Source organism: Epinephelus lanceolatus, chromosome 23 (assembly GCF_041903045.1).
Source record: "Epinephelus lanceolatus isolate andai-2023 chromosome 23, ASM4190304v1, whole genome shotgun sequence".
Lineage (NCBI taxonomy): Eukaryota > Metazoa > Chordata > Actinopteri > Perciformes > Serranidae > Epinephelus > Epinephelus lanceolatus.
In genome coordinates this window covers 30,800,199-30,944,377 of record NC_135756.1, presented here as the reverse complement: position 1 = coordinate 30,944,377, position 144,179 = coordinate 30,800,199, and the positions used below count along the sequence as shown (strand labels likewise).

The window sequence follows — 144,179 nt, the reverse complement described above, 5'->3', positions numbered from 1 at the left end:
AATGATAAAAGGCTTAAAAAGCTGAACTCCCTCTGCTGATAAAGACAGTGTGATACAGTCAAAAGCTCCAGAACAAGCAAATCAGCGGAGATTGTTGTCTTGCTCTGCAGGATTGAAAAGTGTCTACACAGTATGAACTTCTAAAGATGGACCCAAGGGTGTACCTGGCAGAGTTGAGAAAGTTAATGTCTCAATCTACTGTATGTGGCAGTGTTGCATTTGCCCAAAGTACAATTGAGAAAACAAGAAATGAAATAAAGAAGAACTGATGATAAAATGCAGATGAATCTTGTTTTCAACCATGGAAAACTCAAACAAGTACACAAATTGTCTTTGGGTTTTTCACTGTGTGGGTCCCTGCGTCAGCTGAGATTTTTGAGGTGAGCACATCGGCTTCACCAAACCACACTTACCCTGAAACCCCTCAGCATATGTAGACAGTACACGTGTTTCATTAAAGAATCATGCTAGCCTTGAGCAGCTGTATTGACTTTTATCCCCACATGCCATTCCCCTCACCCTCTCTGCTGTAAACTACAAAACCCAAAATGTCAAAAACAGTACATGTCAAACTAATATAGGGTTTGGTGAGTTTGATTCATATAAAAGAGTTTTTGTGGAGGTTGGCAACTCTGAAGAACCCCAGAAACATTTTTTTAGACTGTCTGAAAAGCCTTTCCTCTGTGAAAAGAAAAGCTTCCTCTGGCTATTTGGAAGCAACTGTAGTCAGTACGTTGCACTTCTCGGACTGAGCTTTGATCCAAACCTCGTCAGTCTGTTCTTCTTCTTCTCTGTTCCCTTTAAACACACGTGGCTCCACGGAATGAATGTCTAGGAATTCTCCCAAACCCCATTCAGTTGGCTCAAACAACCATTCTACTCTGCATCCTCTCTCAGGGAGCACAATTTAATGCACCCCCCTACCCCACTCCTCGTCCTCCCCACCGTCCTCCCTCAGGTCCTCAGTTAGTGCGGCTTGGAGCTCTGACAGACGGAGCTCATGCAGCACTGAACAATGGCTGGCGTCCGACACGCTCTGGCAGACTATGGAGCTGTAATCACAGGATGGAGTAATCCCGGCAGACATTTTTTGTGTATGTGTGTGTGAGCAGTTGTTTTCAAAGCTACTGTATCTGCTCGTGTGCTAGCATGTGTGTGTTGGTGTTTAACTCTGTCCCAGATGAGTTCTCTAAGTGCTGTTAGAGGTCGGCGCGGCTTGCCGATCCAACGCGCCCGCAGCGATGACCGCTTCTGACTGGAATTTTTTTTTCTCCTGTCTGACAGTAGCCAGTTGTAGCGGCAGCCTGAGACCTCCAGCTGACAGTTAGTTAAAGTGATCCCTGGTGGCTGGGGTGGAGGGAAGACAGCCAGCGTTCAGCCTGCACAGGAGCGAAACAACATGCCGGACTCCCTCAAACACATCACAAGGGATTGTTAGATTTATTCTTCTCTAGCTGTCATCCAGACAGGTTTATCGTCTGCATCTTACTGTTGTTACTCATTCACAGCTCACATATTTACATCCACTGTCAGTTATCCTCTCTGCAAACTTTGCCAGATCTATGATGCATACATTAGGGTTTGGGAGGTTGTCTTGACTTTAGGATTAACAGATCTGTTGCATGATGGGAACTTAAACTTCAGAGGCATCCATGTGTCCCAGCAATATATCCTTAATGTCTATCTGTTATGATGATCAGACAAGTTTTTCTACACAAATTCCTGTGAATATGTGGGAGAACACCAGCTAAAAATAGGCAATAGACTTTCACACTGCCAGTAGACAAGTATGGCTTTCTACTTTTGTTTTTTTTTTCTTTCTGGTGTGTCACCTTTGACGTCACAACCATGCTGGAAAACAGAGTTAACAGCAAAAAGGCACAGTGAGGCCAGTGAAAATGTTATGATGGGTATGTCTTTTTATATCTCTGACTAATTCAGCCTGTCTTTTGAACTTAGTGCCAACTATTTTGGAGTGATGTGTGAGTGCTGCTTGGATGGAGATGGACGGAATTTGTGGTTGAGATGACAAGAGTGGCAGAGGTTAATGACAGTCGCACCAGAAAAGGTCCACCCAAGTATCATGTTTCCATTACTGCTGATTGGAGACGTTCGGAGCAGAATCCTGTTACTACTGCAGAGTCATTTGTCCTTGGAGTGAATGTGTATTGCAACCTTTCCCCTTAAAAACAAAAGCCAGACATTAGTGGGTGTTAGTGTGTTCTTTGTTCAGTGGGAAATGGGGCTTCAATCAAGTGAGAGCACTTGAATTGTTGATAGTAAAACTGCACAGGTAAACCTTAACTCTCTTTTTCTCTCCCAAGTTAGTCATGAGGTTTGTTGTCTGTCTTCTCATGTTTCTTGACCCATCTGACTTATTTTTACAGTGCAGACCTCAGCGATAACTTAGTGAGACCGATGGTATTATTAGCGATGATAGGCGCCGATTCTGTTGGTGCTCAAGACCTCAGGCATGCACAGGCTATTGTTAGCATCCACAGAGAAATTATACAAAATTATCATTACAGACTACCACCTCTTCATGAGGTTAAGCAATAGCCCCAGGTCTATCTAGACACTTGACTCTGTTTGCTATCATCCCTGGTTGACGCATGCCATGTTCACCATGACACACCAGAGAGGGACTGCTTCCCACACCACACCCAACGAAGCACATGTCACACACTCACAGGTTACCCACAAGGCCACCACCCTTAAAAGGGAAAAGGGTGAGCTGGTAACACTATGATGTTTTTCAAGACCTACCCACATGCTTTTGTTGCTGTTATATGAACATAAAAACAGATGATTAATCTACACTGTAAGAAAAAGACTATGTATCTAACAAGCAGAAACTGAACATTTCCTGTGAAAACTAAGCTGTATTTTGACACGATGCATGGGACAACGAAAATTGACATGGCCTCCTGGAGTGTCAGCAACAGACGCAGGAGGATACCTACTACATCATATAGACCTTAAAGGGATAGTTCAACATTTTGGCAAATTCGCCTATTGCCGTAATCCCTATAGTCATATGAGTAGGTACATTGCCTTTAATTGTCAGTGCGTGCTGTTCTGAGATCGGTGGGACATACAGTAGCTGCCAGCTGAAATGGAGGTGAATGGTAACGCCCCCTCTCTCCCTCAAAACTAATCAAATGCACCATCAAATGACTCCAAAACGCTCTAGTGGAAAACACATGGCTTGCGCATTCCCCACACTATGAAATAATAATGTATAATTAAGTAACATTACAACACATGAAGCAAATACTCAGAACAACTTTCTTGATTAAACCACTGGGCGGAGTGACACAGTGCGCAGCTGAGACAGTGCCTTTGTATTGCTTATAGCCATTTGCAGTATCGTCAGCTGGACACACCAGAAGGTTTGAGAAAAGTTTACAAGTGTTTTTGTAAATCATGGTTTACACACGTATTGTAAAAGGTTGCGGTAACAAGCCGAAGACATAGAGCAAAGTGAAGTTTCACGTAGTTCCAACCAGTAATACGGACAATGGCTATTTGTGCTGAACATTGACCCCAACACGCCTGTGGAAATGGTCCGGAAAATGTTTGTTTACGCCTGCCATTTTTTTTACCGGAGGACTACAGTGAAAGGATGGAGCGCAGAAGCTCAGGAATGGTTCAAACTCCTTTGTTGAAAGATACTGTCGTACCAACTGTCGGCATCACAAAACGAGCAGACGTGGTAAGTGATGGCTGTGTATTTTGCTCAGCAATCTCTCTGCTGTAATGTTACCTCCATGTTGAGTAATATCAGCCTACAACCCAAGCATGGTAAATAAGGCTAAAATGCACATGTTGTTGTGGTTATGTTATGGATAAGTGCTTGCCCAGAGCATATAGTGAAGTGACTGGCATTACTTCTCATTGTTGGGAATAAACAGACTGCTAGGGAACATTTTATGTTGTTGTTCAAGAGTTGTGGTGATTTATGAGTGTGGAGTTAGCATGTTCTCCCCGTGTTCCGGTGATTATTTTGAGGCGTACTCTATATTTATATTGCACAGGTGTACCTAATAAAGTGGCCAGTAAGCCCCACATTTACACCACCAGCTCTGGGTCTCCCCTCAGCCCCTGGTTGCTCGGCAGCCTCAGCCTCTCTTCTTGCTCTCTCTTCTTCCAAACCCCGTAACTCTTCCTCTGTATATTCTGGCTTCTTCTCAACAAACTTGTTGTTTTGATGACGGGAGTAACTGCACTAAACATACGCTGTTTGAAATCACTCCGCCCAGCAAGTACTGTATGTCTGGAATGTAGTTCCGGCTCTGTATTTGGCTTCAAAACAACTCTGTCTCGTAATATTACATTATTATTTCATAAGGTGGTGAATGTGTAAGCTACAAATTGTCCACAAGAGCGTTTTGGAGTCATTTGATGGTGTATTTGATTAGTTTTGAGGGAGAGAGGGGGCTGTACCGTTCACCGCCATTTTGTGCGCCGAGCAGCAGGCAGCTCTGCCCCACCAATCTCAGAACAGCACACACTGACAATTAAAGGTAATGTACCTACTCATATGACTATAGGGATTACGGCAGTAGACAAATTTGCTAAAATGTCGAACTATCCCTTTAAAGTCCACTGACAAAATGATAATATTTGATGAGTTAGGATGAGAATGCATTGGCTAAACCTGTGTCCATTCCTATATGTGTCTGTCTTGGTGGGGATGACATGCAGCAAAGGGCCATGGGTTGGAATCAAACCTGCGGCCGCTGCAGCAACGACACAGCCTTTGTACATGAGGCACTCACTCTACCAGGTGAGCTAGTGGGCGCCCAAGTCCTGTTTTTTTTTTTTTTTTACTTTAAAGGTCCAGTGCGTAGGATTTTGGATGGTGAATGAGCAGTTTATATCCCAACATGGAGAAGGTCCTCTTCTACAGAGTCCACCATGTTGTTTCTACAGTAGCCCAGAACGGACAAATGAAACACTGGGTCCGCCATACATGTTTTCGCGTCAGCCTCCGTAGTTCTCCCTCCCGCTTGGTGAACAGGAGAAGTTTCATTTGGCAGCAATGCCATTTAATCCTACAAACTGGATCTTTAATAGACTGTATAAAACTACTGGGGAGAGGAGGGGGGCGCAAACTTTTGTTTGACTTTTTTTTTTTTTTTTTTAAAGTAAGACCCCCCCCCCTGGAGTTATGAGAATGGGTTACCCTCTCTTTAGCAGAAAGAAAAAAATACAGCTCTCCCCCTTTTCTGAATCAACATTCTCTCTAATAATTTTTGTCCAGTCCCTATTCATACAGTCATACAAAGCACATAATTTGGCATCATCTCATTAACCGCAGATGTGAACGCACATTAAACAAGCACACAGCAACTTCCAAACTGAGGCTTTTACTAAATGAGTTAACCAGTAACACATCCTGCAGTAACAGTCAGACCTTTTGAAAAATTCATTTCTTCTCACAGATGCAGTGTCTTGTCTCAGTGAACATCAGTGTGTCAGTTACAGTAATGTACTTGCATGTGCATGCATGTTTGTGTGTGTGTGTGTGTGTGTGTGTGTGTGCATATGTTGCTGTGTCGAAATACGTCCCGGCTGCTGATCTAAGCTCCTTTTCACACTCCCTCTCTGTTTTTCTTTCCCTTCAACACTCCCTGTATAAACACAGTTTGCACTAATAAGCCTGACGCAGCCCACTTTAATTGGGCTTTCATTTCCTAGGCTGGGGAACCACGGACACACACACACACATACAGAGAGTGAGAGAGAGAGAGAGAGAGAGAGAGAGAGAGAGAGAGAGACTGGTCCAGGGGTTATTTATATGACCTTGTTTCTAATGCATGCAGCAGACAGGTTTAAAGGCCCTGGCAGCTCCACATGGTTAAGTGACTTACAGCAGCCATGAAAAGATTGGGTTTCCTGCTCCTCTGAGAGCAGCTAATAGACCCACAGATCTGGCACATCAAACACTCACACTCTCTCTCACACACATACACACACGCAGTCCTGTCGTCTTGTACGGCGGTTACATCCCACACCGCAACCGCCACTGAGAACTTTCTCCTCTATTTTACCAACCATGTCTTTTTCCAGCTTCCAGTGCGATCCAGCAGCACATGCCCTCCTTCCCCCCCTTCACAGAAAGCCCTTGTCAGCCCCTCAGATGTTCCAGCACCCCTGGGTGTCACGTGCCCCAGTCCCGAGCGAATCCACTCCAAATAAAATCTGGAGGACGGACTCTTTATTTTCTGCCAGTGGCCGGTAATGAAAACACTGTCAAACAACTGTAACTGTAACAGAGTGGATATTATGGACTTTATTTAAGATGTTGTTGATAAATTCAGCCAGATCGGTTGAGGGATTGTACACAGAGTTGTTGCCACTGTAGGTCTTAGACTCCATGAATTTATCCAGTGTTGTCCAAGACTAAGTATAGTAGGTACAACCAACAAGAGTGGATCCTTCTCTGGTGCAGTGTTTGCTGCAGCCTCGGGGCCCCAAGTGTGCAGGAGTCTCAGGTTGGTTTTAAAAAAAGGAAAAAGATAGAAAAAATGACTGAAATCAACTGGATGGATTTGTGCAAATTGGGGATGTCCTGAATCTTACAATGATATGGGGAAGTGTGAGTTATACACAAACCCATTTATATGGGTTTGTGTATAAAATTCACTTTTCTACAAATGTAGAGACAAACATCTTCTCCAGCTACACTCATTACAAGCAGGCTGGACTGTGATTTGAATAATTTGGGAAAATAACATTATTCATACATGTCAGACTAAAGGATTTTTACTGTTTCTAACACACAATGAAATACATTTAAACAGACTTGTGAATAGAGAAAAAGAGCAGAGTACCATGAATGGAGTATTCTTGCACCTTTTTACTCCAAATTAGCTCTGGGTCTTGAACTGGTTATGTTCAGGATTCTCCAGGCCAAAACACGCCAGCAGAGGATGAGGAGAAATCATTGTTGACGTCGAGAAATATCCTGATCCCGTCATAAAGACAGTGGTGAAAAGATATTGCCTGGCGAGTCATAGCTCTGGAGATCGGCTCTTCAAGTGAGAAATCAAATGTAATTATGATTTTGATGATTTTAAACCAATGCAGAAGTGAAGGAAGTACAGATCTTTCAGTAAAAGTAGAAATAACTTTGTGTAGTTGTCTGGTGACGAGCTGCAGCACAATGCGTCCAATGTGTGACACGACAAGCCTCACATGGCATGCCGCACCTCAGCAGCTGGCATCGGTTTCAGCTTCTGAGCCTTGGTACTATCTAGTAAACCAGATCATATTTTCACCAGTTTTGAGCAGAACCATCGTAATCAAGGATGTGTCACTGATGGACAGCGTTGCACAACACACAACAGAAGTAAACAGTACTAGCAAGATGACTGATAGCACTGATTCCCTGCAAGCTTCCTTTCTGTTGTCACAGACATTTGTTTATATCCAAGAAACAAGTGTGGCCCAATCCTAAGTGCTATATTGTAAGCAGCTGGATTTGCCTAGTTGAACTTGAACCTGAACTCAAGCAAGTCCAGTTGCTTATGATATAGCACTTAGGATTTCCATGACCTGGATGGCTGAGAATCTTCACCAACATAATGGGGGCCAACTATTAATGACAAGAAGATGAATTTCCTCCTTTGCTGCCTTCTCTTTCCTTCTTTTTTCAATCTGTAGAATATGACATGCTCACTGATGTTGTCACAGTTTGTACTTCACGTCATAGAAAACCTGTTACCTTTTGGTGCCACCTTTGAGCCAGCTCAGGTTACTAACAAATTAATGTGGTCAAAATCCTCTGAACAGTTCAAAACTAGGTGCATGAACCAGAACAGGACCCGTTTCATGTTGGTGTACAAGCAGTTTTGGAGTGATCGAGAATGTGAAAATAGTATAAAAGACATCTCTCTGATACTGGCTGCACAGTCCACTGCTGCTCTTTACCTGTATTCACCTTGTGTCTACCTCTGTCCAACAGTGCAAGTCAGTCTCTCCTGACCCACTTCTCTGCATCTACACATGAAACCAGTGTTCTCATGTTTCTGTTTACTCACATCCTGAGTCAGTGTTGTCTTTCTCAACTGTGTCAGCAGGAGTCAGTTTGTGTTTCAAGCCGCTCTGGAAGTTTCGGGGTGACTGCAGCACAGAGGGAGCATGGACAGAGCTGCTGAGAGCTCTATGTGGAGGTTGGGGAATGTTTTTGTCATTTCAGTTAAGGCTCCTACAGACTGTGAGATTTTAGCAGTCTTTAGTGCTAGCTACACTGTGCAACACGGACTTAATACACTTGGGTACAACATCAAATTTGATGTATGCAGACTGTACAGTGCCAGCGCCTAGTGTATCACAGGCTACAATGTACGATGAAATAGTTTTGCAATGTATTCAAAAATTTGTTAGGATGTTGTTAAAAGAGGAACACAAAAACACATTTGTTGGCATAGAGGTAAAAATAATAAATTCTCAACATTTTAATTATAACTTATTTAGTTGCATAAGACATATATGACATGAATAAACTCTGCCACTGAGGTGAGAGGATGGCTGTGGACTTTGAAGCCCATCATCAACCCCATGATGGGCCAGAAATTCTGATGGAAACTGAGCTGCAGATGAAGGTCATTTAATGTGATCAAAAGCCCAAGAACAGCTACTGTACAAAATGGCTTGTGTGGTGTACTTGTTCTCTCAACTAAATATGACATCGATATGTGTTTATGGCTTCCTTTAGCACTAAATCTGAAAATGTGTCAGTACCACCTCTTTTTAAAATGAGGCTCACTTAACCTCTCAGGCCTGTATTACACATTTTGTTTTTGGCCAATGACACTGACATATTGCTTTAAAAAATTGCGTTGATAAATGTGTTAGCAAACAGTTGAATATTTACACATTCAGCAGACGCAGAGCAGCATAAGAATTCACTGTGTTTATGTCAATCTGATGAATATGAATCCAAAATGTACTCTCCTTTTTGCTCTGTTTTGGTCTCCATCAACTTCAGCTGGTGTCTGTTGTTTGATGCTGGGCAGGTAGTGCACTGTGAGTTTATCAGAGCTTTTAACTGAAAACAGCTGATGACCATAGACGTAGATTTGGCAGGGGATGCAAAGGACATATCCCCCTCAATATTTAGTAGGGCTGCCCCCTAATAGTCAAACAGAAAGGTCATTTAATTGGTTGCTTAGTCGCAGAAAAAAACAAGAAAAACAAACACAGGTTAGGGTCGGGCAGGAAATCCAAAGTGTGGGATCATTTTGAGAAGGTGAAGGACAAATCCATGGCGATATGTAAACTCTGCAGGCAAACATCTGCCCATCATTTGTCGACTACAAACATGACATATCATCTGAAACATGTAAGTAGCTACATGCCCATTAGCCACTTAGCACAATCATTACTGCTTTGGCGACAGCGTCAATAACAGGTGGCTCGCTCAGTGTGGGACGTGCACTTGTAGATAAAATAAAGGCCTATATTAATGAAGGTTCATTAGTACGGTTTTGTATTTCTCTGTAATGTAGCACAGTGTTAACAATGTTACTGATACTATTCTTTCTCAGATCTTGAACTCAAACCAATTTAATAATTAAATTAATATTTTGTACTTTGAAAGCCTCCCTTTATATCTTTTGAGAAGCAGGAACAATACAGAAGCATGACTAAAAGGTCCCAAATTCGCTAAAGATATAAACTCCCTCTGTCCAAAACTTCTTAGCCCTGAAAACTAAAATCCTGACAGAGAACATTCCAAATTCTGCTTTTGTCCAGTAAATATTCATCATCCTGTCCGGCAGCAGTTAAACCTCTCTGTGTATTTTCTGCACAGTGTTGTTCTAACACTGATGTTTAACTCCAGTCGGAGGTAATGCTGAGATGTGAACGGGCCTGATGCTGCAGTGAAAAGCCTCCTTTGTCTCGCAGCCTCAGACCTTGTCCAGTGTCATGTTTCTAATGGCTTCTCCTGGAAGTCGGAGTGTGTGGCTGACGTAACAAGTGAAATTAAATGTCTCGCCAAAGCAGATGTTGGACAGAGGCTGAAAGACGTGTGTGTGTGTGTGTGTGTGTGTGTTTGTGTCTGCATGTGCCTGGAAGTAAAAGTTTAAACAGGAAAGGAGAGAAAATTAGGTGTGAGGTGTGTTTGTGCATGCAAAGTTTTCGTCTCGCTGTTCATGTACTTTTGAACTCTGCCTTGAAGAAGAGTGTGTGTGTGTGTGGGTGTGTGTGGAGGGGGGGCTGTAGCCTAAATCTAGCCCCGATTAATCTTGACCAAGCCCACTTCATCATATGATGCAACAGTTCATGGAGACAAAAAGGTGGTAACAATGAATTTTAAGAGGAACAACAGTCAGATTTGCCTTCATGATGATGTCATAGGACATAAATAAGATAAACGACAGTGATGGTTCAGTTTAAACCAACCAACTTATCAGGTCAAATGGTGATGTTGGTAAATCATCTGAGGTGGAAGGGGCCAGTCCCCATGAATCATTGGACATAATTCTCCAGAAAAGTGCTCCCTGTGACTAATGAGAATTGAAAGGCAGGCCTCTGTGTGTGTGTGTGTGTGTGTGTGTGTGTGTGTGTGTGTGCATGTGTGTCAGGCATTAGGTGCTAAACCCTGGATCAAAGGCTGTGGCCAGCAGCGGATCTGTCTGCATTCTGTCATTGTTTCCGACCAGACGGCGAAGTGTGTAAAGCTGCAGGTGAGGCCTGACAGACCAGGGAGTCTTCCAAAAGCAAGGGGATGCTGGGAAATCCAGTAGGCGGGCAGCTGTTTTCCATCTTTAAGGTATGGACATGGTAGAGTGGAGAGATTGAACTGTGGAAACACCAGAGCAGACAGAGTGAGAGGTGTGAGGCCAGGAATGAAAAAGGAGAAGTATCCCAGTAGGCATTTGATGGAAAGTCATGGGCAGAAGAAGTTCAATGTCAACAAACACAAAGGGCAGTAAAGAATTCATAATCTTTACTGATCTCCATCTTGCTTACCATGACAGAGATGAATTAGCTTGATACTAATCAGAAAAAGAGGTGGAAATTACAAATCACTTTGCTATTTTGAATCACAAATTTGTCAGTTGGGTTATTGATTATAAAAGCCTTTTCATAAGTGTGATGCAAAAATGTGTTGTGGAAGTTCAGAAATCTGCATGTGAATTTCCACAGGACAACTATGCACACTTGGTCTGGTGCAAATTATCTGCATTGCCGTCAGAGGTGCAGAGTCGAGTAACAAATTTGATGACTTTAGATCTGAGAAAATCAAAAAGGGCTTGCAATTCGACTCGTACTTTAACAGCAATGATTAGTGACTTCATTTGGACTTGAACCTATTTACTTGACAATACTTGATACCTTTTCCCAAGCCTTAAGATTAAAAAGTATGTTATTAAAAACATGTGCCACGAGTCAATTCATCTCCCTTCATTTCCTGAATCAACTAACATTAACATTTTAATTCCCAGCAAGTCCCCGATTTTGGCAGCAAGCTAGCTATAGCCTGGAGGTATGACATCGGCTGTAACAAAGAATTTTGTTGGTCAAACATATTTTTCTGCAGGTGGTAATCTGCTGAAAAGGTCTGTATGAATATTTTTATCTCCTGCATGAATGTTCTGCAGAGGTATACAAGCATTCAAGATCAGTTTTTATAATTCCATGTGAATTTGTGGTTGTGAAACAGCTTTAATGTGGTGATGTCATGACAGTCTGACTGATATCAGTTCAGTGGTTAATTCAGTCTTGCTCGTTCCAATATTCTTATTAGATTCAGTATAAACTAGGCCTGTTGTATTATGTCAACAATGGATGAAATGAGTATGTGTATTGTGAAAACTGTCCTTCGTAGTGCCAAACTCACTGTGACGCTGCAGGTCTATGGAGCATTTTAGCTTCTTTCAGCTCATTGTTTTGGTTTTAAAGGCCGAAACTTCACTGCTTTTGTGAGGTCTCACCACTCTTATTGATGCCATTTCTTGACCAACAGTTTTCCGTAAATAGCTCTGATGCACCCAAACAGCAGACAGACACAGTTAGCTGGTGAACATAGTAGATCCTTTTGCAGCTAAAGAGACAGATAGTTTTGTCAGGATTTGGTGGTGACCAAAGCAGAGATAGAAAAGGAGTCAATACTACAGTTACATTTATCAGGTGCCCTGAAACAATCAATAGCTTCTTCTTTGGTCATGCGAAAAATAATTTACTATTCTATTAAGTTGACCTTGAGGATTTAGAGCTTTTTAGAGTCATTTGTTCATTTATCTGCTGAACAGCCCTATCAGAGAAAAGATTTAGCAGAAATGCAAAGTGACCAATGGGAAGAAGTTCAGGAGTGTCTCAAAATCACTGCAATGAGTGAACAGTGTGGGCCACAAGAAGAAATTTGAAAACCAGTGTTGTTTTTCAGCACTGCCAGAAAAATATTTTACAAATGGAAACCATGGTACCTAATGTCCCATTTGGCCAAATGTGCAAACATTTGGTACAATTTGTGCGTTCAGTGTGTTCTCTTCATATCATTCTCTAATGAAAACTGACAGGGAAGGTTTTAGTACATTTAGTGCTGCAAAATTCACTTTTTGAAAGCTTCATTTAGTTCACAGCAGCGGTACAGAAAGTACAGGGGAAATGTGTGCAGGGTCTTTAATCAATTTGCACTCAAAATCTGCATGTAATTACTGGTTGATTTATGAAGTAGCAGCTCATTACACAGTCAGCGCTTGGGTTTGCCCTCCAGGCATAGCGACTGCTACCACAGCTATACTGTTGCAATCACAAGTTCTCATTAAAATCCTGGTTAGGGGTTTACATGGCCAAGACATTTGGTTTCTATTGCAAAACCCACGTACCTGTGTTAATCAGATTGCAACCTGATAAAAGAAACCGATGCGTAAGTATTAACACCTCTAATAATGAACATGTGATGTGTGATGATGTGCATCAGTATGTTCAATCTATGCCGTCACCCTGTTTTTTATACAGAAGCCTGTTTTTGCACCACAGACCATTTTAAAGTTGACAAAGCTGATGAGGAATGGTGGTTGGTTGGCCCGAGAATCACAACTGAAATAAAGGTTAGGTTAGGTCAGAGGTTTGGATGTCATAATTCACACAAATTTTTGTGATTTAGGAACACAGCTCATGCAGCTGGAGTTGATATTGTAAGTCTACTGTTGTGGGGGAGGTGACCAAGTGAAAAGGAAAGACAGGACAGACAGAGTGGGCCACATTCAAGGCAACTGACCTGTATAACTGTTACTCTGCTTGTTAATTCTCTCAGTGATAATGGTGGCAGGTTTAGCAATCAATTCTTTGTTATGTTTGTCTAGTTTAGTGCTGATTTTCCTGGCTGAAATGATGTGTCACTACCTGTAGCCATTGCTAGCCAGCTAATTATCATTAGCTTGAGTTGTCTGAAAATGCTTTCTACAGCTGCCTTGTTTCAAAATGAGAACCATGTGAAAGTATCTTAAATATCTGTGCTTCATGATACATGATATCATGCTAAAAGACTGAGGCTAGAACTATACTGTTAACATTACTCTAAACTCGGATACAGTAGCATTAAGCTACCTAGCAGTGAGGGAAGTTGTACCCATGAAGTCAGATTTGGAAGGGACCTGCCAGGGGTCTGGGCCCCCAATTGTAAATTTCCCATTATTTTACATTAATTATTATAAGTAAGCACAGCAATACATTACACTCTACAAAATTGCAACAAATGAGAGCTACTACACGATTGACAGTTAAACATTCTTATTACTTTGTGGTTTTCCACTTTTAATACATTTGAAAGTAATGAAATAGAGAGATTAGTAGAGTGTTTGACAATGATTGTACCTACCATAGATGTATAATAATTACTAGATACCTGACCCAAGACAGCGCCCATTCATTCCACTGGAGTTTTTTCGCCTGGTGCACAAAAAGTTTCTAGTTTCCAGGTTTACCTCTGCGATATGCGGCCAGCTGACCATGCAGAGTAGTGTTTCTCCTGCTGGCCCTGTGATGATGTCATGGTTTTTTAAATCGTTTTTCTTGACTGGAGGAAAGTTTAACAAATATAAAAGCTCAGTGGGTCAAAAATTCAAAATAGAATGACTTGTAATTGACCTGGTATGCAGTCCAAGGTGTTGTGTCAAAAGATTTACAGGTTTCTCTTTTACAATGGTGGTATATGGGGACAATGCTTTTTGGGCTGCAGGAGACTTTTTCCGCTGCAATACCGGGAATGGACACTAGGAAAAACTGGATGCAAGGCTGAGCTGTGTTTCTGGGGGCTTGGTTGCCTACCCGCTGCAGTAGAGCAACAGCTTCAAGGACGTACAAAGAGACCTGGATACAGTTGGAGGCAGGCCCTTGCATATTCCTATTAAAGATGCTCAATGGCACATGAAACTAAAAAGCTCTATTTGGCAGTATGAAATGGATCCTCCACTTTATGGTGCCCTTAGCGGCCAAGTGACCAAGCAGCTAACTTTCGGTTTTGCGCTCTGCTAACTTAATTGGGATAAAATCATTTGATCATGTTGGTCATCTAGACTTTTGAAATGTTATCCGACCAAATGGATCAAATCCTGATAGTGATATGAGCCATTTCGTGGGGGGCTGTGACACTCAAAAAAGTTTCCACTGATTTACCCACGTCCCTTTCTCAAAGCAAGTCCAAAAAAGGCTTTCGGGGCCCAATGGCATCAAGTGACAGACCCTGATGGTGTAATTCCACTTTTGGCCACTATGCAAAATGGGTTTCAAAGCCTGGCACTGTTCGTGGGGGCTTAAACAGCGTCCTCTGGGGTACAGCGACACCAAAATAGAATAGAATCTGCACCTGTTGTGGCATCGCATTTTTTTTCCTTTATATTTCTCATCAACATATTGGGGTTGGGATATATATTATAATTACTGCCTTGAAACACATAACTGATGTGCTACTTCTTGTCTCACATAACCGCTAGCCAATAAACAGATGTAGTAAGCTGATGTTAAAAAGAAACACTATGTCAGCATTTTTGTTTCTGGGTTTTGGAAATCCACCACCATCACTGTTTGTATACCGAGTAGCCCCCTGCACACTGCCACAGAATGTAGAGAGTCTTAGTTTGATTATACTTAATCTCTTAAGGTTATCAGAAATTATGTTTACATGGGAGTTTCTTATTCAGAGTCTTAACTTAGTGAATGTCAAAATAAAGCAGTCCACGTAAACATTCGTTGATTCAACACAAAGCCGGTAATCTGTAAAGATTAATATACATACACACTGTCAAACCGTTTGGAGACACACACAGCCGTCTTAGCCAAGCTACCAGACATTTGCTCTGTCAGAGTGTCTCCAGAGGGATTATATCACCAAAGTAACAAAAGATGGATGTGGCTGGCAGACAAAAATAAAGTGTCACTCCAGGGATGGTGTAATTCAATCTCATCTCCTTTAATAATCATTATGAGCACAAAACAGACAGCAGGACCTCAGCAGGCACGACATATCTGATCTGTGGTGGCTTTGTTATGTAAGGTCAACTGCATATGGAAAAGCAGCTTTCTGTAGAATGGGAACAGGTTTAAACATGTCACTAACATGCATGTCACTTAATTAAAGGAAAACCCCAACTGTGGATCCTCTTAAAGTGTTACATATTCTCTGTCTCTTGCATTCAATGCGTTCCATTGGTTTCCCTCAGCCTGATTCAATAACTGCTGTCCTACATATCTTGACATATCTGTACATCACGTCCCAGTGTTTGCATTGCATTGTTATCTCCAAGGCTAAGAAGACTTCTCAGCAACAAAAAAAAGCAACAGATGTTTGCAAAGTTTGCAACTTTGCAAAGCTTTGAAACCCCCTGCCACAGGCTGCTTTTTAAAAATCTGACCTTTGACCTTATGTTGCTTGGCCTGAAAGCACAGCACACCTGCCTGTCAGCTCCAGATACACACCTCCATTCAGGAGACACACAGACACTGACTCAAAAATATCTCTGTCAACAGTTTCTTAGCGTGCGAATGGATTTCCCTGAAACTGATGTGCTTGAAGGACCCTGAAGAATTTTAATTGTCTTGTAAAATATTCATAGAGGATTTTCCCTCAGAAAGCTGATACTCGCTAATAAACTCGTAGCAATGTTTAATGCTGCCAGCTGGCAAAGCTTCCTCTGTGCTTCTCTTTCTATATTCACCACTCATTCTGCTGCATCTTCTATACGGCCACACACACTACATTGTGTGAGTATAAACATTTACAAAGTGACTACAAGTGTGTTTGTACTCAAATTTCCCGAAAGCAAAGTATATAGATTTGGATATCTGGATCTGATTTCTGAACTAAAGCACATGCACACAGCACTGTTTTTAGCTACAGTAGAAGCAGTGCTGGTTGGTCAGTGCACCACTTGTCTTGTCCATGACCCTGACTATGCTATGACATTTTGTACAGGCATTCATGGTCCACAGAGTCTGAATTCTGTCCCCTTTGATGATCCCTTCATTTTTCATCTAGCACCACCAGCAGGTTCATTACTTTGTTCAAACTGAGATTTCCCTACAAAAGCCAAGAAGCAACTTCCAGGGCTGAAAATTTAACCCAATGTCAAAGTGGCAAAAACCGCAGTTCCTCGAATGGCCACTTGAGGCTGGCTCCAAGAACAAGTCAATCCCCATGTCAAAATAAACATATTTACAGCCTGGTACAAAAACAGTTTTGGTCTTTCTTTCTACTTTACTCCTTCGTGACAACTGTAGGGGAGGTGATTTTTTTTAATTTAACTGTCTACATTTTATTAATGTGCTGATTAGTGACAGGCTATCAGCGAGGTATCTCCATAGTGTATAGATAGTGAGTGTCAAGTCATAGTAAGGGGGCCTGCTGAGGGCGTCCTTTCTCTTAGCCTATAACTGCTGGGAAAGCACAATTTTTTAATTCACATAAGAGATATTATTACATTTACTTTAGATGTGATATATTGAAATTACCATAACATCAGTACCCTATAGCCATTAACACTATGATGTAATAGATTAGTGTGTTTTGGTGAATTCCATGCACTTTTCAAGACAGAGTAGCAGCGCTAATTTTTCTCAACGTCATCAGCTACGTCACACAGGAATTTGGCAGCCAAACCCAACAAAGTCCTCCACATAAACAAAAACAGTGGAAAGCCAAACCAAGGTGGTTTCTGTGAGTTTCTGTTGACTTTGAATGAAGTGTATAATGATAAAATTATTCTTCATTCAAATTGAGTCTGGGGGGGTTTGATGATAGCAATTTCAGGGTTGTTACAGGTTAAACAAAAAACATCTTACTCTTTAATAAAAAGTTCCATCTCTGTGGGGATCCTTTAAATAATCTTGTCACACACTTAGAATAACAATCTGAGCCTGTCAATTGCAAAAACAAACACAAGAATGGATGGTGTGAACATACCCTTAGTGTTTATATTGCAGCCTGATTGTTGCTCTCCCTCAATATTGGGCCAATTTAAAAAAAAAACAAAAAAAACATTGTTGTCATTAATCACTTAGACACAAAAACATGGAAAAACACCAATACCTGCTAACTTTGCATTATCAAGTTCATCTGATGTGCAGAAAGCCACACAGCAACTCTTCAGCATGGTAGCGAATGCTTTGTTTTCCCCCTTTGCCTTAGAAAGACGTGATGTTTTGCCAGTGTTCCCATAAATATCTACTGTATCTATGAATCAGATTCACCTCCTCCACAGCTCCAACCTCTCCCTCCAAATATGGTCACTTCTGGCTCCAAAAATAACAAGATGGCGACTGCCAAATGCCAATCTTGAGGCTTCACAATGGGTGCATGATGTGGTCACAGTGGCAACTTTTAATTATTTTTACACATTCTATGGCAAATACCAAATAACATTCCCATTAGCCTCAGCAAAGTACGAAAAATTTTAGCATGCTAACATGTGAGCTGGTACACATAATGTCTGCTAAACATCAGCATGGTAACATCGTCATTGTATGCATGCTAGCATGCTGCTGATAACATTTCAAAGCACCACCATGCCTGGGTTTAGCCTCATAAGCCAAATTCCGTTGAAACTTTGTGTATATTTTAAATGAATTTCCAGAAAATTTGCAAAAAATAAAAACTACAGATCAGTGTGTTTCCATCTGCAAGTGTTATGGATGCATCAACTCAGTTGGTGATGCTAATCCTCTAGTCAGGTGCCTTTAAACCAATGCAGAGGAAAAGGGCACAATGAGATGATGTAATTGAGGCTTTTCATGCTGTGCAAAAGTGGAAGGATGCAAAGGCAGCAGAGACTTACTTCCATCTAAACAGAGACAGTAAAGAGAAAAAATAATTTTAATAAAGCTGTTCAACAACCTGTTGAAGACTACAGTGGCTGATGTTAACAGAATCACCAACATGTTTTTTTTACTTCAAGTTCAAAACTTGAGAAAATTAGTTAGCCCGGCAAAACACCAAGGCACTGCAATATTTGGGCATGCTAGTGTTACATGTTAGCCTGGTACAAATATTTTGAAACAACTACCGTTACATGGCTGTCAGGCTAAGTTAGCACACACAGTCAAGTTTTCATTATTATCTATTATGGCAAGTTTCCATATAGATAGATTAAAGTGTCACTCTCATTGGGAAGCATTTAAACATACCAGGTGGAGGCAGTAAAGCATAGGTATGGTCAGGGTGAGAGCCTGCACCTGCCAAGGTAACATCCTCCTGACACCTGGCCCTGACATCAACACCAAGTTGCTCATTGGCCCTCGGTATGCTGACTGCCATTTTTGGCTTCTTCCTGAGTCGTTCCAGCCCCCTTCTTTAAGACATCTTAAGCATTTCAGGGTTGAATAGATATTCCCCTCATTAATTTGAAGAGGCTCCCACAAAGAATTTTGAAAGTGGTGCCCTCGTCTGTTCTGATCACTGTAACCCAGCAAGCTTGCGATCCATCATCCAATGGAAAGTTGTGGAAACTTAAAGAGGGCTTTTTGTTGGAGCAATACCTGACACTAAAGTGACTTTTGCAGCTGGATTGCACCATGGTTTATTCCTCAATTGGAGCGGTAGAGAACCCTAAGTAAGTCTCCACTGCCTTTGCCTACTTCTGCTCCCTGAGGGCACAGCATGAAAAGCCCCTATTAAAAGAGTGGCAGTTGAACCTCAAGCTAATAAAGACAATGTGGAAAATATGATGGAAATGTGACAACGTGTTGTGTATTAACTCAAGGACTGTCACAATCTCCTTAACTGTCCTCGCAGATCTGCTACAATTTTTCATCTCTCCAGTGTGAGCTTGAGTGATGTTTAAGTCTCCCACCAGCAGAGTTACACACACTTGGCTGTACTGAGCCATGATCTTAAACATATACACATGCTGCTGTGGGCCTGGACACGTTTCGTGCTTGTTCACATACTCACACAAACACACACATAAATTCACTCACTCACACGCACATTGGCTTGACTTCTCCCCCTTTCATACAATAACACCAGAGTTGTTCACACCCTCTCTTCATTTGCCAATTCAGACACACACACTCCAGCTCTTATTACATGTGTCTGCCCTGAGTGCTCAGCCCCTCTTTGCAGACATTCAGCACGTCGCCTCTGATGGAAAACTGCAGTCAGTTCACATCGTTATTTCATATTTTGGCTGCAGCAATGTCAATATCTTTCACCGCCGCGACAATTGCCTTAGCAGACGGCCTGCACCGCGCTGCATGGCCACAACGTAAGGAATCCAGACATTACCCAATATCCTGAGAGGGTCCAGGGGGATACGTGCTGCTCATTTACAGACATGCCAATACACCATATGACTGGTCAACAGGTCTGCGGTTTAAAGGCACATGGGAGATTTGTCAGGCTGGACATGAATGACACATTGAAAGACATTTAAATATTTGCTCTGTGGAGAAAAATCCACAAGCAGGCACTGAGACTATTGGATATCATTAATCTGGGCTAGTCATGCATGTCTGGACCTTCTTACCTCCACCAAGGACATTATGTTTTCTGTCTGTTTGTAAGCAGGATTACGGGAAAAACTACTGGCCCAGTTTTCAAGAAACTTGGTGGAAGGGTGAAGCAAGGGGCCAAGGAAGAACCCATTCAATTCTGGAGTGGATTCAAAGTGAGAGCAGATATAAAATATTAAAAATCCAGAGGATGGTAATTAAGTTCAGTGGTGACAAAACATAGCCAGTTGTAGAGACCAGCATTGCATTCTGGTCTTTTTTCTGCTGCTGTGGATGTAAAAGGAAGGTGTCTTCACTGCCTCTCCAAAAAAGATTGATTCCTTGATCATTTTTACACAATGGTACTGCAAGAATTTCATTCTGGTTTATTCTAACTTGACTTATTATTGATTATTATAATTATTATTGATTACTGATAATGGCGCTGTACTCACTAAGTTAATGTCTGAGCACAGGGAGCACAGCAACATGTTTTCAGATGTCAGCAGTTATTTGGTTTACTTAGTTTCTAGTGATAAAACCCACAGAGAATCTTCTACCGACTATACAGTTCTCGCCCAGCTCTACAGAATATTTTAGTGTCTTTCAGCTCATTGTTTTGGTTTTGTGACCACCCAGTGAAAAAGCTCTTTTAAACCCACTGTACACTACTGTACTGTCCAGCAACACACAGCAGACTGACAAAGTTGGCAACTGACTGGTGAACATAGTGAGGCCTTTAGCAGCTAAAGAGATAGACATGTTTCAGTGTATCAATAGACAGTGTGTAGGGGTGTGTAAATAGGCCAGATTGGTCTCATAGAATGCATGAAGTGGACACGATCTCTTAACAAGCATTATGTGGTAATGGGCACGAAATATGTTCTTTTTTCTGTGTAAGTGCTTGTGGGTGCATTTTCTTTTCTTTTTAATATTCTAAAACAAAAGGCCTCCTGTTCGAAATTATCCTGTCACGATAAACACTAACACATGGGCCATCTGGTTCTTGTGCAAAAATGTACATTTCTAATGCTACCTTGATGTCATATCAAATAAGCTATAAACTAGTAATGTACTGGCAACACAAAAACATGTCAATTAGGATCTTTTGTTGTTGTGGACATACAAATTAAGTAAAAAAGACCAAGAAAGTACACGTAGGGCAGGAGGGGTGGTGGATGGGTCAAACAAACATGGACTTTAAACCAGGAGACTGCTGTTCGTGTTCTGTGTCAAAGCAAACCTGGGGGTTTGTGGGTTAGCGGTAGAGTGGATTGCCCACTAATCAGGATATCCGTGATTTGATCCCTGGCTCCTCCAGCTCATGTGTCTTACAATCCTTGGACAGATACTGAACCCCATTTGGTTCCGATGGCTGTTCCATTGGTGTGTGTGTGATTTACCAAATAGCAGGTGGCACCAATATGGTAGTCTCGGCCACCAGTGAGTGAATGTGTGTGTAAAAGTGTGTGTAGTATAAAGGCGCATTGAGTGGTCACAAGACTAGAAAGGCAGTTTTCAAGTGCAGTCCATTCACCATTTTCCAAAAGTCAACATAGTTATGTGTCTTTGGGGATTTAACACTACGCAAAGTACTTTCCATAGGTACTTTACATAACTATCCAAAGTACATAAACTGATGTAAATTACATACCGTAGAGTACCTTAGTTGTAAGGTAGTCTTAGACACCACTGTATGAATGTGACATGTTGGGAAAGTGCTTTGAGTGGTTGGAAGACTAGGAAGAAAAACAAAACTATTTTTTATTAAGTATGTTATGATGGAAAATGACAGTCAGTGAATTTGATAGTAGGGAATGGAAGAGTCACAGTAAAAAGTGTGTGTGTGTGTGTGTGTGTGTGTGTGTGTGTGTGTGGTTGTGTAGGAATGTAAAACAAAGAGCAGATACCCCCCACCAGCTCTCCTAATGTCTGAGCCAGCTGGCTGACCCTCTCACTCCCTCCACCTCACACTGCTAACCTGGTGCCCTTTCACCCTTACCCCCCTCACACTCCTCACACACACACACACACACACACACACACACACACACACACACGCACACCCCAGGGGAGCCATACTAGAAGTAGGTTAGCATCAAATAGTGGCGTGGACAGTTTCCAGGAATCACACATATCCCCTTCCCTGCCCTCTTATCCTTCACTGATTTTCCAGTTTTCACAGCAAGCCTGGAAAGTGTGAGTAAGCGTTTCCTGTGGAAAACAGTATTTTCAACATAGTAATTTGGCTTGTGCAGCCATACTACTGTTAACAGACGGATGAAACAGTAGGACAGTTGAGATTTGGGGCAGGGGGGGAGAAAAACGCTGTGTCAACTGTGAACAGATCTGAATTTATCTATCCTGTGAGTTTTAATAGAGAGGGGCAGGGGGCAGGTCAGGCTCGCTGCAGCTCAGGGTCAAAGGTCAACATTGTGAGGATGCTGCACAGGGTCTGCACTGTAAAAGAGATATTTATGGAGCCATTAGCCTGAGTCAGGCATTAGCTCACAACTCAAAGACACAATTAGGACACACTGGTATGCACCATCGGATCTTGTGAGGACAAGATAAGAGTGGGAGCACACATGAGCACATAAGTAGTGTTAAAAGTATAACTAAATGTGATTTAAAGCTACTATGTGTAGAATTTACATGTGATTTGTAGCAAAATGAGACAACCCATGTAAAAACTGGTCTAGTCTGTGATGCATTTAGCTCTTCATTGTACTTCTATTGGGGGGCAGCAAAGTCTTTTTAAATTGTATGTAGTGGCTTTAATTAATTATGGAGAACAAAAACTCAGCTGAACAGCAAACCAGTCAGAGGGGGTATACAGAGCTGAAAATGCTTAGTTCCCCTGACCAGTATTTTTGCACATCCTGCACAAAACTGTACAACTCTCCTATTCTGAAAGTTATATTGTATATATTTTTTAAAAATACTTTATGTAGTGTCTTTCTATATTTTTACTATAATTTTTCTATTCTGTATTTATGCGTATTTAATTTAATTAATCTGGATTAAACTAGTCCATACCCATTGGCAGCTTTGTCACCTTCTACCTATGCCAATCCTCAATGCCTATGTGCAGTTTCATATAGATTGACCACATCAGTGAGTAAAAAAACGTGGGACAGACAGAATGACACACTTGACAGTTTCCGTGATTATGTACAGCATACCATGACTTAGTCATACCAAAAATTAGAAGAAAAAAACAAACATTCGGCCACAGGAGGAGCCACAGGGATCGGTCACATTTTAGCCATTTTTAAGGATTTTTCTGATGTTATAGCGCCACCCAGTTGCCAGTTAGAGTTACATTTCTCCAGTCACCTTGAGGCGTCCTGTTCTACATATCTACCAAGTTTAGTAAAAATCGATATGGAGGTTAGGCCGAGATAAGAAATTATCTCTCTAGCGCCCCCATTTTGTTTGATGGGGTCAGTAATGGAGGGGTCCCCTCAGATTATGTGTGGCCATATGCCTACACAGTTGCGTGGTGATCGCTGAAACCCTTGAGATGTTATACATCTTTATGTGATGAGCCACGCCCTCCACGATATTCATTGCCTTATAGAAGCTCAGTTTTACTAAGTTTTCCAACTTCCTAGGAAGAGGTCGAGTGTAAGTGTTTTTCAAAAATTCAAAATGGCGGAAAACCTATATAACCGGAAGTTATAGGTTCTTGAGGCAAATTTGTTCCCCATGAGAAGAGGCATCTCTGTGCAAAGTTTCATGTCTCTGTGACATACAAGGCATGAGATATGCCTATTCAAAGTTTGCAATTTCAATCAGTTGCTATAGCGCCCTCCTTTGGCCAACTGATGTAATATTGCTTCAATCGCATCCTCACATGACCCTCTACCACTGTGCCAAATTTCACATGGATTGACCAAGTCAGTGAGGAGAAAAACATGGAACAGACATACAGACACACCCACACAGCCACAGACAGAGTTTTTGTCAGTATATAGTAAGATATGAATATGTCCATAAAATGGATTTGGGCTGGCAGTCTGAACAAAGGCTAACACTACCCATGCAGAAAGTTAACATGACTTTTACTTCTAGAAGCCTTGAAACCCAAAATTCAGTAACTCCTCCAACTAAGGAACTCTATGAATCTGGAAGAAAATGGCACAAACCTGACATTGTTTTGGACTTTAATATAATCAGTCATATGAGAACAAAATGTACGGTGTAACTGTCAACAGTTTGTGTGACTGCTGTTGGCTGCACTCCGACCACTGAGACGAAGATGAGCTGTGAGCGTTTCGTGTCTCAGTACCTCCAGGAATGTTCATCCCTCAAGTTTCAGTGTGTTCCACCTCGACACCACCAAATAAACACGAGACAGTAAATTAAGCAGTCTCACCTGCCAACCCAAAATAAAGAGGTCGAGGCACGTGAGGGATGAAAGTAGGGCAGGACTGCCACGAGGTGTAAACTGTTCTCCTCAGCACCTCACAGGCGCCATGCTGATATGTTCAGGCTAATCTCATCTTGCTGCAAACTATTATTACAGTTTAAAGAGCAGGAGTGATTTAATGCTGCAGAGAAATGCTTTGTTGAATCAACCGTGAATCTTTGTTTTATTGCTGTCACAGTGTACTGATGTTCTGAATGCATGTTCATTCTCATTCCTGACCTCAACTCACCTGCCGCTGCACTGAATTCTCTGGTTTTTGGAGCAGGTTACAAAACAGCAGACACAATTACACATCAGTGTGGTCAATAACAGACAGGTAAGGCTGATTTTCTTGTTTTTGTTAGGTGTTTTGATGTGGGTATGTAATTCTTGGTTAAGTTTGTACTGATTTAATTTTGTTTTTAAGATTTTAAGTTGGCTAATATCATCTTATATGTTTTACGTCTGTCTTGTTTTGGCTGGATGCTTAAGGGGTGTAAACCTCACCCTCAGGTACTCAGTCTTCACAGGTTTGACAGCAGAAACACATTGACAGACAGCTAATGTTTTTATGTAAGGTTTGACAACAAATCTGCTCAGAGGATTGTAAGTCAGCTCATTCTTGACTTGTTTTTCACCTTTGAAAAACAACAGAGTTCAAGGAGTTTAGAGTCTTGTATAATGACAATTTCTACATTTACACAAGGGACCTGACCAGGCCCCCAGGAAGGGCACCAGGCTTCAATGGCAATTTTTGTAGTGGCCAAACAGAGGAATTACACCGTCACATGATGACCTGCGGCCCAAAAGGACTTTTTCCAATAGACTTACATGGTGAAAGAGACATCTGTAAGTCAGTGGATACATTTTTTCTGAGCATCACATCCCCTGCAAAATGACCCATTTTACTTTCGGGATTTAATCTGTTAGCTCCAATAACATTTGGAAAGTCTAGAAGAGCTGCACAATTTAATTATTTTAGCCCCATTCAAGTTAACGGAGCGCCAAACTGGAAGTACCCACTCAGCTGGCAGTAGTCTCTAGTGTGCCTACTCTGTGGGTCGCACAGTGCAGAAACAGCACCAATTATCCCCAGATCATTGAGTTAATTTTATACGTTTTAGTTGAACCATTTTGGCTTCGTGTGCCACTGAGCAGTTCTCATAGGAATCAGCAGGTCCTGCCTCAACACTGTACCCATGTCTCTTTATACCTTTATGGCCCTGACACACCAAGCTACCGGACAGTGTCAGGCCATTGGTGGCATCTATCCCGCAGGTTTTTGATGTCGTTTGTCGTGCAATTTTGGCACCAGTGGCCCTTGTCGGCTGTTTATTCGGCCTCAGCCTCAGAGCTGGTGGAGCCTGTCGCTGGATGACATCATTCTGATTGGCAGTTCAACTCAGTGCACAGGAAGAGAAACGGATGTGAGGAAAATAAACAAATGACTAAAGTCAAGAGGGCATGAGATCAAAACAAATGTGTGATATAAGGCAAGATTTTTATTTTCATCACTTGAGCTCTTCAGTAGAAACAGTTTGTAATGATTTATGTTGTTGTTAGCTAGCACATGGTAAAAAATAATTGGTTCTTTCAACACCGTTGTATTGTTAATGTGCTGACTGGCTAACTAGCGTCTTGAATCCATCCTGTTGGTCGTGAGGTTTGCCTTTCTGAATAATGAATACAGACAACTGTCGTCTCCTCTCACACAGGCACAGAACAAGTTCAAGCATAACTTTTTGGCCCAGACACAGGAAACCTGAGGTGACCCAACAGCCAACCTTCATCGCTTGATGTTTTTTTGGTGTGTCTGAGCCTTAAGAGAAGTAAACTTCACCTTCAGGTACTCAGTCTTCATAGGTTTGACAGCAGAAACAGATTGACAGACAGCTCATGTTTTTATGTAAGGTTTAAAAACAAATCTTCTCAGAGGATTATTAGTCAACTCACTCTTGACTTGTTTTTCACCTTTGAAAAACAACACAGTTCAAGGAGTTTACAGTGTTGTATAATGACAATTTCTATGTTTACATAAAGGCCCTGACCAGGCCCCCAGGAAGGGCACCAGGCAAATTTTTGTAGTGAGGAATTACACCATCACATGACACCCTGCAGCCAAAAAAGACTTTTTCCCGTTGACTTCCATGACCAAAGAGACGTCTGTAATTCAGTGGATACATCCCCTGTGAAATGACTTGTTTTACTATCAGGATTTAATCCATTCACTCCAGTAACATTAAGAAAGTCCAGAAGAGCCGCACAATTTAATTATTTTATCCTCATTGACGTAAACAGGGCACTAAATCGGAAGTACCAGCTTGGCCAGTAGAATTCTCTAGTGTGCCTACTCTGTGGGCCTCACAGTGCAGAAGCAGCGTCGATCATACCCAGATGATTGACAGTTGATTTTATACGCAGCAGTTGAAGCATTTTGGCTTCATGCACCACTGAGCTACTCGCGTAGGAAAAAACGGGGTCCTGCCTCCAACACTGTACCCAGGTCTCTTTATGCATTTATGGCCCTGACACACCAAGTTGCTGGTCGGCTGTCGGTCAATGTCAGGCCATTCGTGACATCTATTTCTCTAGGTTTTTGAGGTTTGTCATGCAATTTAGGCACCAGTGGGCCCTTCAGCCCCTCAGCTGTTTATTCGGCTGATTCAGCATGTTGACTCAGCCCCAGAGCTGGTGAAGCTCGTTGTTGGATGAAATCACTCTGATTGGCAGTTCAGCTCAGTGCATGGGAAGAGAAACGGATGTGAGGAGGGCACAAGATCATAACAAATGTCTGATATTTGGTCAGATTCTTATTTTAGCTGTTGAGCTCTTCAGTAGAAACAGTTTTTTGAATAATGAATACAGACAGCTGTTGTGTGCTGGTATGGAGAGTAATTTCCCCTCAGGCAGGTGCAGAATGTAAATGCTATCTGGCTGTTGGCTGCAGTCCTTGCGGTATGTTCAAGCATAACTTTTTGTCCCAGACACAGGAGACCTGAGGTGACCCAACAGTCAGCCTTCATCGCTTGATGTTGGTTTGGTGTGTCTGAGCCTTTAGAGAAGTAAACTTCACCTTCAGGTACTCAGTCTTCACAGGTTTGACAGCAGAAACAGACTGACTGACAGCTAATGTTTTTCTATGTAAGGTTTGAAAACACATTTGCCCAGAGGATTTAAGTCAGCTCATTCTTGGCCTGTTTTTCCATCTTTGACTGAGTTCATGGAGTTTAGAGTCTTGTATAATGACCACTGCTATGTAAAAAACGTTTTCATAAGGAATAAATCCCTGTGCTAGCATGATCAGTGGACTTGGAGAAAAATCAATTAGACAGCCCTGCCCCTGACTAATCTAATCTCTCGAATTCTATGGATTCAGCGAGAGCAGTTTTACTTTCCATGTATTGCAGCATAACTTCAATAAGTGTATCAATCATGACCTGTTTTACATATAGGTGACATGCACCAAAGACTGACTTCACTGTTCCACCTGACCCAGCAACAGATGTTTACGAATGTAAATGGGCGGCACTAGCTCAGTCCACCAAATATGGAGCGTGGACTGGTGGCTGGAGAGGTGCCAGTCCACCTCCTGGGCACTGCCGAGGTGCCCTTGAGCAAGGCACTGAACCCCCCCAACCACTCGGGGCGCCTGTCCATGGCAGCCCCCTCACTCCAACATCTCTTCACTTTGTGCATGTATAGGTTGTACATGTTATGCATGTGTGTGTCTTTTGGACCTGTGTCCAAATTTAATTTACTTATACTTAATAAAGTACATATATAAATATATACATATATATATACATACATACATACATATATATATATATATTTACATATATATATATATATTTTTTTTTTTTTTTCTTTGTAAAGTAATCAGGGTTTAATGAAAGAAAGGAACAATTCATGTTCAGTGGGGGTGAAGTTGGAGCTCCTGTCCCAAAGATGATCATCAAATGGTTACAGATTCATTGAAATAAAATTCAGAATCATTCCTTTCTTGGTTCTCCATGTTCACAAGTGAGCAGCTATTGGTTTGCATCATAGAACATTGTGAAATTTGTCCAAACAGATGAAAGAAGGCAAAAACATTCAGACATGCTACACTTTACCAGGCATGCTGGATTCTCAAAATGTATGTGATGTTGTGCAGGCTGAATTTAACTGTAGCCACACTATGATAAACATACCATAACAGCACCTTCACTCTACTTTATACAGGCGGCTGTAGTTCACCATTAACTGAAGGAGAAAATATTTCAGCAGAAAAGCAACAGGAGACATGCATTTATTTTTATCTGCATATTAATCATAAGAGAAAGTAGGTGACTTATGATTGGAGCCAACACTCAGAATGTACTTGCCAGAATTTCTTGGTTGACTCTGTTATTATAAGACCAATGTCATGATTATGTTTGTTTAGCACTGTTACATAACGTGCAACAACACTGAGTGTTAAATTAAACCATCAACTAAATAATTTACTGAAACCATGTTTCAGCTGTCCTAACATACCACTAGACAATCAAAAACAAGGAAACATGCAATAAAAAAGGCCTTATGTAAGTTTATGATTATGTGTACCTGGGCCAAGACTTTTATTACATGAACACTCCTCCTTACCACTAGCTTTCTGGTATGGAGAGCAGTCTGACAACATACTAGGTCTCTGTTACAGCCCCACTGGGCCAGAGATGATAAAGGTCTAATTGTCAGATCAGTCTTAAAACATAGCACTACCTGCAACATATTCTGTACCTAACACTTGTTCTCAGGCAAAGGAATAACCTTCCATCATCCAGCCCAGACAGACAGTACAACGCTGCCTTCAAGTGCTGTTAGAGGTTATGAATTGTGTAAACATTTATGACTGTACAAAACAGTAAATAATGATCAATAAATTAATTTCAGTAGCTGTAATGCCATGATTGTTGATAATAGGCCCGTTTCCGCTGAAGAAGTTCCTGGTACTATTTGGGGAGCAGGAACTACTACAGGAACGTCCTCTTGTTCGGCCCTCTCAACCGCCGTGTCTCCACTGAGTGGAAGGAGAGGAAGGTTCCTGTTCCTGATTAACTCATACCGCAGCGGTGCCTGGACAGCGTGACGTGTGTGGTTGTGCTGCTGCTGTGGTCCTGCCAGATGCCTCCTGCTGCTGCTGCCATCATTAGTCATTAGTCATACTTCTACTGTTATTATACACATATGACTATTGTCACACAAGTATACTGTCAGATATTAATACATACTTTCAACATATTGTACCACAGTAGCCAGAACTATAACTATAATATTATTACTTTCATTAATGTTGTTGTAAGCTACTGTCATTACCTGCATCTCTCTCTCTCTCTCTCTCTCTCTCTGTCTCATTGTGTCATGCGGATTACTGTTAATTTATTATGCTGATCTGTTCTGCACGACATCTATTGCACGTCTGTCCGTCCTGGAAGAGGGATCCCTCCTCAGTTGCTCTTCCTGAGGTTTCTACCGGTTTTTTTCCCCGTTAAAGGGGTTTTTTTTGGGGAGTTTTTCCTTATCCGCTGCGAGGGTCATAAGGACAGAGGGATGTTGTATGCTGTAAAGCCCTGTGAGGCAAATTGTGATTTGTGATATTGGGCTTTATAAATAAAATTGAATTGAATTGAATTGAATTAAATTTACGGGCTGCCTCTGGATGTGACGTAATCGTTGTGCGACCATTTTGACCGGGGCGACGTAGGGACCCCGTTAGCCGATAGTGGTGTCTGTAATAACTCACTAAATGGCCCGTGAAAAAAATATTTTTTCCAGCGGATGTCTTAGTTACAACATGATTGAGCTAACTGTAGTAGTTTCATGTCGTATCCGACAACGGGAGGCTTTTAACAGATGACATCCTGATGTTAGCTTTGCTGCTACTGTTAGCTGATGCTTTCTAGACATCGTGATTTCGTGATTGAGCTAGCAAAGCAGTTTTGTGTTGAATAAATACCACATATATCAACACAAAACTGCTTTGCTAGCTCAATCATGTTGTAACTAAGATATCCGCTGGAAAGAATATTTTTTTCACGGGCCATTTAGTGAGTTTTTTTTACATGGCGGTGAAAGCTATATGAACGAGCTAACCCTCGTCTGCTGAGTTTTAAAAATGCCAGCTATTTTGTTGCTTTCTGTTGACGTCACATCCCTCCTTGAGTATATCCAATCAGCACCAAGTAACCCCCAAGCCCCAGCCAGGAGTCTTTTGGGGCCGTTCTGAGTACCTACCCCGAGGCAGGGACTTGTTTAGCCCCTGTAAAAGTTCCGGAACTCTGTCCTTCGGGGGTGGTTCCTGCGGTGGAGACACGCACCAACGGCCCCGGCCCCGTAAAATTACCCCGAAGTTCCTGCGGTGGAAACAGGCCTTATTTGGGGGGCAGGAACTTTACAGGAACATCCCCTCGCTCAGCCCTCTCAACTGCCGTGTCTCCACTGAGAGGAGTAGGAGGAAGGTTCCTGTAAAGTTACCGGGGTCTGGATGTGATGTAATCGTTGCGCGACCATTTTGACTGGGGCGACGTTTGCTGAGTTTTAAAAATGCCGGCTATTTTGTCACTTTCTCTTGACATCACATCCCGCCTTGAGTATATCCAATCAGCACCAAGTAAACCCCAAGCCCCACCCAGGAGTTTTTCGGAGCCGTTCTGAGTACCTACTCCGAGGCAGGGACTTGTTTAGCCCCTGTAAGAACTTTTACAGAGACTAAACAAGTCCCTGCCTCGGAGTAGGAACTCTGTCCTTCGGGGGTGGTTCCTGCGGTGGAGACACGCATTGTGATTTATTTGGATATGTTCACCAAGCACCACTCTCCAGGGCTGGAAAATGAAGCCAACACAGAGGTGCCAAAAACTGCAGTTACTTGAACGCCCACTTGAAGCTTGTAGCATGCCGACATCACAGAACCAAAAGAGGCGTGACGTTAAACAAAATAGCCTCTTGTGTAATATATAACATACGCATCGGCAGTGTTTCAATAACTATAACAATATCATTAACATGGCAACAACTATCATTTACCTTCTCTGTCATATGGTGGCTGATCTCCTTCCCTGCTCGGAGTGTAAGGAGCTCCTGAATCTCATTGTTTTCCCAATTTGCAGACATTTGTGGCCGCTATTATTCTTCTTTGAGTTAGCTGCTAACTGCTATTACTATGTGAAAAGTAGTTAGGAAGCTAACAAGGGGTATAAACAGTCAGCTAAAAGTAATGAATAAATTACAGTTCAAATATTTATCCATAGGTAATGCATACACGATTGAAAAGTTAGCTAAAAGTATGAATGGTCAACATAGTTAGCTAGAAATAATGAAAAAAGGCTTAGATTTTAACAAACACTTATAGTTAGCTAAAAGTGCTGGATAAATGCCTGAATAGTTAAGAGCTTGTATACATGGTTGACAAAGTTATCTAAAAGTAACAGAAAATGGGATAAAAAAAAAAAAGTGAACGTTAGCTAAAGTTATGAACAAATGCTTGATATGGTTAGCTAGAAATAATGGAAATGACTGAAATAGAAATTATAAACAAATGCTTAGCTAAAACTGATGGATAAAGAGCATGGATACATGGTTGACTTACATAGTTAGCCAGAAGCAGCCTAATAAATACATTTGACACAACTTAATGGATAAATGTTAACATAGTAAAAAGTAGTGGGAAAACAGTTGAAATAGCTCATTTTAGCTAAAAGTAAAGGATAAATTGTGAAATTGTTAATTTAGCGAAAGTAGTGGATGAAACATCCAGGGGTAATAGCACAAATGCAAACTGAACCTAAACATTGACATTTCAAGTGTATGAAAACTTTGCGACAATTATGCACTATAAAAATAGTGATAAATAGCACCCACTTAAATATCAGTTCAAAAGAACGTATTTGGGATATGACAGGTGGTGTTGATAAAGGCAGAAGGCTACTTTAGCTGTGTGTAGCCTCAAAGTAGACACGTAAAAGCTAATTAGGTGCACCCAAAAGTGGCATTGGGTCAGAGTGCAGAGTTAGCTCTTATTTTTGGCATTTCTCTATTCTTCTCAACCCCTAACTGTAAGATAAAAAGCCAAACAACAGCAGTGGAACTTTGCAGCACATTTCCAGGTATATTCTTGGAGTTTTGACGGTCAATGATTTGTCTTTTTAATTCCTTTGGTTGTATAACTGTCTCTCGGGTTAGTTACACAACTGACTCACCTTAAGCTGCCACGAATATTTGGTTTTGATGGACTACAAAAAAGAGCTGCATAGTAGCACATAAAGTGCAAGCAGACAGCTGAAATGCAGTCTGTTCAGATGCTTCTGATTTCTCAGGGTGTGTGGAATGCCAAAGGGGCGTAAATTTTACCTTCAAGTATTCAGTCTTCATAGATTTGACAAAACAAACAGAGTGACAGCCAGCTAAAGTTTAAGAAGACTATGTTGTGTTGCTGCCTCCTCAAGGTTTTGCACTACATTTGTTCAGAGGATTGTAAGTCAACTCAACTGTCCTGTTTGTCCTTTGATCAGTCCAGCACAATGAATAAGTCAGAGGGATAATGTTAAAGCCTCAATAACTGATGTCACTTGTTCAAATGTGTGTCCTGGTACATGTATTTTGAGGATTATGACTCCATTATAGCTCTGGTAGCACAGCAAAGTTTATCCCATCTGTCCTGACAAGTGGTTGTAGAAGTTTGGTGATCAGGGTATATGCACACTTTTTGCAGTAAACCATCAGTGAGAAAGGATGCTCTCAATAAAGAACTTCAAAAACAGAGAAGGAATTGTGTTGTTCACATTAAAAAGGCAAAGTTTTCTCAGAGACTATATTTGTTCCTGACCTTCCTTATAAATGGCATTAGCATATTGCTCCCAGAGAGATTGTGATCTCTGATAAGGCCCAAGGATTTAATCTCAGTCACCACCTCAATCTCTTCTTCTCCAGTCCTAGGAGAGATGTATGGTGGGAGATTACGTCTAAAGCTGAAAATCAATTCCTTGGTCTTGGAAGTGTTAAGATTTTGAGATAATGTTTTACACCAGTCTGTGAACATCTGCATTACAGTGTCATGTTCAAATTCATTCTTTTCCAAGAGGCTGATGAATGCCGAATTTCCACTGCATAGTGCGGCTCTACCTGACTTGACTCAAAACACTTTTGGTACCATGGTTCTTTTCTCTTTTTTGTTTTCTCTACTGATGGTATCTCCTCAGTGTAAACAGGATTCTCAGCTGATCGTTGAAGTGTGAAACTCCCATGACATCATCTTCAATGCGACACTCCTTGAATTCCTTCACCGGCAGCCAAACAGAGGAATGTCTACGCTTCATTAATTGTACGGCCTAGTCTACATGCGCAACATAGTTTTGCAGGCTGGCATTTTTTTATTGGATTGACTGTATAAAGAAAATTGCTTTCACTAGTGATGATAGCTTGGCTATTTAAAAATGGCAGGTTTATGTAGGATATCCTGTGTTGTGCAGGTGACAACTTTTTCTGACCAAGCAGTGGTCTGCAGTGTTGTAACTCCACCCTCTACAGCCTGGTTTCACTCTCAATGGGTCAAAAACAACTGCTTGATCAGTGGCCCTTGGCGTCTACATTCACCCTTGTATTTCATCGGTATGAGATGCACTGGGCTTTTAACAAGTTCCAATATCAACCCATTGATGTCATTATTATTGTCAGGGTAATGGACATGGTATAAAGAACTCAAAAGGCCGCTTAGGGCAGGTGGGAGTAGAGGTAGATGGGTCCAACAAACACAGGACTCATGCCCAGAAGACCAGTGTTTGTTTATATTTATGTTCCATGTGAAACTACATGTCAACGTTGAGTTATTTTGTCATGTAGGTCGTTAGTTACGTCGATCGTTAGTCAGTAATCAGTCATGTGGGCTGACTCACATGACTAACATCAACCACGATCTTTTTCTAAGCCCTAACCAAGTAGTTCTGGTACCTAACCCTAACAGCTGATCCCTTCTAAGTCAAGATATAACACAAAAAGCTGCCCCTCACATCAATATAGTTAGTACTAGGTGTTATGCACAGCTTTCGCTAATTGAAAACCAAAAAAGAGCAGGATGAGTTAAGTTGAGTAGAGCCATGCCGTACCATGCAGTGGAAACGCAGCATGGGGCTGTGCCATCTGCAAATTTAATTAGGTGGCATCCAGGATGTTGGGTGTTGTAGTGTCAGTGTGTAGTGCATGTAGAGCAGTGGTGACAACATGCTGCCCTGTGGGGTGTCAACGGAGGTAACATGTATCACAGACAGAGTTCTGCCCATCTTCACCTTTTGAGATTTCCCAGTGAGAATGTTTAAAATCCATTTGCTCAAACTGCAGTTCAGTCCAAAGTGCTCTTTCAGTCTTCCAGCCCAGATCAGTGGATGGATTGTATTAAATGCAGATAAGAAATTAGCAGAGGACTCAGGCATGTGCTCTGCTGAGTGCAAAAGCATACCAGTGGCATCATCCGTTCCTCTCTCAGCACAATAAGCAAGCTGTTAGGGCCCAAAAGAGAGGCTTAGTTGGGTTGATGATGTTGGTTTTAATATTTTTTAGCAACACAACCACAAGTGAGGTGAGGGAGATGGGCCTGTGGTCATAAGAAGAGGATGGATGAAGGATTTTTTTTTAGAACAGTGGGACCAGTAGGACACTGGTTGATGTTTTCCACAGTGATGGGACCACCTGAGTATCCAGGGACAGCTGAAATTATGAGCGATGAACTTCATTCAGTTGGGCTGAGCCAACAATTGTGTCAGGTCCTGGACCCTTTGGTGCATTAGTGCTCTCAAGCACCCCTCGCAGCTTCACGTTATTGATCAAGTCTATGTTCCCCCTGCCAGTGAAGATGGGCTCCGGCCAGTCAGGGATGTTACTGCTGCAGACCCCAGCCTCAAAGACACTCACACACATCCGCCCAGCTTAAAGGGAGCGCTGGCCATACCCGTCCATGCAGCCCTGGCATTTCCCTCAGTCAGAGTCAGCTGTACCATGTCACTATAGATCTCCCTACTTACCTTCATCTGAACCTCCTTCCTGTCTTGCAGATTTCCCATGGCAAATAGTCTCTTCTTTTCTTTTCACCTCCTTTAACTCTTGACTGACCCATGGCTTATTATTTGGAAACACTCTTCTGGTCGTTGTTGGTATCACTGTACCCACGCAGAAGTCTGTATAACCAAACAAAACTTCTGTCAATTCCTCCATGTTACTAGAAAGAGTAAGAGTGGATTTTCTGTTGGTTTCTCCCTCCTGAGTAACTGTCAGTAAATAGGTCTAAAGACAGTGTTGTGATCTGAGCTGCGCAGGGGTGCTCTGGTCAGGGATGAATAGGCCTTTGGTACAGTGCTATGTTCAGTTTAGTGGCTTCTGCAGGATGAAAACAAGTTTTTTCAAAACCTCCAACTACACTGACAATTGGTACTTAAAAACCACCAGCGCTTCACTCAGTGCCACAGAACTGGTTAAAGCAGGAAAGGTTTAGTCATTTGCTTTCCATATAAAATGACTGTAAGACAAAATATGAATTAGTGTTCTATAGAAACAGCTGAAAGATGGCCTGGCATTGTGGCAGTCCAGGCTGTCTTGAGCTTCCCTGGAAAAACATGCAAGCTGTCCAGCAGGCTACTGCTGCGCAGGCGTGCGTCACAGCTGCTGAAACACAAAGACGAAGAGGGAAAGCGTCTGGGAAGGAAACTCTGCTAACTTAATTCACACTGGAGTGTCTATATTTGAGACTGGGCAACTTCAGGACAGGGGACTCCCCTCAGAAAATACAACCAGATGGCTCGGTCATCTTGCTGCTTTTGAAGTGTCCCTGTGCATGTGTGTGTGAGAGAGAGTGTGTATCTGTGGGCGTTGTCGTCAAGACACAAATGAATATTATTTTCTCAGACCAAAGCAGTCTGTTTTACTTTAAGTGTGGGAGCAGACTTGAGGGTGGAGGCCAGAATCAAACTGTCTGGGAACAATTAGCTGCAGAAAGTCTTTCATTTTCCAGTCTAATCAATAAATTATTATAATCAAAGTGTTAAATCTGTTTTCACCAAATTGTTTGCTTTTTCTTCAAGTTCTAACTTATGGGATGTGTGTTTTCTGGGTTTGTGTCGTCTCTTTTCCTCAGCACTTGTTTTGTGGGTGGCACTGTGACTCTGTGAATCTTTTTCTGTGGAATTATAATGAAATAGGGTTTGGTGACACTTCATTGTGCATCTGGTGTGTTCCTGATAAGAATGCATGACATCAAGGCTGCATGAGACAGTCTCACAGTCTTTATTGACATCGTAGGCTCTTTCTAAATCCTGAAATTCTGTTCAGTTTACTCAAGAGACCCTCAGCACATGGCATTACAATGCTAAAAATGGACTTAACATGGGAACTCTGGAAGTATCCAAGAATCCTGGGAGAAATACCCAAATGTTTAACAGAAATCAAAGTGCCTACTGATGATCTTTGACATCAATTTTTTATTCACTCTCTTGGCTTTTGTAAAATCTTCATTCAGAGGCCCGAGGCTGCGTATAATCTCTTCTCAAGTTCATCGAGCGAGTTATCTTCTTATTTATTTCCACGTGGTTTCAGTTCTGCTGGGTTGTTTGACAGAACTACAACAGCTGCTGTGTCAGATACTTCCGTTCATGGAGATTAGTCTGTCTTCAAAGTACTCCCCCATTTATGCCGGGCTCTCTGCAGTAAAGCAATGGAATAATCTAATCCCACAGGTCACGGCAGAGGCAGCCATCACACAGGATGTGCAAAATCAAACGCCAGCCTTGAAAAGAGAGTTAAAAGTGCCTGGCAATCAGGAGAAATGAAAGATACAAACTAATGTATGACCAATGAAGAGGTGTGAGACAAAACAGTAGGACAGTTGCACAAAACTCTAATGTTGCAACTGAGTTAGAATATAAAGTGTTTATTTCAGTCAGTTACAAGAATTAGAGTATATCCACACTTAGCCAGTTTACTTTGAAAATTTTTGGCCCTTGGTTCACACTAAAGGAAGGTTTATAGTCTTAGTCGAATGGGCTCTGTACCTATGGTGAAGGCTCTGTGTCGATGCATACTGTACACCTATAGCCTGCTATGCACCTCCCCAGGCATGTAACTACACAAAACAATACATTGTGAAGACAATAAAGCCCCTCAATACAGAATTTTAAGTTCTGTGTGTGATTTATCCTGGCTTCATGTGAGTAAAGGAAATACCGCTGTAAACTAGGCAAATTTAAGGAATTTGAAATGTCATAGGCTTATGCTAATGACATTAGCATGTTGTATAATGTAGGGAAAATGTGTCTAGTATAAGACAATAGTTTTTTCGGTGAACCTTGTGAGTAATTATGTAGCTAAATTTTGTGGCATTATCTTGGTTAAATGTTGCTGTAGTTCCTGGTTTCATATGAGTAGGAGAAAAGTCTGCTAGCTTCTCGGCTAGTTTATACAATGTAAAACATCATAGGCTTATGCTAAGAACATTAGCATTTTTTTTATGTGGGGGAACTTGTTTAGTATAAGACAACTATTTTGCAATAATAACGTTATAAGTTACCTTTGTTTAATGCTCCCGGCTTCATATGAGCAGAGGGAAACTCTGCTAGCTGCTAGGCTAGCTTATGCAATGTATAATGTCATAGGCTTATGCCAATAATGTAAGCATGTTGTATTTTTGGGGGGAAACATGTCTGGCAAAAGGACAGTTGTTTTGTCTGTGAACTTTGTGAGTTATGATGGAGCCAAATTGTATTCTTTTGTTTAATGTTGTCACTATTATGTCGTGTTTTAGGTGTATTAGTTGAATCAATCAAACTTTTCTGCATTTACAGAAACTCAACAAGTGGCATAGAAGCTCCACCGCCAGCTGGTGTTTGGCTACAGCATAGTGTCTGTGTAGAGAGTACGTACAACGATAAATCACCTTACAAGCCAACATTTTTCTTACCTCAAAATCAGAGCTTTTAGCAAAAAATCTTCAGTGCACATGCATCGGAAAACTCTAGCCATGCAATAAAGTGTTTATGGGGAGAATTGAGTCTTTGGAAACATTACTATGAGCCTGGTCAGGAGCCAATTGTACTCATATCAGTGATATTTTTAAACAGATTTTGAGGTGATGTTTAATTTCTATGACAGAACCATTACAATAACACACAGCCACGCCATAGAAATTCAGAGCAGACATGCCCCAGATCCTAATCAGAGTCCACTGTTGATTTTTGAGCTCAGTTCATACAGTCCCTGACAAAAGTCTTGTCGCTTATCCTAGTTGTAGGAACAACAAATAATAACCTGACTTGTAGTTGATCAATTGGGATCAGAAATAGCTTATATGAAAGGCAAAGGCCTTTAGATTATGCTTATTATACCAAAATAAAGTTGTGTATCATTCATTGAGTTTTATCATTTAATTAGGACAGAAAGGTCAGATCTTGCTTGGACAAAAGTCTTGTCGTGTCTTTAAACGATTCAACCAATCACAGATTAGAGCTCCACCTGTGACAAATACTGTAATTAACACATTCCCAGGTGTGTATAAAAAGAACCCCAGCACACCAGACCTTCATGTGAAGTGACCTGACCGCTGACAACATGCCAAAGATTCAACCACAGACCAAAGTGCTGATCATCAAGAGCCTGAAGACCAAGTCTGCTGCTGAGGTGGCAGACATCTTCAGTGTATCCAAACGTCAAGTGGAGAGGATAAAAAAAAGATTTGAAGAAACTGGTGACGTTCATGACAAGCCCAGGTCAGGCAGACCCCGTAACACAACTGTTAGAGAGGACCGTTTGTTGCTTCGGCAGTCCAGGGCCAGCCCTTTTTCAACTGCAGCAGAGCTACATCAGAACTGGTCACCAGAAACCCCTGTATCTACCAGAACAGTTTGTCGAATTCTCTCACACAATGGTCTCCATGGCCTAATTACTGCTCACAAACCAGCATTAAACAGAAGACAACAAAAGAATCGTGCTGCATTTGCCAAGGCCCACAGCTTGCAGAAAGGATGGACAGTGGAAAAGTGGCAGAAGGTTGATTTTTCTGATGAATCATCCATTAAACTGCATCCCAATCGCCGCAAATACTGCAGAAGACCTGTTGGAACCCGCATGGACCCAAGATTCACCCAGAAAACAGTCAAGTTTGGTGGAGGAAAAATCATGGTTTGGGGTTACATCCAGTATGGGGGTGTGCGAGAGACCTGCAGAGTGGATGGCAACATCAACAGCCTGAAGTATCAAGAGGTTCTCGCTGCCCATTACATTCCAAACCACAAGAGAGGGCAAATTCTTCAGCAGGATGGTGCTCCTTCTCATCCTTCAGCCTCCACATCAAAGTTCCTGAAAGTGAAGAAAGTCAAGGTGCTCCAGGATTGGCCAGCCCAATCTCCAGACATGAACATTATTGAGCATGTCTGGGGTAAGATGAAGGAGGAGGCTTGGAAGATGAAACCAAAGAATCTTGATGAACTCTGGGAGTCCTGCAAGACTGCTTTCTTTGCCATTCCAGATGACTTCATCAATAAGTTATTTGAGTCATTGCCGAGATGTATGGATGCAGTCCTCCAAGCTCATGGGAGTCATACACGATATTAATTCTTTTTCCCAAGGCACCATGACTTTATGTTCTGATGTTATTGGAGCATGTTTGTGTATTCAACAGAAAGTATCATTTCTACAGTACATTATTTTTGTATGTGACAAGACTTTTGTCCAAGCAAGATCTGACCTTTCTGTCCTAATTAAATGATAAAATTCAGTGAATGATGCACAACTTTATTTTGGTATAATAAGCATAATCTAGAGGCCTTTGCCTTTCATATAAGCCATTTCTGATTCCAATTGATCAACTACAAGTCAAGTTATTATTTGTTGTTCCTACAACTTGGATAAGCGACAAGACTTTTGTCAGGGACTGTATTGTCATACTGTAAATACAATAGAGTATATTTAGAAATATGATAACCCCTATAGCTTTAGTTTAATAGAGCCAGTTCTTCCTTCACTTAGGATCTCACACATCCAAACTCTTCACAGACCTCAACTACTTTTAATTAGCACTAACTCATCTTGATGAAGAAATAGTTCTAGAGTAACATATATTAGAGGATTTCAATCTGAAGAAAATGAGCTTGTGCAATTTGAGGCATGCGTTTTGGGCTATGTGCATCTCTGAGTATATGTACCTCTGTAAACCAGTTGCTTGTAGAATCAGTGAAGTGCACAGTCTCACATCTGCAGCTCATTTCAGGGTGGTGATTTTTAGGCTGCAGTGTCTGATGGGGAAGCGTAGCATTGGACCATCACAGCATCCAGCTCTCTGTTTATCTGATTCTCAAACAAAAGCCTCCCAGTTCCTGTCTGCTTAGCGCCTCAAATCCACAATCTACTCTCCCAATCTTTTTCCTCCTCTCCTCCTTTACTGCCAAGACGTGATTCCCCCCTTCTGTTTACGGTGCAACGAGGAAGATCTGTTTCTCATGGGACTGGGAGAGCTGTGTTTTCTGACAAATCCAAGTAAATCAACAGGGCCAGATTAATTAACCACAAGCTGGAGAGTGACCACAGTTACAGGAGTGTGTTTGCTCTTTGCCCTGTGGGCCTGAACACATGCTGACTGGAAAACACATTCGATTGTCACCTCACTAACACTACCAGCATTTGGTTGACCAATGATTCCTTTATCTATGGCGCACCCCAGTGGCTAATGAGTCCAACTGAGCTTAATGTTGGAGATACTGTACTTTCCATGGTAGGCAAACTCAGGGAAACTGGCACCATTTCAGCTGAAAATAATGTTGTCAGATTCACAGGTCATTTGAGAAAATATCCCGGTTTGATGTATTTGACTTAAATTTTACACTAAAATTCTGAAAGGCATGTATAGAACAAACAAGGACTTCAGGGGGTCTCACACAGTCACATATTTTTTTACACACTTTAATACTACACATGTGACAATATATTTGCTATGGCTCCCTACTAGTTTACTGTAACTTCATGAACCCTACTGACCCCAAAATTCCAGCCCTGTCACTAGCATAAAATGTTGGCATTGTGCGTTTCTGCAAACCACAGATATGTTATATGTGTACATGTCGCACTTATGTTATAGCTCAAATAACACAAAAATGAACTGAGTTTCTCGTCAGGCGGTGGATGGTGTGATAAAGGCAAAATGGCTGCCAGACAGCAGCGTCCATCATGTTCTCCTAAACCTAACCAAGTGGCTTTTGTGCCAAACCTAACCACACATTGACCACAGCGTTGTCCCAACATAAAGTTGAAAACTGAAATGTAAAGTTTTAACATATCTGCTACATATGAAACGTACAAATGGAACATATCCATGATTTGCAAAAATATACAATGCCAACATTTACTCAGGTGACTGGGTTGAAAATTTACTTTAAAGCTTCTAAAAACTTAGAAACTTCTTAATTACATTAAATATTCATGACTGAATAAGTAAAAATCGAAGTTAAAGTTTTGAAACAACGCCTTTAGCTTTCTACGCTCACCAACACAGCTAATCTGCGTCATCAGGTCTATGTGGGTTTGGTTTGATCACATTTAAGTGACAGGGCCCTGGTAACAAACAGCTCCACAACCATCAACACAGCCTCAAACGTGCTAAATTCTGGTTGGTGCTACAGTAGAAGTCACCTTCTCCCAGCTGAGGTCTTCAAATCAGTTGGAAGATGTGAATCAAAACACAACAACAGTGATATCTTATGTGAAATAACCAAAACTAATCTCAAAATTCTAACTTTTAACTCTAATATGTCTTCATGTAGTAGCACTTCATTGTTCATAATAGGAAAAAATGAAAAAGGTCCTTTAAACATCCCCTGAAGGAGCTTGAAAGCAGGGTTTCAGGGTCTTTTGCATGCAAATATCCATTTTAGATCAGTCAAATTTAAACTTGAACATATTATTAGTAACAGTCTCACAGTTTGGCTCCAGATTATAATTGAATATAGATCATCAAATACTGCATAACCATGACCTTGTTTAGAGTGGCTGCAAAAATGCTTTTAATGAATGGAGTAGAAATATCCTTGCTTTGAAAGCAATATTACATCAATTGGCCAAAGGGGGGCGCTATAGCAACCAATTGAAATTGCAAACTTTGAATGGGCATATCTCATGCCCCGTATGTTGTAGAGACATGAAACTTGGCACAGAGATGCCTCTCCTCATGAGGAACAAATTTGCCCCAAGAACCCATAACCTCTGATTATATAGATTTTCCGCCATTTTGAATTTTTTGAAAAACATTTGAAATCGATCTCTTCCTAGGAAGTTTGACCGATCTGCATGAAACTTGGTGAACATAATCTAGGGACCAATATCTAAAGTTCCCTCTTGGCAAAAGTTGGAAAACTTACTAAAACTGAGCTTCTATAAAGCAATGAATATTGCAGAGGGCGTGGCTCATCACATAAAGATGTGTAACATCTCAAGGGTTTCACCGATCACCACGCAACTTGGTAGGCATATGACCACACATAATCTGAGGGGACCCCTCCATTATTGACCCCATCAAACAAAATGGGGGCATTAGATAGTTAATTTCTTATCTAGGCCTAACCGCCATATTGATTTTTACTAAACTTGGTAGATATGTAGAACAGGATGCCTCAAGGTGACTGGAGAAATGTAACTCTAATTGGCAACTGGGTGGCGCTATAACAACAGAAAAGGGCTTAAAAATGGCTAAAATGCAACCAATCGCTGTGGCTCCTCCTGTGGCCGAATTTTGTTGGGTTTTTTTCTAATTTTTGGTATGACTAAGTCATGGTATGGTATGCTGTACATAATCACGGAAACTGTCAGTGTGTCATTCTGTCAGTCCCATGTTTTTCTACTCACTGACGTGGTCACTCTATGTGAAACTGAACATAGGCATTGAGGATTGGCAGAAGGTGACAAAGCTACCAATGGGTATGGACTAGTTTGATAGATATAGATAAATTGATAAAGATAAATAAGCAACTGACCATATATACATATATGTGTGTGTGTGTATGTAGCATTTCCTGATTGTACAGTGGGGCCGCACTGCTGCCCCTAAGTGGCCAAAACAATACTTAATACAGCTTTAAATGTAATTTAGGTCTGTACAACAATAACACGCTGTACCGCATACTTATGGGTGGGTTGGGGGCGAGGGGAGTTGAGGATACAGCTTGGCTTTTTATCTACTAAATAATTTATTATTCTGATACAATATGATAAAGAATTAGTCTCAGATTTTAACAAATGAGCCTGTCCTTTAAATAACTTATGGTTGTGAAACTTATCACCATTTAAACTAGATATCAGCTGGTTTAACGCAGGGTCAGACAGCATTCTTTTATGATTTATGTCTTTACTACTCTGCTGCTCGAGGTTTGGAAAAACACTTATTAGACATGGACACAATATGTATTAAGGGGACAGTTATAGTACTATGTCAGGCCAAAAGGATTTATTCTACTCACCTCTTTCCATTTTAAAATGTTTTTAAATTGTTAAATTACAATACATAATTTTATACACATTTTCATTTAGTTTAGTGTGGCATATTAGCCATCTTCGTACTTTACGTTTACTGCTGTCAGATCAGTGAAGGGAAGACTTATGTATGTGTGATATTGTGGCTTGTATTTGCATGACAGCACTCCTGCAAAAGGTGAAGCTGTGTTGTCATGTACTGTTCTTAGTTTGCATTTACAAGAATATGTTGGCAGAGGACAGACAGATGCCACCATGAGGACATACAGTCCAGAATTATATATGAAGTCAGATTCAGGGAAAAACATGAGGACAACACACACGTCAACAGTACAGTTTATTCAATAAATCAACATATATTCATCATATTCAGAGCAACACTTCTGTACAGCTTAATAAGATAAATATTCTTGACACATTTTTGTGGGATGATTCATCAGTTTTTCTGTAGCACCTTCAACAGATAAATCAGCGTGTTTCCAACATCGGAGCAGATTAAACCTGACTTTATTCACATTAATACGACAACACTTAAACAGAGGGGATGGCCGGTGTCGTTTAACCTGATGAACCGGGAGGAATGTTTCAAAACAAACCAACGGCTCTGTTGTTCAACCTGAAGTTCAACATTCCTATTTTGGAGCAAGGACCATTTCTCATCTTAGATAACTGGACATTCTCTGCATGCCTGTTTTTTCCAGTCCCTTGTGCTGCTGAGGAGCCTTAAGTAGAAACCTTGTCTATATCAGGCTTGGATATTTTGAGTCTTAAAGGGAACGCTCCATGGGAAGGAGAAGAGAGATCTATGCAGTGCTTCAGCATTATTTACAGCCTAAGATTATACTGTACCGGCCTGCATTTTTGCAGCATGAAAACCAGTCAAAATATCTTGTAATGATGGAAGATTAGTTTCTGGGAATTTATATTTTGATTAAACAAACCTTAACAGCTTGGCATATTTATGGAGTGCAGCAGACAAACTTCTTATTCGGGCCAGCATTGTGCAGCCCGGGCACGTTTAGGGAGAAAGAGCGAAATGAGGGAGTGAAAAGAGAGATTTGGATGAGGGTCTGAAGGCATGATATATTGCTTTTGAATTCTTTGTGAAAGTCTGTCGGACAAACAGTAAACACACAGGTGCAGACCTCCATGAGAGCTGACAGATGGCCTTGTGCTCTTCGAAGATCAAGGTATGGTAGCGATGCCCGCTGGCAGCTCCGCATAGATGCAAATGATTTAAAAACTGTGAACTTAAAAACACCCCAAAATCCTGAAGGGTGAACTCAGCAAACTGCACGTGGACTGGGTTTTCTACTTCATACTAAGGGGGGAAAAAAAGAAAAAAAATCTTAAGATGGAGAGTTTTGTTGTTTGTGGACACATCATTTGCTCAGTGCTATTTTGCAGTTTGTGATTCAGATTGAGGACTGAAGAACTATACCACTGTTTTTACATGGTTAATCCTAATTTACACTGCATAACTGTACATTGTCAACTGCTTACCATGCTATGATAATTAGATCCTGACCGGGCTGATTATTATTAGCTTATAGCACATATTAGTGGTATGTTGGTCAATATATAACAAGAAATTGTAGAACAGCCATGCCAAAAATAGAGGTAGTTTAGAAATAATGTGCCCATTATATTACAGGTTTTAAAAAGCTAGTTTCAGTCGATATATTGTTATCTTATGTTTTGTTAAATTCTCAAAATCAGAACCAGCTTTGGTTGGGTTCCACTATGTAAAAACATAGTTTAGTGAGGCTATTATTTTTCATGTAAAATTCTGGTCTAATGCAGCTTTCACATGAGCAAAGCCAGAATATCCTGAAGTACTTAGAATTAAGTTCTCTGTTAAAGATGGAATGTGTTTCTGAGGTGACAACAGCAGCAGCTAAAGTTAAGATCATCGGTGAGGGCAAAAAAAAAAAAAAGGAGAAGGCCGAGAAAATGCAACCAAACAATTTGATTTCTTGGTCTGTTGATATCAATCAAGTGTATTCCCAAACTTTATCCTGTGCTGGCACATGTCTTTAAAGGGAATCCTATGTATTTTTCAACCTGGACCCTGTTTGCGACTAATGGAAATGACACATTTTTCAAACTGGTCTAGTGTTGAGTGAGAGCACAACAGAAGGCAACCTCAAAATAGTAGGCCATAAATGTATGTCCACTAAAAGTGCTTGTTTTTGCCACTGACAGGCTCAGATTTTTTATTTTAAGTGTCTGATAACATAATAATAAAACATTTTCTTTAATTACTGCTTGATTATTGTGTCTAACCAAGTGTCACTGAAGGAGACGTCTCGCTTTGAAGTCTCAGCAGTTACGTTTTTGTGGGAAGACAAACAAACATACTGGAAAGGGAAAGGTAAAAACAAAGGTTTTCTTTCTCTGTAGGGATCATTTTCATAATGTCAGACACTTCAAACAACAATTTGAGTCTGTCAGTGATAAAAAGAAGGGACTTTTAGTGAACGTATAATGACAGTGCGATATTGCAACCTGTTTCGCAGCTGCCGGCTTCAGCGCTCTTACTCAATGCCTGACCATTTTCGAAAAATTGTTGTTCTCATTGGTCATTTAGACACAAAAACACGTGAAAATAGGGTTCAGGTTGTAAAATACTTAAGTTACACTTAGTTATCTGCCAGTGTTTTGGTGTCAGGGAGTAAATTATATGAAGCCTGCCAACAAAATCTAAAAGTGGGTGTCTGGCCTAATTCGACCTACATGGATAAGTTATAAGACTTCACAAATAGGTCATGTCAACTTAGAAGAGAGCCAATAAAACAATCTAAAGCACTTCATGGAATTCATAAACAGCTTGCCCCTCCTTCTAAAGACACTAAGACCTCAGCGTGATCTCTGGGTCCTTTCTACGAACAGATTTAGTGGAGCATCAGACACGCAGCTATAAATAGGCAGCCAGGATCTCTGTCTCCTTGGAACTTCAGTGTCTGTATGAAACAAAGGCTGTCGCTAAGCATGGGGTGTGAATCATGGGAATCTGAAATGAAGAGAAGTAGCATCTGGAGAGTGTCAATCTGAGTGCTGCTGTGACAACGGCGCTGCCCGGTTCCATTTTTAAAAGAAACAGCCTTTTGTTATCCAGGGAATGTTGACTGAGCATGCACGCAATGACTCATTTCACATTTTAACCGCTACTCAGCATTTACAGTACACATGCAAGTTTTGTGACATGCATGCACTTTCCCAGCAAATCCAGCAACCTTTAGTTGAGCAGAAGAATGATGACTGAAGTTTCCTTCATTGCCAAAAACTGTGCCATTTGACTTCTTCCTCTCCCTGAGCTCTGACACTTATCCTCTAATTCAAATAAAAACACATTAAAAATCTAATATTAGAAACACACTCTCCTCAGGTAGTGCAAGTTCTTAACTTTTTGTTTAAATTCTATTTAAGACATTAATAGCTGCAGGATGACACACTGGAACCTCCATTAAGAAATACTTAACAAATATAACCTTCACAAAGTGTGCTCATGTTTATCAACCCCAGCTAGCGACTGTGATAGTTTATAATAAAGGAAGCCAAATGGAGAAAAGGTGAGTGCAGCTTTTTCCACAATAGGCTTCTGTTGGGGAAACAATTTGGCTCTCTATTCATAGGTTGTTATTTCCTGTCAGCAGGTTCAAGTTGGGGTAGGCAGAATCTGGAAAAAGCAAAAAACAAAACAAAACAATACACCCTCCTCCTGCAGCTCCCCCATCTTTTTCCTAAGCCCCTCCCACCAGACAACCACAGGTATATGCATGTGCTTCATACTGTAACCCAGTGTTTCCCATACATTGATTTATTTAATCTCATGTCACTGTAGAGCTGCACGCAGCTCACTCACTCAGCCCCTCATTACACTGCTCTCTCTATTTCTATATCAAACCACAAATGAGACAGAATTTAGCTAGATACTGACTCTCCGCCTCGCTCCCCGCCATTGTGGACTGCTTATCCGGGAGGATAGTTGGCAGGAGTTCGATAGACAGACCTTTGGTCTGCAGCTGTAGCAGCTCGAATTCGGCCAGTGAAAACTACCAGCACTGCTGCTCTTGTGGGTTGTCGGGGCTGTGGGTCTGCACTGCCCGTTTGCACACTGTTGCAGCCACGGACTGGGGTTCTGTCCCTGGAGCTGCTGCCCATTCTCCTCCCAGCAAGGTGGTCTGTAGCAGTAAGGCGGAGGACACACTGTGATTCAAGGCTTTAGCCATTGTTAGCTATATAAACCTGAACTTGAAGCAGCCATGAGCTTTTGGCTCTGGTAAAAAGAAGACTCAAGTATCAGCAACATTTTCAATCCATCCCTAAAACGTTTTGCGGATAATGACACAGGTTTTGTTTCATTTATTGTCCGAGTCTTTTTTAGCCTCTCTTTTCGATAAATCTGTCTTCCTTCTTGGGTTTGCTTTGCAGGTTGAATAGCGACTTTTTTGCAGGATTCTCTGCCACTGAAACAGGCTTTCACCATCTTAAGGGATATACATCTGCAAAGTCTCCCATCACAGCCTAGATTTCCTAAAGCCTGAAAACAGAGCCAAGAGGAGGTGTCGGAGTCTGGTTTTCTCCCAGACCTCTTGGATTACAATATACTTTTTATAGGATTTTTGCCTAATGAAGCAAAACTGCCTACCCCAGCATTAAGTGTCCAAATCCAAACAGTATATTTACATTAATACAGTAAAAGTAAAATTATGTAGGTTATCAATCAATTTAATTATGTGCATACATTTGTCATCATTACTGGCCCTGCTGTTGCTTTGTGTTAGATACAGGTGGTGATCTTTCTTGTGACATCTTTCATGACTTGATCAGGAGGGACATGCAGGGAACCGACCTCATTAACAACATCATCCTTTTTCGCTTTGCCATGTTTCAAGTAGAAGAATGCTCTGCGCTCCTAAAGGCCAGTGTCACAGAGCAAACTAGGCAGGAGAATTATCATTGGACTGGTATCCTGCTGTCTGATTATGGCACAAGGTGTCTACATTTCACAGACTGAAGGGTATTCCAGTTCTGGTTATCTAAAATTGCTTAGTAATTCTTTTACCTGGATAAAGCCCATGGGTAACGTGAGTGTGAATACGATGAAATAATTTACAGCACCTAAACAACTCCAACAGAGGAGCTAGGATACTCCTATTCATTTGAAAGTGCAGCTAAACTGTGCGTCTACTATTGTCATGTCTAATGCAGTGGCACCTTTGCTGTGTTTTTCTTAAAATTATGCAGCAGGTCTGTGAGTTTCTAGGTTTCTGTAAACCTTGATCCAACTTGTCCTCCACGTAAGACTCACTGATAGCAGAGGTAGCTGATAATGAGTTTAGGTACGTCTAGTTGACTTATGGCCTTTACAGCTCTGGTGCCCAGCTTCTTCCTCACTGCCAACCTGCAGAGCTGCTGCAGAGTCATGGGGGTGGCTGCAGACAGGAGAAAGATGGAAGTAAGTGTTCACAACATATTAAAAATAATATATATATATATATCAAGGAGTATTGCATATGGATCCAGTTACTACATTGGCTAGCCGATACATGATCGAAGGTATATATGAGCATCACAGTAAACAACATGTGTCAAATGTCCTGGAAGTGAAATGCGGTCCTTGCTTGCCATCTGCTGGTGTTATGTTGACATAACATTGTTGTACAGGATTAAGGGCAACTCCACAAACTGGGAGATCTACATGTTTGTTTTCCACTCAACCCTGACTTTTGTGAATAACTTACTCTCATAAAGCTGCAGGCAGGTTGCAGTGGGAGAGCCTGGCGTGGTGTAATCGATGGGCTTCCTGTTGTGCTGATCTCTGGCATAGACATTGGCCCCGAACTCCAACAATAACTCCACTATCTCAACTCGCTTGTTTTTAGCAGCATGATGTAGTGGAATCTCATGTAGCCTGGCAGCATTCACTTTAGCACCTAATAGGAAGAGGACATTTGTCAGCTGTCTACATTTTTTACTGTCAGCAAATCTCTTGATGAGTATTGAGTCTCGTAGTACTCTCTGACTTCCCCACCCTGTCAGTGGCTTTCAGTCCCAAGTCCATTGATTGTTTTTGAAGGCATACATCTTTAAAAACTGGTCACACATACACCGTTTAATTTTTTAAAAGCCTTAGTGAACAGCTGGTCAATGTAGTTTGGACAAACTTTACTCAAACTGTCATTAGATTTTTGACCAGATGAAAAATATATATTATCCCCAACCTTACCCTTAAAGGCCGCAGGCTGTAGTTAGGCCGTTTGGGATCATTGGGCAAAAATCATATAATAAACTTTAAGCATATTGTAATTCAAGTGGTCTAGGAGAAAACTAGATGTCTGCACCTCCTTTTGGCTCAGTTTTCAGGCTTTAGAAAATCTAGCTCAATGTCAGAGAATCCTGCAAAGAACGTTGCTATTCCAGCATTGACAACAATTGCCTACACTGCAAAGCAACCCGAAAAAGGACAACTTCAAGAGAGTCTAAAAGAGAGTCTACAATAAACGAAACAAAATATGTCAATATCTGCAAAGTGTTACAGAGACAGAGAGAAAATGTTGCTAATACTTTAGCCTTCTGCTAACCAAAGCCAAAGGTCCATAACCGTGGCTTCAAAGTTTACATTTATGTAGCTAATGTAAGCTAGAACCTTGAATCACAATTTGTCCTCTGCCTCACTCCCTGCTGCAACAGACCACCTCTCCAGGAGGAGAACAGGCAGCAGCTCAATCCAGCCAACTGAAACCACAGCGCCAGGGGACCAGACAGCTCTGACTCCCCACCAGATCAGCAAACTTTCTGTTGCTGCTGGTACTGGTTAGCCCTGGTGGTGGCACTGGCCACCCAGCAATGGGGGGTTTGTGCTGGCTGAATTCGAGCTGCTACAGCCGCTACCAGAAGGTCCATTTCCATTCTCCTCCCAGCAAAGCAGTCTGTGTGGCATAGAGCACGGCAGAGGGACTGTGGAGTGACTGGCTTGCTAATTATCGTGTCTTGTTTTAAACATTTGGGTAACACTGGACTACTCTAGAAGCATGACGATAGTCCCATGGTTGTCTGGTGGGAGGGGCTTAGGACAGAGAGGGGGGAGCTGCAGGAGGAGGGTGTATTTTAAAATTCTACCTCTTCCAGATTCCTGCCTACCCCAGCTTTAACTTTTATGAAACAGACTTATTATTAGAATTCACATGACAAACTTAACAGTTTTTGTAGTGAATTTTGATTCTTGCACCAAAAACAAACAAACAAACCATCATGAAAAGAAAGGTGTGAATTTGGTTTGTTTTGTCTGACATTTGGCAACTAATGAGTTTTTGTAAAAGGCTGAGTTCACAAAGTTGTCTGTGCTTGCACTGTGTGCTGCATTATGGGTCATTCACGTTTCAACTCCCTGCATGCTAATTTTCACAGGATGCTGAAAAAACTGAAAATAGTGGTAAGAGTTAGGAAATCAGTTTACACAAATTGCTTTGCTAAATGATCATTAGGAGAGTATACACAATTTATGCTTAATAGGTTAAAACATGGAAAACTGCAGGGATGACCTCATGTGTACTTGGTGTCTGGTACCGCAGTTTAAAGTGGGGCAGCAGGGGCGTATCATTACAGGCCAGCTAACCTATCCTCAAGTGACACCAGCATTGGAGTCAAATGCTAGAATTAAAATACCACCTCCCAAATCTGAAAGCGGTACACATACAAACAAATTTAAAGCAATGCCACATCTGGTTTTGTACATTTTCCCACCCTGCTTTGCACTGATGCTCACCTGCATTGAGCAGCTCTTTCACACATTCTATGTTTTCATTAGCACAGGCCACATGCAGCGGGGTCCCGTAGTAAAGGTCGTATGCCTCCAGACAAGCGCCTGTGGCAATAAGGAGCTTCACACAGTCTGAGTTTCCTGAAATATGAGAAGAAGATGTTGTCTAAGATAAATTTATTTATAAAAATTAATTATTACTGGATTTCACAAAAACTAAAAGACAGGTGCAGCGAGCAGAAGCACTCACCTCCCATGCAGGCCTCGTGGAGGGGTGATGCCGTGCGGGAGGTGAGGGCAGGGTTGGCCTTGGCGCCATGATCCAGCAAGAGTCTGACACACTCCAAACTACCAGCTGAACAGGCATCACACAGCGGGGTGCTGCCGTCAACATTCCTTGCATCCACCTGAGATGCATTAAAGGACAGAGGATTAAATACAGAATACTTCAGCCTCTTCGGAATCACATTTGCTCTCCTTATCAGACAAACACCCTTCTTTGCCTTCCCTTATTATTTTACTTTTACCTACATTTATTTTTTGTTCTGTAGACCAAAAGCTACCTGTCTCAGCTAAAGTCACCCATAAGGTGGCAGACAGGCATCCATCTGTCTCCCTGGCTCACCTGAGCTCCAGCTTCCAGCAGCAGCCGGACACACTGGGTCTGTCCGCGGAGGCACGCCTCGTGTAGCGGTGTGATGGAGTCCACTGCCACGACATTGACCGAAGCTCCACTTTGGATGAGGTGCTTCAGCTGGGTGATCTCACCTTGGCACGCTGCCTTGTGCACCTCGGTTCTCTCTGACCAGCAGCCTGTGGGGGAAGACACAACATGAACACACTGTATAAAAGATGATTAATGATTCAGTGTTGTCACCAATATTTTCACCAATAGTTGTTCTTGTATTATGGTGCTTATAGTTGATGCATATTATTTGTCCTGTCTGTTCTCTTTTTACACTAACTGTACTGTCACTGTTTTGTTTCATGCCAACTGCTTTTAGCAGAACTAACACAAGTTGCTCTATGAATTATATACAAATAATATAGTGGTAGTTCAGTATAGTATTATCATAATTATTATAATCTAATATCACATCTAAGAAAATACTGAGATTAAAGAAAAGCGCGCAATCCAATTAAATGTCTAAAAATAATACTAATAAATGTCTCCTTAAAAAACTGTAGACTAAGGGCTATGATTTCAACCATATTATCATGACACAAATGTCGAAATTAAATTATTAGTGGGCACAAACACAGGCCTACACTATGCCGACTACTCTTCATTATTTTGTCAAAATCCATCTATACACCTTCTGCTGTAACACAACTGTAAAAGGCAGAAGAGCAATAGAGCAGACGCTAATGGCAATAATATCAAGTTACACTTCTACAGCTGTTGCTAACAGCTAGCTACCGCTAAACATGCCGTGGGAAGCCGCTTGCTAGCACGCTAGCATTCCCTATGACATTCCTGCCATACATGCCGGCTTCAAATCGGGTCAAGTCCGAAAAAGCGACAGTCTCCCCGGCCATGTTGTCTTGGTTTCATACTCACCAATATCTCCAAAGAAATATGGATATGAATTCTCAATTTCCATCATGTCTTTTTTTCTCTCCGCGTGGAGAACGTCAGAACAGACGCAAAGTCACGGTGTGTTTGTAAACAGCCGCCTCCTGGTAATGTTTACAAACGGCGAGTCACGTGACATACCGGGAACTCGAAGCGCATGCTGGGACTTGTAGTTTTTACACCATATAGGCCATTTCATCATCTTTACAGGACGCAATGAATCTTTATTCTATGTCAGGATATATAATGCTATATAATACATAACATTATTTTACAATACAACAATATTAAAGCAGCAATGACAACACAATTCCTAATTCGCATGTCATACATTAAAAAATATAATGAATAACCTAATATATTAAGAATTATAAGCAAATATTGTCCGTGATGCTTCTTTTTGAGGATGACCAGTCTCTCATTCAGGCTTCATCCGTTCATGCGTCACTCTGTAGTGATGCAGGATGATCACAGTACTGCAGGTAGTTGAGGATGCGGTGGGATACGTCCAGGTGACCTATGACCTCTGAGGCTCTGGTACCGAGCATCGTCCTCACAGTGATTCTACAAAGCTGCTGCAGGCTCAGAGGATTACCTGTCCACAAAAGGAGGTTTCCATAGGTCAGGTTATCATGATTAACAAGCAAATGACTGCTTATAGCTCCCTGAAGCAGAGCTTACTTTCATAAAACATGAGGCAGGTGTAGGTGGTAGACCCAGGTGCTGTGTAGTCTACAGGCTTTTTCCCCAGGTTGTCGCTGGCATACGCGTTGGCTCCAAACTCCATCAACAGCTCGACCATGTCCTCCATGTCGACTCGTGCTGCGTGGTGCAGAGCTATCTCATGGAATCGAACTGAGTTCACCTTGGCACCTGCAGGAGGGTAAGACAAGCTGAGGCCTGCTGGTTTGGATTTATAAATGATCTGAATATTTTGACAGAGCTTGTAAAAGTAAAATCCACCCTCATACAATGCTGTTACAGTTAACCTCATTTCATTTGCTTGGTGGTGTGTTTTTCTTTGTCCTGTAAATATGAAACATGGACTTTGTTGTAATTTTGTCATCAGTCTTGGAGAATCATAAGCAAGGGACTCCCTTTGGAGCTATCATTATGCACTGACATGTAATAATCATACAGGATGAAATAAGAAATAGTTTATACACCCTAATAGCGCCGAATGAATCAGGATTTAAAGGTGACGAATTATGCCAGAGTTTCAAAATAGTATGTATTATGAGGTAGACAAATGTAGAGGTAATTCCTGTAAGCAAAAACATCAAGTTTTCATCTCCTAGCTTTCAGAAAACTCCATTTACAACAGTTTTCTACTCTGGCTACAATATGACATCGTGGTATGAGTGATTTTTTTATATGGTCATCTGTTCCATGCACACTACTGCAAGTGTTTACATTATTTAGCCTGCACTGCTAAATGAAGCTACATGCTAACATCAGGGAAACATGTAATGATCATTTTTGATCATCGGTTTTTGATCATATTCCTGCTTGAACATGTCCGGTTGTGTTTAGAAGTCTTTATTGGTGATTTTTTAATGTTAAAAAAAAAAGTGCCACTATTCCCCTATTACAGTCATTCCCCAGCTGCAATGACTCCACTGACCAAACCAATCAGAGCTAGCCTATCTCCAGCACAGACAGTTTGAGGAAAATAAATTGTTTTTTTACTATTAAAACATGTGAACATGTTCTGGTAGAGACCTTAGATACAAGTATGAACCTGAAAATGAGTGTAATAGGTGCCCTTTAAAACAAGGAAAATGAGTTCTTCTTTATTACAATATGAACTTTTTTTTACTAACAGCCCCTGCCTCCACTTCCTCACTGCTCGACAATGACGGGACTTGGGCAAAAATGTTACAGATCCCAGTATTTACAGTGATTACTGATCTAACACTAGATTCAGGTCTCTGCCAGCTGAATTTCACTACGCACTAACTAAAATGTCGACCAGTGGCTACTTTGATGATATGAAAAGAGACTTTTCATCAAACTCCTAACTTGTGATATGCACCGGAAAGAATAACTCAACCTTTAACTACATCTTTTTTAGACACTGACACTGTTTTTTAAAATAAGTATAGCATTATAACAGACATTTACTATATGTTTACCAGGGGATCGCATTACAAGAGATAGCCCAAACAAGCCATGCAACGTGTCGCAGCAGCTGAGCAGAAGTTAGTCAACACACTGTGAGACCTTTGGCAGGACTGTGTATCAAGCTGGTATCAAGGCTAACCTCACTAAGAATTCAACTATCATTATTCTATTGCTCCTGCAGGGCTTTGATGTTTTTAGCTTGGACGAGGATAGCTGTTATCACACATAAATATGGGCACAAATAGTAAAACATTATTAAAAGTCTGTAGAAAATTTCCATCTTCTGGTGAAAAGAGTCAAAGTCAGTACTTAAACAGTTACATCTCTGTGTTATAAGCAAGTAAGTGCTTCTCATCTCAAGTGAATGCAGTATAAAATCACACCTGAATCCTCTGACATCCCTTGACAACAGTTAATAAGGAATGACTTACACCTGCAAAGGGAAGGAGTACATTTTGAGTTTTATCTTAAATCTAAGTTACAGTGTAACTCCTTGACCACATTCAAGCTAAGCTACTTCCCAACTTACACATAGCCAGTTGGACTGTAACTAACAAATATTTTCATTGCCAATGAATCTGTTGATTATCTTCTTGATAAATCAAAGGTATTAGTATTATACTCCATTTCTCCCAATAGATGGCCCTAAGTCCTACACACTGGACCTTTAAGGATGGATTTATCCCTTAACACACTGTCTGACCTGCAGCTTTCTTGCTGACCTGCATTGAGCAGCTCCTTGACACAGTCCATGTGTCCTTTGGCACATGCGATGTGGAGTGGTGGACCAAAGTGGACATCATTAGCCTCCAGCTGGGCACCGCTGGCTATCATCAACCTCACTACTTCGACATTACCTGAGAGGAATGTAAAATTTTACTTATAACAAGGAGGTCTGACGGGGTATGGCGGGTTGAACGCTGTCTTACTGCTGCTTTAGGTTTACCTTGTATGCAGGCCTCGTGGAGCGGCGAGGCCGTGAGAGCAGTGAGGGAAGGGTTAACATTGGCTCCGTACTCCAGAAGCAGCTTGGCACACTCCAGGCTGCCAGAGGCACACGCGTGACACAAAGGTGTGCTCCCATGAATGGTCCGTACATCCACCTGGAACAACCACACAAACAACATACCCTTCTGTCATACAGCTTTAAATTGCAGTAAAAATTTTAGTGGCATATATTACACTTTATAGGACCTATTGCAATGTGAAGAGAGGTACTGTCCCAATTCCATGGCAACTTTTGAGAGCATAGGTTGCTTCACAAACCCCACAAAGGTACTATTTACTCTGTATCACATTGCATCACTTCATACAAGTGCTTGTGATAAGGTGTCCCACTTTATTTAAGTACTCTTTTTCGTCATGTTTGGTCCTCTATAAGTAGGGGTAGGACCATGTTGGGGTTTATCCCACCTGGGCTCCAGCCTCCAGCAGCAGCCGGGCACAGTTGGGATGAGCCTTTATGCAGGCTTCATGGAGCGGAGTGATGTTGTCCACCGTCACCATGTTGACCGATGCTCCACTTTCTATCAGCTGTTTCAGCTGCAGGGTCCTGCCGTGGGAAGCTGCTTCATGCAGGGCAGTCCGGTCTGCCCAGAAACCTTACACAGACAGTGACACATTAACAGCACATTTATTCTTGCACAAGTCTCCCAAGTTTAAAAAGATATTTATGAAGCTGCTATTTCACCTAAGTTACTTCATAAGACTTTCTGTATTTGTTTCTGAAATTCAGTTAAACAATAATATAAATATATACAAATATACAAATATTTTCTGTCTCTATCTGTTTTCATACTTGCATGTTCATAAAAAAACTTAACTTCATAACCCCTTTCACTCCGCTAGGATGCCAGTGTCCTCGGCTGACATATCATTCAGAGGCAGTAGCTGGCTAAGCTTTTAAAGCTTGAGTAATACTGGTATCATATGAAACTAGACGGCCAAGGGAATGCATTGGTGCCAACCATGTCATGCTCACTTGTTGGGAAGGGGATTAAATAACACTGTCAAGTTAGGCTAATGTGGGAGTAAGTGGCATGGAATTTTCCAGGGTTCTCTTGACCTCTCACCTCATCTACATAAAATGTTTTTTTTGGGTACCCACCTACTAGTTTTTAACAGTTCTGTCAAAAACCAAGCAGTTTTTTGCATGTGGTAAAAATGTGTTATTTTTGCCTGTTGATAATCACAGCCTCAGAAAACTTTGCAACCACAAATTAGAGACCTCAAGCATTCAGAGGATGTATGGCTTCCATAGGTATACTGACAACGAGGGGGTTTCTCAGGAGTCACTCAATCACCAAAAATGCATTTCTTATAGAAATCTCCAAATGTCAAAAAGTTTTTGATACCAAATCTCAACATGCATTTTTCTGTGGTGTTCCTCAAGGTCTTAATGTTTTATTGTTGTATTTTGGAGAGATTTTTGACATGTCTTTATCAATTCAAGTGGTAAAAAATGCTTAAATTTAGCACCAAAACTGTGTAACAAAAATAATAATGCTGCAACAACTAATGAGACATAATTGAGCAAGGGAATGGCCATCGTACACTTCCATCATAATGCTGTAAGCCCCTATACACTTTACTTTCAAAGTTTGAATAGGTGCCTAAACCATGCGCAATATTTATTTCATATTTATGACTAGAAAAGCTTAACACTCAGTGTTGCGCTGCACCTTGAATTTATCTTCAGTTTCCCAGCTCTTAGGTGACGCATACCACTTCTGTGTGGCATACACTGTTGGCCTGCTATCTCGACCTTAAAACCCCCTGCCCCCTCTAAAAAATACAAAAATGGGTCTATGGTAGGAGTGGGTGGAGTGGACGAGGTTAAAACAAATAAATAAATAAAAAATAAAATAATAATAATAATAATTATATGATAGGAACTGTCACACAGTGTTGTGAAGGTGACTTTTAAAATGTAACAGGTTACAGATTACTAGTTACCCCATTAAAAAAATGTATTAAGTAATGCAGCTATTCTAATTACTTCATCACAGTAATGTAACTTATTATATTTGATCCGTTCTTGATTACAGTTCCAAAAAAAATGTTTTTAACTGGGAAATAAAACTGGGAAATTTTCGGAAATGGGCTATACAAAGGACAGCATTCCTGCACTGTGAAAAGATTCAAAGCAACAGAATTAATGTTAAATTTTACATAATAACTTTTTACTAAAAAGAATATATTTGAATAAAACCCCTTTATAATTCACAGTAACTCATTTAATTTTTCTCAGTAACTGTAACTGATTATAATTAAATTTATTTTGTAGTTTAATTACATGCAACTTGTTACTTCCCAACACTGCTGTAACATTAGTGGTAGTGGTAGTAGCTAGCCGTATTAGCATTAGCTAAGTTATTACTACCTTATATTCCCTAACAGGTGTGTTTTATAGACTTTCTTCACCTCAACAAAATTTTGTATTTTTTTATAATGCAATTACTATTTTAAAAAAAACCGTTGTATTAGCCCACTTTAACTCACTTGTTTGTATGTTAAAGTTAAGGCTGACATTATTGTGGTGTAAATGTAGCTATATATCAGTAGGTCTTTCTCATATGACACAAATAGTGACAGTCACGAGCAGGGCACGAGCACGAGCTAATATGATTAACTCGACGTCAACAGAACCGACTGCCATTCTTGACATTCTTAAGACAGCTAATATCTGCTGTATGTGTTAAGCTGTTGTGAACATTAACGGCGCTCACCGATATCGCACAGAAACGACCGGCGGGCTGCTGTCACCTCCATGTTTTACCAGTGAAACTCTCAGAGCAGGCGGCAGCGGAGGAAGAAGACATCAAAAGCTTACGCTGCAAGTGTCGAATGAAGAGGCAGCAGAGCATTGTGGGAGTCGTAGTTTACAGTTGTGAGATTCCCTGTGTTGCTACCGGTTGCTACTCATACACATTCTCCCCAATTTAGGTTGCCAGGAGAATTCAGCTCTGTGGTAATACAAAGGATATCATGTAGTCATGCATAAGACATCTGTAATATTTCATAACGATATCAGACTTCATTATTTCATGTATCATTTAATTAAAATAGAAACCATATTAAAGGTGCAACTCAACTCATGGCCTGTGGGCCAAATCTGGCCTACATTTTTTAACATTTAATGTAAATATCAAAAAAATAATACAACTGACCTGTGCAGGGCCTCTGTGACTGGCCCCTGGCATATAGCAAAAGTGGCCAATACCTCCCACACGTTATTAAAAAGTTCTCATCGAAGTAGCTCATGAAATAATTTGCATGATCTCTTTTTTAATCCCATTTTAACTGCTTAGGTTGGCAATGAGCATATTAAGTGTATTTAATATTGTGTAGAATTTAAGGGGAATGGAGGCATTTATTGATTTTTATTACTGCTTATTACTTATTTTATACATGAACCCAGTCCTTGAGTGCACCTGAATTTAGTTGTATCTTTGTACAATGACAATAAAGAAATAAGTAAGTCCTTTCAGGTTTTGCCCATGGTGCTGGCTGTGCATCTTAAGTTTAACTATTCTACTGCAGTATAATCTCCAGTCCTTCATCTGTAAAGAGACTAAAGGCATGAGGAAAGACCTACATGAGTGCATCACCATTAAGGATTGGGGGAGGGCACGCACCAAAGCACAATCACAAATAGCGAAATAAATACAACAGTGCCATACCTGATTTATGTAGGCTATATTGCAGAAAAGGGTACACGTTTTCACTGTTTTTGGCAGTGTACTCAGATAACAAAAAGATGTGGGAAGCAGTAAGAGAGACATCCAGGAATATTTTATCCATACAAATACCTCTTGACCTCAAAGCTTTTTATACTAGGCTTATATCCAGATAATCACATTAAATGGGTCTATTATTTGCTAAAAGAGTTATCACTCTTTAATGAAAAAAGGTCGGTAGGTCGAGTATGGGTAAATGGATTTCTGAATTATCTTCAACTCTGCCCTTGGAAAAAATTCCATATGCCATCTGGATTATCAATCACTCTTTCACAACATCTGGAGCCCCTTTACGTTATGCGTTGTGTTATTTAGGGAGGACAGACATCCCCACATGATGGAAGCACTGTTATCTGCTATAGATTAACCTCTGGGATGATGAAATCTCTCAAGGATTTTTTAAATTATTGTAAAACATTTGAACATTAATATTTACTTTAACTGAAGTGTATCACTCTGACACAATACTAAACCTGTAGGTTTAAATTTATTTTATTTTTCCACTTTGAGGTGGGGGTTAGGGGTGGATTACATGTGTTGCTGTCACACCAGAGTTTGCTCAAGTGTCCAGTTTTTTGAGTATCTGTGCATACATATATACTCATACCGGTATGTGTGTATATCTTTATTTTTTATTGCTAAAATCAATAAAGATAGTTTGGAAAAAATATTCTATTGAGAGGTTACATCACAGATCATATTTAAATACATAAAGCACATTTTCTGAGTTTCTGACTGGATTTAATCAGACTTTAACAGTTTTTCCACCTTGAACAGTTTACCTTTTCTAGATGATGGAAGAAATCGCAAACTGAGCAGAAGGCAACATGCAAACCACATGCTTTGTCTCCTCCATGGTGAAGGGAATTTATCATCCCGAAGATCCACATCCAAAGAATAAAGTGAATTCCCACACACACTTATCATCTCGCACTGATTTATTTAAAAAGTGTCAATGTTTTGATAACAAGGAAGTTAGAAATTTCAAACTGCAAAATTAATGTTGCCATTTGTGTTATGAATTGTAAATTAAAAACCCAGAGATACAATAATAATAGTTAAAACCATCCCGCAACTCCCCTGAAGATAAAAATTTGGATGTCATGATGCAACTAGGGTTCACGTTCAACTTTTATTTTGATGGCCAGTTTGCTCATTATATTCCAGCCATATGCCAGCTAATGCAAACCCTGGATGCAACTATCCTGAATGTGCTGATTGCTATGCTGTGGGCTGCACTGACCTGAGATCATACAATTGTCAAAAAGTCAGTCTACAGTTCAGGGATGGTTTATCTCTAGCTCCACCATCAGTAAAAAGCTGGAGGGTATTTCAGTTCTGTTGCACGCATTCACCATTTTCCACACAGACATTATCTGTAATATGAGAAAAAAAAATAAAGTGATCAACACAGCTTTGGTTTTTGACAAAATCGTTTTTACTTTGCAGTACAGAAATCATTTGAGCCCAAGATGGTTTTTTTTTTAAAGGTTGTTTAAGATAAACGATATCACAAGGCTCTCATCAGTTCAATACTGCTGCAGTACACATTTGGTCCTTCTTAAGCGAATACAGTCAACCACAGTTCCCATTAATGTGCTGTCAATGCTCAGGTCTTCCATCACTTTGCATGATACAGTAACTAATAAATCTCTGATGTGTTATGATAACGCAAGCTGTTGAAAATGGGTTTGGGTATTTATGCTGGACTTCAGGCGCCATTGTGGCTTGGCTTATAGTGTGTGTGTCTGGCTGAGGGTAGACAGACACAAAAACATCACTGACCCGCTTTAACGGCTGACAATATAAGCTGGCGGCTGAGGTGCCATGTCACATGGCTGTCTGCTGTTGCTAGACCCGAGTGTGCTCGCCACACCCTTGGAGGAACACTGGTACTCAAATGATTTAATTAAGAAGCACAAAGCCAAGCCACCTCTTTCTCACCCTGACATTAAAAAAATACTTGAGACCAATAGGTGATGTACAGGTATTATTTATCTTCCAACCCCCTTTTATACAACAACAGAAACAATGGTCAGCCCCCCCACACACACACTTATATCCACTCTGAAAGATAACTGTTGATTATTAATTATCATTTGATTTGGCATCTTTGGACTATGCATCATCTAAACATGATGAAGGGAAGAATGTAGGGTTATTACTGTATATTAGGCATAACCAGTGTTTAGTGCAACATCCGCCTGAATGTGATTTGAAAAAAGCATAGCTCCGTCCCAGAACCCTACCCAACAATACTATATCATATCTCTCTATATATCATTAACTTCCTTAATGGGCCAACCATATACTTGGATCATCAGGGAGCCCGTAAGTGTGTACATGTTTCTGTGGGTTTTCTATTTTTTTTTGTTGTAAGATTTAAGTTGTCGGCAGCGTTGTCTTTGATAATCAGGAGTGTTGCGGACGCATCGGGTCTACTCTACGTCACCGAAGGTGTCCTGCTTCTTGCGCTCCATCTCATTAAAGTCAAATTCTGAGCCCGTCATCCTCTTGTAGATGTCCTTGATGTCGTCGCAGGTGGTCTCAAAGTGAGTTGTAGCATCGTATGATTTGGAGATGAAGATCTAGAGGAGATACAAGGTCAGAGAGGCCTTTCATTTTAAGTATTCTTTCAGGGAAGCTCGAGATAGATGAACAGTCGAGGGCAAATATGTGTGATTGTTAAAGGAATACTTCACCCACAAAATGACCGTTTGTTGTGTTACCTGACACTCTTGAAGAAGACAATTTTCTCACATGCTTCCACAGAAGATGGCATATGTATTTATTGATTGATTGGGGACCACGTTTAGCAGCAGAACTATATCACAGCATCTATTTACAATCTCTCTCACGACTTGTGGAATATAATTCTCATTTATCCAGTCGTATATTCAGTACGTCGCAAACATGCTTTTTTTGTTTAAAAAAAACCCCTTAGTATTGGAGTCTGGCTTTGAAGAGAGAATACTTAAGTTTCACCTTCATTTCAGTTTTAAATACTAATGTTAGCAAAAATGCACGTGTTTGGGAAGAGCTGAAAATACAAGACAATAACTAAGACTTAGATTATACAACACGAGTTGTGTCAGTTTGTAAACAGATGTTTTGACATAGTTTTGCTGTTGTTAAATGTGGTCCCTGATCAATCAATCAATATGTTGACTGTTTTCTGTGGAGGCATGCAAGGAAAACAAAGTTTCACAAATTCAAGGTAACATGGCATGACCAGCTGATATACAAATGGTCATTTTGTAGGTGACATATTCTTTTAAATGATGCCAATTGGTCCAGACTTTTGGACTTGTTGTCTGTTTGATCGGAACCAAAATTACAGGGATGAAAGCTCTCCTGGACCAAACAGCCGAACCTCAGCTAAACTAAAAGAGTTGGTTTTGGTCCTGATCAAACTGAACCATAGTGTGATTTGTTTCTGGTGTGAAAACATTAAAGCCATTAAAGGAAGATGTGGCAGGCTTCGTCAAGTGATAAAAGTTGTTGACAGAGGGCCTTTTCATGCTTGAAAGTCCACACTTGGTCCAAACCAAAGTTCATGTTGTTGTCAAATTGTATACATTTGATCCAGATGGTTTGGTTTCATATTGCAATAGTGAGAGCACACCAAACACTTTTTCAAGATATACTTTCTGTCATCATCTCCTATGTGCACTGCCCCTCGCCATACATGATACTGATTGGTTTGTAAACGAGTGTAGGTCTAACATCAATGCCTTGTGTTTCAGGTGGGTAGGGAGCGTAAGCGTTTTTGTGAGTTTTTTTCCAATTGACTTTTCACGAGGTCGTCGGACCATATTTCAATTAAAAAGTCCGAACCATCCAAGTAGTAAGCAGTAAAGTTGTCAAGCGGTAGTAAATGTACAGTGTAGGTTCGCACTTTCAGTTGTGAAAAGGCCAAAAATGCACAGGTTGCTATTTTAGAGAGATTAATTACTGTGTATCATGGCAACTGTTCTCTATAAAATAGCAACTGACTGTTGTTTCTACAGACAGAAGGAACCAGACCTCACAAGTGTTTCCTGTGCCGAACATTTTTGCTGACATAACTTTCCCTGATCACACACAACGGCAGCAAAATAGCACAGTGGTGTAAAGATGGCATGTTCTTACGTAACAGCTCCATGGTAGGCAAATTAATCTGTTATAATGAGAGACATTTCCTGCTATATCAAACCAACTTTGGCTGAGGGTACAGCCTGAATGCAGCGGTTGAGCTAACATACAACATTAACCCCGACACAGCTGATAAAACCTAAAAACGAGAAGCTTGTTGACAACAGTAATCCTGCCCTAGATTTTAAGGTGGTCCAGGGAGACAGGAAATATTATGTTTTAACAGGGTTACTGTAGCAATGGCATGCTCTGGCTCAAACCCTGAGTAAGTATACAGGATATGTTGTTCACTGTTAACTATGCTGTGTTACTCTTACCTGGCTGTCAGTGCCCATGTCACTGGGTTCATACAGGTCACTGATGCTGACAAACTTCTGCTCGATGGGCTGCAGCAGGTCAAGAGCTGGCTTGATCTCCTTCTCTGGGTCGTTTGTCTCCACCGTGGTGCTGATGATGGCGATATATTTACCTTGTGCTGCCACGTTGTGAGCGAAGGAGATCATACAAACGTAGATGTCTGGAAACGAAAAACTTAAGGTTAATGCCTGGTGGTACTGCCTGTGGGTAAGTTAAAATATCATTACTGAATGTTGGGCAGATGCAGTCAGCACCCAGGCGTCCATAGCCTACAATGCTATTTTCACCTGGGTAAATATTCCTAGGCATCCTAGCAACATCGAAATGTGACATTAACACTAACAGGTTAACAGGTTTTCAGCTGCTCTGCTAAAGTTTATGTACACAGTGTGCACTCAGGAGCTTTATACATATCAAAAATTGACTCACACAGGACTCTCACCTCTATCTGATGTGTAAAAGTGCTGTGTGTAACCCATTTACCCACCACATGTTACTAACCGCTTCCAACCACGACACATCAGCATAATGAGTAGCCTACTAGACAATCACAGCATGCAGAGGGATCCATAATAACATGTCGTAGGGATGAGTGCAAATAGCCGAATAGCTGCAGTGTGACTATTCTCACCCGAGTGCAAATACTCACTCTGTTGAAGTTATCTGTCTAATTGGCTGTTGTTAAAATTAAGAAGGTATATTTAATTTGGTTTAGCTTTGCAGTCTGTGCACTGTTTATTCATTGTCATTGTCCTAGGTAGAACCTGACGATATGAATGTCAAATAGAGGTGTTACGTTGGATCTCATACGTTTACCAACACCTCTATTTTCAGACTCACCATCGCTGGATTATACACAACACATTATATACAACTCTTCACTTAATCTCTATCTGCATATGAATGGAGAAACTCAAGGCAACAGGACACGATTTTGGTATTGGCAGTGTTCTGGTTTCCATTTGTGTTGTAAGTAGTACTGACTAATCACATTTGAGTGGGCTCTGGTTGCCTGCAGGTTAACTGCCTGTAGCAAACAAATGAAGTGAAAGGCACTGGCCGAAATGCAATCTCAGAACCCATCAGCTGTTTTCTTATGATGAGGTAACTTTTTATTCAGAGTTCCCACACCTTAAACATCAAATTCATGGACTTTTCGAAGACGTTCCAGGTCCAATTCTCTAGAATTCAAGGACCTAGCTAGCTAGCTAGCCAATGAGGGTGTAGCCAACTAATGTATACACATGCTGGAGCTCCTCGCCCATCGGCCAGTGGAGATCCAGGTGCTGGTGGCACGGGAAGCCAAACACCATTCATTTGCACACACTGCCATGACACACAGCAAGTTGAATATTGGCCAAGTTTCCCTTTATATTCACTGTCATCTGCTTTGATCGCCAGTGACGTAGTGAGTCACTTTTACGCTGTGATCTTAGTTAGGCTTTAGCTTCCATTAGGGCTGTGCAATTAATTGTCTGGTGATCCTGATTACGATTTTGACGTCAAACGATTTCAAATTTACTGAAATCGAGGGTAAACGATTTTTGGTCAGGGACACCTGGAGATGTTATTTTGTCTTCTACGGAAGCCACACATGCACAATACCGCCCCCTCCCCTCCTCTCACTCCACAAACCAGTCAAGTAGGTGAACTACGAATGATGCGAGGGACAGGTGATCGCCGAAGATTTCAAAACAGCATGTGGAAAATGGCAGAGGGAGAGCGAGAGCGGTTGGTCTGTGTTTGTGTGTGCGCATCAGGGTCGAACTCCGCCGCGCGCGATACAGAGCAAATTGTAAACGTGCGACCATGTAGAGACAGAAATGACATGCCGTCGTGTAAACAATATAAGTCATCACGTGTGCTGCATAATCGTTTGCATAATCGTGATTTCAATTTTGACCAAAATAATCGTGATTATGATTTTTTCCATAATCACAATTTGACTTCCTGGTGATATGCATTCAAACACAGACTGTAGACCCCTCTGTCTGCTTTTCTCTGCAATCTTTTTTTTTCCCCATTTTTCCAAAAATTTGATAATATTTCTTCAGGAAAAGCAGTGACAGTGTGGGCTCCATACTCACTCTGTCAGCTTGACAGATAATCACAAGGGGTCGGGAATTGCCAATTGTCAAGTTGCTCATCGGACTGTTGACCAGCGAACATAAGAGGAAGTCTTGGCCCAGATATTGGTCCTGAGCCCCAAAAATATTGGCCATTTCCCAAAAGGCTAAATCATTGTGAAAGCAATGGATGATGGGTTGCGAGACTGCTATTTACTCAACTTCAAGCTTACCTTTACCTCTGCCTATCTGCAATACAACATTTTTATTTTCACAGGCATCCGCAGAGTACTTAGTTACGATAAGGACATTTTTTAAGAAGTATTTTAAATAAGATAATAAAGTAATTAGTCTTCTGCTCATTTCTGGTGTGCACTCACCATGTTTCCTGTTGACCTGCTTTTGGGGGATGATGATCTGGCAAGAGTTGGCGTCGCTAGTGTTGGCGATGGGGTGATTCAAGATGCAGATGACTCGAATCACCTGACCCACTTTGGTGACACGATCCATAACGTAGCTGGGGTCGCAGATCAGCTGCTTGCACCTGGCCATCTGTGTTTGGCAAGAAGCCAAAGTTCAGAGGTCAAGGGATAGGTTTTATATCTGAAGAAGAGTCATATGTTTCCCATAGAAATCCAACAAATAAGAGAGCAAAAGGCTCACCTCTCCCTCAGACTTGACTCCCACCACCTTCCCGTTCTCCACCACGATCTCCTCTATGGGCTTGTTCAGCATATACGTCCCACCGTAGATAGCACTCAGCCTGGAATGGAAACACAATGTGAGATGTTACTTCCTACTGTCAGCTGAAGGAATGGCAGTGATAGTGACAGTAATAAAAACAGAATACAAAGATCTGCAGATCCTGTCTGACATATATTCAACTGAATATAGTTCAAAGACAAGATATTTAATGTTCAAACTGATAAACTTTATTTTCTGAATTTGATGCCTGCAACATGTTCCAAAGAAAGTTGGGACCAGAGCATATTTACCATAGCGCTACTTCCCCTATTCTTTTAACAAGATTCAGTAAGCGTTAGGGAACTGAAGACACTAACTGTAGAAAGTGAAATTCTTTGTAATTCTTGCTTGATATGACTTAGTTGCTCAACAGTTTGGGGTCTCCGTTACTGTAGTTGCGCTTCATCCACACATTTTCAATGGGAGACAGGTCTGGACTGCAGGCAGGCCAGTCTAGTGCCTGAACTCTTTTACTACGAAGCCATGCTGTTGTGACACCTGCAGAATGTGTCTCAATGTCTTGTTGGAATAAGCAGGGCCGTCCCCGAAAAAGACGGAATCTGGACGGCAGCATATGTTCGTCCAAACCATGTATGTACCTTTCAGCTTTAATGGTGTCTTCACAGATGTGCAAGTTACCCATAATGCTATGGGCACTAACACACCTCCATACCATCACAGATGCTGGCTTTGACCTTTTTTCATTTTCCTCTTTAGCCAAGAGGACACGACGTTCAAACATTAAAAGTTTTTGATACCAAATCACAGCAGAAATTTTTCTGTGGTGTCCATTATTGTTCTAATGTGGTATTTTAGAGGGATTCTTGACCATTATTTTTGACCAAATTCTGGAGCGGTAAAAATGATTAAATTTAGCACCAAATCTATGTTAACAAAATGAAATGTTTAGGTTGTAAACACCTGTATTTAACACTTCAGATGCTGTTGTCATTTTTAGCAACTGCTTCAAGCATTTAAAAGTCCTTATGAGAACACTATTTACTTGGCAAATTAACTACACGTATGCTGCAGTGCACAGATATAACACAGTGCTACATAGAAATATTACATGTTGTGTGCAGAAGGAAGAGTCCCCTACCTGGCAAACCCTTGCGGCAGTTCTCCCAGGCCATACAGTGGGTACAGGTATGGGCTCTTGCCATATCTAGCCAGAGACTCACTGTAAAGCTTGATTCTGTTTATCGTCTCAAGGCAAGGTTGATCCAGGTATCTGAGTGGAAAGAGATGGAGACCATTTTCAGACTTAAATAAACAATCCGATCACATGCAGTTAAGGTATTACAAAAATGACATTTATCAAACAGCTAGAAAGACTACTCACTCATCTGTACGGTAGAGGGCGAGGGAGTGGCCGGTGAAGTCCATGACGTCTGGGCCAAGGTTGTACTTTTGGAAGACGGACCTCATATCCGTCTTTTGTGGGTCGGTGCCTAACAAGGTTTTGGGGTCGTTTTCATCAAAGCAGGCAACGTATTGAAGGAAGTTTCTGAAGCGTCGTTTCTCGAAAATTCCCATGAGACCTGAAGGAGACAGAGGGTTTAGACTTTGAGTGGACCCGCTTGAAAGGAAAAGTGAGTGACAAGAAAGTTTTACAGCATTAATGCTACATGCAACCAGCAGCTGAAAGTGTTGAAGATGACATGAAATGTGCATGCTTTTGGCACTGGTAGTGTAAATATATTAGAGAAACCTTAGAAAGTGGTCAAAACCATGGATGTGACAAATTTGTTTTGTAATTTTCACCAGGTTGTTTAGCTAGTGCGCTGCCCTTTTGGAGCAACGTTGGTGCCTACGTCATCAGGTTAGTTGGTTCTCCTTGCCAGTGAGAACACTGAAGCATGGATGTAGAGTTGAACACAGTCTTGTTTGGAGGAGGATTTAGTTTAAAGGTGTGGGAACTGGGAACCAAACAGTAGTAATGTTACAACTTGAAAAAGTTGGGGAGGACCCTGTGGTTTGGGGTACGGAGCGGCTTAGCGACACTATCAATAGTAAGTAAGGCAAGTTAGCTGAATATGCAGTAAACAAAATAAATACATAGTGTTAGCTAGAAACAGGAATATGATGACATACAGTGAAAACTATGTTTTCATGTGTTGTTTGTTTACATATAGTTGTTGTCCAATCGGCACATTTTTGTTAATGTTGCATCCCTGGTACTACTTACTAGTTCAATCCTAGCATTAGCTACTAACGATAATGGTACCTAAAGTTTGTTTTTCGCTGGCACACATGGCCAACTAGGCTACATGCTTCTAGTGAATGAGCCAGTGTGATGCACAACATGTCTGAGAGGCGATTTGATGCCACATAAACACTTTGTATGTCAGTCCTTCCAGAATTTTTTTGTGATTGTTGCAGGCAAAAATCCTTGATTATGCGGCACGTTTTCTTAAAAAATGCAATGGAATATGTGGGATATTTATGCAATTTCATGCGATGAAATTGCGGGAACTTGCAAAAATTGCGGGAACTTGCAAAAACTGCGGGAACTTGCAAAAACTGCGGGTTTGATGAAAAAGAGGAAAAAAGTGATTCCCCCTAGCCTGAGTGTCAGACTGAAGCTCCCAGAACCTTCAGTCTGACATGGCTTCCATTGAAGGCGATTTACAAGGGGGAGGGAATTTGATTTTTTCTCTAACCAATCAGTAGAGATCAACGACTCACCCAGAATCTGACGTCATTAGTATCCATGCCTCGGGGGTGCCGAAAACAAGCGAGCATTGCCCGTTTAAAATGTCTCCATCGTCGTGCACGCCCAGCTGCATCGCTGTTAAATCCAGTTTAGCAGCTTCCTTAATTTGGTCCTCCATTAACGCGAGTAGTGGCGAAATACCTTGATAGCATCATTAATGTGGTCTGTAGGATCTGTAGCGGTCGCCATTGTTGCTATCCTCACCAGTTACCCACCGGCGTACAGCTTGACATCAGCGTGGCGCTGACTGGCTAATCGCTAGACCCCCGGCGTTCATTGGTCCGTCCATAGTTTGGACGAGATAAATGGCAAATTCATTGAAGTATGCCAGACCAGTAATGCAAGCCTACTCAGTTGAGTGGGCGGGGTCTATGGTCTGGAACCAGGGAAGATTCCCCCAACACCCTGTTCTCATTAGGCCGCTACCTTAATGTAATCATTTCAATGTAGTCATTTCTAATTACTTCCTATGATAAGCAAGCATACTACATCACAGAAAGTGCAGAGAATATTTAAGTTCTCATCTTGTTTTATTTCAGACCTTAATAAACACATGGCTCAAACTTACAAAACATTGCTGAGTCAAACAAGTTCTGTAGCTAGAATATGCTACAACTTGTGTAAAAATAAATAAATAAAATATATAGTATGTCATGAAGGCTACGGAGAGAGATCCGTTTTTGCGCACCCGCTGGTTAAGCGCTTTTTGAAAGGAGTCAGGCGACAGAGACCTGTCATGCGCTCTTTGGCACCGCAGTGGGATTTACCCCTGGTTTTACACGCTCTGGGAGAACCTCCCTTCGAGCCCCTGTCACAAATCTCTCTCAAACTACTGTCATTAAAGACAGCATTTCTCTTAGCCCTGACTTCATAAGAGAGTGAGTGATTTATGTGCACTTTCAGTCTCCCCGTCTTGTCTCGTTATCAGAGATGACGGGAGCGCAGCTATTCTGAGGCCGAATCCCACATTCATGCCTAAAATCAGAACCAGCTCTTTTAGATCGAGAGTTATTTCACTGGAAGGTTTCTTCCCTCCTCCCCACAGGAGGAGAAGAAACATCACACCGACTCTGCCTAGTGCGCGCTCTGTCTCATTACGTGACGCGCACAGTAAGCCTCAGAGAGACACAACAGTTTTTTGTACATTACAGAGAGCGTTCACAAGGAAAACCCCTCTTGCAACGAAAATGCGAGGATTATGAAATCATGCAAGCCCCGCATATTTTGCGCATTTTATGTGGAAATTGGCGATTTATGCGGCAAAAGTGTGGCGTCTTTGAAAAATGCGGCCCCCGCATGAATATGTGGACTTTGGCTGATTATGCGTTGAATTATGCGATCGCATAATCGCGTTTTTCTGGAGGGACTGGTATGTATAGTGACATTATGTTTACATCATGTCACGCAGCATGTTGTGATACCAACATTTGGGATAATGTAACCACAGTGAAAAAGTGGAGACAGTTTGATGTTGGATGTTCAGACATTCAGCCAAGTTTATCCGCAATCATTTTTAAGTGAGATCATCATAACACAGTACCCACAGTCACCCTTTTGTAATTATATAAAATATGCAATAATATAATACATCAAAGTGTATATGAATATGTCAATCAAGTTAACAGGATTCACAAGATGGATTTCCACTCCTCCACTCCAGGTTTGGTCAACCATCCAAACCACTCAGGGGGATATACTTTTAAGTGATTAACTCTTCAATAAACTTCATAGAAAAAAGCAGCATTACAGTATACCAGGGTCTTTAGAAATCTAGGTGCTCAATTTTCTGTTAAACGCACTATATGTAGTGCAAATCACGTGCCACCAGAGTTTAGTCTCCAGTCTCTACTGGTGGAGCAGGCAGCTGAGCTGATAGACACTGTGACTCCAAGTGTTGGAGGACTGTAAACAGCCGGCCATTTACAGCAGAGAGAGATCGTTGGGATAAACAGCATGTTTTTACATCTAACGCAGTGAATTAAGGGTTTATTCCAGATAGGATAAAGTTTTATAAACAGAACCATTATGGACTAAAGGATTGACATACTAAATAATTGAGGAATGGACACATATTCAGACATGAAGGGAGTTACCACCTTTTTGTCTCCTGTTTAATCCGAATGAATTATGGTGCTCATGGTTTCAGTAAACTGAACTGAATGATTGAGTTATAGAAAATCTAACTGAGCTAACGATGTTTAGCATGTCCATATTGACAAAAGTTTAAACATTTAAGACATTCAGTGTGGGATTCATCATTATGAAATGACTTTATAAAGTCTCCAAAAAGACACCGCAGTTCAAGGCTGGATTACAAAGCTTCTGAAGGGGATACGATTGCATTGGAGCCCTCTTTGGAGCTGCATGATAGGTACCATTAGCTCAGGGAACAACAAAGTAAGTGTCACATACAACATTTCAGTTATATTGGACATTAGTAACGTTAAGTCCATTATGACATAGTGACCCAAGAGTTAAACTCCATAGTGTCCTGTATGTCTCCACTGTTGTATCTGTTGGACTCAGTCAAGCTGACAACCCTGTGACGTCACAGCATGGCAGTCCTGCAACATGGCAGCACTCTTGCCACAAAAGATAAAACAGGGCTTTGTTTTTCTTTTAAATGCTTACATTTTTCATTTTTGTTATGCAATTGTTGGTAAGAGTGGAAATCCATTTAGTAAATCATATTAGCCTGACTGATTGCTTCTTGTCCTCTTTAAGGGTTAGACCCCAATAGCATTACTATTTAAAACAAGGACTAAATACTTTTCACAGAAAGACACAAATGCAGAATATAAATTAGAAACATTTCTTTGATGGTTTCAAACTGTGCATACATTCTTTTTTATAATCCCTATTCAGTCATTTGCCACTGCATACTCAGACAACTTACTAGATTGCAGAGCCTCAGACTCAGTAGAGGGGACTTTATAGATTCTGTTGCCCTTGTACACAAAGCTGCCCTCCACCACTTTGAAATCCAGGTACTGAGTCACCTTTGTGATCAGCAGCATGCGCACCAGCTGACCTGAGGGAAGAAGAAGATTCCAACATCAGCATTACTTTCACCAAAACACAAAATGAGGCTCATGCTTACTTCATGAAAAAACTTATCAAATATGCACACCCTTGAAATTTTAGATCCTTTATTCATATTGTTAGCAGCAATTATGTGCTAACTGTGCTTCCTGCAGATACTCTTGGAAGTTTTAAACATAAAACATAATTTGAACCACGAAATATACAGCACTAACAACAAGCTGAAGCTCACAGCTTCACTTAGTTTGCAGGCACTCTGCACCAAAAGGTCAGAGGTTCAAGTCACAAAGTTGTACACGATATACAGGTGAGTTATCAGTAATACCGTTGGCCATAAGGAATTTAGGGATGAGGTCCACATTCCAGTCCCGGCCTTTTCCCATTGACTCAGGAGGTTTGCCCGGAAGGCTGAAGCGCTTGTAGAGCTGTAGGGAGACACAGACAATAACTTTTAATTTCAGCATTTCAGAAAGCAGAGTGACCATTTAAAGGCAAACGGTGATTTTACACTCCAAAGTCTGTTTACAGGTCTTGGGGAGTACTACTGCAACCACCGGTTCTGCTGCAATGCTAAACTGGTGGTTTACTATCTCAAAGCTGGCCCTTTTGCAGTTTATCATCCCCATTTTCAGGAAGGACAATCTAACAAAAAAAGTTTGTATTGTTGTTGGTGAAGCGTCTGCCATAAGCCAAATTGCACATGTTGTTTAAGAGCTGCTACCTTCCCTAGTTGGGCCAAGAACCTGGGGCCATATTCACAAAGCTTCCTACAACAAAGAGTTGCATCTTAGCCCTTAAGGGGGCTCCTAGGGTGACACACTGTTAGATGCCTGGAGCAGGACTTTTAACAGGCTTAAAAGTTTCATAAGCAGAGGAGAATAAAGCGAAAGGACAAAGAGGTAGCAGAAATATTCTCCGAACACTGGATGACAGATGACTCACAACCCAACACAATACCAATATAACACCAGAAATAAAGTAATGATAACACTGATATATCTGGCAACAGGAAAAAGGCAATAGTGCAGCAGCAATGACATGAGTCTGTTTCAACCTTTCATCAGTGATCACACATCCTCTAGAGTGTCCATACCTCGAGGGCTACGAAAGGACAGCTAATACATCTGTTAGAAGAATGTGTCATACCTAGCAATAGGGTCAGCCACACCTTCTGTGCATTCCTCAGGCATGAAAATGGGTCAGGGGTGAAAAAGGTGAGAAGGATACGAGACCCGGCACCTGCTAGGGGGTCCCGGGGTTATGCTCCTCGATTGTTTTTTTGATGGAAAAATGTACTTCCAAATGCTCATATCTGATTTCTTTTAGATTTACTCTAGTGGTGGTCACATGCAGAATTACAAGATTTCACAAAAGTATGAATGTATAATTAAGTGCAAATAAAGTATCTTTACATGTTCACATATGTTGTATAAGAGACAAGACCAGGGGCAGACTGGGAAACAAATTCAGCCCGGAACATTCAGGCGCACCAGCTCACACGTTTCTACCTCTAATCCTTTATATGCTTGTACACACCCCACAAACGCTGTCCTCAGAATCAACTGCATAAGAAAATCAGCAGTTATTGTTTAATTCCAGACTATAAAATAAATGCAATAATGAATTGGCCACAAATGGCTATGTGCTTATTATTTAACTAAAAATAAGAGCATATGACTCTATCCTAATGCATCTAATTTTATGCACAACATAATTGTCTGCCCTGCCCTGCCCAGTCCTGCTCTTGTATTACATAACCCCAGTTTATTGCTCCATGGCTCACAGCCATGAACTAAGGAGGTATAAATTGGGCAATTCTATCAACTTATTACTACAACAAAAAAATCCCACTTAATACTACTAAAAAGGTTTTCCTCTGGCTAAAATGTAATGCATAGTAGACTATGCCTTCACATTGCACCTGTCATATTTCTGGTCTCATCCTCCTCCTCATCACGACTGGGGTTAGTCTGTCCCTCAGCTTCATTGTCCTTGGGACTGGGAGCACAACCTAACGTTAATTGCGTGCACCCACAGGAAAAAAGCAAGCACATATTTTCTGTTAGTACAGGTTTAAATTAGAATGACTTATTGCAATACCTAGTAGGCTAGTTGGCCTCTTGACACAGACACCTAGAAGAGATATGCAATTTGCCAAAGTCAACCTTTAGGGCTGCTCGATAAATCAAATTTTAATCTAGATTATGATTTGGGCTTTCAACGATTATGAAGACAAAATAATCGACATAAAACGATTATGCGCTTCTTGTCAGTTTACTCTCGTTGTCTTGTGTTTCAAATCAAACGCACCCAGAAGCCGTGCATGCGCAATACTGCCCCCTCCCCTCCTCTATTCACTCCACAAGCCAGTCAAGTAGGTGAACTACGAATAATGCGAGGGGAAGGTGATCGCAGAAGATTTCAAAAACAGCATGTGGAAAATGGCAGAGGGAGAGTGAGAGAGGTTGGTCTGTGTGTGTGTGCATGTGTTTGTGCGCACGTGTCTCTGTGTGTGTGTGCGCGCACATTGGGGTCGAGTGCCACCATGTGCGATACAGAAAGCAGAGGAGAATTGTAAACGCGCGACCATGTAGAGACAGAAATGACATGCCGTCATGTAAATAATAGAAGTCATCACATGCACCGCATAATCATTTGCATAATCGTGATTTCGATTTTGACCAAAATAATCGTGATTTTTTCCATAATCCAGCAGCCCTATCAACCTTGCACATTACACACTCCCAAATGTTAGCCAACGTTAATACACCTGCTACAATGGCACTGTCTGCTCCTGCTCCATCTCAGTCGCTAGCAACACCAGCAGCCTCAGCCCGTCGACCAACACCGCGGCCCAACAGGTCGGTTATTTTGGAGCATTTTGCTGCCGCTTCTTGTAAAGATTTAAGTGTTTTTATTCAAGTTTTTTCCGCGCCACCCTTTCTTTTTTTACCGGCTTTATCCATGTTTTCTGTTTAACGGTCAAACTAGCCTGGTCTGTCATGAGTAATGACTGATGACTGCGGCTGAGCCAATCAGATTTCAAGAAAAACGAGAGCCTCTTTCGTATTGGAGGAGGCCGCTCTTATGTCCTCCTTCAAGCATCAAAGCACAAGATTGACACCTACGTTACCTCTGAACATCTCACAGCAAACAAACAACATGGGAGGGACGCGCATTGCAGCACTGACAGCTAGCAACCAGCTTGACATTCACTAGTCTCACCGGGCCAGCCCCACCGGCCCACCTGGTGACCGGCCAATCCGCCATTGGACAAGACTGACGACATCTCTCATGAAATGCCCGCGCGCATATGTTTGCCAGGTCTTTTTTCTGTGGCTTCGCTCCACAGGCCCCCCATCTCATCAGATCTACACGATTCACGTAGATCACCTATTTTGTATTTAAAACAGCGAATTTTGCCTAAAGGTGATTTTCATGCCTGATTCCTAGCTCAGAGATGCTTTGAGAACTTTCCTAAGGCACTCCAAAGCTAGGACATCCTAGCTAGTAATTTTTGGGCTAAATTAGGAGCTCTAAGTCTTCTCAGCGAACTCCTGGTCATCATAGTAAGAGGGGATTACTTTAAAGTAGAAGCAGTCGTTGGTACAAGAGCTTTATAAAGGGGCAACAGAAAATAAAACACTGCATCTTCTTAAAATGATTTATTTTGGCATGTTTGCCCTTGTTGGATAGTGGATAGTGCAGAACAAAGGTTCCCAGTCCTTATGCCACACATTAGTACCGTGCAAGGAATCCATATGATTTGGTAAACATGATTTGAATTATGTAAATAGTACATGAATTGTCTAAACATGTATAATGAAATAACTTTATAGGCTCCTGCGTATTTTTTTTTCATAATTTCTCATTCCTCACACCCCTAACAATAACATAGGTTACTGATTTAGTCAAGTAAAGACAGTTACCAGATTGAGTGGTAATCAGTCCGTCTTCACCAGCTTTCAGCATTCAGCAGTACACAAACTGTGTGAGGATATTACCTAAGTGTTGCTAAGGAGTTGGCGAATTTCTATTTTTATTTAATAAGCAACTAAGAAAACACAGGCCAAATTAAGTTTTGGCTGCTGTTCATTTTTTAAACTTGCCCCTTTCTCTCTTTCATGCACTCTTTTCTGTCTCTGTCTAGCATGTTCTAACCCTCTAGACTTCTGTGTTGGGAGGATACATAGAGCAACAACAGCCTGAACCAGAACTTCAGCTTAAGTGGTTTGTAAAGTAGACGGCACTGTCAGATTGTTGGCTTAAGAAAGGAATAAAAGCCTTTTTTACTGGTTTTAGACTCCCTGTTACTCCAGCTATCAATTTCCTGATTTACCTCTTCCCATTTATCAGATTTAAAACAAAAAGTGACTATTCATATGTTTGTATATCACAAACACACAGTCAGCAGTTCTTGCTTCCTTATGTCCATATGTTTTACCTTTCAAATCAATCTGACATCCCAAATGACAAAGTCGAGCCAGCAAGGTTAAAACTTACATCCTCAAGGGGCGTGATGGAGGCACTCTCAGCTCCGTAGTAGGAGTTGCGGTCCATGTGCAGAACCCTCTTCCCCTTCACTGACATGATGCCTGATAAGATGCATTCCTGTCGGGGCGAAAACAAAACAGAAGAGGAATTAGACCAAGACCAACAGGATGCTGTGAAAAAATACCAACATAGCACATCCTATTGATATGGTATCATTACAGCACACTGGTTGTAAACATTGAAGGATGGTGCTGTTTGTTTAATAGTTGAAAATAATCCTACAATTAGGGGGACCTCTAATTAATGGTTTTGGTGTATCAGGTAACCGCAATGTCCCTGGTATTCCAGCCTCTACACACTGTCCAACGTCAAAGAACGGATTCATACTCAAAGACATAAACAGCCCTACTGCCTACATTCTTTGATTCACTTTGTGTTATGGATTGACAGATGGGCTATGCATGTTGTTATACATGTCACTGCTCGAGTTTCCTGCATCTTAAGTCGCTTGAAGGTAAAACCCCAGTTCTCTAAAGACTCATTCGGATTTCCACTCTGGGTCACTATCAATGCAGATTGATGCGTGGCTACTTTTTTTCCTGAGTAGGGGAGACCAGGATTGGTTGGCACACTTTTCACTCTCTGCCATGCTTCTCTGGCATGATTTATGTTACAATACAGGGCTCAACAATAAGGACTGCCCGATTGCCCGGGGCAAGTAAAACACACGGTCGGGCATGTAAACTAACAACTCACTTGCCCGATCAGGCAAGTTGCTAAAAATAGTAAAAGTTAATAACTAATTGATAAAATAAATGTATTTTAAAACGTGCTCCTTTGGCTCTGATGCAGCGGTCTCTCTGCCTGAAGTCACAGGCACAGCTGTGTAACAATGTCCTGCCCACAGCCCCCATTGATATTATTTTGCGCGACTGACGCTTCATATAACATAACAATATACTATTTATGGTGTTATGCCATCGTGTCATTTCTGTCTCTACATGGTCACGCGTTAACAATTCTCCTCTGCTCTCTGTATCGCGCACGGCGGAGTTCCGCCACACACACAGGTGAGCACGCTAGAGCGGCTCGGGACGCATTTTCCTGACCAAACCCGACCCCGAGCCCGGTGCAGTTTGTCAGCTGACAAAGTTATTGAAATGGACAGTGTGTAAATAACCAACAGACTGCTGTTACGTACAGACAAACACACTGCTCGCACAGCAGCTCAGCACGGCACTCATGCAGAGCTTGTGTTGCGTTCAGGCGTTGTCATGTAAATAACAACTTCCTGCTGCACAAAACAGCAGCATGTCAAGTGACTTTTTACTTTATTATATTCAATACAATTGTATGTTCCTAAATCTTGAGACACCTCATATGTAAGCTAGACATTTCACCTGCTCATACTGTGCACACATGTACTGTATGTACTTAGTCCTAAAGAGCCCTTCTGGTGCCAGTAGATACATAGAAACATCCCAGCAGGCTGTGCTTTGCAAGCATACAAAAAAGTTTCACGCATGTGAAAATTATTTTTCATGCATGTGCTTCACCTCTGCTGCTACAACTCCATCCTAGGGGAAACACTGCTGTGTTCGTTTGTGCAACATCTGGATGTGGTAGTCTACTGGTAGAGTAGAGAGAGAGCTAAGTAGCGTTGAAGTACAGTAAAGCAGGGCAGACAGATGGAAGCAAAATATATTAAACCCAGTGTTAATACAGCAGAACTGGAGAGAGGGGTGAAAAATAAATAGAGGTGGGCATGGCTCAAGTAGGGCGCAAAATTATAGACGGAGAACAACTGACAAATTTTTCACTTTAAGCCCTGACACTGTCATTTTTGTGTAGGAATTAAGCTACAATACATGACGTATGTTGTTTTAATTAATAAATACAGTGTGAATAAAGATTACATAACATAAAAATAACTGCAGTCTTTGTTATTTGATTAAATTAAATTTTAAATTAAATTTAAATTCATTTATAGGGCAAGTAAAAACTGACTTCGGGCAAGTAGATCTCTGACCAACTTGCCCGACCGGGCAAGTGAAAAAAAAAACCTTAGCGTTGAACCCTGCAATATTCTACACAGCAGTATTAAAAGGTTAGGTGTCAGCTATAAATAAATATGTATTAATGTACACACATTTTTGCTAAAATTCGATGATTTGTTATATATGTCATGTTTTTGTGCCAACCAGCCGCATCACAGGGATGGCTGGTACATATTATGGGGTTGGTTGGCAAAATGATAAGATGCTTCAGTTGCAAAAAAATATGAAGAAACCAAAAAATAAAAGTGAAGACATTCGGTTCAACCAAGAACCAGAAAACGTGAACATCTAATAGAATATCTGCCAATTACAGCCGTTAAATTTACAATTAGTTGACACATGTGCTAATCAACCCCACTCACATTTGACCTACTGTGTGATGAAATTATATTAGCTGCTACCATTACTTGACACAGACTGTCAAATATCAAAATGAATCTGATCCTTTGTCTATTAACTTAAGAGAATCACATTTCCAACATCTATATCTAACAGTTTTTATTTTTAGTCCACATACCACTTTACTTTTGATACCATGAAACTAAAATGTTTGCTCAACAAAAACGTTGGTGACTTTTAGATATTTGATCATCTAAGGACCAGAAAACCTGTGTGCCAACCAACCCTGGTCACCCCTAAAAGTTAAAGTCTGAAGGGGTGATATATTAAACAATTTGCAAGCTTTACAAAACCAAGATTATAACCAGACATTGGTGTATCCCAGAAGTCTGTTCTGACCCAGTACCAGTATAATGTCTGACATGCTTCTGTGGAGCTGGGAGGATGATTACAGCTCTCACATGGCTATAAGTCTCAGAGCTTTGGTTATGATGAGGGGAAATATGCATGTTTGCTAGAGCCTGGAATTCACACAGACCAAAGGCCATAATGCGATTACTGTGTGCATCATGTGACTGTGTGGACTTTAAAACAAGTTTTACAATGACAGCTTACAATATGGCGGTGCATTGTATGAGTTGTTCCTCTGGCCAGACAAGAATTACTACCACCTCACCTTGTATGCCTCCACTACTCAGTCAAGTTGAAGCTTAAATCCATGTCTACCCAGACTCATATTAAAGTGAAGACTTTAAAGTATGAAGTGTATTTTTTTGATGACATGGAAGTTATCACTATATTAACTCATATATGATATATATGATTCCTGTAAATACTTTAAGAGAATAGACTATTTTTAGAGAGGAGTACATAGGACTGATGGAGAGCTTTGTCGCATGGTGCAACAACAATCACCTGAAGCTCAATATAAGAAAAACCCAATGAGCTTGTGGTGGACTACCACATAGACAGGCAGGATACAAAGTTGTAGCCATGACAGCAGACAATGCTTCAAATATGGATGTTGCCACAAAGAAGCTATGAATCTAAAACATGGATGCTTCACACACATATTCCCCCGGCAGCACAGAAGATCTTTACAACCCACGCAGTTTCAAACTGGGCACCCAAGATTAATGTCACCAATTCAGTATCTGACCAAATGTCTCTCCTTCTGTTCCTGAGATAAAGCGTTGGGTTATGGTCAGAAGAGTTTTTGCACACCATTATGATGTTACAGTGAAGTTGACCTTTGACCTTTTAGATATAAAATGACATTGTTTCATCATTTCATTCTTTTAGACATATGTGGGAAATTTTGCTACAATTAGCATGCGAGTGCCTGAGTTAGAGCCTTTGTTGACCAAGTTCTGATCAGTTCACTGTTGAGTCCAAGTGGATGTCTTTGCCAAATTTTAAGGAAATTCCCTTCCTGAGATATCATGTTCACACGAATGGGACAGACAGACGGATGGACAACCTGAAAACATAGCACCTCTGGGCAAGCTGTCACCAGGGCGGAGGCATAAAAACAACGATGCATAATAACTTTCACTAGGTGATGATGTCACCTTCAATCCCTAAGTGTAGAGACTGACCTGTAATTACACAGAGGTGTCAGGGTTTGTACAGTTTGTTTCTTTAGTATGACTCTTCACCTATTACATCAAACACAGGCTAACTCTCGACTATTGACAAAGCCTGTTAGCTGTCTTATTGAAGTCAATACAATCATGACAAGCAAGCAACCAACATACAGTATAACTTCCTCGTTTTAAATTAAACCTGAGTTCATCAAATCAATCACTCTCAATCAAAGCTGCCATTTCCACATTCTGAATTACATTATTGTGGATGAAGAGAAAACAATTAACAACAGAGCAACGGAAACAAGAAACTTCAAGGTCAAAAGCAAAAGACAAAAGTTAAAAGCTGGAACACCTCTAACCAGAAATTCTGTTGACCACAAAAACCTAATGTTGCTGAGTTAGTCCTTTGGGTACATCTGCAGACCAAGTACAACCCTCTCTTTGACGTAAACCATAACCTGATTCTTGATTGCACAAGTGTAGTCTCCACACTTAATGTACACAGAGGAGTGCAGAAAGTTACACCGATTAAAAAGGTTTGCCAAAACTTAGGTGACAAGTGAAGAAAGCTGAAACTTGTGAGAAAAACACAGTGACCAGACAAGCGGCATTCAAATTAAACTCACTTTGCAAAATTCCCAGTTAGTGTTGCACTCTTTTCCCTTCCAAAGACTGGCTTCGCAATGTCCTCCCCTTCTCTTTTGAGGATTTATGAAATGATACATACAACTGCCAGCTCTGTTGCCAAAGCTTGCTTACCGATTTGCTGCTTTCATATCATGAGACTGAGTGGCAGAGATGGCATGTTGACATGTCTCTGTATTCATCCGTTCGTTTCCATTTATATCATATCATTTCTATTTGTCATGTGCTTGTGGCTCCTGCTTTTTCTATACATACTTCTTCATCCGTATAAAAACACAGTATCACTTATGCTTTTTCTCTTCTGTAAAAGCAGCTCGAAAGAAATGTGCTACTCATAGCCTTCATCTAGTTTCAATCCAGGACACAGGCAGAGCAGTAGCCCCACAATTAATTCCTGCAGCTCTAAATTAAGTGCACTCGAGACTTTATGGGACCAATCACACACAATGTAACATGCAATCAACTTGTATTGTCTGAAAACACTTTAACTCTTAGGATTACTGGAAATATGGTCAATCTGAATTTAACAAAATGTCTAATTGCCCCCTTCATAACCTTAGTGACATAGCCACTTCTCTACATCCTCCAAAATCCAAGCTCGCTTCTGCATAGAGATGGGCAATATGGCCTATAAATAAGATTGGGAATATGTTTAGGCTATATTACAATACATGATATACATCTCAATTTTTTTAAAATCTCCTCTAAACTATTGTAGACTGCTTAAGTATTAAACTCCTGTTTGAATAATTAAAAAAAGTAACTACTGTTATATAATAAAGTTAAATTAAGTGCTGTCAAAGACATGCAGATAAGGTTAACTGGTGACTCTAAACTGCCCATAAATGTGAATGTGAGTGTGAATGGTTGTGTGTCACAAAGTGTCAGTCCCGTGATAGTTTGGTGATCTGTCCAGGGTGTGTCCAAAGTCAGCTGGGACATTATTTCATTATCTCCCGTCCACGTACCAGGATTGGCAGCTACCGATGGAGGTCATGGTAAAATTACATTAATAAAGTACTGTTATAATAAAGTATCGTGAAATGAAATAAATCAAAGCAGCACCACTGAACCACCACAACCATCCAGCTCATCTCTGCCCAAAGTGTTGATGTTTTTGCTTTAAACTTGAAGCTTCTGATCAAAAGTTAGCCATCAGCAGGAAGTCAAACCGTTACAATGGCGCCTTTAAACATGAGGATTAATTCAATTAACTCAATTAATTGAGCTGAAAACAAACTAACAGCTCTCCGGTTCATTTAATAATAATCACAGGTTGCACTGGCGCTCCATAATCACAAAACATGACTAAATGAGCTGCAGTCTGGAGCTCTACAGATACAAAAGCATGCCTCGCCTGCTCTCATAGTGTTGCTCAGGAGAGAGTGGTCTGACTGGGTCGAGGAGTGCACGTGATGTATCATGTTTGTGAGTCTGTGTGTGACACTCAGAAAGAGAAAGAGCTATAGGAGAGAGCAAAAGAACCAAAACAACCCTGAGAGTCTTAAAAAAATGACGTGACAATTTATAATCAGTGTTTGTGATACAGTCATTTTAAAGATCAAACATGAAACAAGCTGTGATACAGTATAAGCAATATATCACCCACCCCTACATCTGCATAGGTGCTTTCCCAAAATAACACATGACCCAGTGAAATCAGATCGCTTCTATCTGTAAATGTCTGGGTTTCATCTAATGTATGATCTTGCAATGATATTGACTTGAAGGACATACATCCAGGCTACACATAAATCTCACATCAGTTCTGATGTGTCACTGTCACTCCTTTCTGGTGACATGTGACTGAAGCCAACCTATTGCTGCTTATATAAAAACAGGCTTTGACAGAGAGCCGGAGGCAGCCTAGTCATCACTACCTCAGCCAGACAGCAGTGGCCATGCTGACAGAGAGGAAAACAAACTGATCCAGTGGACAGTCAGGCAGAAAATTAAGCCACTATAAAACATCGGGAGCAAAGGCGAAGTCCCAGTTCAATTTTTAACACATTAAGCTCATTAAAATCAGAGGCTGAGAGGCAGCAAAGTCCAACACAAGACAAGAGCTGTCTTTGCAGTTTGAGATGACACAATCACAGCAGGACGTACTAGCTTTGAAATTCCCCCCCACACTTTCAAGTGCGTCAAGTCACAGGAATTTGCTGCACTTTGATTTTTCATTTCTTAATTACACAGCAGATTAAAATTGTACATGCAAAACATGTGATGAGCTTATAAATGAGATGGGAACGCACTCGCTTCAAAGGAATTCTGATCTTTAGGACAATAATTTCTAGAACTATTTGATCAATACAAAATCAGTAATATAAATCTGATTTTTTTTTTACATTTCTAGTGATTGTTTTATCATCACTTGATTGCCAGTGCCTTGAACTTGTACGTGAGATGACCTCCCCCTCGTTATTGTGAGTGAATGCATTCATTGTTTCCATTTCCTCTCCTTTAATACCATTTCCTCCTTGATGGCCACAAAGATAGCAGCAACTACTTCTTACTTGGGAACACAAAAGTTATCTTGTTTTAATCTTTAGTTTTTCCTTTGGTACCTAAATAAAAGATTTGTCCATGACTATTTCCCCACTACCACTAGCGGTTTTCCGCCACTCATTTCTGATATACTGACTTATGTAAAACCATCATTGTAGTCTTTGAATATTCCTCAACCCACAACCTCCTCAACTACTGAAATGGTGCCTTACAGGCTTCTCTTGTCTTCAGACAACAAGCTGCTTACTTGGGATCACCAAGAGCATCATGATGTGAACCAGGCGGCAGCAAGGTACAGTTTGATATCTTGTGCCAAGCCACTCCCCTCATGTGTCATTAGTAGTGGACAGATGGGAAACCCCATCCCCCACTCACTTAACCCAATGACATAAAAAGGTGCCACTGGAGGCAGAAAATATTTTCTTAAATAATACAAAACTAGTACACATTTACAGGAATTAACAAAGTCTGTGGGCATTCTCTAGTGACGTGAGCTAATGTGAGTTAAATAACTTACACATAGTATGTTGGAGCAGCACTGTTTTTATTCTCGATTGCAGTTATGTCAAAGTATATATTATTAAAGTTTCCCGTAATCTGTTGAGTTAGTAATCATGACCGTGCTATTGTTTGTTTGTAACATAAAAGGGAATCTGTCAGATAAACAGAAGTGAAGTCACTGATTTGCAATAAGGGAAGTAAAACCATGTGAAACTACGCAGGGCAGTGTTCTGCAATGCTTTTTATGCTGGCTGGCTGGCTGGCAGTTAGTCTTGCTCTGGTTTACAGAGCTTAAATAGTACTTGCAGTGTACTTTCGGTTCCTCCGTCTTGGTGGAACCACACCCAAATGTGAGCTAATTCAACACCCTGCCCACCTAAATTTAACCAGTCCCCTTTCTGCTGGCTGCTTCAGCCCTGCTGTCTCTGGCTGCTTTGAGCCTGGAGCAAAACACTTTGTAACTCAGTTTGCTGTCATTAATAAATATCAATTTACAGAAACTTTGAGCTGCAGGTGATGTCAGGATTGAAAAGTGTGCTAGTCTAAAAACTGCCGTGAGTTAAGAGCCTCTGAAGCTGACAGGAAGTAGATCACGGTATTTCGATTTCATACTTTAACTGTGTAAAAGTGACAGCAAGTCAGGAGGCCTGCCAGGAAGTATCTTTCTGCCTAAAAGACAAAGGCATTGTATTTGCTGACAAAGTTAATATCCGGGTAAACAAGCCCTACACATATGGGAATGGCTTGTAAACTGCCACCTAACATCATAGTGTATCTGCTTTTCGGCTTTTAGCATGCAAGTTAAAACCACGCAGCGATTCCAACCTCAAGTTAAGGGTTAACAACATTTTGTTAAAGTTTGTGACCAGTCCGAAGTTATCCAGTGATTTAGGATAAGCAGCCTGTCAGTTCTTTCGCCAAGCTTCTTCTCGTTTAACTTATTAAAAGTGCTGGGGCGTCGTTAACTTTGCGACAGTTGTTAAGATAGTAGACGACGACTTATTTCCCCAGCCTGTTGAGTCCACCGCACGGACAGGAGCTGAGCGGAAATGTAAGATAGCTCGAGTTAGGGAGCTAAGTTACTTAGCTCTTTTACTGGTTTCCCAAGCTAAATTTCTTGTTATGATAAAATTACATTAAGACTGTCAACATCCAAGTTGATGGGCAACGTGCACCCAAAGATTATTCAGTGAAGTTGACACGTCGTTACCCTGTTGTTAGAAAGCTAATTAGTTAGCTTTTAAGTCGGCTAACGTTAGCAGACTAATCATCCTTGTATAATCTTTACCTTGACTGGCGCCCATCTTAAAAAAAACCGCTTAAGTAAATGGGCTCACTAAAGTATGTCACATTTCATAGTCAACAGAATAATGACCAACCACACTTTAAACTTATCTTGTATAAGTTAACATTTAGGCACCGTTAATCTTTCCAGTCGCTCATAGCATTTGCAGTTGGTGTTAGCCACTTTGCTCACAGTTTCCATTCACTAACAGGTAGTCGCGCACCCTCCGTTAGTGGCTAAGCTAGCTACTTAGTGCTAACGTTAGCTGCGCTGATTAGGCCTAGTTAGCTCAAAGCCAAACTGTCAAGCGCCGACTGCGGTGATAACAGGTTGCAAATTAGTTCCTCGCTACGAACAGCATCGTTGGATTCTTTCTCACCGTGAGTCCGGTGCCCAGGACGATGACGTCGTATTCTTCATTCATTTTTCTAAGTCTTTATTCCTCTGCTCCTGAATATCGGGGAAGAAGAAAATGGAGATCCGCAGGGCTGGAAATGAGAAGGGGTTGCGGTTCAGAGTCAGGCGCCTCGGGGGCGGGGCTTCACGACTGGGGGCGGGGCTTCATGGCTGTCAATCACTTATGAGAAGCGGCGCAAAAATGTCTGTTTGAAAACTTCAAAAATACCTGAGGGAAAAGACACTGTCTTCACTATAGGAACATTAAATTCTCGCCATAGCTTATTAGGGATTGTTCTTTACTTGTCAGAGGAGGGGGATGGCTGAGATGCGACTTTGTTTTCTTCAAATATTTTTCCTTGAGCCTCCCTGCGTGAGTAGCAGAAAATGCATGGCCCTCCCTCCTCCATAAATTACCTTTTGATGTTTGAAAGTTAAAAGTTGAAGACAAATTTCTAAACCTGAAAAAGCCTCAGTTTTTCACTCGTCTTGCATACTGGTTAGATCAAGTTTTGGCCAAATTTTAAAAGAGAAATGTAGAATAATGTGATTGTGACAACCTATCCCTAATTTAAGATCATATCTGGATATGTGTTTTTATAAGGGAAGCATTTGTCACACGTGATGTGTTCAAGGACTGTCGGATATTTGAAAAGCCAATGATAATGTCCGTGTTTCTGGCTATGATAAATGGTGTAAATTTGAAAGAAAACATGCCTTCCTAATCTTCAAGGGTTTGGAAGGCATGGATTCTTTAAAAATCTGCTGTGAAAAAAAACACACAAAATACAGCTATTTAAAGTTGTTTATCCCACCCTTTCAGCCAAATTAAAAACACAAGTCCTTTCACAGTGCTTAAGAAATATTTGACATGCCTCCCATTTGTGCACCTCCCCTCGCCCCTCATAAATAATGAACAGTCCCTTGTTGTATGTTTAGTATGATGGGCTGTATGATCAGTGTCCTACATATAGTAGATGTCAGTCTGCACAACCCCAGTTTGGAGAAGCAGGATGGAATGCAACACAGGAGCTAAGCAATGCGTTACTGTGGATGGGGGTCAGCAACAAAACATATTTTAGCCACCTAAAAAAAAAAATCAATATCAGTTTAAGTGTATGCTATATTGAGACTGTTTTCACTACTTTACCTTTTCGTCAGACGGCCCATTCCAACAGGATACGGCTTCAGTTCCCCATCTCTGCTCTCGTCAAAGCCACCAGACTCCATTGAGAAAAACAGTAATTTTAGCTGGCTTAACATGTGAACTACTGGTCTACGATCAGTTAGTTTGTGTTTTTGTGTTTGATGAATCCAAACTAACTGTTTTAAATGCCAAAGTAGCACAAACAAGCTGATTGAGGCATTAGCAGACCAGCAGCTTCTGTGTTCAATGTTAAATCACTGTTTTTCTCAGTGGAGTCTGGCTTTAAACAGAGATATGACACCTTAATTTTCCCGTTGGAAATCACTGTCTGACATTTAACAGTGAAATTACTCTCAATATAGCATACACTTGAACTGATATTGATTTTTTTAGGTGAGACTTTTTTTTGGGGGTGGCTAAAATACATTTTGTTGCTGACCCCTCAATAGCATTAGATTGCTTAGCTTCCATGTGTGATTCCAGCCCGCTTCTCCAAACTGGGGATGTGACAACTGACATCTACTGTTTGTAATATACATTCTATGACTAAGTACCCCATACAAACCCACTTGAAAAAATTTGAACTACCCCTTTAACTCCCACCCTGCATGTTGAATATATGGTTGATCTCAATCAAGATTTACCTATTAAAATTAAAATGCCTATCTTAGCAAGAATTCATCTCGTATGAGGAATTCCACCAACAAAGCAACCGTGATGATGTGTAGTGCAAAGTAGTCTCCTAATTATTTGTGGTGCCAGAGTGGACTAGATTCATGGCTGACACACCTGTTAAGTAAACCCAGTGACGGTTATGCAGTTGGCCTCCGTATTACTCATCCAAGTCAGTCTTTACAGGACAGGATATACAGCCAGCCAACATGACATTTTAAGACGGTGAACATCTAACATTATCGAGGAACTTAAAACTACATTCAATACAGTTATTTCAAACATATTTACATGCAGAAACTATTTAAAGCTGAGGTTTTGTTTTGCATCGGACAGCCCTACAACTGCTGGCAGGCTAGAGGGTCAAGATCATATCAAAATACAATCAGATAAAGTCTCACAGGTAGGTGAGCTTATCTTCAGCACGTCCAGTCATGTCAAAACCCCACTGCTGTTCTCCAAATAACATACTTATCCCCATGCAGCACAGTGGCTGGCATTTTAGCACAAACACTGCCAAAATCAGGTCTGATGTAAATATAACATTACTTTAAAAGCAAGTCATGTGGCTGAAGTCCCAACATTCTGTTACTCAAGAATACACTACACAACACAGTGAAGTAGATTTATTGCAATCTTCAAACCCTTAACTGAGTGGCTTTAACCACATTAAATGTTTTAGGTTCCTTCCTTTACTTAAATTAATGCTACAGACAAATCTGTGTTCTGTATCACTATGGTAATGTTTATGTTGGTTTCAGTAAGCCACATTCGAATGCTCGCACTACGTCTGGTTTCTTGGCATGCTGCCGTGCTGTTATGCCAGATGTGTCTTCTGAGTCTTTGAGTCCGAGCTGCAGGAGTGTCCTTGCTGCATCAGCTTGCTGCCCGATGCAGGCCATATGAAGAGCTGGGAAGAGAAGAGGGCAGTAAGGGACCATACTGGTAGTTCTGTATATTTCAGACAAAGCATAGCTTACGTTTCCAGATTGACTTCATTTCAACGCAGCCATTGGTTTCATTATTTAACAGTATTTTGTTTTAAAATGATTCCTTTTTACTGTCATTACACTTTACCTGGTCCACACATAAATAACACTTTGTGCATTAATTAGGCTTTTATTTATTTGGTCGGAGTTATATTACTTTCATTTGGTAATGCAGCTGAATGCGCACATTAAAGGCATAGTGCACCCAAAAATGAAAATTCAGTCATTATCTACTCACCCTCATGCCGAGGAAGGCCCTGGTGAAGTTTTAGAGTCCTCACATCCCTTGCGGAGATCGGCGGGGGCAGCGGCTAGCACACCTAATGGCTGACGGCGCCCCAGACTAACGTCCAAGAACACAAAATTGAAACCACAAAATATCTCCAACATGCCCATCCGTAGTGATCCAAGTGTCCTGACATAAAAAGTTGTTTGGAAAAACGTCATATGAACTCTGTTTTTAGTCTCACTGTAGCCTGTAGTTCTGACTGCTTCTCTGTGCTCCACGTTCACATGCGCGAGACCAGCGAAAGCATGAGCTTTGCTTACCCGTGTTTACATCACGTGACACGTGCACCGCAGGGGGAGACAACGGTAACCACAGTAGCTAAAAGATAATTTGCACTACAGTCTTTTAGCAAAGGACAGCCCAACATGTTTGAAGACTTTGAAATTGAGGAGGAACAGCATTTCTTTGTTGAGCCATATTTGTTTGAGCCCGAGTATATGCATGGAACTCAGGCTACTGGACGAAGCAGCTGCCGCAGCTTATGAGCCTAACCCTCAGCCAGCCGCAGAAATACCGGAGTCGAGCACTGGAAACCTGGTGGTGTAGTTGTTTCAAATGCAAAGCAATGCCAATGGATGAGGAAAGTCTTTACTGCTCAGACTGGGAATTGGCGATGCCTGCACTTGAGAATCTGGACATCAGTACTGACGAGACTGCTGCTCTTCAGAGACCGTGCATCACCGATCACCCTGAGCGCGCACACGTGAGTGCGGAGCACAGAGAATCAGTCAGAGCTACAGGCTACAGTGAGGCTAAAAACAGAGTTCATATGACGTTTTTCGAAACAACTTTTTATGTCAGGGCTTCAGGACACTTGGATCACTACGGATGAGCATGTTGGAGAAATTTTGTGGTTTCAATTTTGTGTTCTTGGACGTTAGTCTGGGGCGCCGTCAGCCATTAGGTGTGCTAGCCACTGCCCCCGCCGATCTCTGCAAGGGATGTGAGGACTCTAAAACTTCACCAGGGCCTCCGTCGGCATATGGGTGAGTAGATAATGGCTGAATTTTCATTTTTGGGTGCACTATCCCTTTAATCTGAAAGATTTTTATTGCTGGTGCCTTCTAGTACTGCTGGAAAATTTCTACATCCAAATCTTGAAAAACACTTTATTTATTTATTTATTTATTTATTTATTTATTAGATCTGGGGACAATACAGTTAACTTGGAAAAGGGGGTATTAAAGGCCCTGAAAATCAGCTATTTCCTATGAGCTACTTGGGTCCTACATGAACATGTCATTTTCAACCAACCCGTTTTAAGAGGACATGGCTCAGCTGGCGAAAAGTGATGTCACATGCATCTGAGCACAAATCAGGATGTAGCAACGTATGAGTCAACATGTGAACACAGTAGAGGGGTTGTTTGCTTATGTTGCCAGCACTGTCAGTCAAATCCGATCAAACCACACCCACACAGTCCTGATGCAGCAGATTTACTGAGTATGAACTACTATTAACCGTTCTTAAAGCTATAGTGCGTAACTTCTACAGGTCCGTAAATGTCCGTTTCACCCAAGCCACTACTAGAGGAGATGACACAATGCTGATTAAGCTGATCGGCTCCTCTAACATCTTGCGGTATTTTTCAATATATATCATTTTTAGTTTGCGTGTCAACCGGCGACATTCCTGCGCTGGCGCACAGGAAATGCTTCCTCACAACCAGAAGGGAGGGGGAGAAAGAGCGGAGAGTGTCATAGCAAGAGGTAGAGCGCAGGTAGAAAGAGAAAGCAACATGGCGGAGAAGCGGCCGAGACACGGTTCAGAAGTGGATCCTACCACAAAGAAAAAGCCTGGACGTTCGGCTGAAGGTCTATTAGCAAAGAAGGAAAGTGACCGACGGAGAAGGCAAACAAGGATTTGTATTGGCGTCGCTTTTCCTCGGTGGAGAGCCCTGAAGGAAGAAATTGGGCTGAGGGCAGACACGGATGTTGCCTTGCTGCTGTTGGATAAGTAAGTGACTTGGTTTATAATTATATTATGAGTAATATGTGTTGCTGTTACATGTACTGGACCTAGTACTTTATTATTTTCTTGGAAATGGTGCTATGAACGTAATGTAATTTTAGCAGCCTGGTGTTCGCCACGTTGCGTAGCATTGTGTACACGGTGTGAAGCAAGTGTTACTCTGTGTACACGGTGTGAAGCGAGTGTTACTCTGTGTACACGGTGTGTGGCGAGTGTTATTCTGTGTACGGTGTGGCTTATTAGTTGTAATAACGCAGTATCCGCTGGGAGGTGACAGAAGTTATGCACTATAGCTTTAAATAATATTTAAGCATACTTTTTCTAAACCTTTTCTAACTTTTATCATGCCTGTTTCGCTATGAATATTATTGTTATAGTGAGATACTTACGATTTGAAACCACATTTTCAGGGGTTTTAAATTTTTTAAAAACAAAAATATTTCCCACACTCACACCTGCAGCTGAAGTGCAAAACACAACATGGAGTGTGAAACACTGCTTACCAGTTCTTCCCTTTTTGTCTCGAGCATGGAGATCTGCCCCCAACTCTAGTAGTGTTTTTATAGCAGATGTGTGGCCCTCCTGAAAAACACAGATTAAAATGAGGAAGAGGAATTTCAATGCTGAACACAAAAAGAACTCCAGGACCATCTCAAAGCATGAGACAACAATCTCCCAAGTCTTCAACTCCAGGAGGAGAAGATGAATGCTGCTCAGCATCTGAGCAAGCAAGAGTACAACACGATGGTCTCACAGTATGAGGCAGACCAAAATAACCAGATGTTCAACGCAGTAGTCGAGAGCCAGCTGCGGATTGAATATCAGCAGAAGGTGAACAAGATGGACGCACAGCTCCACCAGAGGGACGCAGAAATCTTGGCTCTCAGCAGGAGGAAGGAGAGTATCTCTCAGATGCTCACAGAGACCACTTACCAGCTGCTGAGCAAAGGAGCAGCACTCCATTAGAGCAAGGAAGCCTGCCAGAGAAAATACTGCACTCTGGAGGAGAAGTTTACAGAAGATCTGGCTGATAAACACCAGAGCTGGAAGACGAAAGAAAAAGAGGGTGACAACATTAAAACTGATGGAGGATGAGAAAAGGGAACTGGAGGACAAGTTTACAACAGACCTGGCCAAGACACAACAGAGCTGGAGATGCTGCAGACTGAGTACCAGAGGAAGGTGCGGGAGGTGGAGGAACAGATCCACCAGAGGGACACTAAAATTCTAGAACTCAGCTAAGAGAAGAAGAGCCTCTCTATGATACTCACAGAGACCACAAACCAGCTGAGCAGCAAAGCCGCTGAACTCACCCAAAGAGAAAGAGCTTGGCAAGAAAAATACAACACTATGGAGGAGAGGTTTTACGAATGACCTGGACAAGAAACACCAGAGCTCCAGGACAAAAGAAAAACAGATGGAGACAAAACTGAAACTGGTGGAGGAAAACAAAAGGAAACTGAGGGATTAGTTCACAATGGACCTGGCCGGGAGACACCAGAGCTGGGAGACAAAAGTAAAACAGATGGAGGACGAGAAATGGGACCTGGAAGAGCTCCGTCTTAATCTTCTTGTTTTGCAAGAAGACGACAGATGAAAGAGAGACATAGCTGTAGAAAATGGAAAGCAAAATGTATCCACCTTACTCCTAGCCCACATGATACCTTGAGTGAATTATGGGTGCTACTTCCAACGCTGAACCAGAACAAGCATTTTCAGATAAGCTAACAGTACGCTAATACTCTCTTCAGTGCATAGAAAAGAGTATTTGGAGCCCTGCTAATAAGGTCAAAGCTTTGTTTTTCTAATAAGTTTGTCCATAACTTACTACCTGATGCTATAGAAAGGGAGAGTGATGTCATGATTGACAGCTGTGTGCATTAACCTCTGTGCTCAAAATTAACGGCGCTGCTCTCCACTGGGTCGGACAGGTGTATAGGCAGGAACTCAATACTGTGGCTCAACTTCCCAAATGCTACTGCGCAGACTCTGACTCCAAAAGCGCAACATGGTAGCGCCCGTCTCTGGGATGTTCTGGCTTCATTTTAGTAAAGTGGGACAAAGGTGAGACACATTATCCATCTTTAAATACAGTTTCAACCTCTTACCCGTTACTTTTAGTGACTAGTGTAACCATTTATCTGTTACTTTTAGCCAACAGTTTTGGCTCCCCAGTCACTGATGTTACCTTTGCAGCATAATGCAGGGCAGTGAGCTGGACATTAGTTGCCCTCTGATTCACATCTACATTGAGGTCCCGCACCAGGAACCGCAGCGCCTCCTCCTGGCCGGTGACAGCGACCTGGTGCACTGGCTGGGCCCCAATAATGTCAGCTGCTGTTGGAGATGCCTACAGGGTACACAAGTTATGTCAACACAATACACATACATACCTCAATTTCTACATAAGCTGAAGCTTTACTGAAGTGAAAAGCCTAGATCTACCTGATGCTTTTCTAAGAGCAGCCTGGCCACCGAAATGTGTCCGTTCCTAACAGCATCCATGAAAGGAGTGACTCCACAGCTGTCAGTGCTGTCTGGGGTGTAGCCACATCTGGAAGAAGACCAGTGAAGGTGAGGGTCAGTCAGACAAGGTTATATGTGAGCTACAAGTCTTCATCAAGCTCATGTATCTATATTTATCGTGACACAAGTTTTGGCAGTCTATAAACAGGACTGTAACCATCAGTTACATGTGGGTGATTCTTCACCTATATCTTTGTGTCCCTCTCAACACATTTTTTAATCTTTATTTTATTTATTTTTACAAATGCTGATATTGCTCTGTATCTCTTAGTTGTGTAAATGGGCCACAGCTTGCTAACAAGTTGGTCATACATCAACTTAAATGGTGATATGTCAAAGTGTCCTTTTACTTCACCCTGCCAGATTAATCCTGCCAAACCAGCTATCAAACCATAAACCTCTGAGCCACAGTTATGTTCATACTCATGAGTTTTATCAGGTGAATATATTATTCTAATGCTTTTGGAGCCAGAATTTCAGAGGAAAGGGTCTGATGATGCACACATCTAAAGTCACAAATAAAGGTGTTTCCAGAGCTGACTGAAATAAAATCTGACTCTCCACATGATTGGTTTTGGGGATAGAATTCCCTGTACAAAATGTCAACCTACCTCTCCAGCAAGATCCCAACAACCTCCTCACAGCCGTGCATCGCTGGAAGATGAGAAGAGGGCGTGTTAGTTAGAATATGACGATGAATTCAAAAGGTCCCTAAAATAACACGAAAGAACAGATATTACTTTTGTCTCTCACCCACTTTTCTTTAGAGATCCTGGGAAGATAAATCAGCCTGAAGTCAGGACTTTTTTGTGCACTCCGGGTGTAGCCACTTATCCATCATGTCACATATCCATGCACTGGAAACTGGAATCTGAGGATGCTTTACCTGCAGTGTGTAGTGGTGTCCTGCGCGTCTTGCTCTCTGTCCTCCAGACATCCGGCGTGGCAAGAAGAAGGTGCTGTACGACCCGAGGATCGCCCTCCCTGCAGGCGATGTGGAAGGAGTTCCAGCCGTCCTTGTTTTTCAGTGCAGGGTCAGCGCCATGGCACAGCAGCTCCTGGATCACGTCGAGGTTTCTTCGGGTGCAGGCCATCATCAGGGGAGTCCTGAGAGAGAGGAGGCAACACTGACGCATACTCTGACCAAGTCACATCTACTGGAGTTGGCAGTCACATTACAAGTTCACATGCTAAAAACAGTGTTTCACAACAGTTTTCTGGGAAATATAGTAAATATATAAAACCAGATCAACTGTAAATTGTAGTTTTTGTGACTTTCACATGTTGAAAGGCATCTTCACCTTCAGTTTTTAAATTGTGAAATAATTAAATAGTGCTTTAGCACTAATAATAAGTGATTATGCCTAGGTTGTGTCCCTCCTGTATAAAGATTAAACTCTTCTTTCTCATTTTTCACAATGCAAGAAAAATGTTATCACACAAAATATTAGAGAGTGGAATACAACATTATTTATTTTTAAAAAATTTGTTGAGGCATTGTGCATTGATCAACTTGATTGGACAAGAAAATAGTCCCTCCTTGGGAAACTGGTTTTAAATCTTTTTATATTGTGCAGACTTTTCAAAACTTTTTGATGTAGATGAATGAAAGAGTGTTTGAGGCCTCTACTGAAGTAGCTTTAAATAGATATTTGGGGTTTTTGTTATTTTTGGGAGTAATAGATGCTTAGAGACTGTTCATATTTATGAGGAGAGGTGGTGCAAAAAAGCAAGCATGCCTTCCAAAACTGCTCTCGGGAAAATTACACCATTTATCATAGTTGAAAACTGTAAAACAGAAATTACCATTGGACTTTCTTGAATTTCTGGCAGTCCTTGGACACACATCACATGCAAAAAATGCTTCAATCAGAAAAAAATAAAAATAAATAAACATAACCAAATCTGAACTTTCAATAGTGATATTTCATCAAAATCCTTATATTCTATTTGTCATTTTAAATTTGACCAAAAATAAACCACCTGCACTGACTAACCAGCATGCATGACAAGAGTGGAAAACCAAAGCTATTTTCAACTCCAGGATTTCGTCTTTAACGTTAACTTTCAAACTCCAAAGAGTAAGATTTAAAATCTAATAACTAATTTATGGTGAAGAAAGGGTCATGCATTTTCCGCCAGTCACTTCGGAAAGGTCAAGGAAAAATATTTGCAGCTTCGGGGAGGCCCAAATCCAAAAATGATGAGGAAAGAACAGTCGCTTCTGTCTATAACACGAGAGGTGCCAACTGACGACCTGCCGATGAGCCTGCTGTCGCTGATTTTCTTTGTGTCTTTATCATGATTCGTTTGTGTGTTTCTCGTCTTTGAACAATAGTTTCATATATATTTCGTAAAATAATCGGTTTATAGTCGCATCAAAAGAGTGCTCCTTCGAGCCGGATTCGAACCAGCGACCTAAGGATTTCAGCTTACAGCCTCTACAGTCCTCCGCTCTACCAACTGAGCTATCGAAGGGAGCTGACATTTGTTGCACGACAGTTCCTTTTTGAAGCCGAAAGATGGCGCCATATGTATGACACTATCTTTATGGTTGTTCTAATCACCAGGTTAGTAGGGTCATCCTCACCAGTCAGCTTTCTTTAGACTGTCCACCTGAGCTCCTGCCCGAAGCAGGTAGCTAACACACGCCTGGTGGCTCATGGATGCAGCTTCGTGCAGCGGCCTCTTGTAGTCGTTGTTGTACACATCCACATCCATGCCCACCCGCGTTATTAGATATTCCACGATGTCCAGGTGTCCGTTCCTGGCAGCGTAGTGCAGCAGGGTGTCCCCGGAGCGACCATAGTGTTTACTGCTGACAGTCTGAGCCGCCGCCAAGCCGCCTGACGTTATCCTTTTCTCCAGAGAGTTTAACTGTCCCTCCTGAGTGAGCTTCACCAGCAGCTTTAAAGTGTCTTCGTCCATGCTGGGTGGAAGTCAGACGCTGCTGCAGGACGTTACCTTAACTCTCAAAATGACAGTAAATAGTAAAGCAGATCTGGAGAAAAGTGTTTACTAGGTTGTTTTCACCGAGCAGCAAAAATAAGATGGCCAGCCATGACCTTACACTGTGACTATGTTTCCATACATACAGCATTACTGTAAATGGTCAAACAAGCTTAAGTTAGTATTATTCAAATGCACACTCAAGGGTAAAAAAAAACTATGTTAAAAATAAGTAAGCGGATGATTTGATAATTGTTTCGAATAATTGAAACATTATTAATGACCAACAGATAATTTAGACACCAACATCTACAGGCCTAACAAATGCGAAGTCTTTAAGTGTTGAGGAAGGGATATGTTTTAGTCGTCCTTTCCAGCAGAGCTAATCCCTAGCGATAATGGGAAATGTAGTTTTTGTGGCGACGTGCGATTTTGCTCGCCAAAGCACTCACAAACTGTTTTAAAATCAGTTATTTCCTCCAGGATATGAATTTATGAGATGTTTGACCTGTGCTAGCATTATAAAACTCACTTTAAATATATGTCACAGCCCACTGGTTAAAATAGAGTGGTGTCAATGTAATTTTCAATAGCCTAACTGTAGGGGTTTTTTTTTCACATTGTCCCTAAAGAAACAAGCCTACAGCCGTTACTAAAAAAATATACCAAACACTCGCTCACGGCAGAAATTAATATTCAGTATCACTCCTATAATTCCATGAAATAAGGAGAGCTGATTCAGCGTGTGGTTAGATGACAGCGAGGAACCAGAGCGCTGGTGAACAAGATGAGTCACATCTGGAGGGAAGACAGAGAAAAAAAAAGGTGGGAGAGGAGAAAAGTGGGATTGTTGGTGAGGGTGAGTCTCAGTCCTCAGAGGTTTTACAACATGGACCATGAACAACAGGAATGAGAATGGCCAGAATCAACACCCTCTTTTTCTGGTAAGTTCTTTACTGACATTTTACACGTGCTTTAATTTGTGCTGCATGGCTGATAACTTTCAGATCAGACCAAAAGGGACACACCTCCTTCATTTATCTCTGTCCTCTAAAGTGCATGCTTTACTGAATGCGGGTTTGAACATATAAATCTATTGTATTTTGTGAAATATGCTGTGTTTTGTATAGATTAGTGTTATTTGTGTTATTTCTGCAGCACTGTTGTATTAGTTAGACATGAGAACTTTTTGTCCTGCTACACTGAAAAAAATATCTAACTTTAAAAAAATGTCTGGATGCAACTTTTTAATATAATAGCAATTGGAAAATCTGTAAATGCATAATGCATGACGCAGTTTTACCCTTGTGTAAATGCAGTTCAATACTTATCTGGAATTAGGGTTCTGGGTTTTGTTTGTTTGTTGTTGTGGCTGTTGTTGTCTGATACTGCACTTCCTAAGGGAAGTAATTTGTCTCCTTTAAGCTTGTTTCTAATATATATTCCTTAGAAAGCTCCTCAAAACAATTGAACTCTATTGCAGATTAATGAAATGTTTCAGATCTTTTCTGTTGTGTGTTAATTTTAGTCCTTAAAAGCTTAACTGCTCTATCCAGGTTAGGAATTTTTTGCAGCGTGATGACTTAAGTGGTTTGGTTTGGACCCCCAACCCCCATCCACACACACAGTTACACAGTGACACATGCACAGTTGCATGCAAACTTTTAGAAACTTTTGTAGCTCGTTGCTGCTTAATCAAAAAGTATTAATGTGGCCTAAGTCCTCAGTGATGTTTTTAAGAAACCATTTAAGGAAAATAATGAAACAGAGAGAGAGAGCCGTCTATACTAATATTTAGCATCATTTATCTAACAAATTCGCAAAAATGAAGAATAGAAGATACATTAAATCATGTGAGAGTTCATATCTGGTGCTGTAGTTCTACAAAAGCACTGGCAATGTGACTATAAATGCATTGAGATTGGAAAAAAAATCACATTAGTTCAGTGCATTGCATTTTGGAGAGCCTTGAGTGGATAACCAATTGTTCGAATGCAGGCCAGAGACAGCGTGTAGGCAGCTCAGTATCAGAGGCTAATCAGCTCCAGATGTTTAGGGCTGCTCTAAACAGCGACAAACAAACCAGAACCAAATGCACGACACAAAATGCATGTCTTGTTCTAGTTCAGTTAAGAGTCGCAGGTTTTAGAGAGGATGTGGTGAAGCAGAAAAGTTTACTGTGGGTGTGAAGCTGATGAGCAACTTAAAGCGTGCTGAGGTTTCACCACTTTACATTGACGTGTTAAGGTCAGTGAAACCCAGTTGTTAATTCTGAGAGGACTTGATGGAGATTGGGGTAAATCAGATGGATTTTTTTAGCTGTGGCACAGTTAGGAGTCTGTTTCATCATTCATTGTGTAAGCATTTCTCTTCTGTTGTTATATAAACGTTTAAAAGGCTTGAAGGCAAACAGATTCCTTGATGAAGCCCTGGCACCAGGAAGGATGTGGTGGAAGGTTTTGGACAAAATACAGCCACATGTGTTGTCCAGTGACTCCTGGCTTTGGACCTCAGTGAGGTCACACTGACAGCTTGTCACGGTCACACACAGAAATACATGAAAAATATGTGTCACATATGTTTCTGCATGTACATTCATATATCGAAATTCAAATGATTTCTCTTTGTGATGAGTTTCACTGTGACTATAGTTTTTGGGGCAAACTGACCAACCCCTTATCAACAAGTCTTAATCAAGTCTGCCCATGCAAGGACCCTGATGAGTTCACAGCTTCTCTATTTCTTGAGTCTTCAACAAATCTTGAGATTGAAAGAAATCCTGGCTGTGATCACAATGTTCACCTTGACCAAAAGAACCTGTGGCTTCTCTTTGCATTTGTTCAACGCATCCTTCACTATAAAACTGCTCCTACTGCAGCAAGCATGCAATCATTGTAGAGAAGTGCTTTCTACCACAGAGGCATATATGAAACAGAGAACCCGTACAGTACTTATAGGTTTTGGAGAAACATTGTGGCTAGGGCTCTGCACCCCAGACCAACTGTCAGCTGTTGTTCGGTGCTGGGCTGTTGGTGAGCATGTGTCGCTCTAGTTTTTGTGGTGTGTCCTGCACCGTTGGTCCTTGTCGGCAGCTCTCCTGACGATTCAGGATGTTGAATCAGTAGCGGAGCCCCTCATTGAGAGAGATCACTCTGATCCGAAAGCAATCAAAAGACTACAGTCAAAATATATATAATATAAGAAATATATAAGATAAGATTACTTTAAGGTACTGAGCTCTTCAGCAAAAATGGTTTGCAATTGTTTGCTAGGGCATGGTATATATTGTTTGTTCTTTCAACGTCGGGTTTTGTTGCTAATGTGCTAACTGGCTAACTAGTGTCTTACATCCATCCTTTTGGTCCTCCAGTTTCTCTTTTTGAATACCGAAAACAGGCTGGAGTGGTGTTGAAAGTTATTTGCTCTCATGCAGGTGTAGAACGAACATGCTAGATGGCCATTGGCTGTAGTCTTTGTGATGTGTTGAGGCTCAAGACACACTAAACCAGTGGTTACCAACTGGTGGGTCATGGTCCAAAAGTCCAAATGCAAGCTTTTATTTTGAAGTGCAGATTCCTGCTGTAGAGTGAGTGAATAATGGACTTAACAGAGACAGCAAACTAGCTTGACAACATGGCCAAACACATGTATGATGCCGAATGTTATAAATGGTGTGGACCTTGAACTAATGATTAAGGAGAAATCTGGACCCTGTGGCGGGACCATTTGGGAACCACTGCACTAAACTGGCATCATAGAACAAGTGGTGACCAAAGCAGACTGTTGCATCACCTCACATTGCCTGTGTCTCAGCCAAAGAGTTGCTCTTGAACACATGACAAACACTACAGCCAGTGGCCAGCCAGCACGTATGTTCTGTGCGTGCATGAGAGGAAATAACTCTCCATACTGTAGCATTCAGGCTCTCAGGAACTTTGCCGGGCTTTGATGCGAATTGTCATAGTTGTCAAACAGGGTAATTACACCATCATGTAATGCACTGTGGCCCCCCAAAAAACTTTGTCCCATTGACTTACATGGTGAAAGAGATATCTGTAAATCGATGGGTACATTTTTTGTACATCGCAACCACCAGGAATTAACTATTGGGGTATAATCAATTTGTTTCGGTGACATTTGAAAAGTTTAGAAGAGTTGCTCAGTCGAATCATTTTATACCTATTCAAGTTAACAGATTGCTAAATCGGAAGTAGCCGGCTCAGCAGGTGGAAGTCTGTAGTGTACCTGCTTTATGGGCCACACAGTGTGGAAGCAGTGCTGATTATACAGGTCATTTTAACCACCGCATTTGAACCATTTTGGCTTCATGTTGCTCTTTATACATCCATGATACCAGCAGGTGGCAGTAGTCTGTATTGTCATTTAAAAAAGGGAACCGGAAGACCAATAGGACAGTTTCAAGATGCTAGTTAGCAAATTAGCATATTGACAACACAACCTGATGTTGAAAGAACAAATCATATGGGCCCTTCAAGTATTTGGCTGTTTTTTGGCTGAGACACAGGCAGCATGAGGTGCCGCAACAGTCGGCCTTTGTTGTCACAGGTTTTTTTATGTTGGTCTGGTGTGTCTGGGCTTTTATGAGGAACTTCCTTTGCCAGTGAAAGTTAAGTGTGCCCCAAACAAACATTGGGGAATTTGAATAGACTGGGAGTATTGATTATATGACTTGAAATATATGTATGTTATGAAAAAAGTTCTGTTTATAGGTGAGTTTCTCCAGCGAGGATGTATGTGAAAGTAAACTTATAGAAACCACACTTGTAAAGTGTAGTCATGTGATGATGTCCTTTCACAGGCGAAGGTAATAAGAAAAAAAAAAAGCTGGTTGACACAGTAAAACCCGATTCTTCTGCCATGTTGTGAACTTTTTTTTTTTTCACAGTTTCTTTCCTCACATTTATGCAAAAACATCTGAGATCTGTCATCTTAATAAATAACAAAGACTCAAGTCACTTTTAGCTGTGTTGCCAGGTTTTGTTAATACTCCACTGAAGGTACGGCCAAATCTTTCAATACATCATAATTAAGGCCAAGGAATAGTTCAGCTTTCATCTTCTCTTGTAACTAAATAGCTCTCTCTTTTTCTCTGTGTGTGTGTGTGTGTGTGTGTGTGTGTTGTGTGTTTGCAGATGTCATTAGAAGCAAACATGAAACATGGCTCTCCTGAGAAAAAGTAAGTGAAGACAAAGTGTAATACAACTATAATATGACTGATTTATGGCCTTGGGGGAGACACATTTACACGAGACAAATAAGAAATGCCTTCTCTTTGTGTTGATGGACAGCAACACTAACAACTCAATTGTCTACTTGTGGGTTAACACTCAAATATCACCTATAGTATCAACTGTTCTTTGTGTATAAAGTGAGATTTAGCTGCTGCAGACATTGCCAGTAAAAGAACCCTCGAATGTCTCTCCAGGAATGCATCCAACTTCCATGCACGTGCACCATTTATGTGTGTGTGTGTGTGTGTGTGTGTGCGTGCGCTGGGGGAGGGTGTGATGAGGTAACCAGATGACAGGCTGTAAGGAGTTAACTTTAACGATTTCATCCAGTGTGTGAACAGCAGTTTGGATTGAATTCAAAAGACTTAGGAGTTTGCTTCCACAATCAAACTGCAACAAGTTAAAATCTTGTAGATTTGGTTTTAATGCTTTAATTTTGCCTCCAGATTTTTACTCCTTGAGAAAATTACTCCATCCACAGCTGATAACACTTGCAACCCAAATATTTATGCCAGTGAAGGATTGGTTGAATACTTGAGTGTAGAAGTGCTGCTCAGGTAGAATACTATGCAGAAGTAGTTATTGCACCTGAATGAGCAGCCAGTTAACTGGTTGCAGATGGGTATTTGATTCTCCTCGCTCTCTGGTCTGCCTGACAAGCAGCTGATGGAGAAAATGCAACTCCAGCGATGAAACACAATAAGTATTTCTGCTGCTATGAAAGGAAAACATATCAATTCACAGTTTACACAGCTTTATGCTGATGTAATGACAAATACTAAATTGTTTAAAGAATAGTTTGACATGTTATTTTTGTTGCAGTGAGTCTGATAACATCGAATAGTCTCATGTCTGTTCATTGAGTATGAGGCTTGAGCCAAGACCGTACACTGTTTAAATGAAGTGGATGCCACCAGTGACATCACCCATTGACTTGTAGACTACAATTTTGAAACCTTAAGTTTGGCATTTTGGCCATCCCCATCTTGGGGTTTGGAGCCAGATGTGACCATATTTGGACGAGACGGTAACGCTGTGGAGGAGCGAGGGGTGGATCTGACAATGGCTACGTTCACTGCTGCTCCAGTCACCAGTCAATAGAGTCTGACTGCCAAACGGAGGGTTTCGTGCCCCTGTGAAACCCCCCACATTACGACCCCACAATTCCTATTTTCTCTCCCAGCCACATCCACGTCTCTCTCCACAGAACTACCAGCAGTAGCTGCTAACAAAGCCAATGGACCAAAAGCTCATTTGTACAGTAGCCCGTTATCCCGAAACACCCATTTCTCTGAAAATATGCTACGCACTGTCCCAACCAGAAGCACATGGCTAATTATTCTGCAGAATGAAGTCATGGGACCTTCCTAATACAGAAATGATGCCTGTTTTGCAAATGTTTCAGTTTTTTGTTGTCATTCCAACACACATGTGTGTGATGTTATTGGTTACATGTGAGGCGTTTAAGGGCAGGTTTACACTGATGTTAGATATGGGTCACTTTAAACATGGATGTGAACAGTCTGGGCAGAAAGATAGTAGAAATAATTGGAATTGAGCATTAAGTACTGTAATGTGAACATAGCTTAAGAATCTGAGGACACCACCGTGTTAGTGTCTTGTCGTTACCCTGCTTTATCATATATTTCACTCTAAACATGATCATAGCTTACATTTTCCTGATAATTGTCTCAATCACTAGTTTCAGGCCTTCTCCATGACAGCATGACAACATTAAAACATCAATTTCTTCAATTGAGGTACCAGTAGAGTCGCCCCCTGCTGGCAGTCAGAAAGAATACAGGTTTAAGTCATTTTAACAGACGCTGCACTTGTCAAACCTCTGACTGACTGATTCCTGCCTCTCTCTGCGTCTCAGTTAACCGGATCCTCCTGGGGCTGCTGGTACTGATGGTGTGTCTCCTACTGCACAGTACTCTTCTCAGAGCCTCCGCTCGGCCCAAACTCTCAGGTACACCCACACAGGTTTCATTCAGGTCTTTACAGAGCTCATTCAATTGTGTCAGAATATTGTGTGGTGTTTATAAAGCCTCATATATACTATTCATTTGTGCCAAACACCAAATGTGTATTCATCCACAGCTGAAAATAGTCCCCAACAAATGCAGTATTTACTCCTTTTTCTTGTAAAACTCTCTCAGATCACTGGAAGAGCCTTGGAGGTGCAGCACAGGTTCCTGCAGTGAAAGCGTCCAAGGCGAATAATGTCATCCCCATCATCATATGTGCATCGGAAGAACGAATCGGTGCAACCATGGCAACCATCAACAGTGTCTATAGCAACACAGACGCCCGTGTGTTCTTTTATATTGTCACTCTTCGTGATGCCGTGAGACTGACGAGGTTTGTCACTTGTTTAAATGATATGATAATTTGGAATTTACAGGTGATTTGTGCCCCTGAATGGATTGAGTCTGTTTTTAGCTGTCGTGTTGTTAATGTGTTAATCTGTAATCTCCATAAATATGGAGAGGATGTGTGGGTGTTTTTTTTAGGACACCTGACATCCCAGTATTACTGCATATCCTGATGACTTTTGTGTTGAATTACCCAATCTTACTTTCTGTGCATCTTCCCAGACAGTACATAGGGAGGACCAAACTGAAAGGCATCAAATATAAGATACTGGAGTTTAACCCCATGGTTCTAAAAGGAAAGGTGAAGCCAGATTCCTCTCGACCTGATCTGCTACATCCAGTGAGTACATACCTTATACGTGCACAGATGAAAGTGTGAGGCCCAACGATCTAAACATAGAATTTCAAACAGGTGTAACATCTTTGCTTTTGCTTTGCAGCTCAACTTTGTGCGCTTTTACCTCCCGCTGCTTGACATCAACCATAAGAGGGTGATATACTTAGACGATGATGTCATTGTGCAGGGTATGTATTTTTCCGTGGTAGGAAGGAGCCCATGTGAAAATCATTCTTTGTATCCTTCAGATTAAGTGGCTTTACTGTTGGAACTGCCTTTTTCCAGGGACTAATCCAAAAACTTGCTGACTTATTTTGTGTTGTAGTTGGACTTGCTAGATTTCATTACAAATAGGTCACCATATAGATATTACCTGTAATGATAATAACTAGCCTGGTAAGACCATCCTGATGACGTGAGCTTCAACAGTCTGTTTTGCACTCTATATCGGTGGACTCTGTGCTGCCCCAAACACTTTCGGTGAGCGGGAGTACTCACCTTGACAGACAATTTGCAGAACAAAACGCCAGGGAACATCTTGATCACCAGCGAAGCCAGTTGATAAATCAAGCTTTTGCCAACTCCAGTCGGAAGAAAGACAAAAGTGTCTTCTTGTTTCTTTCTTATTATTGACTCTTCTGTAATAACTTCACTTTTTGCTGTTTTTACTCTATAAACAGAGTTAGCATTTGTTGCTTCAGGAGCCGCCATTACAGTTTTGCAAGCTGCGGCCTGCATTTTATATCATCAAAGTACATTGCATCCCTGATTGGCTGCTTATGTTGTCATCTATGGTGTACAACTCTGATTGGCCCAGATTGGATTTTTAATTTCTGGATATGAGGCGGGGCGGCACTGAGTCCAGACTGATACATGGAGTGAAACAGATTGTTTAGCTCATGTCATCATGATGGTCTTACCAGGCCAGATAATAACCTCCACCAAGTAGGTTTTCTTCTCTCTGTTGTTTGTAGAAATTTTCAAAAACATATTTAATTGACATTTAGTGGAGACATAGGGCTATGAATACACGATAAGAGTGAACATTATATATTGGATCGGAATTTATCGATCCCCGTGCTGTTACAGCAGACTTAACACACTTATGTGTAATTATAAAACTCTATAATAAAACATTTTTAAAAATTCTAAATGTTTTAGATTTTTAGTTTTTTGTGTCATATGTTTTTGTTAACTAAACTCTTTCACCTGAATGGATGAGAATTTCTCATAGATAAACACCAAATCCGCACTTATTGAAAATTGATTTTGTATTAATTATGTCTTTGTGCAGTGGCTTTTTGTTGAAAAGATGAACTAAACTATAAAGAGCAAAGAGACAAATCTGATATTTCCCACTGATGGCAATTAACAAGTATAGAGTATACAACTTACAGGCCTTTCCTGCTTTTCAGGTGACATTAAGGATCTGTTTAATATCAAACTAAAGTCAGGTCATGCTGCTGCTTTCTCCACTGACTGTGACCTGCCCTCCACACATGAGATGGTGCGCAGCATCGGCATGCAGGTGGATGTCTATGTCTTTTATCATATCACTTTGTGTATTAACCTGCCAGTATAAAGAGGCAACACAATGACTGATTGTCTGAAAATCAAATACAGCAGTGGGTCTCCTGCAAAAATGAATGTGAATTGCTCCAACTTTTCATTTAGCTAAATGGATAGCATGCAGTGTATGTGTGTGCATATGTGTTAGTATTATTTTATTATTACATAATTCAACTTAGATGTGAATTAATGTAAAATTTATCATTAATGCTATTTGTTCACCTGGGACCATTTGAGGAATCGATACTGAATGTTATGAATTTGAAAAGACACGTTGGTTATTGAAATGTTGCCCTCTCCTCTGAGCTCGTCCCCTAGACAACCTACATGGGCTTCCTAGACTACAGGAAAAAGGAAGTTAAAGACCTGGGCATCAACCCCAGAGAATGCTCTTTCAACCCTGGAGTTTTTGTGGCAGATATCAGCGAATGGAAGAAACAGAAGATCACCAAACAGCTGGAGAAATGGATGGAGGAGAATTTCAGGTACACGCAGTGACCATCAGCTTCTGGAAAACCTCACATTGCATTTTGCCGCATGTTCATATTAAACATAAAGATCTGGGGAAAGTTAAACACTGCAGAACTGCTTTCGAAGGACTTCGTATAGTGAAAAAAATACAGTAATTTATTGGCGGAGTAGAGCTGTATAAAAACAATGGAATATTTAATTACATACAAAACAACAAACCACATGCAATTTTTAGTCCTTATTCTGAGATTCCTGTTTCAAAAAAGATCAAAAGTGTGTTTCACAATAAAAATTTCTTAGGGTCTCCAGTTCGTTGATGCACAGATACAAAACTTCTAACATACATAACAAGGTGAAAATATAACATATCTTCTTGTGGTACAGACATCCTTCCAGCCTGGCACCTGCTTTTTAAATGCATTCACCCCTACCGTCATTTCATCTGTCAACAGCGTGTTAATTTCAACTGCTATGAAGACAATATGTGATTATACATTTTTGTTCATCCAAAAATCTCAAATTGCTTATGTTCCCTTACTATGTGTCTGTATGATATGGTGGTATTGTCACAAGCAGGAGTACAGTGAGGAGTGGATGATGCTGCAGTGTTTTGAGAAGTTTCTATGGATATCTTGATACAACTTTTTTAACTATAAAAGCTTCTTATCATTGAAGTCCATTGTATCAACACGAATCAGGATCAAAACCAACAGCCACATTTCAAGCCAGAGGACTAAGTGTGAAGAAAAACACTTTCTGAATTCAAGTTTCCCTCTTTCAACAATCTAAGACCAGCTTAACTGTCTTGTTAATTGTGTTAACTCATCCTAAACACTCTTCTTTTAAACTTGACAGAAACTAAATAAATCTCAATAAAACTGTCTTGGTTTGTCTTTCCACTGTTACAATAATCACCAACTCTGGTTTTGTTAAAATAAACCCTCCATTCACTGAGTTAGGTGAGGTGGTGCCCCTAGAATTTTTTATAGGGGTGGCCACATTGGGCCACTGAAAATCTAGTGGTGGCACCAAAACCAAAAGCCATAACTGGATTTAAGAAATTCTATTATGCTGCATAATATGTAGGCTAGCATGTTAATATGGAGAGTTAAGGAGTCGCATACTAATAGACTTTGGTTTGTTATCCTAAAGTTATTATTACTAATTATCTGATGCCCATAAACTAATGCAGGTAACATTTTGAGTTCCAAAACTATCTTGTTTTAATGTGTTATGTATCTGTACATTTTAGACAATCCGTCATTCTTCAAATAGGTTGGTTGTCCTTTTCTTAAAAAGACAAATATACAGCTTTAATTTGAAGGCATACTTTGATTGTCAGGAACACAACATTTGCTGGAAACAAGACTTTTCAAATTTTAGGGGACACTTGTGGGTACCCATAGAACTCATTTTCATTCAGACATCCTGAGGAGAGAGTTCAAGGGACCCCTTTGAAAATGGCCATGCCAGCTGTTCACTCACCAAAATTTTGCCTAACTTTGGAGCATTATTTAGCCGTCTTCCCAACAAACTATGCCACGATGGTTGGTATCATTGGATGCCTTAGGATGTCTTGTTTAGCTGCCTTTGCACTAGCTAAAAACAATTGTGCACCACAGCCTTTTAAAGACAGTAATGTTGATCTTCAATTATTTTTGAGGTCATGGTCCCCCCTTGCCCCCACTTTGGGGCGCCGCTGGTTAGATCGGAAAATATGCTGTCTGTACACAAAGTTTTTTCCAGCTGTCTCTCTCTACCTGTCAGCTGCTCACTGAGACACTGCCTGCTGATCAGCGGCTTTCACTCATTCTAATATGTTCCTACATTCCAACATAGCTTTTGGTTAGCACCACTTTATATTTCTGTGTTTAACATCAGTTAAAGCACCAGTTAATCCTTCAATTAATTCATTATTAAGTAATATTATTGTATTACTTACATTTTTCTGTCTCTGGCTCTTTTCTTTTCAGTGTCACAGGACTTTGAGCTCCATTTTATGCCTGAAGGCTGTAACATACATTTTTATGTTTCTATTTTTTATGAGTTGTTGAGCAGTAGAAGCATCTACCTGATCAGAAATTTTCCACCTCCTCTCCACCAGGCATAACATATACAGCAGTGCCATGGCAGGAGGCGTTGCGACTCCACCCATGCTAATAGTGTTTCATGACAAATACACAACAATGGACCCACTGTGGCACGTCAGACACCTAGGTAAGATCATCACTCCTGTTCACATACAGAGGAATATTCAACACATAACACATCAGTGGAACACTTACAACATTATAAATTTGTGCAAATAAAATAGTAATTAACATATCAAAATAGAAAAGTGACGTAATAGATTACATTCATACTAATAAATTTGAAGTGTAATTATCAATCAATCAACCAACAATCGGACATAAAGAAATCTGAAATATTGTAGCGCCACCATTTCAGAAAGTTTTCCCATGTGTCCAGGCTGGAGTCCAGACGCCCGCTATTCAGAGAGTTTCCTAGAGGAGGCACGCCTGCTGCACTGGAACGGTCCATTTAAACCATGGAATTACCCTGCTGTCCACTTGGATCTGTGGGAGAGGTGGTTTATCCCAGACCCCTCCAAAAGGTTCTCCTTAGTACGACCTGAGAGCAATGACTGAGGTGACGCAGGTGGACATAAAGTCTGTGACGTTCAGGACTTACTTGAACAATGATGGAGGGTATTATAGAAAATGTACAGTGAGTGTAATGCTGAGGAATGTTCTAGAAACTGAAACATGGGTTGAACATACACGAAAAACAGTGTTGGCAGAGTGGGTGCTCTATGTACCTTTGCTAAATACACCAAATGTGACAGATAGCTGTAAAGATATTAGAGTATTACTTGTAGGATCAATGTGAAAGTGAGAAAACTCTGTGTCTTTTTATAGTGTAAAGCAAGAGACAATATGTTTCTGTGCTAACCTGAACTCCAGTTTTCACATTGTCTCATTTTTAATGGCACTTTGATATATTGATATCCGACACTGAGGGACAATTAACAGCTGGCACTTACAACGAGAGGGGATTTGGATGGGTGTAACAAACACAGGACTTTGACCCAGGAGACCAGTTTCCGAGATCGACAAACAACATCAGTTGGGCATTTGTGCAACTCAGAGTCGGGTGTTTTGACATTTGTAATCGTTTCCTAACCACAGCATACCACCTCTTACCACTGACCCCTTTTGCATTAAGATACAATTCAAAAGGCCGCCCCCAGCATCATTTTAGTGACTCCTGGGACTTATGCCAAAGTGGCAAAATAGGACAAGTGGGGATAAGATCATGTTGATCCTGAAAGTGTAAAATCCTGACTCAATCTGTCTGATGATGGGAAACAAGTACAACATGGCTTTGTAAAGGAGAACCTCCCAGCCAACCAAGAGATATTCTTTCCTTGTTTTGCTGACTTGAGAAAGCAGGGTTTCTGTTTAGGAAGATTTTACCACGATGTTCAGGTTCAAAAAAATACCTCATGGTAATAATGGTGGTAGAAACTCTTAGATCTCTCCTGTCATCACGCTGGTCAGACAAAGAGAGATAAGGTTGTCTGTTCAGCACCTTTCAACAGCAACACAATTCAAAGTGCTTTACATATAACAGAAAAAGGTATCAGACTAACTAATTGTCATTAAAAAAGATCCACTGTCACTCTGGTTATGTGGTTATTGCTTTGCTTAACATGCAGTTTTTTTATGTTACTAACATAATGTTAAGATGCATTTTCAAAAATAAATGAATTCAACTAATTTAATAGGCTTATTTTTTGATATTGGACATAAAAAGAGAACTGGAGTTTTTTAATTTGTTTCTGAAGAAGGAATTTTGCAACATATGTGTCTCTCATTTTAATAATTTATGCCACAACTAATGAACATTTCATATTGAAGCCTGAAAACCTTTGTTATCATGAGCAGAATGCCTCCAAAAAGGCCACCAGAGGACATGATAGTCCTGAAGTCCTCTTTAAAAATGGATGGCTTAATGAACAGGCCTACTGGGCACTTGCCTAGGGCCCAAATAGGTAGGGGCGCCCTTGGTCTTCACTAGCAAAATATCACTCAACAAGAACCCAGCAAGCCTCAAAATGACCACAAAGAGATGCAAAATAACTGCAAAGAAACACAAAATAACCACAGACACAATACAACCAAAAAAGACAAAATTATCCCAAAGAGACACATGACTACATAGAACACAAAACAACCACAAAATGACAAAAAATGAAACAGACTAAACAAAATTACCTCAAACAGACACAAAAAGAAACATTACCACAGAGATACACAAATCAACCACAAAGAGAAGCAAAATGATGACAAAAGACACAAAATTACCAAATTACCATTAATATCTCATATGTTCCCAGTTGTATGAATAACAATTTCTCTTTTTCCAAAAGAAATGAGGCTTTTCACACATACCTGTTATAACCTCTTGGATTTCATTTAAAGTAACTTCAAAGTTATGAAGTCTGTTGCATCCCACAGTGTTTCTCTTAACAACCATGATACAAACTTACTATTTGGACTGTTTTAGTTTTAATTTAATTAGTGGTATACTACTAAAGATATGTCACTACTGTCAAATTGTCTGCCACATAGTTGCAGTAAAAGTAACACTGAACTGGGTCCTCCAGTTGATGGTGTAGACATTATTGTGAAATCAAATGTGACATTTCAGGTGAAAAGTTTCAATTTGTAATTTAACTGTGAGATAAAATCAGTTCATCTTGGGGAAAGGTCACCATAATCACTCCCAAACCTGAAAGAGATAGAAGAAGATAACCAGTGGACCTGCATGAGGAGGTGGAGCAACATAGAGAGGAGTGTCTCACAGTCACATGCTTCACAGTAAATGAAACTAAAAGTTAGTCTGAACAACAACACTGCTGCAGTCAACACAAGTGCCTCTGTCTCTCTCAGCAAACAACTTCAGGCCTTCAGGTCAACAGTACAACAAAGCCTCTGAGTACAAGTGAGTACAACTGAAAATATTCTATATTTATATTTATTATTAAATATTTATTTTAATAGTAGAAATTGGAGGAGAGAAGAGGGAATACTCTCACAAGGTCAACAATGCCTAGGCCTCCTTTTTCCGTCATGGCATTGTGAGGCCTACTACATTAGTTGGATAGGGTATTTATGTCTCACTTGTTGGTATTAAAGGGTGACCTGTAGATGGGCTGCCTGCCTTTCTTGTCACTCAAGTTGTCTGTTATGGTTTGAGAGGTGATCTGTGTTCCCTTTCAAGACATGTATAATAATACTGAATTTCTGCCTGTTTCAGTTTCAGTATGGGAGCCAAAAACGGCTGTGCTTGCAATTAATTTCTTTAATTGTGTTATCTCAAGATCAGTGCTGGCCCGCAGCATAGGCAGTATAGGCAAATGCAAAGGGCACCAGCCAGTTCAAAAATAAATATTAAGCCACACAAATGATATAATCCGACACTTCTTATAGGACCAGCATCAGAGTAAATTGATATAAACTGCACAGCAGCAGCAGCTACAAACACATACTGCAACAAAGGAATGACTGCACAGTTTTTACACCACGTCACAGCAAACCCAACTCTGTAAGGCAACACAGTGGTTGTTGACGTTCTCATCTGGAGGGTGTTAGTTTGTTGTCGTGCTCAACTGTCTGAATCTGAACGCCAATCTGTGAGTCTTGTACACTGCAAAGTCCTCCCTTTAGTCTGCTCTATGTTTAACTTCTATGCTGGTTCATTCATAAAGCATAGCCCATTGTTAATTAAACCAGTCCAGTTGGCCTTTCTGTCCCACTGCACTCCTCAGATTTTTCCAAAATGTCACGCACCTCAGGATGTTTCTCAGTGGATTTCTCAGGGTTTTTTTTTTTACAATGCGGGGAGTTGACATTAAAGCATCACAAGTGGTGACATGTGCCGTATCAAATTAATTTCCAATGCCACACCCACAGATCTGCAACAGAAACAGTATTAAACTCCCCTGTTCGGGGAGACATACAGGGAGAGTGTTGCACCTGCTGCCTCCCTGCCTACCCTTTTTGAAGAAGAGATGAAAAGTTACCAGAATGAGACACCGCTACGAGCCGACCAGGATCCACTCGTGGTGGAAAACTACAGGCGCACTGAAGTTTCCAAACATTGCGGTCAGAACGGGTGTTTTCATCCGAGTGTCACGTTCATATTGCGGCAGCAGTAAGCAGCTTATTTTTTGTGGGGGTTTTTGTGAAAAATAAAATAAATAAATAAATAAATAAATAAATAAATAAATAAATAAAATAATAATACATTCGAATATTATTCAAACTCTACTAAATTAATTAGAAAATATTCTAACTCAATTTCATGGTGCTTTTGACAGCCCTAGTACAAAGTGGTCAGTAGGGACTACACAGACTTGTTCAAGAAGAACTTCATGAACTGACATATATAACCTCATTTGCTTGTAAGGAGAGTGAAAGAGAGCCCCAAGTAGGGAGTACACAGTGGCTGCTCTGCGGATAGCACATTGGAAACTGACCACTAAACCTTGGCTAAGAAGCTCTTTACCAGAGTGACTTCAAGACTTTTAAAGGCCCAGACACACCAAACCAACTAAAGAGAACAAGTGGCAAAGAAGGGCCCCTGTTGCGTTGTCTGATGCTGCCTTGTCTCAGCCAAAAACGTTGCACATGAACACACCATGACGACTGTAGCCAATGGAGAGTCAGCACTTACGTTATGCGCCTGTGTGAGAGGAAATAACTCTCTATACCAGCAGATGACAGTAATTGTCATTTTAAAAGGGAAACCAGAAAACCAGCTTGATGCTAGTTACCCAGTGAACAATAACACAAACCATCACAAACCCTTTCTGCTAAAGAGCTCAGTGGCAAAAGAAAAATTATCTTACCTTATGCAACAAGTTTGTTTTGGTCTCACTCTCTCTTGACTTTAGTTCTTTGTTTACTTTCCTCACTTCCTTTTCTCTTCTTATGCGCTAAGCTGAACTACCCGTCAGAGTGATTTCATTCACCAAGGGGCTCTGCTGTCACCAATGCCGATTCAACGTGTTGCATCGGCCGAAAGAAAAAAAGAGCAGACGATGGGGCAACAGTGTGGGACACATGACACTGGTGAGGGCAGCAGACGCTCACTAATGGCCCAACTTTGACTGATGGCCAACCAGCCTCCAGCCAGTATCCCAGTCAGCTAGCTTCCCGTTTGCTCCTGACCCCAAGCCAGCTAGCCTCCTGTCTGATCCTGTCCCTGATGACTTGGAGTTTTCCCATTTCAAAGGAGCTTGCCTGGCTATTTCCCTGAGAAATCTAGAGGTCAGAGCCCCGACAGGGCAGCGTAGTTCTAGGAAGCATCAATCCCCAAGCTACTCAGTGTTTTAGAGACATAGCTTCCCTGCGACCCCAAGCCTCAGCTGCCCAGCAATCCAGAATATCTGCTGCCCAGTGACCCAGAGTTTCTGCAGCCCAGCTCCTCAATCAACACCCAGCCAGACCCTGAATCAGTTTCTAAGAAAGCTGTGAAAGCTGACTTCACATATACATATGGCACTATAAGTATAATTTTGTTGTGTGCAAACATGTCAATTTACACTTGATTCGTGCATTGTGCTTTTTCAAAACACATTTCCATTTTCACAGGAAATGTACAGTTTCTGTTTGTTAGGTGTATACAGTCTTGTAGGAGAAGTACCTTTTGGAAATGTTTGCACTCGTCATAAATTTAGGGGCACCACCTTCACTTTGAAGGAAAGTGACTAATCAAATTAATAACTCCGGAAGCCAATTATTAATTTGTCAGTACACTTATCAATAATGAATCAATCTCAGTACCTGGGTTATGAATTCTCTATACAGTGATCTAACAGTATGTATAAATGGATTAAGGCAAGAAGTAACACTTTTGGCAGTTATTCAGTTTTGTGGGGTTAGGGTTAGGGTTAGCCTGATGGCGGTGTCCTTTAGGTGGTCCTCACATGTCAGTTATTTTAGGCTGCGGAAAATCTCTTGGTTTGGCAAAGGAGCCCCTGCTTTGCGAACATTTTGACAGGTGGCTGGCAGCCGCTGGATCCGATGAATCTTTGATGGAGTTGTAGGTCGAATAGTAGCATATCTATTTAGCTGTGGCTACTCGTTTATTATAAGGTTGAAAACAATCTCGTCGGCTGTTCGATATTATTATCAAAGTTAATGCCGCTCCTTGGGTAGGAAGGGTGTATCGGTGAGGGCCAGACTCAAAATCTTTCTAGATTTGAGTCTGGATTTCCAAGTTAACTATGACCTACAAGAGTGGAAAAAATATATAATTTAACTAAAAAAAAAAACCAAGGATTATGCACAGTTACAATGTTAGAACATGGATAAAATGTAATACTTTCAAGAGACATTTCAAGTTGGTTAATAAGAGAAACTTAGTCTCTACTCATGAATTCATCCTGAATTTACAACTCCCACATCTGGTGGTCTTATCTTATTTTCACCAGGGTGAGAGTAAGATAGAGCTGGGGTGAATCCCATAGAGATGTTGCATAACAGATAGCGGGACAGAAGGGAAGAGGGGATGGGGTTTAACTGGAGGTAGATTATGAAGAAAACAGTCTGTTTTATTAAAGATATGATTCTTTTTATTGGTGGTTGAGTTGGAGTCTCTTCCTGTTGATTGGATTTCAGCACATCAGTGAACTTAAAAGCATAGTTAATGGCCCCAGGTATGGCAGTTCATCTGGCTGAGTTGTCAAAACGCTCAGCAAACTGGGATCTGGATGGTTTCCAATTGACACCTTTACCACCCTTAGCGTCAGGATGACAGTCAAAGAGTTCATCAACTTTGAGGTGAAACGGGCAAAGTTATAAACATTTGTCCCTCAGAGTGGCCCATCTCACCTCTGTCCATTTACTTACAATCTAGATTTTGGGAGAGTTCAGAAGGCTGTTTTTCCTACAGTCTTTTTCAAAATACAGTTACAGCATTGGTAAAACACCTCGTTTTTAGGTCTATTTTCTTGTGCAGCAAAAGTACATGGTACGGTTTAGTTAGGTCTATTTTCTTGTGCAACAAAAGTACGTGGTACGGTTAATTAGGTCTATTTTCTTGTGCAACAAACGTACGTGGTACGATTTAGGCAACAAAAGCATGTGGTTAGTTTAGAAAAAACCTAATGCTCAACATTCACCTGAAAAGCAAATAGTGGGCTCCCAGGTGAAAGTCCGAAGTTTGTTGGACCCATCCACCTCCCCTCCCACCCATCCTTTCCAGTTTTATATTTAATGTAGTTGCTGGCAGCACTACAAACTAACATCGCCTGGTGGCAAATTGCAGCAGAAGTGCTTTGTTGCATTGGTGTCTGATGCCGAAATCACTGAAAAAGTGGTGGTATTTGACGAGTTGGGAATGAGAACAAGCTGAGCAGTCACAAAGATCCCGAGCTGCAGCACCACCAATTTTCTGCCAGTACCAGTTTCCTGGTTCCACCAGAACTCCAGTTCTACTCTCAACCATGAGGCTCCTGCCTTGCTGTCCTGTTGCTTGCCTCCAGCTCAGCCGCCCCATCGCTGGCTACTTGCTCAGCTCTCCATGGGTCCAAATTGCCACTGGATTGTCAGTTGCCATCTGCTGTTCCCAATTTCAAGTCTCGTGGTTGTTCTCTAGTGGGGTTCCATCTCCATGGCCATGTTCCAGTGGGGTCCCAATTTTGTGTTCCAATGGGGTCCCGTCTCTGTTCCTATGTTCTAGTGGGGGCCCATCTCTGTGGCCATTCACCAGTGAATCACAAAGACAAGAAGAAAAGAAAACACAAAAGCAGGGTGTGAAACTGCTGAAAAGCTGTGATACATAATGTGAGTATGACAAAATAAAACTGGAAACATGACTATTTGCAAGAAAAACATAAAACCCAAAACCTAGTAAACAAAATTCTCATGATAATAGAACAAATTAAAACAAAAACCAATTACTAATATAACAAACTCAAAAAAAAGTGCATAGCCAAATAGTATTGAAAAAAAGTCTGAACACTCTGGACACAGAGCAGAACCATGATAATATGCGGAAACAAACTTTTATTTTCTCATGAATCACAATACCAGGTTGATTATCTCAATATCTCAACATAGAGCTTGTTTTCTTGAAGTAACATAATTAATCATGATCTCGAGATAACATTAAAAAAATATGATTGCATGCACTGCCATTCCCGGCTTTTGTAGTTATGCGATTTGCAATGTAACTATTTGTTTCAGCATGACTTATGCTGATATTTTAGTATTGTTTGTTAATTCATTATTCTTTCATTCCACATCTTAACTTTTGTTTTTAGACATGGCAGCAGCCAGCTGTCCCCTCTCTGAGGATCAATTTCTGTGCTCCATCTGTCTGGATGTGTTCACTGATCCAGTCACCATACCATGTGGACACAACTTCTGCAAGACCTGCATCACAAATCACTGGAGTATTAATATCCAGAGTCAGTGTGCCGTGTGTAAAGAGCTTTTTGACAGAAGACCCGAACTTCGGGTCAATACTTTTATATCTGAGATGACTGCTCAGTTCAGGCAGTCAGTTCAAAAGACAACCAGCACCAGCTTAGGGGAACAACAAACCAACCCAGAGGAAGTTCTCTGTGATGTCTGCACTGAAACCAAGATGAAGGCCCTGAAGTCCTGCCTGGTGTGTCTGGCCTCCTACTGTGAGACTCACCTGGAGCCTCACCAGAGAGTCACAGGCCTGAAAAGACATACGCTGATTGATCCTGTGGAGAACCTGGAAAGCAGGATGTGTAAGAAGCATGAGAGACCTCTGGAGCTGTTCTGCAAGACTGACCAGATATGTGTGTGTCAGTTCTGCACTGAGTCAAGTCACAAGCTTCATCAAATTGTTCCTCTGATAAAAGAATGTGAAGAAAAGAAAGCTGAGCTGAGAAAGACAGAGGCTGAAGTTCAGCAGATGATCCAGGAGAGAGAACTGAAGATTCAAGAGCTTAAGCAATCAGTGGAGCTCAGCAAGGAAACTGCAGACAGAGAGACAGCATCCAGTGTGCAAGTCTTCACTGCTCTGATCCAGTCTGTTGAGAGAAGTCTGGCTGATCTGATTGAGATGATTAAAGAGAGGCATAACACAACAGAGAAACAGGTTGAAGGATTCATCAAAGAGCTTGAAGAGGAGATCTCTGAGTTGATGAGGAGAAGCACTGAGCTGAAGCAGCTCTCACATACTAAAGACCACCTTCAACTCCTCCAAAGCTTCACATCCTTAAACCCTGCTCAACCCACCAAGGACTGGACAGAGGTCAGAGTTCACTCATCATGCGAGGAGACTGTGAAGAGTACAGTGGCTCAGCTGGAGGAGACACTCAGTAAAGAGATGAAGAAGCTGTGTGTTAACATTGAGCTGAAGAGGTTCCAGCAGTTTGCAGTGGATGTGACTCTTGATCCTGAAACAGCAAATCCCCATCTCATCCTGTCTGATGATGGGAAACAAGTCAGTTATGGTGACGTGAAGCAGAATCTTCCCGACAACCCAAAGAGATTTCTTTGGTATTCTGTCCTCGGAAAGCAGAGCTTCTCTTCAGGAAGATTTTACTATGAAGTCCAAGTTAAAGGGAAGACTGCCTGGACTTTAGGAGTGGCCAGGGGGTCGATTAACAGAAAGGACACCTTCATCACAGTGTGCCCTATGACTGGCTACTGGACTGTATGCATGACCAATGGAAATCAGTACAAAGCATATGCTGGCCCTTCAATCTGTCTCTCTCTGAAGTCAAAGCCTCTGAGGGTGGGGGTGTTTGTGGATTATGAGGAGGGTCTGGTCTCCTTTTATGATGTTGATGCTGCAGCTCTCATCTACTCCTTTACTGGCTGTAGGTTCACTGAGAAGCTCTACCCATATTTCAATCCTAGGCGTAATAGTGATGGTAAAAACTCCACTCCCTTAACTATTTGTTCCAGCAACGACACTGATTAGACTAATCATAAAAGAGTCACTGTCATGTAAATGACCTAAAACACTTTCCTATTCTGTTTCAGATTGCTTTGGGTTATGTATGTGGGTGTGCGTGTGTATTATTTCTTTGTTTGTTTGTTTGTTTTGTCATAATAATAATCTGGTTTTAGGCCATGTCAGATTTTATAATATCTACATGTTTTTATTTCTTTTTTTTAGGTTCGGGGATTTGTGTTTGTAATTTATTTAAAAAAACTTACACAATTTGCTGGTTAAGTATATTTTACAGATTAATAAATTGGTAGTTATAAGCATTTATGTTAATATAAGATGGTTTACTTAGGTTGCTTTGGTTCAGATCAAACAAACTCAGGTCCATTTGCGCAGTTAGTAAAGTTTGTTTTGGCTGGTGTTAAAGCTGTCAATCGAACCCTGGTGTGGACCAAACAACCGAACCAAGACCGCTTGAAAAGGTGGGTCTAGGTCCACTTCCAAACAGACTCTGGTGCAGTGTGTTTGGGGTGTGAAAGAAAATGAACCACCCACAGGATTCTGTGATAGCAGCTATGGGATTTTAGCAACAGCTAAACCAATAGTAAATCCATTTGCTGATCATGAAATCTGTCTGCTATCTCATAACTGATCCTGATAAAGTAATATCCCATGATGATGAATGATTAAAAAGCTGTGCAAACTGCCATGATTGTATCTAACTCTGCATACTTTGTAGCTTTGTCTGTTCATTAAGTCCATTAAAAGTGTGTGACAGTGATCCCACAGTTTTAAGCCCCAAATCATCACTGTGCAAGACGCCTTCTTTTCATCCTGTCTCTATGTTAGTCATTATTCATAACATGCCATTGATTTGCAGTCTAATAATAGCCTACTGATAATGTTTACAACCACTTATTTCTCTATGAGCTCTTTGTGAAACCAAACAACATAAATGTAAACTCTTTAGAAGCATTAAAGTGCTGCTGCAAAAACTTACGTCAGTCACCAGAGTTTCGTTTCCCCATGTGGGTCCTGATGATGCAGGAGTTATCTGTCAGTTAGTAGAACTTCATGTTTACTCTTCTTGCTTTGTTTGCAAAAAGTCAGTTTGAACAGGAGCGAACCAAAACTAAACTAAAACGATGTATCATTTTTTCCCCTCTGGTTCAGACCAAATTAACCCAGCTACAGGTGTGTTCATGTGCCTGCGAGAAAACTGCCTGTTTGGAACAGGCAGAAAAAAAGTTTTGAGTACTTCTTCTACCATTGCCAATAGCCAACCAACATTCCCAGTTAGGAAAGAGTAAAAAGTAAAGCAAGTTAGTCTGGGGCCCCCAAATCACTAAATCCGCCCCTGACAAAACACACTCAAGTAGCCACTGCTCGTGGTCAGAATCAAAGCTGAAATAGGCCTACAATATGTGGATGAATTAATTTCAAAATAGCCGTATTAGTCACTTGCTTTGACATAACTGCTGCAGTTATAAATTAAAGTATGAATTTAACTAGCAGAAATATTTTGCATTCAGTAACGTTAGTGTTGTAAGTTATTATGGCAAACTTACACACTTTGAGTTGCAATGCCAGAGTGGCGTTTATCCTCTTGGGCCTCCGCTTAAGCTTGTCGACTCCAGGGAGGTGAAGCAGAGGTTAGTTAGAAAATTGGTATATCCAGCATCTGAACTGGAGTCAGTGACTACATGTTGCTCACTCTGCGGAGTCCTGTGCTTCCTTGGGTCTGGGAACAAAAGTGTTCATTCCTAAATTTACATCACTGATGCTTGAAATGTTTGATTATGCTACATGTAAAATCTCTGGTCTCTTTCTTCATCTGTTGTCCAATGTACCGTAGCGAGCAACAGAGTCCCTGCTTACATAAAGACATGCTCAACTCTCTGCAGAGCCCTAAAGCCCTGCCCCCGCCACTGCACTGAGACACACAGCACTGTTCCTTTGTTTATTCAAAGTTTATTAATATTGCATGTCCAAATCACACCAAATGAGATGCTGCACATCCTTGGGTCCCCAGCAATACACCCACCAAGTGTGAAGTAGATTGGATGAACGGTTCCCGAGATATGTGAAAGACAAACATACCTACTACATACATAGATTCCTTGCTTTATAGTTAGATAATATTTGCTAATGAATCTAAAACAATTTCATGTTTTACTTTTATGTGTTGTTGTGCTTATAATTTTTGCTGTAAGTCTTATGCTTCTATATGAATAAAGATCTTTGAGCAGTATTCTTTCTCTGTGTTAGAGAGTAATTATTGCTAGTGTATGGAGATAATTTGTGATAGAGTACAGCTAGTTGGAATTTTAATTAAGAAGAAATACCTTTGAAACTCAAGCAATCACTGTGGAAGTCTGTACAGTCAGCCTCCTACTTTCTGTTAGTTTCATTTCTGTCTGACGTCACAGATTATGGTCTGAAAGCAGTCTGGGATTTCTTTTAGTGTTGCTTTCTTGCCTGAAAAGACAACAATTCATTCTTTATTAAAGATGCTAAATTCTCTGCATACAATGTAGTGACTGCAATGTACACAAAGCAAAAGAAATTTGTGTACATTCTGAGAGTGAAATTCTGTAGTACTTCTAGTCTTACAGTTTTAACTATTATTGCTTATTAGTTATGGGATGTTCTCTCTCATTATGTTTTCTTGTTTCACGAATGATGTAATTGTGCGTGCGTGTGTGCGTGCGTGCGTGCGTGCGTTTGTGACGATGGTTAAAGCTGTTACGGTACCTCTATGAGAACATGACTTGTCATAATCAGCAGTTTAACCCATCATAAAAATAATCATTAGTTAATAGTTCAAAATGAGCTCAACCAACTGCAACAGTAAAATCCTGCTTTTACATTAATGCATGAGTCATAATAATCTAATGAGTATTTTACACGGTGGTATTAGTTACTTTTTAACTAGAGTAAAGGATTTAAATATTTCCTCTCCTGCTCTGAGGCCTCTGGTCAGGGGAAAGACTCCACTCACATAACATACCTGCTGCTGTCAGAGAGCAGGTGAGATAATAACGCTCTGTTAAAATCTCCAAATGTGGAGGAGGCCAAAAAAGTCACTGGATAAACTGTCTCATGGTGCGCATGCGTACGCCAAGTGCACATACACATACTCACAGATAGTGAAGTTATGTTGGGACAGCAGGCAGGAACAGTTGTTACACACTGACAGTATCAAAACCTCGTACAAATAAGAGAGCCTGAGCATATAAAGCTAGCAGCGCTTGTATCAACTCTCACAGTGGTGACTGTGTGTGTGTAATGGCCCTCGTTCATACTGAATAAGTTATTAAAAACCTAACAGATGTGTATCACGCAGATAGAACTGAATAAAACAACACCTCTGAGGAGAGCTGCGGGGCAGGAGGACAGAGCTGTGGTAGTGTGGGCACGATTATCAGCCGACGGGTCCTCCATCGCTGTGACATATGTATCATCATATTTAAAAACAGATGTAAGTTCTCAACACCTAGAAAAATATAAGTATTATTTAAAAAATAAAAGTCAAGTCCTTTTAAGACATCTGTCTCAAGTCAAAGTAAGGCGAGTCTTTCACTGGTATCAGCCAAGCAAGTCTCAAGTCCTCAAATCTGCAATTCGAGTTGGACTCAAGTCAAGTCATGTGACTCGAGTCCCCCACCTGTGGAAAGAGATAACCAAAGATAAAACCAACTGACATGCATGAAGAGGCGGAGCAACACTGTGAAGAGGGGAGTGTTTCACAGTTACGTCTTTTAGGCTACAGTCAATGAACCTGAAAGTAACTCAGAACAACAACACTGCTGCAGTCCACACAAGTCTCTCTGTGTCTCTCAACAAACAACTTCAGGTCAACAGTAGCCTACAGCGGAGCCTCTAAATTCAAGTGAGTACAGCTGACAATATTTATTGTTGTTGTTATTTTTGTAATGGTAAAAACAGGTATCAAGAGAAGAATGACTACTCACACTGGGACAACTATACCAAGAAGTCTGACATGCTGCTTTTTGTGAGGCCTCCTTCATTGATTGTCTTCTAGACACAGTAGAATATTTATGTCTCACTTACTGGTATTAAAAGGTGACCTGTGGATGGGCTGCCTGCCTCTCTTGACACTCAAGTTGTCTGTTATGGTTTGACAGGTGATCTTCGGTCTCTTTCAAGACAGTGCAGGCTACAATAATACTGAATATTTGCCCTGTCAAATGTTTCAATATGATTATTTTTTTCATTGTGTTAGGTAAGGGGTTAATGTATGTTATTTCTTGGAAAAAACAAAAGATAAAGATAATTTATTACTAGAAAACACATTTATTTTCTCAAGATAACAGGAAAATTATGAAAAATACGAAAATGAATGACTGGTTCATTTGATTGCAATGACTTAAGCCTTTAAAATCACTTTCATGACTGTCAGGGAGGATTCATAACTGAACAACTCTCAAGGCATGTAGTTTTGTTTGTTGCATTTGCATCATCAGAGCACAATCTTTTTTTAAGTAGTGTAATAAATCTTGTCATTGATGTGAGATGTAGAGAGCCCACACACAGAATGTTTCTAGGAAACCCAGGAGTAACAGAAAATAATCTTCATAAGCAGAAATTCATGCAGCCAACAGTCTTGTGCACAGCTACAACAGACACAGACTGAGCCCTACTCTCCCCTTCAAATGTAAGGGCTCACGCCAATCTTGACCACCCTGCAGCAATTACACCCTTTAGGACACTGCAGCAGGACACGGCACTGCAACTCACACCACAAACACATCCCCCTCACTGCCTAACACGTAATGTTGCACCTTGGGTTGAAGTGGTACGAGATTTTCATGGTACGATAACCGTTGTGGTTTCACAGTATCATGGTATTACAGAATTACTATTATCAGTCAGAATGACCCTTAAACAAATGAAGACTGAAGGGTTATTTTGGGGTAAACAAGGCTTTATTACTATAATTGAAACTTCAAATGCGTTTGGTAACACTCTCTATAAAGACCACATCTATAATGCATTATAAGGGCATTCATAGTGAATTAATGCATTTATAATGCTCTATGACTGCACTTATAAACACACATAATGCTTCCCAAAACATAGTCGTAAAACATAGCTGTGACTTAAAATGAATTATAACTCCCAAGTGTCACAGGGGTGGATGCTCTTGTCTAGTTATAAACTAAAGGTTGACTGATCAGGCTTATAATGCATTATGGATACCTATACTACACACCTCAACAATCAACTGTAGTGAGGACTCATAGTATGTTATAATAGCTTATGTAAGTTATCATTGTGTGTGTTAAGTAAAGTGAAGTGCATATTGATGCATCTATAATAATGTTTGCTTCATCATAACGTTTCATAGTTGGTGCTCAGTAAAGTGTGATGAATTTTCATGTATTTAAAGAATCTAAGCTGCATAATGAGTGATTAATGTCTATCATACACTAGAATACTTTGAAAATACTTTAAAAAGTCTCAAGTCTGACAACATCTCATATCTAAAGACAATGTGTCATGGGTCAGAGAGTTTTTAGTCACAGAATAAGATTTTGTAAAGACTGGGGATCTTGCAAGGTCACTATCTGCAAGACTATTAGCTACCAGAAGGGGAAAAAAAGTGGGCAGAAATTGTTGCTACCCCTGAAATCCCGGGAACAGCCCATTTGTTCTGACAGCCCATTGGTCCGACCATATTAAACCCATTGTTCCGAAGTCCGTACCGAAATCATCATGATGCCCTGTGGTTAAGGTCTGGTTAGGTTTAGGCACAAAAACCACTTGGTTAGGGTTAGGAAAAGATCATGGTGTGGGTTAAAATGAAAAAGAAAGTGACAAACACATAAGCTGTGAGCCTGCTTCACCTCAAGCCTTTCCCAGCTGACCCAGAGCCAGTCACAGCGCACCATCAAGGTAGAAATACGCCCGCCGGGAGCCATTCAGCACCGCAGACCGTCGGACTGATGGCATATCGGAGCAATGTGCTAGAATCATAACCCAGTCGATATTATTTTTTACACAAGTATGTTCCACCTGGCAGAGCTGTGAAGTGGAAGGAGTGCCTTTCTGACATGTTCTCACATTTGTGCAATGATAGAGTGGAGAAGGAAAGGAATGGAAAGAAACTGCAGCAGCTCCTGAAATCCCTTGTAAGTATGTTATATGCTATAGCTAGCTAGTTAACCACTGTAGGGGAACTGCCCATTGGTTTGACAGCCCATTGGTTCGACATCCCATTGTTCCGACCATATTAAACTCATTGTTCCGATGTCCGTTCCGAAATCATCATGATGCCCTGTGGTTAAGGTCTGGTTAGGTTTAGGCACAAAAACCACTGGGTTAGGGTCAGGAAAAGATCATGGTGTGGGTTAAAATGAAAAAGAAAGTGACAAACATATAAGCCGTGAGCCTGCTCCGCCTCAAACTGCTCGCGGCGCACCATACGCCCGCCGCGAGCCGTTCAGCACCGCGGACAGTCGGACTAATGGGATGTTGAACCAATGGGCTGTCGAACCAGTGACATGGACCCCACTGTAGGGGCTACTCGCAAGCTGATGTTAGCAACTACAATATTTACTATTAGCCTATGAGCTAACTTTATACATCATGTAACCATTTGTAAGAATGAAGCTAGAAATCTTCAGCTGAGATGTAGTTAACTTGTGGCTGATTGTAAACATTCCAGTAGCTAACATTAGCTTACAAGGAGCGTTGTTTGAAATGGGGAAAGTAATTAGCTAGCTAGCTAGCTAGCTGTAGCATAAAATATACTTCATGGCATATTTGAAGGCTGCAGCAATTTCTGTCCACTTTTTTTTCTTTTTTTTTAAAGCTACTAATTTTGCAAATAAAGATTTTACAAGATACTCCATTTTTGCAAAATCTGATTATGTTAGAAAAAGCTCTCTGACTCATGAAACATTGTATTTAGGTGTGAGACAGTGTCAGACTTTTCAAAGTCCTTTTTTTCCCAGTCTTCTGGTGTATGGGAGGTATTGTAGTGTAAGATTTAATCTCTAATCAGGTAAAGATGATGTACTGCATAAGTTGATTAAAAGTAAAAGTCATATAACCATGTTTTATGTATAAGGTCCTATAAAACTGTTTGTTATGCATCTATGTGTGATAAAACAATGTTATACCAGTTTATGTATTCACAACACAAGGTTATGTATTCACACTGAAGAGCACACATATTACCACACTATGCATTGTTCAATAATAGCACACACACACTCTTTAATGTTTGTATTGCATGACACACACTCAAAGCATGACACACACTCGAAAGCTCACATTGCATGAAAGCACAGGGGACTGTATAGAGAAAGTCCCCAGGTTTCATATATTTTTAAAAAATAAAGTGAAACCAGGCTCGAATCTAATGGTGGGAGAATTTGGGGACTTCCAGGCCCAGAGGTCATGTTTGGACAGGGTCTGCCACCAGTAGATTTGGGTTCAGATGGGAAGGATTAAAGGAAAAAGGGTGGAGATTCTCTCGAATCTTCACCAGCATAAAAGGGAGAACGCAGAGAGCGACACTTCAGTCGTGCTCCGGAGCCTGACTCAATGAGTTCTTTGTGTTGTTGCTTGTGAACACATTAAACTCGATTGCACCTGATTCTACTCGACTCCAGTGTTTCTCTTAAGTGTCAGCCAGCTGAACCTAAGGTACTAATTCAACTCAGAGGACGATTTGCAGGAGAAGTAGAAGACAAGGTCGGGAGCCATCTGGCCCACTTCCAGGCCCTGATTTTAGCTTCTACAGTATTAATCACTTATGGTGCAGCATTTGCAGGAGCACCGCAGCATTTATCTAGGCCGCTTTAACTGATTCCCCCACCGGGGTACTCTGGCTCTCAGCGGCTTCTTAACATCAATAACACTAAACATTTAATCACAAGCAACAAAAACAAAAACAGACAACTCCAAATGAATAAGTCAGTTTAAAACAGCTTAAGTTGCCCATAGTGCAAGACCCTCCCGTGGGGTCTGAGCATTGGCATTGTTGCAGTTTTAATCAGTTTCAGTCAGTACGGTGTGGGGACAACCGCCAGTCCAGCACAGTAAGGCTTCTCCAGAGGCAGCAGGAAAGCCTCGTCACAGGCTTGATAGTGAACAAAAGCACTCATATCCCCACTTACGCTCCCTTCGCCCTTCGTCACACAGGAACAGTATGAGTGAAAAATACGTCTGGTTCGGCCAGGCTTTTGCTCCATAACATTCATTAAGCACTTGGCTCCCCAGAGACACCTGTGCCCCCACAGGTGCAATCATTTTCTCTCTTCATTTCATGTGCAATCACTCACTCCACTCTCTTTCGCCTCCCTCCTCAATACACACACATATATCTCACTACAGTAACCAGAGATGAAAGGTTGACCAAGTAACATCTCTCTGCTTCAGCCAGCAGCTGCTCAAATAAAGCCTGTGAAGTTGTAGCTTTTCTTCTGCTTAAATGACAAGGACTAATATGAATGTAACTTCTACTCAATGAAATTTCTGCCTGTGTTAGACCTTGACTGAATGACTGTCTGATACATTGATCAATAATGGGTACGCCTTGATTGGTTATTTCCGGTCAAGTTGCTACAGTTGTCAAGATGTCATCTATGCATGCTGGCATAGCACTCCTGATCTCTGGTAAACATGATAACATAATAAGAGCAAACAATTAACCAAACAAACAAAATGTTTTCTAGTAATAACAGGTTTATATTCTGGTCATCTTGAGATAAGCTTGTTTTCTTTGAATAAAATACAAATGACATAACTGCAAGCACAGCCTCTCTCGACTTCCATACTGTAGTCATTTGCAACAGAACTACTTGACTCAACATGACATTTGCTGATATTTTAATACTGTCTGTTATTTAATTGTTTGTATTTCACACTGTCACTTTTATTGTTAGACATGGCAGCAGCCAGCAGTCTCCTCTCTGAAGATCAGTTTCTGTGCTCCATCTGTCTGGATGTGTTCACTGATCCAGTCACCATACCATGTGGACACAACTTCTGCAAGACCTGCATCACACATCACTGGAATATTAATGACCAGACTCAGTGTCCTGTATGTAAAAAACAGATTGATAGAAGACCTGAACTGCATGTCAACACTTTTATATCTGAGATGGCTGCTCGATTCAGACAGTCAGTTAAAATAAAAGCCAGCAGCAGCTCACAGCAGCACCGAGCAGACACAGGAGAAGTTCTCTGTGACGTCTGCACTGAAACCAAGATGAAGGCCCTGAAGTCCTGCCTGGTGTGTCTGGCCTCCTACTGTGAGACTCACCTGGAGCCTCACCAGAGAGTCACAGGCCTGAAAATACATACGCTGATTGATCCTGTGGAGAACCTGGAGAGCAGGGTGTGTAAGAAGCATGAGAGACCTCTGGAGCTGTTCTGCAAGACTGACCAGATGTGTGTGTGTCAGTTCTGCACTGAGTCAAGTCACAAGCTTCATCAAATTGTTCCTCTGATAGAAGAATATGAAGGAAAGAAAGCTAAACTTGGAAAGATAGAGGCCGATGTTCAGCAGATGATCCAGGAGAGACAACTGAAGATTCAAGAGCTTAAGCAATCAGTGGAGCTCAGCAAGGAAACTGCAGACAGAGTGACTGCAGCCAGTGTACAGGTCTTCACTGCTCTGATCCAGTCTGTTGAGGGAAGTCTGGTGGAGCTCATTGAGACAATTACAGAGAGGTACAACACAACAGAGAAACATGTTGAAGGATTCATCAAAGAGCTTGAAGAGGAGATCTCTGAGTTGATGAGGAGAAGCACTGAGCTGAAGCAGCTCTCACATACTAAAGACCACCTCCTACTCCTCCAAAGCTTCACATCCTTAATTCCTGCTCAACCCACCAAGGACTGGACAGAGGTCAGAGTTCACTCGTCATATGAGGGGGCTGTGAGGACAGCTGTGTCTCAGCTGGAGGAGACACTCAGTAAAGAGCTTAAGAAGCTGTGTGTTGATGTTGAGGTGAAAAGGGTCCAGCAGTTTGCAGTGGATGTGACTCTTGATCATGAAACAGCAAATCCCCATCTCATCCTGTCTGATGATGGGAAGCAAGTCAGTTATGGTGACATGAAGCAGAATCTTCCTGACAACCCAGAGAGATTTCTTTGTTATTCTGTCCTCGGAAAGCAGAGTTTCTCTTCAGGAAGATTTTACTATGAAGTCCAAGTCAAAGGGAAGACTGCCTGGACTTTAGGAGTGGCCAGAGAGTCTGTCATCAGGAAAGGGCGTATCACACTGACCCCTGAGTATGGCTGTTGGTCGATATGCATGATGAACAACATAGTGTATGCAGTTGCTTCATCACCAGTCCATCTCTCTCTCAAGTCAGAGCCTCAGCAGGTGGGGGTTTTTGTGGATCATGAGGAGGGTCTGGTCTCCTTTTATGACACTGATGCTGCAGCTCTCATCTACTCCTTTACTGACTGTAAATTCACTGAGAAGCTGCGCCCATATTTCAATCCCTGTCATAACAATAATGGTAGAAACTCCACTCCTTTAAAAATTTGTTCCATCAATCAAACTGATTAGATGAATCATAACAGAGTCACTGTCATGTAAATGTCCCAAATCACTTTACTGTTTTATTAAGATTGCTTTGGTTGGTTTTTCATAATAATAATCTGGTTTTAGCACATGGCAGTAGAATAATATCTACATGTTTTTGTTGTTGTTGTTGTTGTTTATTTGTTTTTATAACAATTTTACACAATTTTCTGGTTGAGTATATTTACTGGTTAATAAATGTTTTTGAGCATTTATGCAAATTGAAGATGTTTTACAAATTACTATTTTGTTTAGATGGCAAAATATAATTAAAACAATTCCAGTAAAACTTAGTATTTCAAAAGAAAAATAAAATAACACTTAGTAATTGCGAGTTTAGATTTATGAATTCATTCCATTATTTTAAGCTTCCATATTTGACTTTTTTTAATTACATTCTCTATACTTCTGTGTATTTTTTGTCATAATGATAATCTAGTTTTAGCCAAGCACCAACCTCCAAAGCTGAAAAATTAAGCCAAAACTGCAGTTCATTGAATGGCCAATTGAGGCTGGCTCTAAAACAGAGTAAATGCCTGTCGACCTCCATGTTCAAATGTCCAACGTTATAGCAGAAATAGACATGTTTACAGCCTGGTACAAAAAATGGTTTTGGTCGCTATGGCTCATTAACTTTGTGAAACTTTGTAAAAGGCACAAAGTGTAGCATCACTACAGTCTATGTGTCAGATTCATCCATCTCTCCTCCATACCTTCACCCTCTTGTTCAAATATGGTCACCTGCTCCAAAAAAACAAGATGGCAACAGACAAAATGCCAAACTTGAGGCTTTGAAACAACAGTCCACAAACCAATGGGTGATATCACTGTAGCCATGTCCATTAGTACATACGCAGATCAGCCAAAACATTAAAACCACTGACTGATAAGGTGAATAACACAGATAATTTTGTTACAGTGCAATGCTCTTGTGAGGAACCTTGGCTCCTAACATTCATGTAGATGCCACTTTACACACCCACCCAAACCCCATTACAGACCAATAGCCCCCTGGCATGAGTGGGGGTACTTGGTCTACAACAATGTTTAGATGGGTGGAGTGCGTTAAGGGAAGGGGCATTCACATGAATGCAAGGACCAAAGGTTTTCCCTGCAGAACATTGCATTGTAATGAAATGATCAATGTTATTCACTTCTGTGGTTTTAGACCACTTTGTTTCAAATAATATAAAAAAATGGTGTTGGGGATTTGTGTTCATAATTTATTTTTTCAATTAATTTTACACTATGCTGGTTTAGTTATATATTTTGCTGATTTTTAATTTGGTAACAATGAGCATTTAATTCTGATGTGAAATGTTTTACTTTTTTTCATGTCATTCAATAATATTTGCCAATGAATGAAGAATTTATGTTTTTTTTTCTTTTGAATCTTTACAATAAGAGCAGTATTTTTAAAACTGTTATGAATAAAGAGATGATCCAGGAGACTATAGACTATAACTGGGCCTTTTTTTTATAAACATTTTCTCAGTTAGCTACTTAACAGCTAGAGATTACTGTATTACTGTAAAGTGTCAATGCACTCTCTAAGTCTATTCATCATCAGTGAAAATATTTGAAGAATATTATCTTTTTGATTGTACCTTGTTGTATGACAGAACAATTGTTGCTAGCATATAGAGATAGTTTGTAGTTAAGCACAGCTAGTTTGAATTTTAATTAAGGAGAAATGCCTTTGAAAGTCAAGCAATCACTGTGGGAGTCTGTATAGTCAGCCTTTCTGTTAGTCTGAGAAACTATTTCTGTCTGACATCACAGATTGTAGTCTGAAACCAGTCTGGTATGTTTTTTAATGTTTTGCCTTCTTGCCTGAAAAGACAACGATTTATTAACCAAAATCTAATTCCTTATTAGACATGCTAAATTCTCTGTATGCACTGTTAGGACTGTGATGTGCACGGAACAAAAAAAATTTGTGTATATGTGTGTGTGTGTGTGTGTGTGTGTGTGTGTGTGTGACACTGCCCTTCAGATGATTTTTTTTTCTGATGCTGGGAGCTGGCTTTGAATGCATCACAGATGGTGACATATGCCCTTTCAAATCAATTTTCAATTCCACAGTCACACATCTACAATAAAAAATGACATTGAACTAATATGATGATGGTTAAAGCTGTTATGATACCTCTGACATGACATGGGTCTCAGTTTTCAGCATCTCATCTCTCATTGTGTGTTTGTCTTGTGTTTTCTCTACAGTGTAGATCTGCATTTCTAACCATTAAACAGGACTATTGACTCAAATGTGACATTTCAGGTGGAAATTAGTCTTACTTTGTAATTTCAATGTGAAATGAAATCAGTTCATCTTTTGGTAAAGTCACCATAATAATTTACAAACCTGAAAGAGACAAAGGTGGTGGCAAGTTTCAAGTCACTGTGGTGAAAATCAAGCCAGTTGAGTCCTTTCTATAAGTTGAGTCAAGTCATTGCTCAGGTCAAGCAAGTCACAAGTCAAGTTATACTCACAAACTCAGAAAATGTTCAGGTACAACTGGAACTATGAATCTGTTATTGACCTGACAGAAAATAAATTTGCGTTGTTTTGTAATGCAAAAACATTTCATGGCTCCAGCTTCACAAATGTGAGGATTTTTTTGCTGCTTTTTTAAAAAATATTCTATAATTGGTTTTAATGTTGAGGTTTGAACTGTTGGTGGACAAAACAAACATTATGAATGTGTCACTTTGGGCTCTGGGTAAGTGTGAAGCTATCTCTCACTATTTCCAGAATTTTTACAAACCAAACAATCAATCGATTAATGGAGAAAATAATCACCAGATAAACCCATAAAAAAAGAATCATTACTTATTGGTTCAAAATGAGCTCCACCTCAACCAACTACAACAGTAAAATCTTGCTTTTACATTAATGCGTGTGTCATAATAATCTAATGAGATCATATATAGTAGCAGACTACAACAGTCACAGGGGACATTTTACAGTACTTTTACTTGTAATACTTTAAGTACATTTTACTGATCATACTCACATACTTTTACTTAAATATCATATTAAATGCAGGACTTTGACTTAACAGAGTATTTATACAGTGTGGTATTAGTTACTTTTACAAGAGTAAAGGATCTAAATGCTTCCTCTCTTACTCCAAGCCCTGTGGTCAGGGTGAAAGACTCCACTCAATAACATACCTGCTGCAGTCAGAGAGCAGGTGAGATAATAACACACTATTAATAATCCCCAAAGGCGAGCTGAGCAGGAATGGGAGGCCAAAAAAAAAGTCTCTGGAGATACTACCTCATGGCACTTGGATGCATGCACACACACACTCACAGATAGTGAAGTTATGTTGGGACAGCAGACAGGGACAGTCATTACAAACATACTGCCATTCATCTGAGGAGGGCTGTGGGCAGGGGGACAGAGCTGTGGTAGTGTGAGCACGAATATCCGTGCGTCATCATATTTAAAAGCAAAACGAAACTTCTCAACATCTAGAAAAATGCAAGTATTTATGGGGTGCCATTTGTAAAGTGGCTCACACTGAAATTAACAGCAACATTTGCCACATTTAGCTTCAAACAACACTTAAATAAGTGGTGTGAATTTTTTAAGGTCACTTTTTATCACATTTACAGCAATATTTGAAATATGTTAAAATAATGTCACAGTTAAATCTAAATAATAAATGTTAAACTTAAATGTTAAATCTAAATCAAAATGTTAAATCTAAATCTAAATGTTGAATCTAAATCTAAATGTTAAATATAAATGTTGAATATAAATATAAATGTTAAATCTACGTGTTAAATGTTACATCTAAACATGCTTGGTGAAACTAAATATTTAGCTAATATGCAAATGCACACTGTAGTGTGTACCAAAATAAAAGCCCGGGTGGTCAGACTGTGTTTATAGCATCAAATAACGAATTAAAACCAAACATATATCAGCATGATAAGAACTACCTATAATGACAGAAATCATGTTTGGAGAAATTCTATTTGACGTGTACTTTGAGTTTTAGTGTCATTTAACATTTAGATATGGATTTAACATTTAATATTTAGATTTAACATTTAATATTTAGATGTGACATTATATTTAACATATTTAATATATTGCTGTAAATGTAATGACTTTAAAAAATTCACACCACTTTTTTAAACATTGTTTGAAGCTAAATGTGGCAGAATCTTGCTGTTAATTTCAGTGTTAGCCACTTTACAAACAGCACCCCATAAGTTTTACATGTTTTTTTTTAAATCAAGTCCTTTTTAGTCATCCATGTCAAGTCAAAGTCAAGTTGAGTCTTTCATTGGTATCAGTCAAGCAAGTCTCAGGTCCTTAAATTTGCAACTCTAGTTGGACTCATGTCCCCCATCTGTGGAAAGAGATAACCAAAGAAAAAACCAGCTGACCTGCATGAGGAGGTGGAGCAACGCTGTAAAGAGAGGAGTGTTTCATAGTCAGTGACAGTTTCACTCTTTGTCTCTCTCAGCAAACAACTTCAGGTCAACAGTCGCCTACAGTGGAGCCTCTAAATTCAAGTAAGTACAGCTGAGAGAAGAAGGAATACTCTCACAGGGACAACTATACCAAGAAGTCTGACATGCTGCTTTTTGTGAGGCCTCCTTCATTGGTTGTCTTCTAAGACACAGTAGGATATTTATGTCTCACTTGCTGGTATTAAAAGGTGAGCTGTAGATGGGCTGTCTACCTCTCTTGACACTCAAGTTATCTGTTATGGGTTGACAGGTGATCTGTGGTCTCTTTCAAGACAATGCAGGCTACAATACTGAATTACTGCCTGGTTAAATGTTTTAGATGCTGAAAGCGGATGTGCTTGCAATTATTTTTGTGTAATCTCAAAATCACAAGTTGTTTTTTAATCTCAAGATAACAAAGCTTGTTTTCTTGTTGTAAGGGGTTGATTTATGTCTTCATGAACAAAACTAAAGGCTGGTTTCTCGAGATAACTATTATTGAGTATAAGTTAGGGGAGTGGATGTTCTCTCTTATGTTTACTGTTTCAGGAATGATGTAATTCAAGTTCTGCATCTTAGTCAACCTGGTTTGACTACTGTAGCAATCTACAGAGTGTGTGTGTGTGTGTGTGTGTGTGTGTGTGTGTGTGTGTGTGTGTGTGTGTGTGTGTGGCCAGAGAGGGGGAGGAGTTTAAAGTGTCACTCCCATTTAGAATCAGATGAAGTTTTTTCCTGATGTCGGGAGCTGGCTTTGAACGCATCACAGATGGTGACATGTGCTCTTTCAAATTAACTTCCGATTTCACAGCCACACATTTGTAATAAAAACTATATTGAACTAATATGATGATGGATAAAGCTGTTATGATACCTCTATGAGAACATGACTTGAGTCTTGCAGTTTACAAGATCTCAAGATCACAAGATCACAAAAATGAATAACTAGTTGGATCATACTGATTTCAGCCTTTAAGACCACTGCCATAACTGTCTGGGTGGATTCATAACTGAACAACTGTCAAGGTGTGTAGTTTTGTTTGCTGAAATATTAGAGCACAATCTTGTTTTCTAATTTTGTCATAAACCTTGTCATTGATGTGAGATGTAGAGAGCCTGCACACAGGATGTTTCTACTGTGCACCCATTAAATGAGGAGGAAACCCAGGAGTAACAGAAAATAATCTTCATTAGCACAAATTCAAGCAGCCTTGCACACACGTACAGCAGACACAGACTGAGCCCTACTCTCTCCTTCAAATGTATGGGCTCACGCCAATCTTGACCACCCTGCAGCATTTACACCCTTTAGGACACTGCAACAGGACACTGCACTGCTGCTCACACCAAAAACACATCCCCCTCAGCGCACAACATGCAATACTGCACTTAGGGTTGAAGTGGTACGAGATTTTCATGGTACGATAACCGTTGCAGTTTCATGGTGTCATGGTATTATCATTATTATCAGTCAGATGAATGACCCTTAAAGAATTAAAAACTGAAGGGTCATTTTGAGGTAAACAAATGTTTTATAACTAATTGAAACTTCAAGCCATTTTTGGTAACAGTTTCTGTGAAGACCACATCTATAATGCATTATAATGGCATTCATAGTGAATTAATGCATTTATAATGCTCTATGACTGCACCCATAAACACACCTAATGCTTCTTGATGCACTCTATTAATAGTCATAAAACATTAGAGATGTGACTTATAATTGATTATAAGTGCCAAGTATCTTATAGATGCTCTTGACTAGTTATAAACTAAAGGCTGACTGATGGGGCTTATGATGCATTATGAGTACCTATAGGCCTACTTGCCTATACACATCTCAACAATCAACTGTCATCAACTAATAGTATGTTACAATAGTCCATGTATCATAAGTTATCATTGTATGCGTTGAAGTGATGCATCTATATGCTTCATCATAACGTTTCATAACCTTTCCCCGTCCGACTTCATTTTCAACCTACAATTGCTCATTATAAAATAAACTCAGCAACATACCTTGAAATATCTATTTAGGGCTGAGAATGTGTTACTGATTTACCGTACTTCCTCTAAATCATATAAAATAAATGAACGCTACAAGTTATTTCTTTTACCACTTCATTATATTATTATTACTGAAGGCTGCTGCTAAATTCTGCATCATGTTTTGCTCAGAACAATATTTAAGAAATCAGAAGTTAAAAAACATGTAAACAGCGTCGTTAATGCAGAGGAGCGGAGGATTAGCTGGGAAACATGGTGCCATAGGATTGTTCTGACCTCTCACTGTTCAGACCTCTCATTAATCCGTCGTCCTGTTGTTCGGATATGTGATTATACTAGGCTATACTGTATTTGTGTACCATAGAGGATCAGCAACGCAACAAAAGTAGGTTACTGGTCGAGATACAAGTGTCATAGAGAGGAGAGAATGAAACACCATAACCTCCTGCTATTGACTCTGGTGTCCGGGTTGTGTGGGTAGCTTTCCGCAGTGCTGAACGGCTCCCGGCGGGCGTATTTCTGCCTTGATGGTGCGCCGTCACCGGCTCTGGGTCAGCTGGGAAAGGCTTGTGTGTTTGCCACTTTCTTTTTCATTTTAACCCACACCATGATCTTTTCCTAACCCTAACCAAGTGGTTTTTGTGCCTAAACCTAACCAGACCTTAACCACAGGGCATCATGATGATTTCGGAACAACGGGACTTCGGAACAATGGGTTTAATATGGTCGGAACAATGGGATGTCGGACCAATGGGCTGTCGGCCCAATGGGCAGACCCCGGAAAGATCACATTTATTCACTTTACATGGAGCTACAGTTAATACTGAATTAAGTTAAATGTTTGCTGAATGTGTTTGTATCTCTTAATAAGTTATAAGAAATCAGAAATTATCTTTAGAAGGAGCAGATGTTTACCTTAAGCTACCTCCGGCCATGTTAAAGTCAACAATATTTTAATGTCACAAGGCAAGCTAATTGCTAGTGTGCTAGGTTATAAAGGAAAAAAACTTTAACTTAAAATTTTGAAATCCCTTGTAAGCAGTGGTCGAATTGTTAATTTTTAACAAGGGGGATGCAATGTAACTTTGATTTTTTTTGCATGCACACATCATCAAATATGACAGCACAGATGTGCAAAATTAATCAAGATGAAGAAAAATGGCATGACCTATACCTGCTGCCTTTAAAAACACAAATAATGCAGTAGTATTGCTATTGCAATACAGACAAAAAACATTTTAGATTATTCATAAGAGTAGCTCTGAAATAGCTGTGAAAATTAATCTTAGAGTCACTCTTATCCTATAGACATTTCCTTAGCCAGTTATAATTTCTCCTAATCTGTGAAGCCTTGGGCTGATAATTGGTGCTGCTGTCAGGTCACTGTCCTGATACCTGCCTGGTTTCTCCCTGTCCCTCTTCTATCTATTGCAATAATATAGATAACAAATGTGCAAAGCAAAATTTAGAAATAGAATTAAGAATAGTAGTGGTGACATAGCTGTAGAAATTAATCGCACGGTCACTTTAATGCTATAGATATTTTCTCTCAGCCAGTTATAATCTCTCCTCACCTATGAGAACCCTGCATGATCATCCTTGCTGGCCTCTGGTCCACTGTCTCCTTCCTGACCCTGCTCTTTATATTGTGGCAGTAAAGATTAAAAAAATATGTGCAAAGCAATAGTGAGCACAAGTTCTTATTAAGGAGGAGTGGGTTTATTCCTAGCATGAAACTAGCTAGCAAGCGATTTAACATAGGTAACAATAACATTAGTGTTCTTGTTAACTAGCTTAACTTGATATATTGGCATATTAATTAGTCATCATTTAGCTAACATTATCTACATGCAACAGCATCACTCAGCTTACACAGGTTGTTTGGAAGAAACTGTGCAAGGTTTTTTGCTTCTTGCTGGCTGCTTTGCTGAACATAGTTAACACTCATCAGCACTGCCCAGCAGCACACGTCTTGTCTGTGTGGACTGACTCTGATCACAACATGACAGCGTGTGTATGCACCTTCTCATGGTGCGTTTAAAGACGGCTCAGAAAAACACGTTACCACATGTTAAAAACGAATTGGACGGTGGTAACGGCTGTAAAAAGTGCAGGGGGCGGAGGGCACAGATACGGGAAGTGCGGTGGACATGTCCCCTGCACCCCCCCCCTCAAATTACGTCCGTGCCTGCACACACAGATTCTAGATTAACAAAGGGGATGCTTTTTGGTCAATTTTCTAACAAAGGGGGTGGCATCCCCCCTCAGCCCCCCTCAATTCGACCACTGCTTGTAAGTATGTTATATGCTTTAGCTAGCTAACTAACCACTGTATGGGCTACTTAACTGATGTTTGCTACTAAAATTAGTAATATTAGCGTACGAGCTAACTTTATACATCATATAACCATTTGTATAATTGAAGCTAGAAATCTTCAGATGAGATTGTACGTTAGCTTGTGGCTTATTGCAAACATTCCAGTCACTAACGTTAGCTTACAAAAAGCAATGTTTGAGATGGGGAAAGCTGTTAGCTAGCTATAGCATAAAGCATATGTAGCCGGAGGTTGTCTCCCTCCTTGCCACTATTCGGCACTGTGTTTGCTTTCCAACCACCGTGATTGCGGGGCGGGGCCATGCGCACCGTTATATTCAGGCGTGAGGCCGCGCCCCGTCCTCTCTTCCGCTCCTCGCTTGCTCCCGTGGTGGCTGTGGCATGGCGTGTCAGCGTTGTTTGGCGTGCAGCGTTTGTTTGGTGCAGCCGTCCCGTGTTTGGGACCGCCGTCGAGGCACACAAATCTTCTCTACCCCACGCAGCTGACTGCTTGGTCCGGGGGAGGCGGGAGTGGCTCGCTGGAGCCTCGCTGTGTTCAGCTACTGGTCCGCTCTGGCCGTGTGTGTTTAAAGCTGCGTCCTGTGAGGCTCGCATTCGCTGGTTGTTTATGTTCGCTGTGCATGCCTGGCACCCCTGTGGCCTGTAACTCTGGCCATCACTGACCATCACTCCTGGAGCTGCGTTGCTGTTTTGGTTTTCATGTTCTAATTCTGTTTTGGTTATTCTGTTTTGGCTTTTCTGGTTTTGGTTCTTTTCTTTCTTTTCTTTTCTCTTCATTTTGGTGTTTGGTTTGCTGTGGGGCGGACTACGCTTTGGCCCGACGCGGCTGGTTGCCGCTTGGACCTACTGACTGAGGTCCCATTGATTTAAGGGCTGTGCTGGGGCCTACATGATTGCCCCTGCCACCAACCATGATCTCTTTATTTTAAACCTGGTGTTAATTTGTTTCATTCGTGTTTCTTTGGTGGTTCTTTTCAATTAACTCAGTAATTTTCTCTTTATCTTTTTGGGTTATTAATTGTGATAAACTGATTTAATTATTCATATTTTCTTGTATTGGATTTCAGTTGGGTTAAATTAGGTTCATTAAATTACGGTTCTTTTGTAATTTTTATTAGTTAGTCCACACCAATTTTTGTTTAGTCCTTGGGCATGTTTTATTAATCCTTGTTTTCTTTTTTTTTTGTTCAGGTGCTGGTGGCTGACGGCGGCAGTTTGACCCCTGGTGGTGGTGCATTCTTCACAAACCCCCTCCCTTTTTTGTTGTGTGTGTGTGTGTGCAGTGTCACGGGTGGTTTATTTTGAGGATCCCTTCTCCCTTTTTGGTTTCTGCCGCATGGTAAGCCTCAGCCCTGACCTTATTCCCCTCCCCTGTCCAAGTGCCTATGTTATATTATGTGTGGTGTGTGACATATTGCTTCTTTTCTTTTGTATAATTTAGTTTAATAAAGTTTGTTTGTTTTTAAAATTACAAACCGTCTCGCCCCAGTGGTTTACGAATCTGTGTGACCTGATCTAGTTAAAATCTTAGTCTAGTATTTCCTGGGGTGCAATTCCCCAGGTGGCGTTGTCGGACACCTGGATCTTGATACTGACATTTAAACACCCCCCCCCCCCCCCCCCCCAACTCGCCACACGTACTTTATGGCAAATTTGAAGGCTGCAACAATCTCTGTGCACTTTTTTCCCCCCTTTTTAAGCTAAAAATCTTGCAAATAAAGTTTTTGCAAGATACTCAGTTTTTGCAAAATCTGATTCTGTAAATAAAAATGTTCTGACTCATGAAACGTTGTCTTTAGGTGTGAGAGGGTGTCAGACTTGAGTCTCTTTTTTCTCCAAAGTATTATGGTTTATGGGAGACATTAATCAATTATGATGCAGCATTTGCAGAAGCACCACAGGATTTATCTAGGCTGCTTTAACTGCTTCCCCAACCAGTGTATTCTGTCTCTCAGCAGCTTTTCAATCACACACAATGAGAACCTCATCACTGGCTGGAGAGCCAATAAAGGCACTCTTATATACCTGTTAACACTCCCTTTGCCCTCCCTCATGCAGGAACCTCCCTCCGAGCTGTCTATCTGGGGTAAGTAGCAGTAAATGATCTGCAAATGGCACCGGTATGAGTGCAAAATATGGCTGGCTGCACTTTTGCCCCATAACATTTACCAGGCGCTCCGCACCCAAGAGGCACCCACACCCTCTCGCTCTGCTCCATTTTACTACCCTCCCACAGGGGCAGTCACCCGATTGCACCTATTCTGATATTTTCAGCTTACATTTGTTGCTGCAGTTGTCATGATACTATCTATGCATGCAGGCGTAACACTCCTGATCTCTGATAACATGAGTAGTAAGAGGAAACAACTTAACAAACAACCTTTTGGTTTCTCGTAATGACAGGTTGATATTCTTGTTATCTTGAGATAAAGCTTGTTTTCTCTAAATAGAATTCAAATTAACTGCAAGCACAGCCATTCTCTGCTTTTGTACTTTAGTGATTTGCAACAGAACTACTTGTCTCAACATGACTTTTGCTGATATTTTAATATTGTCTGTTATTTAATTGTTTGTATTTCACACTTTCACTTTTGTTGTTAGACATGGCAGCAGCCAGCAGTCTCCTCTCTGAAGATCAGTTTCTATGCTCCATCTGTCTAGATGTATTCACTGATCCAGTCACCATACCATGTGGACACAACTTCTGCAAGACCTGCATCACACATCACTGGAATATTAATGACCAGACTAAGTGCCCTGTATGTAAAAAACAGATTGATGGAAGAACTGAACTGCATGTCAACACTTTTATATCTGAGATGGCTGCTCGATTCAGGCAGTCAGTTAAAATAAAAGCCAGCAGCAGCTCACAGCATCACCGAGCAGACACAGGAGAAGTTCTCTGTGACGTCTGCACTGAAACCAAGATGAAGGCCCTGAAGTCCTGCCTGGTGTGTCTGGCCTCCTACTGTGAGACTCACCTGGAGCCTCACCAGAGAGTCACAGGCCTGAAAATACATACGCTGATTGATCCTGTGGAGAACCTGGAGAGCAGGATGTGTAAGAAGCATAATAGACCTCTGGAGCTGTTCTGCAAGACTGACCAGATGTGTGTGTGTCAGTTCTGCACTGAGTCAAGTCACAAGAGACATCATGTCATTTCTCTGAAAGATGAATATGAAGGAAAGAAAGCTAAACTTGGAAAGATAGAGGCTAAAGTTCAGCAGATGATCCAGGAGAGACGACTGAAGATCAAGCAGTTCAAAAAGTCAGTGGAGCTCAGCAAGGAAGATGCAGAGAAACAGACAGCAGCGAGTGTGCAGGTCTTCACTGCTCTGATCCAGTCTGTTGAGAGAAGTCTGGCTGATCTGATTGAGATGATTAAAGAGAGGCATAACACAACAGAGAAACAAGCAGAAGGCTTCATCAGAGAGCTTGAAGAGGAGATCTCTGAGCTGATGAAGAGAAGCTCTGAGCTGGAGCAGCTCTCACGCACTGAAGACCACCTCCTGCTTCTCCAAAGCCTCCTGTCCTTGAATCCATTTCAACCCACCAAGGACTGGACAGAGGTAAGAGTTCACTCATCATGTGAGGGCGCTGTTAGGAGTACTGTGACTCAGCTGGAGGGGACACTCAGTAAAGAGGTTAAAAGGTTGTGTGCCAACCTTGAGGTGAAGAGGGTCCAGCAGTTTGCAGTGGATGTGACTCTTGATCATGAAACAGCAAATCCCCATCTCATCCTGTCTGATGATGGGAAGCAAGTCAGTTATGGTGACATGAAGCAGAATCTTCCCGACAACCCAAAGAGATTTTCTTTATATTCTGTCCTCGGAAAGCAGAGTTTCTCTGTGGGAAGATTTTACTATGAAGTCCAAGTCAAAGGGAAGACTGCCTGGACTTTAGGAGTGGCCAGAGAGTCTGTCAACAGAAAGGACACCTTCATCACTTTGTCCCCAACAAATGGCTACTGGACTGTATGCATGAGTAAAAGAAATCAGTATGAAGCCTGTGCTGGCCCTTCAATCCATCTCTCTCTCAAGTCAAAGCCTCAGAGGGTGGGGGTGTTTGTGGATTATGCAGAGGGTCTGGTCTCCTTTTATGACATTGATGCTGCAGCTCTCATCTACTCCTTTACTGGCTGTAAGTTCACTGAGAAGCTCTACCCATATTTCAATCCATGGCATAATAGTGATGGTAAAAACGCCACTCCCTTAACTATTTGTTCCAGTTATCACAGTGATTAGACTAATCAGAGTCACTGTCATGTAAATGAACTAAATCACCTCACAGGTGTTTGAGTTTCCTGTGTTTTTTTGGGGGGTTTTCTTTTTGTCTTTTTTATGTTTCTCATTACTGCAGAAATAAAACAGTTTGCACATCTACATATCTGTCATTTCAGTGGGTTTTGCAACCATTAAAAAAAACAAAATCTGAAGTAAACACTGAATTTATTTACAATGTAAATTTTAGACTGTAAAACTCTTCAGATGTACTACAAAATACCTAAAGAGAACATTTGTCCATCAAGGGTTAGTGCACTGTTGGTTCTGCTCCACTGGGAGGTGCCAGAGAAATACTCAAGATCCTTGGTGGAGCCTGTGTGGCGTCACTGGTTTACTCTCTGAGGGTCTGGGAGCTGTAAAATCAGTCTCCAGAGAGTTTAAAATAAAAAAAGTTTCTTAATTTGCACAAAAAATTAATTGGAGACAACTCTTCTCCTGATTTGAAATTGGAAACTCAACATTACATTTTGGGTAACTCAGTTTATTTGGAAGCACAACCAAATTCTGCACTGAATTCCCTGTGTGCCAAAATTACAATAGATATTTATAATACACCACAACAATACAAACATTAAGTATGGATGAATGCACATTGATGTGTTAGTTAACCAAGAAATTGTGAGATCATAAAATGAAACTAATTCTGTGAAACGTTATTCTATTTTTCTGATAATTGGCAATTCATGGCAATTATCCAAAACATTATGAAAAGTGACATTATCAGATTAAAGTGCCTAGGGAGAAAAATGCCACTGTAATTTAAAGTTGAAAAGTTTTGAAAAGGGGCACTGCACAATAAAAACAATGGTAAAATATACATAAAACAGTTACAATAAATCTCAGTGATCATTTTAAATGAATGATGAAATAACACTTTGTCAGTTTATTATTTTATTCCGTTATTTCACAACTTACCTATTTAATTTTGTATTATATTTCCTATATTTGTGTGCTTTTTTCCTTTCATTTGCATAACAATAAACTAATTTTAGCCCACACTGGCTTGTTTAATATCTGAATTTTTGGAGTTGGGGATTTGTTGATCATTATTTCTTAAATCAAGTTAACAATTTG

General features: G+C 40.8%; 8 protein-coding genes and 1 non-coding gene across 14 annotated transcripts; 4 read left to right on the top strand and 5 right to left on the bottom strand.

The window, feature by feature from the left end:
- Window positions 1–44,188: 44,188 nt before the first annotated feature.
- LOC117249552 (ankyrin repeat and SOCS box protein 13-like) lies at window positions 44,189–53,356 on the bottom strand. The gene is made up of 6 exons (XM_033615275.2): window positions 53,191–53,356; window positions 52,255–52,442; window positions 51,880–52,036; window positions 51,636–51,770; window positions 49,612–49,803; window positions 44,189–49,302 (listed from the first exon to the last, which is right to left on the bottom strand). The coding sequence occupies exons 1-6, from the start codon at window positions 53,234–53,236 to the stop codon at window positions 49,175–49,177; spliced, it is 846 nt and encodes a 281-aa protein (XP_033471166.1). The 5' UTR covers window positions 53,237–53,356; the 3' UTR covers window positions 44,189–49,174.
- Window positions 53,357–53,430: 74 nt separating this feature from the next.
- Window positions 53,431–60,995, bottom strand: asb13a.1 (ankyrin repeat and SOCS box containing 13a, tandem duplicate 1). Of its 2 annotated transcripts, XM_033614522.2 has the most exons (6): window positions 59,058–60,995; window positions 56,743–56,930; window positions 56,276–56,432; window positions 56,052–56,186; window positions 53,887–54,078; window positions 53,431–53,800 (listed from the first exon to the last, which is right to left on the bottom strand). In XM_033614522.2, exons 1-6 carry the CDS (start codon window positions 59,098–59,100, stop codon window positions 53,643–53,645), a joined length of 873 nt encoding a protein of 290 aa, XP_033470413.1. In that variant the 5' UTR covers window positions 59,101–60,995; the 3' UTR covers window positions 53,431–53,642. The 2 variants fall into 2 exon arrangements, with proteins under 2 accessions (XP_033470413.1, XP_033470414.1); XM_033614523.2 differs by lacking the exon at window positions 56,052–56,186.
- A 488-nt stretch (window positions 60,996–61,483) lies between these two features.
- On the bottom strand, window positions 61,484–87,082 carry gdi2 (GDP dissociation inhibitor 2). Its single transcript, XM_033614994.2, has 10 exons — window positions 86,925–87,082; window positions 77,631–77,738; window positions 73,453–73,552; window positions 72,982–73,116; window positions 68,712–68,910; window positions 68,469–68,600; window positions 67,289–67,388; window positions 67,006–67,177; window positions 64,520–64,719; window positions 61,484–62,656 (listed from the first exon to the last, which is right to left on the bottom strand). Exons 1-10 carry the CDS (start codon window positions 86,967–86,969, stop codon window positions 62,507–62,509), a joined length of 1,341 nt encoding a protein of 446 aa, XP_033470885.1. The 5' UTR covers window positions 86,970–87,082; the 3' UTR covers window positions 61,484–62,506.
- A 2,289-nt stretch (window positions 87,083–89,371) lies between these two features.
- ankrd16 (ankyrin repeat domain 16) lies at window positions 89,372–97,594 on the bottom strand. Its single transcript, XM_033614304.2, has 7 exons — window positions 97,126–97,594; window positions 95,422–95,642; window positions 95,147–95,189; window positions 94,455–94,563; window positions 94,198–94,359; window positions 92,513–92,591; window positions 89,372–89,670 (listed from the first exon to the last, which is right to left on the bottom strand). The coding sequence occupies exons 1-7, from the start codon at window positions 97,461–97,463 to the stop codon at window positions 89,507–89,509; spliced, it is 1,116 nt and encodes a 371-aa protein (XP_033470195.1). The 5' UTR covers window positions 97,464–97,594; the 3' UTR covers window positions 89,372–89,506.
- On the bottom strand, window positions 96,926–97,013 carry trnay-gua (transfer RNA tyrosine (anticodon GUA)). Its single transcript is given in 2 exon segments — window positions 96,926–96,961; window positions 96,977–97,013. It is a non-coding gene; the product is annotated as a tRNA-Tyr (tRNA).
- Window positions 97,595–98,152: 558 nt separating the features above from the next.
- glt8d2 (glycosyltransferase 8 domain containing 2) lies at window positions 98,153–111,172 on the top strand. Its single transcript, XM_033614478.2, has 10 exons — window positions 98,153–98,428; window positions 102,638–102,681; window positions 104,616–104,708; window positions 104,899–105,100; window positions 105,337–105,454; window positions 105,555–105,639; window positions 106,867–106,979; window positions 107,339–107,505; window positions 109,596–109,708; window positions 109,961–111,172. The coding sequence occupies exons 2-10, from the start codon at window positions 102,663–102,665 to the stop codon at window positions 110,137–110,139; spliced, it is 1,089 nt and encodes a 362-aa protein (XP_033470369.1). The 5' UTR covers window positions 98,153–98,428; window positions 102,638–102,662; the 3' UTR covers window positions 110,140–111,172.
- A 1,193-nt stretch (window positions 111,173–112,365) lies between these two features.
- On the top strand, window positions 112,366–120,436 carry LOC117249042 (E3 ubiquitin-protein ligase TRIM21-like). The gene is made up of 2 exons (XM_033614378.2): window positions 112,366–112,498; window positions 117,828–120,436. The coding sequence occupies exon 2, from the start codon at window positions 117,830–117,832 to the stop codon at window positions 119,468–119,470; it is 1,641 nt and encodes a 546-aa protein (XP_033470269.2). The 5' UTR covers window positions 112,366–112,498; window positions 117,828–117,829; the 3' UTR covers window positions 119,471–120,436.
- A 2,708-nt stretch (window positions 120,437–123,144) lies between these two features.
- On the top strand, window positions 123,145–132,132 carry LOC144461746 (E3 ubiquitin-protein ligase TRIM21-like). Its single transcript, XM_078165111.1, has 2 exons — window positions 123,145–123,332; window positions 128,359–132,132. Exon 2 carries the CDS (start codon window positions 128,361–128,363, stop codon window positions 129,993–129,995), a length of 1,635 nt encoding a protein of 544 aa, XP_078021237.1. The 5' UTR covers window positions 123,145–123,332; window positions 128,359–128,360; the 3' UTR covers window positions 129,996–132,132.
- A 2,348-nt stretch (window positions 132,133–134,480) lies between these two features.
- LOC117249015 (E3 ubiquitin-protein ligase TRIM21-like) lies at window positions 134,481–143,976 on the top strand. Of its 5 annotated transcripts, none has more exons than XM_033614318.2 (4): window positions 134,481–134,546; window positions 140,014–140,161; window positions 140,881–140,908; window positions 141,484–143,976. In XM_033614318.2, exons 2-4 carry the CDS (start codon window positions 140,159–140,161, stop codon window positions 143,064–143,066), a joined length of 1,614 nt encoding a protein of 537 aa, XP_033470209.2. In that variant the 5' UTR covers window positions 134,481–134,546; window positions 140,014–140,158; the 3' UTR covers window positions 143,067–143,976. The 5 variants fall into 5 exon arrangements, with proteins under 5 accessions (XP_033470209.2, XP_033470205.2, XP_033470208.2 ...); XM_033614314.2 differs by having other exon boundaries at window positions 141,424–143,976; XM_033614317.2 differs by lacking the exons at window positions 140,014–140,161; window positions 140,881–140,908 and having other exon boundaries at window positions 134,497–134,546; window positions 141,424–143,976.
- The last annotated feature ends 203 nt before the right edge of the window (window positions 143,977–144,179 follow it).

Bases quoted from the DNA above. Each gene is read 5' to 3' on its own strand.
- LOC117249552 (XM_033615275.2), bottom strand. From the start codon at position 53,236: ATGATGGAAATTGAGAATTCATATCCATATTTCTTTGGAGATATTG. The intron at 52,443-53,190 runs GTGAGTATGAAA...CTTCCCCCACAG, and splicing joins ATATTTCTTTGGAGATATTG to GCTGCTGGTCAGAGAGAACC. The intron at 51,771-51,879 runs GTGAGTGCTTCT...CTCATATTTCAG, and splicing joins CCACGAGGCCTGCATGGGAG to GAAACTCAGACTGTGTGAAG.
- asb13a.1 (XM_033614522.2), bottom strand. From the start codon at position 59,100: ATGGAGGTGACAGCAGCCCGCCGGTCGTTTCTGTGCGATATCG. The intron at 56,187-56,275 runs GTAAACCTAAAG...CATTCCTCTCAG, and splicing joins CCACGAGGCCTGCATACAAG to GTAATGTCGAAGTAGTGAGG. The intron at 54,079-56,051 runs GTCAGCAAGAAA...ACCCTCCTGCAG, and splicing joins CAAGGAGCTGCTCAATGCAG to GTGCCAAGGTGAACTCAGTT.
- gdi2 (XM_033614994.2), bottom strand. From the start codon at position 86,969: ATGAATGAAGAATACGACGTCATCGTCCTGGGCACCGGACTCACG. The intron at 73,117-73,452 runs GTATTACTGATA...TTCTTCCCTCAG, and splicing joins TAAATTCCTTATGGCCAACG to GTCAGCTGGTGCGCATGCTG. The intron at 68,911-72,981 runs GTAAGTTGTCTG...TGTCTCCTTCAG, and splicing joins GTCTGAGGCTCTGCAATCTA to GTCTCATGGGAATTTTCGAG.
- ankrd16 (XM_033614304.2), bottom strand. From the start codon at position 97,463: ATGGACGAAGACACTTTAAAGCTGCTGGTGAAGCTCACTCAGGAGGGA. The intron at 95,643-97,125 runs GTGAGGATGACC...CCTCTCTCTCAG, and splicing joins AGTCTAAAGAAAGCTGACTG to GACTCCCCTGATGATGGCCT. The intron at 94,564-95,146 runs GTAGGTTGACAT...GTCTTCTTCCAG, and splicing joins GTTGGGATCTTGCTGGAGAG to ATGTGGCTACACCCCAGACA.
- glt8d2 (XM_033614478.2), top strand. The intron at 105,455-105,554 runs GTGAGTACATAC...TTTGCTTTGCAG, and splicing joins GACCTGATCTGCTACATCCA to CTCAACTTTGTGCGCTTTTA. The intron at 109,709-109,960 runs GTAAGATCATCA...CCATGTGTCCAG, and splicing joins GTGGCACGTCAGACACCTAG to GCTGGAGTCCAGACGCCCGC.
- LOC117249042 (XM_033614378.2), top strand. From the start codon at position 117,830: ATGGCAGCAGCCAGCTGTCCCCTCTCTGAGGATCAATTTCTGTGCTCC.
- LOC144461746 (XM_078165111.1), top strand. From the start codon at position 128,361: ATGGCAGCAGCCAGCAGTCTCCTCTCTGAAGATCAGTTTCTGTGCTCC.
- LOC117249015 (XM_078164999.1), top strand. From the start codon at position 140,695: ATGATGCAGCATTTGCAGAAGCACCACAGGATTTATCTAGGCTGCTTT. The intron at 140,909-141,423 runs GTAAGTAGCAGT...TTTTGTTGTTAG, and splicing joins CTCCGAGCTGTCTATCTGGG to ACATGGCAGCAGCCAGCAGT.